Here is a 144179-nt window from a genome sequence, read left to right on the forward strand (position 1 = left end):
TACCTCTTTCAGGCCCCGTGAGTGAGAAAACACCTTAAACTTGTTCAGGAAAATGTGCCATAGTCATCAGAATATAATAACACCACTTCTAAAACAATTTTCCCTTTTTGTCTGATGCTTATTCTTCATCTGCTCCCCTCCAACCTCCTCTTAAATTCACCATTCTATCAATTCCCCACAGATAACGTCAAGTCCCGTCCCACATTTTATTATGTTCTAGTTTAATATTCTGTTTAACTTGGAAATGCATTGTGTGACACAGCATTGCAAAAAGATCTCAGGAGATAAATGAGCATTCAGGTGTACAAATCTGTGTCACACAATTGTGAAAATCATTTAACCATCTATGTGCATATGCTTATATACAAAAAGCAGAAACATTAAGCTTTAACTGGAATAAATCACTGAAATAAATGATCTGTACAGCATGAGGCTCAGCATTTGGCATCTTTTCTGCCCAATTTATGACGAAACACTCTTGCAGTCCCGTCGGCGGTGTTTCTTTCTTGTGTGTGTGTGTGTGTGTGTGTGTGTGTTCACACACATTCCGTTCCCCAGGAGAACTTGCTCTGCTCTAGTTGAAGTTTGCCCCAGTTTCAGCTCTCATTGCTTGTGCTGGAAAATCTTTTTTGTGGGTACATGTTTGCACTTATACATGCATAAACACTGCCTTTTTTTACTGTGATTCCACATCTTCTCAGATTGGCGGAGCCGTCTTCAGTATTATAGGTGCTGTAGTTCTTCTCTGGGAAAATTAAACACGTTTTTTGTTTTTGTAAAAATGTTCATCACTGCTTCTGTACCATCATTTAACAAACCGAGAGCTCAAGAAAATGAATGAACCCACACTCTGTTAAAGTCTTCTACTTATCGTAGACGTTTTATTAATATTATAACATGGATTTGATTTGTTTGTGTAGGAATGCTGAACAAATGCAGTCTTGGATCACACGCATCAACACGGTGGCGGCTATGTTTTCAGCCCCGCCCCTCCCTGCTGCCATTGGCTCACAGAAGAAATTTAGTCGACCACTGCTGCCAGGCTCCGCCTCCAAGCTATCGCAGGTCAATCAGAATGGCATAAATGTTGTTAACATATGCATCTTATCATTATTAAATATATATGTCTTTGCCATAATGTCTAATTTCTACATTTGCTAATACATTTTTAAATCAAAGTTGTATCTGTTAACGTTAGTTAAAGGGTTAGTTCACCCAAAAATGATTTCTGTCATTTATTACTCACTCTCATGTCGTTCCACACCCGTAAGACCTTCGTTCATCTTCAGAACATAATATTTTTGATGAAATTTTTGATAATGCACTTTGAACTAACTTGAACAGTGAATTGTATTTCTATTAACTAACATTAACAAAGGTTAATAAATGCAGTAATTAATGCATTAACTAATGTTAATAAATGAGTATAAATATTAAATAATAATAACAACATATTAATAAAGTAAATATGAATAATAATTTTATAAATATTATATAATTATTTGATAAAACAAGTAATAATTATTTACCTTTTTGTGTGATGCAGCTGTCTATGTAAGCAGTGGACAGCAAGGCAGCTCAGTATGTGATGTAACGCATGTATGTGTGCTTGTGTTACGTCCCTCGTTAATTAGATGTAGTTTGTCTAGGAATATTATCAGACATAACAAAACAGTGGCAATGTGTGTATAATGGCAGTAACAGGATGGCAAAAAGAAAAGGGACAGACAAACCAGCAATTTCGTTGCTAAGGTTTAATTTCAGTAAATATAAGTGAAGTAATATAATAATAATAATAATAATAATAAAGTAGATATTTACAATATATACAACGTAACAAGAATAAACAAACAGCAAAAGATCTGGAGGAGAGGAAGGAGTGAGAGAGTGGAGCTTAAATCAAAGAACTAAGTATAACAAAACAAAACTAACTAAAGTTAAAGGGCTAAACTAACTAACAAAAGAAAATGCAGAAAGAAACATCTTCAACGTTCAAAACGCTATAACTAAACCACGCTGTCTAACCAAACAAAACATACAGAAATAGCACCACTCGTTAAGGCTAGTGTGTCTAATACATATTTCTTCTGCGTGTGTAAATGTAGGTCGCGACCTGCTTACCTGACTCGCAACCTCTCCAGCCAGGCTACATAGCTTTAAAACAGAATATGAGATGAAGGTTTCACGGGTCAGCTTTGAACCGGAACATGAGATGAAGGTTCCGCGAATACAGCGGTCATAAACAATCGGCATCCTAGATAAAGCATGTATCGAACACACGAGCACAAACGAACATAAGCACTCCCAACACAAGAGAAACTGACCCAACTGCAAGATAATAACAGCAGTAAAGTCGCAAACACTGATCAGTCTCTCAAACTGGTCTCTCGAACGAGAAAACCATCCTCACAGAGAATGTCCTATCTCCCCAACCCAGAGTCTGTTTTCGAGCTGCCGCCATTGAAGTTTTAAGCTGCTCACAAGCCGCTCCGTAACCCACGACAGTAGCGCGATCCCTGACGTCAGACCCTTACGCCAGCAGATTGACAGACGGATCGTCCAATCAGAAGTCACACCTGAAATGGAGTACAGACACGCACATATATGCAGCGACATGAAAAAAAACAATTACATAGCGCAGCGTACGTAACACTCTCCCCCTTAAAAACTTAACATAAAGCAGCTTCATACTCTAGATAAAGTATCAGCAATGATATTTTCTGAACCCTTTTTATGCTTTATGATCAAGTTATAATTCTGCACAATCAACGACCAACGCATAAGACGTTGATTGTGATTGTACATTCTACACAAAAACACCAAGGGATTGTGATCCGTGTACACAATAACAGGCAGAACAGATGAACCAACGTAAACCTCAAAAAACTGTAAGGCCAGGATCAAACCTAAAGCTTCCTTCTCAATGGTAGAATAATTTCGCTGATGTCGGTTGAATTTTCGAGAGAAGTAACAAATTGGATGCTCAAAACCAACGTCATCTTCTTGGAGAAGAACAGCTCCCATGCCTACAGCACTAGCATCCACTTCCAATTTAAAAGTACGTGTAAAATCTGGGGCAGCGAGAACAGGTGCACTAGTCAGCAACAACTTTGCACTGTCAAAAGCATGCTGACACGCATCACTCCAAATAAAAGCATTTGATGGGCTTAGCAAACTGGTCAAAGGATGTACTACAGTTGAGAAATTTCGGCAGAAACTTCTGTAGTAACCAGCCATTCCTAAAAACCGACGTAACTCTCGTCTTGTCGTTGGAACGGGAAAGTCAGCAATAGCAGATACTTTGGCACTAACAGGACGGACTTGACCTTGACCTACTTCTTTGCCCAAGTAAGTAATCGTTGCTTTACCAAATTCACACTTGGCCAAGTTAATTGTCAAGGAAGCGTCAGCTAACCTTTTAAAAACTGTCCGAAGAACAGTCAAATGCGCAGACCAATCAGACGAATAGATAACTAAATCATCTAAATATGCATTACAGTTCTGAATTCCTGACAGTACAATGTTTACGAGGCGCTGAAATGTGGCGGGAGCATTTCGCAGCCCGAACGCCATAACCCGGTACTGTAGGAAGTTATCCGGAGTAACGAAAGCTGAAATTTCCGCAGCTCGAGCGGTCAATGGCACTTGCCAATACCCTTTCAGCAAATCTAATTTCGTCACGAACTTAGCAGAACCCAAGTTATCTATACAGTCTTCCATCCTAGGAAGAGGATAGCTATCTGGTACAGTCACAGAATTTACTTTTCGATAATCTGTGCAAAACCGAAATGTGCCATCAGATTTCGGTACAAGAAGGCAAGGTGAACTCCACGGACTGTAGCTAGGTTCAGCCAAGTTGTTTTTTAACAAGTAATCCACCTCAGACTTCATCACAGAACGCTTGATATTGTTCACTCTATAAGCATGTTGTTTAATAGAAGAACTGCACGTCACTTGGATATCATGCTGTAACACATTAGTTCGAGTCGGAACATCACCAAACAGCATAGGAAAATCTCGAATTAGTCTCATAATATCCTGTTTCTGTGACCCAAGCAAATTATCAAGGTTTTCTGGCAAGCTTTTTAAAACTTCAGAATTTGAAAGTCTACCACACGTTGACAAATCATTACGAAGTGTAACACCATCGTCAGTATAACACTCACCAGGAGATGGCAGCAGAACCTCATCATTCACTGCAGTGGAGTCAGGCACAGCAATAGCAGCAACGGCTAAAACCTCCGTAGGAACAGCGACTGGCTTTTCTTGTTCCTCCAAAAATTTCTCAGGTACCTTACGAGAACAATATGATTTCAACATGTTAATATGACATGTTCGAAACTTTCGTTTGCGATCAGGCGTGTGTATCACAAAATCAGTCTCGCTCAATCTCTTAGATACCCTGTACGGACCAGAAAAACGGGCGGTCAAAACTGAACCAGGTACTGGTAACAGTACTAAAACTTCGTCACCGGGTTGAATCTCACGCACAACAGCTTTCTTATCGTACCGTTTCTTCATGCCCTCCTGAGCAATTGACAACGATTTTTGTGCAAATGAACACGCATTATGCAATCGTTCCCGAAATCGGCTGACATAATCCAGCACATTTTGTTCGGTTGGCTTTTTGTCATTTAACATCCTGTCCTTCACGACTTTTAGCGGACCTCGAACTGTGTGACCAAAAACTAAGTCTGCAGGACTAAATCCCAGAGATTCTTGAGTTGCCTCACGAACTGCAAATAGTACAAGTGGTACTCCCTCATCCCATTCTTTCCCAGAGCTTAGACAATACTTTCTCAACATCGACTTTAACGTCTGATGGAAACGTTCGATCGCACCCTGACTTTCAGGATGGTAGGCGCTCGAAATTCGGTGCGTGATGCCCAAGGTTTTCAACACTTGTCTAAAAACATTAGAAAGGAAATTCGTCCCCTGATCTGTCTGCACGACTTTTGGCAACCCAAAGGTGGAGAAGAATTTAAGCAAAGCTTTAATAACAACAGGTGCAGTTATTTTTCTCAATGGAACAGCTTCTGGAAAACGTGTCGCAGAACACATAATGGTTAACAAAAATTGATTTCCTGCCTTGGATTTCGGCAACGGACCAACACAATCCAAAATTATGTGTTCGAACGGTCCGCAAATGACAGGAATCGGAACTAACGGAGCTGGTGGAATCTTTTGATTCGGCTTACCCATCACCTGACATTCATGACAAGTACGGCAATGCTGAGATACATCTCTCTTCAAGCCAGGCCAAAAGAAATGTTGGAGGATGCGGTTATAGGTTTTTGTCACGCCTAAATGACCTGCTAACTCGTGATCATGTGCCAAACTCAACACTTGTTTGCGGTAGGCAGTAGGCAAAACGATCTGGCACACAACCTCCCACTCATTCTCCCCATCTGAATTAGGACGCCATTTCCTTAACAGTAGCCCATTTTCAATCACGTATTTTACAAAACTGGTTTTATCAGAGTCTGTACTTTCAGCAGCAGAAAAACATTTAGTCAGTGACACGTCTTCTCGCTGTGCGATCTTAATCCGTTCATGAGAAAACGGTTCAACTAACAATTCAGACTCAGCGGAATATTTATCATGCTGAACATCATCCGCGCCTTCTGATCTGACCCTGAACTTTCTTCAGTGAACACCGGTGACATAAAAGTGTCAGACAGAACAATGTCATCTCCAATTCTGCGTTTTTGCGCACGAGTAACCACGCTAGCAGCAAATACATCTGGAAAATGATCAGCGATGTCATCCGCATGGATAAAACAGTCAGGTTTATCAATAACTTCTGGCACAGGTGACACTTTACCTCCTGCCAAATCATTTCCAAGAATGAATGCCACACCTTTGACAGGAAAGGAAGAACGTATACCCACCCTAACGAAACCTGAAACCAAGTCACTCTGTAAGTGTATCTGATGCAATGGTACCCTAATTACGCCCATTTCAATCCCTTGCACTAGTACACTTGACCCACAAGATGTCTGTTCCGACAACGGAAGTACATCAGATATTACAAATGATTGAATTGCTCCCGTATCCCTCAAAATCTGTACCTCTTTCTGCTCCTCAGGTTTACCATTTACGGAGATTAACCCCTTCATCAAGAATGGCTTAAACCCTGCATCAATTTCATCCTTCTCTAGAACAGTTTCAGACCCAGCCTTCACAAAATTAACAGGTTTTACCTGTCCTTGCTGGTTTTTACGTTTAAGCATCAGGCAATCAGAAATAACATGCCCTACCTTGTGACAATAGAAACATTCTCGTGTTTCTTTATTCTGTGGGGAACTACTTTTACTACGGGTATTCGAATTTTGAGTTGAAGCCGAATTCAGTGCTTTCTCTGGCCGACCTGAAACAAACACACTCTTATGCGTTAACACATACTCATCCGCAAGAATCGCGGCTTGTGACAATGACGTAACTTTTTGTTCATTCAGGTATGTGACTACTCGTTCCGACAAACAATTCTTAAAATCTTCTAAAAGCATTAGTTCTCTCAACGAACTTAAATCTTGCACATTGTTAGTAGACAACCATTTATCAAAAAGAACTCCCTTCTCCCGGGCGAATTCCACAAATGTTTGCTGAGCTACCTTCTTATGGTTCCTAAAGCGTTGCCGATACGCTTCAGGTACCAACTCATATGCACGAAGTACAGCATTTTTTACGACATCATATCGCAAGCTTTCCTCTAAAGATAGCGCAGAGCAAACTTCCTGTGCTTTTCCAACGAGTCGACACTGTAGTAACAGACACCAAACCTCTTTCGGCCAATGAAGTGCAGCAGCTACTCGCTCGAAAGCAGCAAAGTACGTGTCCACTTCGGATTCTCTAAAGTGAGGCACCAAAGCGATTTGCTTACTAATATCGAATGTAGTGGTCGAATCACTCACAGAATTTGCCGAATTTACTGACGCAACAACAGGGCTAACAGGATTAAGCCGCGCAGTTCGGTCAGAGACAGCCTTCGCTGATTCTAACTCGAGCTGTCGCAATTTCACCTGCGTCTCTGCCTCAATTTCCATTTTACGGATCTCTAAGCGTAACTTCATTTCAGCTTGGCGCTGTCTCAGTTTCGCTCCTGCACTTCCATCTGGAGTCGGGCTATGCGAACCTTAAGTCACGCGTCACCCCCAGACTCTACGGAAGACGGAGACAGTGGGTAGAAGGGCGGTAAGACAGCCTTGGGCTCGGCCTCCGCCTCCACCTCAGCATTCTCACCTGTTGCCTCCTCCAAATTCCCCACGCTAGGCGTACGCTTTTCCACAGCCGAAGTGTCAGCTCGCTCACTTTCCGCATCTGGAAATAGAAACACTTTTAATTCGACCAAACGTTTCAAAATCTCATTCTTAATAATACGCTTTAGAGACTGCCTCACCACAGGAATGCGATAGTGGTCAGCTATCTGCAGCAACTCATCTTTTCTACATCGCTCAAACACTTGCAAAGTTGGATTAGCAACAAATGATTGCAAGTCAAAAGTACTCATTGTGTCCAATTATCACTATACCACTTCACAATGCACCAAACAATGCCCTTTTCATTGCCATTTCCTGCACCATACAAAAACACACACATACAACTATCCTCCGAGATATTGAAAACAATATAAAAACTTGAGATCCCTTCCCCAAAAAGAGAAAGGGATCCCGGACGAGCCCCCAAATATGTTACGTCCCTCGTTAATTAGATGTAGTTTGTCTAGGAATATTATCAGACATAACAAAACAGTGGCAATGTGTGTATAATGGCAGTAACAGGATGGCAAAAAGAAAAGGGACAGACAAACCAGCAATTTCGTTGCTAAGGTTCAATTTCAGTAAATATAAGTGAAGTAATATAATAATAATAATAATAATAATAAAGTAGATATTTACAATATATACAACGTAACAAGAATAAACAAACAGCAAAAGATCTGGAGGAGAGGAAGGAGTGAGAGAGTGGAGCTTAAATCAAAGAACTAAGTATAACAAAACAAAACTAACTAAAGTTAAAGGGCTAAACTAACTAACAAAAGAAAATGCAGAAAGAAACATCTTCAACGTTCAAAACGCTATAACTAAACCACGCTGTCTAACCAAACAAAACATACAGAAATAGCACCACTCGTTAAGGCTAGTGTGTCTAATACATATTTCTTCTGCGTGTGTAAATGTAGGTCGCGACCTGCTTACCTGACTCGCAACCTCTCCAGCCAGGCTACATAGCTTTAAAACAGAATATGAGATGAAGGTTTCACGGGTCAGCTTTGAACCGGAACATGAGATGAAGGTTCCGCGAATACAGCGGTCATAAACAATCGGCATCCTAGATAAAGCATGTATCGAACACACGAGCACAAACGAACATAAGCACTCCCAACACAAGAGAAACTGACCCAACTGCAAGATAATAACAGCAGTAAAGTCGCAAACACTGATCAGTCTCTCAAACTGGTCTCTCGAACGAGAAAACCATCCTCACAGAGAATGTCCTATCTCCCCAACCCAGAGTCTGTTTTCGAGCTGCCGCCATTGAAGTTTTAAGCTGCTCACAAGCCGCTCCGTAACCCACGATTGGTAGCGCGATCCCTGACGTCAGACCCTTACGCCAGCAGATTGACAGACGGATCGTCCAATCAGAAGTCACACCTGAAATGGAGTACAGACACGCACATATATGCAGCGACATGAAAAAAAACAATTACATAGCGCAGCGTACGTAACAGCTTGTATATGAGTTTATATAAGCTGCAGTATTATAAAGTGTGTGTTTCTGTGTGTGTAGGAGGAGCAGGTACAGGCTCATGAATCCCGATTTCGCTCCATCTCCACTGAGCTCGTACAACTGCGCTCTTATCCACCTGACCGAAAGGTGAAAGGTCGTGAACTTGAAGAGTACAGACTGAGAGAGGAATATCTAGAGTTTGAGGTAAAAAAGTCATGCTAGTGCACTGCATCCTGTACAGTATGTACCATAGTGTTCAAAAGTTTAGTGTCTGTAAGATTTTTTTTTTAATGGTTTTGGAAAAAGGTCTCTAACCAAGGCTGTATTTATTTGATCAAAAATACAATAAAACAGTAATATTGTGAAATATTATTAAAATTTAAAATAACTGTTTTCTATTTGAATATATTTCACAAAATAATTTATTCCTGTGATCAAAGCTGAATTTTCAGCATCATTACTCCAGTCTTCAGTGTCACATGATCCTTCAGAAATCATTCGAATATGCTGATTTGCTGCTCAAGCAACATTTAATGTGCACAATTGTACAAAATATTTGTGTACAATATTTTTTTTCAGGATTATTTGATGAATAGAAAGTTTAAAAGAACAGTGTTTATCTGAAATCTAATCTTTTGTAACATTATAAATGTCTTTACTGCCACTTTTGATTTATTCAGCAAGGATGCATTAAATCAAAGTATTCATTTCTTTAATTTCTTTTCAAAAAAATAAAAATAAAAATTCTTACTGACCCCAAACTTTTGAACGGTAGTGTATAATGCTACAGAAGCTTTGTATTTCAGATAAATGCTGTTCTTTTGAACTTTCTATTCATCAAGGAATCCTGAAAAAAAAGTACACAACTGTTTTCAACATTGAAATTAATCATAAATGTTTCTTGAGCAGCAAATCAGCATATTAGAATGATTTCTGAAGGATCATGTGACACTGAAGACTGGAGTAATGATGCTGAAAATTCAGCTTTGCATCACATGAATAAATTACTTTGTCAAATATATTTAAATAGTACACAGTTATTTTAAATTGTAATAATATTTCACAATATTACTGGTTTTTACTGTATTTTTAATTAAATAAATGTAGCCTTGGTGAGCAGACGCAACTTCTTTTAAAAACATTAAAAATCTTAGTGGTTCCAAACTTTTGGACTGGACTGTATATATATATATATATTTATATATAAATAAATAAGGCTAATGTTTTATGTATTTGAAGAGTGGAGAAGAGTGTCTTTAGTCTTGCATTAGTCACTGAGTCATAGCCAGTACTGTCTTAAATAGCCGTTGTATTGCACTTCATCTTTAACAACATGACTGACCTTATTTAAATCCACAATATCAACTTTGAAAACACAGTGTTTAATTATTTTTAAAAAAACAGTGTTTTTCAATTTTTTGAAAAGTAGCATTTTTTGGAGATGTAAGGTTTTGGACACACAGCGACAATAAATATGAACTCCCGGATGACCTATTACTGCCAAAATGTGCAGTATGCTGGCTACCCACAATGCAATGCACAGCTGAATCTTGATCAAATGTCTCTGTCTTTCAGAAAACGCGCTACGAGACGTACAGCATGCTCCTGCGGGCGAAGCAGCGCTGCGGCGACGATGACCTGTCTGTGTTTGAAGCCATGCTCCTGGAGGAAGGGGCGCTGCAGAGAGCTCAGTCCAGCCCCTCGCTGCAGGACAGCAGTTTGACCTGCAGCACCAGAGACGGTCCGAGCCAGAGCACCGCCGCCTGCGGCGCGCAAGAGCCTCCCGGCAACGGCAACAACGGCTGCTCCCGCGGCCAGGGCCAGAGACACAGCTATCGGCAGGCCGTCCGCAAGTGAAGCCGCCGCCACATCCCACAGGAAGCTCGCTGTACTGGAGAGGAAGTGAGGTCTCTCTCTTTCCTGGGTGCGCCCTCCTGCTCTGTGTGGCATCAGGAAGTGCTGTTGATTCTGACTGAATCTGACTCTGTGATTGGCTGATGGGTGGGTGATGTCACAATACAAGGTGCTATGGAATCTGGATGGGAGAACGTGTTTCTCGGAGGATGCATAAAATGTTCGTTTGCCTTCTAGTTCTCGGTTTCTTCTGCGACTTTTCGCCTAAAGCCATTTCATCGCACTACTAAGGCCTGGTGTGCCTAAACCTCTTCAAAACCATATAAAATACGTTTTTAGTTTTTCATCCCTAGAAATAACGTACAAGGCATATTAAAAATTCACGCGACGCGTACGCCGCCTGAGAACGCTCGACGAGGCGACGTCACGGTAAAACACAATGCTTGTTATTTGTCATACGGGCGTCTGTTTTCATGTGGTGTTTGGGACCAGTAGACGAACAGAAAACAGGTATCTGAACTAATAGCCCGTATGCAACTAGTCATTTCTACATGTTGTTCTCCAGCATTAGCGATCTGTAATTGTACAATAATGCACAGGGACATCACAGTCACGAAATACACCTTAAAATCCATGCATTTGCGCAGCAAAACCCCGTTTTGCCCTAAAACAACTTTTGCACTGAACACTAAGTATTATTACACTGCAGAACTCATTTGCTTAATCAGTATTTTTGTCTTTTTTTGTTTAATAAAAATATATAAACATCTTTAAAACGAGATCTGTTTAGTTGAGAAATGAATTTTGGATATTGAGTCTTGAATTAAGTTTGTTTTCTAAACCCATCAACCCATTTTTTTTTGTAGTTTTTAAGCACAAACCTTTTATAAATTTTGTTAGATTTATGCTTTAAACAGGAAAAATTTAATTCAAAATAAGAAAAATGAACTTAATTCAAAATATATTCTTGACAAAAGGATGTTTAGATTTTGTTCGCTGAAAATTTAAGTGAGATCCATTTAGTTAAGAAACAAATTTTGAATTAAGTTTGTCTTCTCACCCCATCGGCAGATTGGTTTTTGTTTTTTTCGTCGTTTTTTAAGCACAAACCTCAATATATTTTGTTACATTTATGCATTAAACAGGAAAAATCGATTTAAAAATGAGAAAAATAAACTTAATTCAATATATATTATTTGAAAACAAGTCTTAATAGTCAAAAGTTGAGAAACTAATTAAGTTTTTCTCACACCATCCTCTACTTTTTAAGCACAAACCATTGCTAAATTTAGTTCCATTTATGCTTTAAACAGGAAAAATAAACTTAATTCAAGATATTATCTTTGAAAACAAGTATCAGTATGCAAAAGTAAATATAAAGGATGTTTAGGTATTTTTAGTGAAACAACAAGACAAAAAAATAAACGTTTGAGAAAATGATTTCTGCAGTCAAGCGAACGAACAGACGCGTAACTTTTGTCTGTATAGTTCATTTCTTGAATATGCTCTATTTTAGCTTCTTGTCCTTGTCTTTCTGCATTATTCTCTTGGCTGAATGTTGTCTGCTGTGTACGGCATGGCTGACTAGTGACAATCTTTGGTGTTTGTTTGGTTCAACAGAAACCGGTAGGAGGCGTGCGGTGTGTAGATCATGAGTCAAACGGACCCGTTACCCACGCAACGCACTGAATGTCATCTTTTTCCTGTTAAATGCAGTTAGTCAGTGTTTAAGACGCACTTCCCCTTATTGCTTTCTTATGTAATCGATGAGAGAGAGTGTGTATATGCGCAAAAATATATCACCTATATAAGGAATGTTTTAAAACTTATAATGAATGTGGTTGTCAAAATCCAAACTGCCACATGCAATATTCAGCATAGGCCTGTTTGTGTGATCAACGCATATGTGGATGTTTAATTTACACGGCACGCGGCTTCCTGTGACACGATGATGACGAATATACTTCGAACGGGTGCTTGAAACCGTTGAATGTACCATGTGTTTGACCATGGTGACGAGACTCTGGCATCACATTTCAATCTCGAGCATTGTTTTTCTTTCATGGTTCCTTTTGCGGATATTGTGTGGTGTTTCAGTGGTGTAAAAAAGTCGAAACGTACAGTGTTACAGTGAGTCTAAAGGGCAAAAGAAATACAAGAGGTCTAAAAGTGAAAAAAAAAAAGTCTGTTTATGAACTTTGTAAAGTTGTTTGGGTGAATATTGCAAGAAAACATGTCAGAGTCACATTTCACACCAAAGTCAAGGGGGAAAAAAAGATTTTTTTAGGACTGTTAGGGGATAATTTATTTGATATTGGCATTGTGACATTATTTTCATGACAAATAAGCACATTTTATCTCCAAATCCCACTATTGTAATGCATTTACTTTGCAATTCCCATTATTTTTAGTGGCGATACACATTACATTCTGTCATGATGTATTTCACAATTTATGATATATATATATATATATATATATATATATATACACACACAAACAAATATATATTAAATAAATTAAAACATTAAAACAAATATATAAATAAATAACACATTTTTCCTACATTTCAACATTATGATGACAATATATTGTCATGAAAATAGTGTCACAATGCAAAAATGGTCCTAAAAATAGGCTTTATCATCCAAAACATTTAGTTTTCATTGATTTGGGGGTGAAATCATGACCTTGACATGTCCTTGACGAGTTTTGTGAGATTCACTCAATTCATCATCAACCACTAGTGTTGATTTCGATGATAAAATCTGCTGTTGTACCTATAATATGGTACACTTTATCAATACAGCGCTGTATATCCAGAGAGCATGATGTGGAATAGTCTTGTGCGATTATAGGTGAATATAAAGTCGGAAAGCCATTCTCTGCTCAGGTGTCATATGAATATAATGTAACTGTTGCAATGCATTCTTCTACCAGCAGAGAGCGCTGTCTTCAGCCATACTTATACCACAAGCACCAGAATGAGAGTGGAAAGATCCACTGATAAACTGTTGGGTTTGTGTTTGCATACATATTTATTTGTCATTTTGTTTACTTTTCATGTGGACTGAGGTAATCTGTCTTGGCGTAACCACTCGTCTGGTTAAATGTCGATTTATTGTCTCTAATTCTGCACATACACACACACACTTGCGACCTGAGATCGTGTCTGTCGTGTCCTACTATGATGAAATCAGTCGCCTCTGACCAATATGATTATCATATAATACTATATTTTTAATTAAGCAGCACCTGAATGTACATAAACAGCATGAAATTCTTCTGCTCTCATTTGCATCTTGTGTCTTGTTTGTTCTGAGGTGAATATATGCATCATTTCTGTTGTTGATTGAGTGTCGTCTGATGACTCTTGGTGGAGGATTGCTGCTTGTTTAAACTTGTTATAATTGTAAATGAGGACAAAACTGATATTGTTATAGGCTGAAAGTGAAGGAAACACTACTTTGTTTTGTTTACTCTTTTTTTTTTTATTTCTTTGAAGTTTCTTTATTCTTTCACTTTGTTCCTGGTCTTTCATACAGTATGTGGTTCGCTTGTAAAAAGTTCTGTAAGGACCGTGTTTGTACAGCCTCTCTTTATGATGGCCTAGAATACAGAAATAAATGACAAACTATAATGAAATGCACCAAAACTCGCTTGTGACGTTGATTGTGTTTTAGTAAGTGAAAAAATAGCAGAGGTTAAGTTATTTAACTCAGAATTGTTTATTTTACAATTAGCTGTACTTGATTTCCACATTAAGTGAATTATATTAAAACACTTTGATTATGAACTCACTTTTTTTAACTTTAGTTAGTGTGTAATGTTGCTGTTTGATCATAAACAACATCTGCAAAGTTATAACGCTCAAAGTTCAATGCAAAGGAGATATTTTCTTTTAAATTGCTTTTTAAGGACTACAACAAATGGCTGGTAGGGACTACAACGAGCTTCTATCTGGGTTGGTGACATCACTAACCCTAAAATGTACATAAACCCCGCCCCTGAGAACATGCAACAAAGGGGGCGGGGCCATGTTGGGCTGCTTTAGAGAAGAGGAAGAGTTGTTGTAGTAGAGTGTTGTTGTCATGCCGTCATTTTACACCGGACTGTTCACAAACGAGTGTCAATTCAACACAAAAGATGAACATGACGGCACATGCTAGTGGATGAGTTGAATCAACTCCACAGCAACTACATCAATTTATCCACTAACCATTCAGAAACGTCTAAAAGTTGTAACTTCTTCCTGAGTCTCTCCATCAGTGTTGACTCTGGTTTGAACAATGTAAGGCTGAACAAAATCCTCATTTTGGCTGCGTGAGATTCTCCAGCTTTGTTGTTGTTGAGCTGTTAAAGCTCCGCCCTCTTCTGGAAAGGGGGCGGGAGCAGCAGCTCATTTGCATTTAAAGGGACACACACAAAAACAGTGTGTTTTTGCTCACACCCAAATAGAGGCAAATTTGACAAGCTATAATAAATGATCTGTGGGGGATTTTGAGCTGAAACTTCCCAGACACATTCTGGAGACACCAGAGACTTATACTTATTGTAAAAGGGGCATTATAGGATTATCATTCAATTCAATTCACATTTATTTGTATAGCACTTTTCACAATACATATAATTTCAAAGCAGCTTTACAGAGAATTTATGTCAACATTGCAATTTAGTGAATGCAGTTAGCAAATAATGTAATAATTTAGGCAATTAATTTACAAACACTGTTAGCAATTTAATTGAAGGTGGAAGCAATGAGCTCCTGGAAAAATGAATTACATAATAATAATTAGGATACAGTATATAGAAATTTGGGAATGTGCATCTTGATCCAGATGTTGCGTCTTCTGAAGTCCTTGCAGGAGTTGGCGCCGTCTCTTCAAAGGTGATGTTCATCTGAGGTCTTCTTAAGAGGCTGGATCCAAACTGAAGCTGATGTCCTCTCTAGTCACGGGCATCCCGAGGTAAAACAGAGAAGCAAATGGAGAATAATTAGCGTAGTTGCTGTTCATAACATTAAATAAAGATAGTCATGTGCAATTGATTTGATATGAGATGCATTATATGAATGATTGGCTAAAGAGATTTTAATCTAGATTTAAACTATCATAGGTCTTTTTCAGAGTGTTTAGTATATGCCCCCATCACCCCATCTGATGTTAGGAGGGATTATATTGGGTAAGTTCCTTGCATATCAAAGATCACATGCTTGTGAATGCAGTAAGCAATAAGCAATCCTCTCCATTAGTTTGATGTGATTTCAAACCGTGCTAGTGACATTAAGCAACTGCATAAGTAAGACCTTTGTGCCATACCACAGTTTGACTCAAACATCTTATCTAAAAATAAACAGCGTCATTCAAAAACCACTGTATATATGCCAAAACAGGAAGCTGAGTAATTTTGAGCTTAAAGTGTATACCTATTTATTTGCTCTTGTGACTGTGGAATAAACTCACACAGTGTGAAGACATACAGACTGTAAGTGAACGTCGTCTTTAAAGTCTTTATCTTCTATATAATTTGTTGTACTTCCTTATTAATTCTAAATGCAAAAGTCTTTTACTATATTGCAGAAATAAAGCCATGAGTGCCAGAAATGCTGTGCTGTTCATTCTGGTTTGGACATTTACCGCCGTCTGTCAATCTGATGATGGTAAGAGAATAAACTGTGAGATTTCTGGAGCAGGACTAAATCTGAGATAATGTAAAGCATTACACAATAAGTGAGGGAAATCCATTATTGTGAGGGAATAATATGTGTTGTTTCTTCCAATTAATGTTTTTTTTTCCCCTTTAGATAAATATACCATTACATTTCCAATCGAGGCTGCTGGATCTTATGTTGTATTAAATGACATACATTGTTATTTTTCAGATGTCTGCAGTGTAAGCTGTGAGGATGTGACTGGAACTGTGGGTGAAGAAGTAACTTTCACCTGCAGCGTCTCTCAGAAGCGCCCTGAATGCTGCATTATAATGTATAAGTTTCAATACCCTGAAAAATATAAAGAAAGAGAAATCTGTAGACAAGAGTTTCCTCTGGACCCCTGTGAACAGAGAAACAGCTTCACATGCAGATTCACTCCAACTACAGCAATGACTGGGCAATTCAGATTCTTTGTGCAAACAAAGAGTCAACCGAAAAAAACAGAATTCACTGTGAACATAACAGGTACAGTATATAAATTTGTTGTTTATAATTCAATAAACATTTACAAATGTTATTTTCAATGTATTATTTTCAAACAGTGGTTTAAAATCTGTTTACAGAGCCCATTAAACCTGAAATTGACACTGAAGATCCTGGTAAGATATTACATTCTGTTATAATTATTTATTATTGAGTACAAATTCTTACAGAACTTACAAAAATCTCTTATATAGTTGTTTTATATGTATATAATATATTAGTTGTATAGTATATTTATACTATATTTATATATAATTGTTTATATATATATATATATATATATATATATATATATATATATATAGCAATAAAACAATTTGCTATTGCTATTTAACAAGACTATCAAATATAGCATGACCCAATGTTCATGTTTATACAAGTCTCATGTACGTGATATATCCAATATATATATATATATATATATATATATATATCCATATCCAACGTGATCTCATGAGAATATGTGTGTAGGCCTATTTGTACGTAAATTGTGGTTCTACTACATTTATGTTTTTTTCACAAAAAACGTACAACATTGAGTTATTTATAGCACTAAAACGTAAAAATACTTACATATTGACAGCAATAAAATGTAAATCATGTATCATGAAGTGTGAATGTATATGAATTCCCATATATTAATATTAAAATCGTGGCATTAATGTTCTAAATCTATTGTATTCAGTTGTCTTATCAATACATGTTTTTAATCAAATTTATTGTAGTTTACTCATCTACTTAATATGAAATAACATTTCTGTTTGTGACTTGTGCTGCAAACTCGTTTCTGGGGATTACATAATGTTAAACAAGCCTACAATTTGACACCTTTTGAATAAAATTTCTGTTTAACCATTTTGTAATATTTAGCTTGTTTGCTGTGAGACACAGAAGGTGTTTTCTCCTATACAGAGACTGACAATACAACCATAAGATACACCAAAGCACAACATAAATTCACAAATCACATCCATTTTATTTGTTCGCTGTACTCCAAATCTTTAGAATCCATATGTTTGCAAGGAACAGATCCAAATTCATCCCTTTATCCATCGATCTTAATCTTCATTCTCAGCAACAGCGACCGTCACAGTCAAAGTCCGCGCTTGTTATGATTCAAATTTGAAAGTAGCGCCCTAGAGAAGCTTCATTTATTTATTTATTTTATTTATTTTTTATTTTACAAGACAAATATAAGACATTGTAATACATATAGCATATAAAAATATGTAATACATATAGCATATAAAACAAAGAGTACCAAAAATAACAAAAATACAAAAAGAAAATGTATACAAAAAAAATAATAAAAAAAGAAAAAATAATAGGATACAAAGTGCTACATATTATTAGGGCAGTTACATGAATTTGAAAAGCTTTAGAATTTGTATAATATGTTTAGAATTTTATAAGCTTATTGTTTTGTGATCTCATGTTTGAAAGAGTTTCAAAATATATTGTGAGATCGGTGTTATTAAAATGTAATATATGAGGGTTTCTTTTGAGTTATTTTTGTCTTATGAATATAAAACTTTGCCAAAATAATTAAAAGATTAATAACATAATTTTGTTTTTGAGAAAAATATGGGTTTTGAAAACAAAGTAAAATATCATGGGGTTCTAAATTAAGAGTTCTGTTTAATTTTTTTGTCATGTCTATTTTAAAGTCAGTCCAAAAAGAAATAGAAAAGGGGCAATAAAAAATAAATGTTCAATATCCGCAGATGATGTGTTAAAAAAAGTACATTTATCACAGACAGTATGGACATATCTACTAATGGCTGCATTTACAGGATAACATCTATGAATAATTTTGTAAATGATTTATTTTAATTTATTAGAAATTATATATTTATATGGTAAAGTCCAAATGTTGTGCCAAGATGTATAATGAGGTTTAAGCCATTTTGATTGACATGAAGGAATGGATCCAACATTAAAAAAAGGAATTTCTTATAAAATTGTTATTAAAATGTTTATCAAAAAAGGAGAGACCATTTACAAAAAGTTGAGGATTTTGTAAGGTTGTATTACTAACATCTACATCTGAGAATTTGGTTAACATTATTATGCCATTGGGGATAGCCTTAATTACTTTGTTATATTCTTTTTCAGTCACAAAAAAAAAAAACATATTTTGAAATAAAGTTGGGGTATGTATATAATTGCCCATTTTTGTCAATGAGCTGGTTAACAATTAAAATGTTGTGTTGAACCCAATTATCCATGTACAATGACTTCTTATTATGAATGATATTACCATTGTTCCATATAAAACATCTGCTAGGAGAAAAATTGTGGTAGAGAAGCTTTACGACACTGATTTCAAACGCTCATTGGTTCTCACATGCTTCGTCAAAGATTGCAACATGCCATGTTTCAGTGGATTCACATTTGAAATGAGTGCGTATTTATTATTTAACAGTAACTTTATGAAGTTTTAAGAAATGTTTATGGGTAGGTTTAGGGGTAGGTGTAGGATCAGCGGCTCAAAATATCCTTTCCTTTCCTACACATTTCTGTCCATTATGTTTTATTCTTTTAACATTATGTATAAAATGGGTATTTTTAGGTTAGGGAGGTTTAGGGATCTTACATTTATCTACAAAACGATAAAATGGAAATTATACATATATCTTTATGACATGAAAAATTCGTAAATATTTTATGTTTTTAAGGTAAGTATTTTGCTATAATTACGTCAATATTCTACATTTTATCGCCTTTCTAAACGTACCAAAAATTTCAAGTTTCAAGTTTACTTTATTTATATAGCACATTTAAAACAGCCACAAGACTGACCAAAGTGCTTCACAAGAGAAACGGCATCATTAATGTAGTAAGATCACATAAAACAAAGAACCAGAAAATAAATAAATAAAACACAAATAGAAAATATAATGCAGGAATATAAAAACCTAATAGGCCAATGAAAACAGATGGGTTTTTAAAAGAGACTTAAAAATAGTCAGACAAGGGGCGTTTTGTGTCTTTGAAAGTTACATATTAATATTAACAATGAGACCAGGCTGCCATATTCAGATATAATTGATCATTGTTTACTGTCCCAAAATACTATAAAAATGGAAACTGCTCTTTCATCATTTTTCAGAAATAAATTACTTGTTTAAGGATGCTTAAAGTCCAAGAAAGTTTTCTAGTATTGACCATGGAAAAGTTTCCAAATAACACCATCCTGATATGTATGAATTTTAGTATAATATGGTTGTTTATAAAAATAAAAAAAAAACATATTGTGATGTGATGGAGAATCTCACTGTCTGCAGTCTGATATTGTGTTTATGATTTAAATGATTTATGTTTAATACATCTTTTCAGAGAAATTCACTGAGAATATATCAAGAATAACAACGAGAAGAACATCTCAAGAAGACACAGCAGAAGATGATCTGATTTTTAAAGGATGTCTTAAATACTGATTTTGATAAGTCGTCATATAGCTCATATTAAAATGATTTTTACTGTTAGTTTTCTGTATATGCAGTTTTGTAATAGTGTGAGTGTGGTACAGTGTGCCTCATTGTTTTAAAAAGCAAAGAAATGAATAAAGACTTGTGATAGGGCTGCTCAATTAATCGAATTTCTAATCGGGATTACAATTACGGGTGCCACGATTATGTTATCGTTTAAAGACACAATTACAAAAAATACAAAATTAGCATAACATTAAAATACCATGCTTATTTTTTTAAGAAGAAACCAATCCAATGTATAGTTGAAAATAAGGGCTTAATGCCATATCGTTTTCAGCCTGTTTATTTCATATAAAAATATGGCAAACAAAGGTATACAACTATTCAAAACATCATTCAGTGTAAACTGTGATTAATCATAATTAATAATCGCAATTACGATTTCAAGGGAATAATTGACAATTATGATTTTTGTCACAATCATGCAGCCTTAACTTGTGATGCTCTAAAGATGAATATCTGAGCATGATGGTGGGTGAGTTATACCAGTGAAACTTGTAAAGTTAGTGAAGAAACACACAGTTGATCATGTGTGCCTGAATAATGTGTGTAAAACATGTCAACTAAGCTTATTTTGCAGGAAATCTTTGGGCATTTTTGTTAAATGTTGGATAGAAATGGAATGATTTTAAATGCTAAGCATATAGATTTTAGTATATTAGCATCAGTTCCAAACTCTAGTCCTTTATAGTGTTTTTGAGAGAACTTGGATTAGGTGGCTGATTATAGCCAATTGAAGATTATACTATACTATATTGATATATTATATTGAATATAAGATTGCATGTATGATTATACTATAAGATATATTTTGAGATTTTAACATAGAAATTATTTGAGATATTGTATTTGATTATTTGAGACTTATATAAGATTATATTGCATATAAGATATATTATAAGATTATATTACCAATACTGAAGTGTGGTGTGGTTTTGTGTATTTTCTGTCTTTAGCTATAAATGCCACAACATACAGTATAAACCAGAACAAGACTGGATATCAGTACGAATCTAAGCTACATATTGACAGTGAACTGCTCTTGCATGCCTGAGTAAGTTCTGTTTGTATAGCTGTTGAAAATTAACCCCTTAATGCTACAATATGAAAATTTTTTGCCACTAGAGGTTATTCAAAACAGAGGCATAGCTTGATGACGCCTTGATTGCACAGAATCATGGGATGTGTTGTCTTCACACAGCCGGTGGAAAATAATCGGGATGAGACTTGGGCAGAAATTATATTCATGGATGAGATTATTAACATTACTGTAGCATGAAGCAGAGCAGGGCTGAGTGATGTTGGAGCTGAAGCAATTATAAAAAGCGTGACACACATCTCGTGAGCAGCACAACTTTTATTATGCCACAGTCGTTGCTTCTGCTTCTTCCGGTCAAGCGTATGAGGTAACACAGCACTGTTTATCATATTAGATATATTTGTGTGTTGAAAGTTGCTATGAGACTCTTGTTGCACACTGCAATGAATTAGATCAATATTAGTTATGGTAAAATATGGTTCAAGTGGATTTAAACAATAATACTTTGTAAGATAACAGTGATTAGTTTTCGATTAATATATCCAAACAGTTGCTCACCTGTCTAATAAAACGGCCTGATCTCACGAAAATGTTTTGGCATGCATATGATACGCGGTTTTTCGCGTGCATATGATATGCACTTTATGGTGTATTATACGCACGAACCCCCCACCCTTATCCTACCCAAGAGTGTGTCATATACACACCATAAAGTGTGTATAATATGCACGCGAAAAACTGCATATTATTTGCACGCCAAAACTCATTTTGGCATATATATTCTACAAGATTACACACGCGTACTATTGATACGCATTCTCATGTGATCGTGTTGAATAAAAGACGTCTTTGGTGTTTTCATGGTTTCTACAAAATAAGACCGGAAATCGAGGTTAATGATGTCATTGAAAAGCAATGCACGGAAGTCCTGGTAAATATTGCTTATTTCTCTGGATTTAAACATTCTTGGAAGCATCTGAGATAATGTAAGTACAGAAGTAAACAAAAAATATAATATTGTTTTAGTGTTTTTTTGGTGTTTTAATCCAAAAAAATTAAACATTGTGCCTTTAAGAGCTAAATGCATTTGTAGAGTTGTTTTTCTGAATGACATACACAAACGTAGACTCATAAATCCTCAACTATAGCAAGGAGATTGAAAAAAAAAAAGGTGTCGTTACATTTGATTTTACTTAGCTAGGTGCTATTTGTGTATCATAACTTTTTTTTTTTTTTTTTTTCAATTATGCATGAGGTTTAATACTTAATAATTTTAAGGCAACAGGTTTCTTCACTTTTTTAAGTTAAGGCAGCTAATCACTTTTTAGAGTGTAGACAAATCAATTTCCAGGGCACAGCCATGTCATAATCCGTCCCTGCTGCTAATATATTAAAGCAATGATTCCACCGTTTTAAATGCATATTTATTACAGTGAAAGTCTCCCTACATGGGAATCACCTCGCTTCAGGCACAACAGTTGTATTGTTTGTAATGATGGAAAATTTTAGACAAACTGCATTCATACTTGGACACAATGTTTAACGACTGCATGTACAGGTGATGCAATCCATTAAAAACCTGTTTACCTTTGATGAGGGAGAGATTGACAGGTTCATTCATAGGTGGATAAGGGTTCCTCCAGTGAATTTAGTGCCTTAGAAAGAAGAAAAACTCCCTGATGTGTTTGTTCAGGAATGCAATAGTAAAACAACAACACCGCCTTGAATCTTTGGATGGCAGTCATGCGAATTACTATTATAGCATGGAGGAGTACAGATTCAGTCCAGTAGTTATTAAAATATAGTTATTAAGAAACCAGGCTCTGTCAGGGGCCAGTTCAAATAAACGGTGTATGATTATGATCAGAAGTCAGATTGGGATTGGAACAATCAGAATATTTAATCCAGTTCCATCAGGTTGAAGATCGGATTCATCATGCCGGTATGGAGACGGGTTTGTTGAGGTCTTCACAGGGGATGGTCCAGTTGACCCAATCTCTGTCGTCACTTTTATGGCATGAAAGGGAAATTTCCAGGTTGTGACAGCAGCACTCATGGCTGGTCAAACATATGACTGCAAAATTAACACCTCTGTGAGACTCATCTTGAAACTGAAAGTTTAGTAGAAATTTGTATAAATTTAGATCCTGGTGTCACCGCAGAGAGTCTCAGAGTGGAATGAACTCAGACGGAGAAGACATACAGACCGGAGGTGAGAATAACTCTCTCTCAACAGGAAAATAATATAATTTATAAATACTTATTCATAATCATCCACAGGAAAATTCTGTACATGCATGCTGTTTTTATGCATTTTGCAGATTTTTTAAAATGCATGAATATTTGATTTTTTTTTTTTTTTTAAATGATAATTTTGTCTGATTAATGTTGCAGTGTTTCCATATAGTGTTTTTATATCACGTTCAGTTTCTGTGGCGGGTTTCTCAGATTTTAAGTAACCTAAAGCTAAAGTTTTTACTGTGCGGTTAACATTTTTTTTTTGTTTGTTTTCAATCAATTATAAATCATCTAAATATGCATTAGAAGATGTTTCTTGAAACATGTAATTTTAAACTACTTTAGTAAATCACCATAAAAGTAGTCCATACACTGTATTCATTTTTAGAATTTTCATTTCCTAATAATCCCAGCAAATATTTGCTGATAAATTTTGACATTCATCTCTATCTTTAATCTCAAGTACTTCCTTATTAGTTAAATTTTGTAAAAAAAATTTCTATTGCAGAATCAAAAGCATGAATGCTGTAAATTCTGTGCAACTGTTAATTGTGGTTTGGACTTTTACTGCAGTCTGTCGAGCTGATGATGGTAAGAGAATAAACTTTCACTAGAAAAAGTGTGAGGGACTAAATCTAAGATATGAAAAATGTTTTGGTAAACGGATGCAGTATATAAAAATAAATAAAGATGCACTATATTAAGTGGACATGAATCTGAATTTCTTATTAAAACAACTACAGATATTTTTATTATTCTTCAGTTGCTGTATAATATGATATACATTGTTATTTTTCAGATGTCTGCAGTGTAAGCTGTGAGGATGTGACTGGAACTGTGGGTGAAGAAGTAACTTTCACCTGCAGCGTCTCTCAGAAGTGCACTAAATGCTGCATTACAATGTATAAGTTTCAATACCCTGAGAAATATAAAGACTCAGAAATCTGTAGACAAGATCTTCTGGACTCCTGTGAACAGAGAAACAGCTTCACATGCAGATTCACTCCAACTACATCAGTGCTAAGACAATTCAGATTCTTTGTGCAAACAATGTGTGAGATGAAAAGAGCAGAATTCACTGTGAACATAACAGGTACAGTATATAATTCAATAGATGTTTGCAACTCTACATTTATTTTCAATCTACTAACAGTGGATTATAATCTGTCCATTAAACCTGAAACTGTCACTGAAGATCCTGGTAAGAAAGATATTTCATTCTAATATACCACAAGACTGTTGAATGCTTGATTCTGATTGGTTGATGAATAAATGTCTTGAAATAAAACAACAACAAACCTGTGGTATAAACTTTAATAAATGTTTGAAACTTTATTTTTTTAATCTACTAACATGGTTTAAATCTGTTCACATAACCTATTAAATCTCAAATTAACCCTGAAGATCCTGGTAAGAAAGGTATTGTATTCTTTTAGGCCTATAGTTATTGATTATTGAGCTCCAGGTTACTTATGGCACAGAAACATGCTCTTTAGTCTTTTGTCAGCATATTTATCATTTTAAATATCACCTGTGAATAAATGATTTTAAATAATGTCATAAAAAATAAATGTATCTTTCCAGAAGAACCTCAGGGGTATAAATTAGAAGCATCTAAACCTGAAAGAGCAGAAGGTGGTGGATTTAAAGTTGCTGTCATCGCTGCTGTTTTAAGCTGTTTCATCATCGTCATCATGGCAATCATTTACAAAATGAAACAAAACTAACCAGCATAGGATGTTTCTGGGCTACAGCCAAGAAAACTGTCTAATATCACTGACTCAACATTATAAAATCATTGAGTTTTGTTTGATTTTCATGTGAAGCTCATGAAAGACACAAACTTTATAAGAACTCCGTAAACTATATGTGTACATACATTACTATCTGTTATATCTCAAACTACTGAACTATATAATTCTGGTTGTAAATTTTAAAAACTGTTTCTGTTTTTAATTCATTTCTATGAAATAATGTATTATTGATCTCTTTGATCAGTGTGTGTGTGTGTGTGTGTGTGTGTGTGTCTTTAATGATCTTACACCTATTTAAACACTAAAACGGTAAAGCAACAAAAAACAGTGTTTACTTTTGCTCTTTTTTATTGTTCTGACATTCAAGTTATGCATATGATGTTAATTTTGTATTTGGTAAATGGTAATAGTATGGAAATTATTTTACTGTTATTATTCTACACATGCAGTTTTCTAATGATGTAAATGGTTTTGTGTTGCACAATGTGTTGCTGTATTAAAAAGCAATGGAATGAAGAAACACTGGTGTTGTTCTCTAAAGATGATTATCTTGAACCTCATTTCATCATCACATGGGCCTGTATGGGATGGTAAATTGTTTATCGTGGTCCTACAGCCTCAGTAAAAGTTTGCTTTTATTGAACCCATAAGGTCGAAATTTGTCTAACATATATAAGTTTTCCAAAACAATTCCTGGTAACAAAAAAATAAAAAAAAAAAAATCTGGAAAAAAAAAATGTGTTGTGGAATTAAACATTACGTAATACATTAAAGTCACCATGACAAAAAAAAAAAAAAAAAAACATATAGCCTACCCTAGGCTGTCTATTTCCTTTCAATGCATGTTTTAGGTCTTATATATTAACATTTAGTCTGGTTAGACTCCACCCATGCAATCTCCTTTAAGTGCCACAAACACATCTCAAAATCCAATCCAAAAATTAAATATAGCATCTACTCTGACTGAGGTCTATTCATTTGCACCACATCTTGCTTTCACTTAAAAGTACTCTTTTACTTAAAAGCAGGGTTGCAACTTGTAACCACCATAGGCATTGAGGGGGACAAGTCCTGCCCAATAATTGGAAATGGCCAAATTGCACAGATTGGTTAAGTCATAACTTCACTGCAGCTGCTGTTAGAAGCTCTAGTTTTGCAAAGTGAACAGACTTTCCTTTAAAGAGACTTTAGTTACCAGTAGTAAATGATGTATGATGTGAATATCTATGAATTTTAAAATGAGTAACAAATATACACAGGCATATCAAAAAGGGGATCTCCGGGATAGTAACAGTGGTGATCAACACACAGGATGTGTTCTTCCTTTGTATATCTAGATGGAGCACAGCTTCAGTTTCACTTTAGATCTAAATGTATTTCATGTGTTTTTTGCAGAAGCACAGTCATGAGTGCTGATAATGTGCTGCTGTTCATTCTGGTTTGGACTGTCTGTCAAGCTGATGATGGTAAGAGAAAACGTTATTCTTTCATTCTCTGAAGGTAATTTATCTTGCTGTATTATGCAGAACATGGACTGCAGCATGTGAGTCACATGGCAAGAGTTTCAGACAGAATGTTTGGAAAACCTGATGCTATTTTTGCATTTCTGTTTGGTGATGCTAATATATATATAAAATGACAGAAATTAGTTTTCTGTTGTATTAAACTGATATAAACTTTTCTTCAGATGTCTGCAGTGTAAGCTGTGAGGATGTGACTGGAACTGTGGGTGAAGAAGTAACTTTCACCTGCAGCGTCTCTCAGAAGTGCACTGAATGCTGCATTATAATGTATAAGTTTCAATACCCTGAGAAATATAAAAACTCAGCAATCTGTAGACAAGAGTTTCCTCTGGACCCCTGTGAACAGAGAAACAACTTCACATGCAGATTCACTCCAACTACAGCAATGATGAGACAATTCAGATTCTTTGTTCTTACAGTGTGTGGAATGAAAAGAGCAGAATTCACTGTGGACATAACAGGTAAATAAATTCAATAGGTCTAAGTGTTTGCAACTGTACATGTATTTTTAATCTAACAGTGGTTTAATATCTGTTAACAGAGCCCATTAAACCCGAAATTATCACTGAAGCTTCTGGTAGGAAGTAAATTACATTCTATTAAAATTATTTATTATTGAATACAAATTCAGGTTACTAAGAGAACACAAGAAGCTGTTATATAGTTGTTATAGAGCAATAAAACTTGCTGCTGTTGTTATATTAACATTACTGTATATAATCAATCAAGGTATATTTTTATCAATCAAGGTTGTTTTATAAGGTATATAATACCTTATAAAACAACAGTTGTTTCTTCAGTTGTTGCTATTGTGAATGTTGATTATGTTTTTGTTTTTAATTATATAGTTATGCTGCTGTGACAAATTTCCCTTTGGGGATTAATAAAGTTTATAATTCAATAAATGTTTACAACTGTACATTTATTTTCAATCTACTAACAGAGGTTTAAAATCTGTTTACAGAACCCAGTAAATCTCTAATTGACACTGAAGATTTTGGTAAGAAATATATTGCACCTGATATTCATGTTAATACAGGCATCTTAATACCATATTCAGATATAATTGATCATTGTTTACTGTTCCGAATTACTATAAAAATGGAAACTGCTTTTCCACCATTTGTCAGAAATTTCCTTAATGTCAAGTCGCATAAATTAATGACACAGTAATAATAAATTTCAATAAACTTAAGTAAAGGCTTACTGATCATGGAAGAGTTTAAAAATATATACAGTCTGATATGTTTCTGTATAAAGTACTTTATACTTGATATGTGTACAAATTCTAACAGCAGCAGAAGTGTATTGTGAAGTCTGTGTGAGAAGTCCAATAGGCTTTTTTTTTTTTTTTACAGCATTTGAATGCATTTAAAAAAAAAAAATTGGAATATTCTTAATTTTATTACATATATCAAACAGAGAAATATGGATCTGGATCTACGGCCCCTATACAACCCACTGGTGCTGTTGTTGGCTGTATCATCATCATCATCTTCATCATCATTATCTTCATCATGTCAGTCTTTTGTGTAAAGAGGTCCAAACGCTCCAAACCTTCTGGATTACAGATGAAATATGAAAGAGGTGCTTCTGAAGAACCAACAATAACAACAGTAAATGATCAGAATGAAACAAAATGAAAGCTGTGAATTTTGTTTCATTTTTTTATGTGAATATAATGTTCAGTTTAACTACAAATATAACTATAAAACTCACATACTGTGTCAGCAATAATAATAGATCAATTATTATATTGATCAGAACAATTAATCAGCCAATATTTAGCCATGTTGAGATGATCTGCATCAGATAATAATCCTGTCTTTGTTTCAAAAGATTTTGATCATTTTTGAGTAAATATTGTTTTTCTTTTATTCGTTTTGCGTGTCATATATCCACATCGTATATGCCTATTGATTTTGCCTATTGTTGTTTTTTTTTTGTTTGTTTGTTTTTTTCAAATAGCGTTATAAATATATTTATTAAGTTGGCATTATAAATATATTATATAAGTCCCATAATACTTCTCAGGATTGTCTGAAATGTCTTTTTTTATCTACTTTGATGTCCGTGAAGTGTAACCTATACAAGTGATTTGGGAATATAAAGTAATAAAGTTGTAAAATGGCCTCTACTGGAGTAAGAAGACCCCCAGGCAGTAGTTTCCATCTAACCCCATGTTACCCTAACCAACTGTTACCCTACTGTTGCAATGCATTCTTCTGCCAGCAGAGAGCGTGTCCTGCTATGATGAAATCAACTGTCTTTGATCAATATGATTATCATTTGAAACTATTTGTGATTAAGCAGCACCTGAATGTACATAAACAGCATGAAACTGTTAAAGAGTGTCGTTTGATGACTCTTGCTGAGGATTGCTGCTTGTTTAAGCTTGTTATATTTGTAAATGAGGACATAAACTGATATGTTTGCTCTTTATGATGGCCTGGAATACAGAAATAAATAACAAATTATAATGGAATCCACCAAACTTCTCTTGTGACGTTCTTGACGGTGTTTAGGCAATAAAACTAGAACGATAAGCTTGTTTTTGCATTAGGCAGCTGTCGTCACGGTTATGGCATGAAGGGAAATTTGCAGGATAGTGACAGGAGCACCCGCTGCTGGCCAAAAAATCACAGCAGGACAGCCGTGTGAAAACTGACTCAATATGAAAGCGAAAGCTCAGTCGGTCGTTTATAGGCTGGTGTCGCTGCAGAGAGAGTTCAGAGTGAATGAACTCAGACGGAGAAGACATGGACCAGAGGTGAGGAAAACTATCTCTCTCAACAGGAAAATAATATTCTTTACTAAAATGAAAGAATAGTTTATTTAAAAGAAATGTAATCGTCATTTCAAACTAAGCGACTTTAAACCAGCATGAAAGTATCCATATGTTCAGATGAAGACAGGCTTGTAGTTTTGAGCTATTCCTAACGGAGCTGATTTAATCCAAGCAAACTTTTGCTGATAAATTCTTACATTTCTACTCAACTTTAAGTAGCCTAAAGCATCTCTTTTTATTTAATCGTGTTAAGTCTTTTTTTTTTTTTTTGTGCAAATGTCTGTCTTTTTTCTATTGCAGAAGCAAAAGCATGAATGCTGTAAATGCTGTGCATCTGTTAATTGTGGTTTTGACTTGTACTGCTGTCTGTCGAGCTGATGTTGGTAAGAGAATAAACTTTCCTCTAGAGGGAGTGTGATAGTTTTGAGGAGGGGCTGAATATAAGATAATGGAAATGGAAAATGTTTTGGTTCATATGAATTTCATACATACATACACAAATAAAAAAGCACAATTTTCAATGAAAGTGAATCTGATCTTTTTTCTTTTAAAGCAACAGACATTTCTATTATTGTTCAGTTGCTGTATTATATGATATACAATGATATTTTTCAGATGACATCATTGTAAGCTGTGAGGATGTGACTGAAACTGTGGGAAAAGAAGTAAATCTCACCTGCAGCGTCTCTCTGAAGTGCTCTGAATGCTGCATTACAAAGTATAAGTTTGAATACCCTGAGAAACAAGACATACCAATCTGTAGAGAAGATCTTCTGGACTCCTGTGAACAAAAAAACAACTTCACATGCAGTTACACTCCAACTACAGAAGTGATGAGACAGTTCAGATTCTTTGTACAAAGAAAGTGTGGAGCATTATACACAGAATCGACTGTGAACAAAGCAGGTACATATAATACTGTTGTTTATAATTCAATAACTGTTTGCAGCTGTACATTTATTTTCAGTGTACTAATAGTAGATTATAATCAGTTCTCAGAGCTCATTAAACCTGAAACTGTTACTGAAGCTTCTGACAAAAATGATATTACATTCTTTTATAATATAAGCTGTTATATAGTTGTTATAGAGCAATAACTGCTGCTGCTGTTATATTAACATTACTGTATATAATCAATCAAGCAACACATTTCAACTTTACGTTTGATGTGTAAAATGTCATGAAATGAAATTAGTTTTCTGTTGATGTATTGTAATATTCTGATAATATTCTTTTTTTCTTCAATAAGATGGTTGCAGTGTAAGCTGTAAAAATGTGACTGTGGGGAAAAAAGCAAATCTCACCTGCAGCGTCCCTCAGAACTGCTCTGAATGCTGCATTGAAAAATATAAGTTTTATTACACTGAGAACTATAAAGACAATAAATCAATCTGTAGACAAGATCTTCAGGGCTCCTGTGAACAGAGAAACAACTTCACATGCAGATACAATGCAACTAAAGCAATGACGGGACGATTCAAATTCTTTGTGCAAACAACATGTGGAACGAAAAGCACAGAATTCACTGTGGACATAATAGGTACTGGATATAATACTGTTGTTTATAATTCAATAAATTATTTTCAATCTACTAACAGTGGTTTAAAATCTGTTTACAGAGCCCAGTAAACAAACTGGCCCTGAAGATCCTGGTAAGAAATATATTACATTCTATTATAGTTATCTATAACTGAGTGTGAATTCAGGTTAGAACACAGTTATTCAGCATGTTCATGTTAATACAGGTATCATACCATATTAAAAAACAACTGGTTATTGTTTACTGTTCTGAATTACTATAAAAATGGAAACTGCTCTTCTATCACTTGTCAGAAATAACTTTAATGTCAAGTCACAGAAATTGACATGGTAAAGGATGCTCAAGTCTTATTGATCAAGGGAGAGTTTACAAATACTGACAGTCTGATATATTTACAGTTAGATATGAGTACATATTCTAACAGCAGCAGAAGTGTTTTGTGAAATCTGTGTGAGAAGTCCAGTAGGCTGAAATATGGTTGTTTTATGAACAATTTTATGCATTTGAATACATCTGTAGACATTACGGAATATTCTTAATTTTACTATATATCATATCAAACAGGATCTACAGCCTGGCTGTTTGGCTGTTTCATCATCATCATCATCCTCTTCATCATCGGGATGTCAGCCTTTTGTGTAAAGAGGTTCAAATGCTCCAACCCTTCTGGATCCCAGATGAAATATGAAAGAGGTGCTTCTGAAGAACCAACAATGACAACAGTAAATGATCAGAATGAAACGGAATGAAAGTTGTGAATTTTGTTTCATTTTTCATGTAAAGATCCAGCGTTAGCGTCAGTTCTGGCAGGTCACGTCATCAGCTGACTCCCAGGTGACTTACGTCTACCTATAGAAATACGACGCCTATCACATCGTCCATATATAAGCTCTTCAGTATTATCAGCAGCTATTGCATTTCTCAGGAGCAAATTACCCTCCTCCATCCCCAGCTCCTCCTCTCTTCAGTCAGGATTAGCCTGATTATTCCCCTAATCAGACTAATTCTTGAAATATGTGTACATGTTAAATTATGACATTTAATGACATCTGCATATGTTGGTTCTGTTCTGTTTGCTGCTCGCCCAGCTCTTATCCATGTTAGGCCGCATGGATGCACAGGGAGTTCTTGCCCAGAACAGAACCATACCGCCAATACAAACTCTACGCATTATCAATCATATTTTGATGATAGTGGTCCTGACAGAAATAATGTAAAGGTGCTGTTTATACGACACTGTTTTCGACTAAAACCAGAAATTTTTTATGCGTTTTTTGGCCTTTCATTTATACCACAACAGCGTTTTGGTGGCCTGAAAATGCAAAGTTTTGAAAGCACGTTTTTAAAGTGCAAATTTTTGATAACGATACTGCTGTCATATCTGTGTAAACTACCAAAACATGAATCTGTGAAAACGTGATTTCATGCACATGTGTATTACATGTTTAGTCTATCCACCTTATAGGCCTTTATCACACTTCCGTGTTCGAAAGCGGAAGCTTCAAATTGTATCAATGGCTGTGCCCATAGCACAGGATTGTTGTGATTTATGTAAAATTCAGCACAGATACTTCTTATACAATCTCAGCTTATTGTGAATCAGAGAAAACGGGTGTCATGATATTCAGACGGTTATTTCGTGATTTAAAGGGGAACGCGCAAGCCATACTGTATGTGTATGTGCAGAGTCTGATAACCTGATTTTATTGCAGAACTACAAGAATACAAAATGCAAACAACATATCACGTTAAAGAGCATTATAATTAGACAAATCATAAAATATAATGTCTATTTTGGGGGGTGGGGTATTAAATTAAAGGTTTAATTAAAGGTGCATTTTTTCATGCATCTACTGAATACAATAATCAATAATTAAATCAAATTGAAGTTGTTTAAATAAAGGAATATTTCCAGCCCATAGACGATTGTTCAAAAATAATTGGTCTGATCATCATAAATAAGTCATATCGTCCATATTTGAGTACAGTGATTGGATAATGTTATAGGCTAGACAATAATGGCTCGTAATATAATGCAAAAATGAACAAAATAACATTAAAAATAAAATTAAATCAGTCTAATGGTTCCTCTGTAAGTAACTTAAATTAAACTGTGATAAAGGCCTATATTTTTTTCATCATGTTTTCTGCGAAGGTGCGAGACTTCCGATTTATTAGCAGTGCTCTGTGAAAGAATGCGTATGCGCAGGCGCAAAGTCTTTCTATACAAAGTGAGATCGCCAGTATGTGGACATTAAATACCATTCTGTGAGGTCAGTAATAAATTATGGCAGACTTAGAGTGCTATCCAACTGATGATATGGTTGCAGGTGTGTAACAAAACCAGCAACAAAGCTCAAGTTAATAAAATTTAACTTGACTATGATAAATATGTATAAGCTATACTCTCATTAGGGCCCGAGCACCGATGGTGTGAGGACCCTATTGGAATTGCTCCGTTTATTATTAGGGCCCAAGCGAAAATTCGCGCAGGGCCCTCTTGTTCTTCTAAGGATTATTAGGGCCCAAGCGAAAATTCGCGCAGGGCCCTCTTGTTCTTCTAAGGATTATTATTATTATTATTTTTTTTTTTTTTTATTTTTTTTTCGTCTTCCGGGGCTTTTTGGGGGCCTTAACATGCTCAAAAACTCTTGAAAATTGGCACACACATTGGAATCCGCGGCCATTAGGACGCCGGAGAGGCTGGTACCCGGGCGTGGCAGGGGGGCTCGACAGCGCCCCCTTGAAAAAAGTCTGAAAATTTGGTCCATATATTAAACATGCTTGCACGTATTAGTATGAAACTCGGTACACATATAGACCTCATCGGGCCGAACAACTTTCGCGCTCTAAGTTAATCGCCACGCCAACAGGAAGTCAGCTATTAAGGGTTGTTTGAAAAACGCATGCTCTGGAATTTGATATACTCCTCCTAGACGATTAATCCGATCGCCACCAAACTCGGTCAGCATGAAGTCAAGACACTGATGATTAAAAATTGCCAGGGGATTTTTGATATCTCGAACGGTTTGGCCGTGGCGAGGCAACGAATTTATGGCGAGAAAAAGGAAACAGGAAATGTGTTATAACGTCTTAATACATATATTGATCTTTATGAAACTTCACGAGTGTGTTCGTTATAGGAGTCTGATCACATGGATGTGACTATTGTGAGTCAAAGTTATAGCGCCACCAACTGGCAGCAGGAAGTGTATCACTTTTTGAAATGTTTTGAGATCACCCTCTTATTTTTACCTGATTTGCTTCAAACTTCATCAGTGTAATGTCAATACACAGCAGATGTAGACCTATGACAGGATTTTTGATATTTGAAATATTGTTGCCATGGCAACAGGTCAAACTGTAATAATATTCTTGAGTGTTTTTGAGGCTCTTAACATGCTTCAAATTGCATGAAACTCGACACACACATCAATATTGTCAACCAGTAGACATGGACAAAGCCATAGAAATGGGCGTGGTGGAGGGGCTCAGTAGCGCCACCTTTTGACAAAAGTGGGGGTTAGTTTTTCCTACAGTCACCAAACTCGGTACACATATTATTCTCATCAAGCCGGACAATTTTCTAATTTACATTCATTAGCTCCGACCAACAGGAAGTCAGCTATTTTGGTTTGAATGTTAATTTTTTGAAAAAACAGGCTATGAATTTTATACTACTACTCCTACAGGGTTTATCCAATTTACACCAAGCTTTTTTTAACTTGTTGCGAACACATTGAAGTTGTTTAATTGCAAACGGATTTTGGATATCTCAAACGGTTTGGCCGTGGCGAGGCAACGAATTTATGGCGAGAAAAGGGAAACAGGAAATGTGTTATAACTTCTGCATACATTGATTGATGTTTATGAAACTTCAGGAGTGTGTTGGTTGTAGTAGTCTGATCACATGGATGTAACTATTGTGAGTCAAAGTTATAGCGCCACCAAATGGCAGCAAGAAGTGTATCACTTTTAAAATGCTTTGAGATCACCCTCTTATTTTTACCTGATTTGCTTCAAACTTCATCAGTGTAATGTCAATACACAGCAGATGTAGACCTATGACAGGATTTTTGATATTTGAAATATTGTTGCCATGGCAACAGGTCAAACTGTAATAATATTCTTGAGTGTTTTTGAGGCTCTTAACATGCTTCAAATTGCATGAAACTCGACACACACATCAATATTGTCAACCAGTAGACATGGACAAAGCCATAGAAATGGGCGTGGTGGAGGGGCTCAGTAGCGCCACCTTTTGACAAAAGTGGGGGGTTAGTTTTTCCTACAGTCACCAAACTCGGTACACATATTATTCTCATCAAGCCGGACAATTTTCTAATTTACATTCATTAGCTCCGACCAACAGGAAGTCAGCTATTTTGGTTTGAATGTTAATTTTTTGAAAAAACAGGCTATGAATTTTATACTACTACTCCTACAGGGTTTATCCAATTTACACCAAGCTTTTTTTAACTTGTTGCTAACACATTGAAGTTGTTTAATTGCAAACGGATTTTGGATATCTCAAACGGTTTGGCCGTGGCGAGGCAACAAATTTATGGCAAGAAAAGGGAAACAAAGTGTTATAACTTCTGCATACATTAATTGATTTTGATGAAACTTTGGCTTAGTCTTCGTTGTACAAGGCTGATCACATGGATTTGACTATTGTGATTCAAAGTCATAGCGCCACCAACTGGAAGCAGAAAATGTGTCACTTTCAGCATACATTGAGATCACCCTCTTATTTTTACCTGATTTGCTTCAAAATTCATCAGAATAATGTTAAAACTTGGCACATGTAATCCTTTGAAAATGGGCAGGGAGGAGGGGCTCTATAACGGCACCTTGTAGTGCAGTAAATGTGGAGTGAATTTGACATAGTCCTTTGATGTTTAACCGTTTTAAGTGCCTATTGCCCGCTGTGCACAGTTGCCCTGAAGCCACCGGGGTGGCGGTGCCACCGGGCTTGGGCCCGCCATCGCTGCTCGCAGCTATATTTATTATTATTCTCCAAAGTAAATCGCATTTTAGAGGGCCTAAACGTGCTCGAAAACTCATGAAACTTTGCATACGCGTCAGAAGTGGTGAAAATTTACGTCTGTTATGGGTTTCGCAATTGGGCGTGGCAAAATGGCTCGATAGCGCCATCTAACGTACAGCCCCGCTCGCTACATTTCACTAGGGTTTTGAAATTCGGTACACACATTTATCAGCCCAGTACCTACAAAAAATTCTCTTGGAACGAATTCCGAAACCGAACAGGAAGTCAGATATTTTTAGTTAATTCACCGTTTTTTGCATTTTCCAGACGTTGTACTTTAACGAACTCCTCCTAGAGATTTAATCAGATCAATGCCATTTTTGGTCAGTCCAATCTAAAGACCTTTGTGACGTTAAATTGCGAAGATCTAGAGTTTTCACTGAAGGGCGTGTCCGTGGCGGCCTGAGAAAGTTTGATGTTTTCGCCATGAAAAAGGAAGTTGTAGTAACTCAGACAAACAATGTCGGATCTGCCTCAAACTTCACATGCTTTATTAGAGTCCTGACCTGAAGACATCTTCATAACAATATTCAGTTACAGTCATAGCGCCACCTGGGGGCAACAGGAAATGACATGTTTTACACTGTGATTAACTCCTCATGGAGATTTAACCAGATCAACATCATATGTTGTCAGTCTAATCTTAAGACCTTAGCGATGATAAATATCAAAGATCTTGAGTTTTCACTGAAGGGCGTGTCTGTAGCGGCCTGACAAAATCTGATGTTTCGCCATGAAAGAGGAAGCTGCTGTAACTCAGGCATACAATGTCTGATCTGCTCCAAACTTCACATGTGTGATAAGAGTCCTGGCCTAAAGACATCTATATGACAATATTCAGTTAGTCATAGCGCCACCTGCTGGCAACAGGAAGTGGCATGCTTTATACTGTAATTCAACACCAGATTCACATTTCATCATGCCACGAAGTACCAGACATGCTAGAGACACGTTAAATCATGCAACACTTGGCTGAGTGCTAATGTATGCGATTAACGCCACGAAAGAAACAGGAAGTTGTTGTAACTCTGGCATACAATGTCCGATCTGCTTCAAACTTCACGTGTTCAATGATAGTCCTGGCCTGAAGACATCAACATGGCAAAATTCAGTTAAGGTAAAAGCGCCACCTGTTGGCCGCAGGAAGTGTGGCATTTCGAAATGACTTTGGCATAATTCTCCTGTATTCACTCACTTAAATGCATGACGCCCACTGTTCACTATTTTCCTGAGGCCAACGGGTGGCGGTGAGCCCGGGTGCGAGGGCCCTCTCAACGCTGCTTGCAGCTTTAATTTGTATTTGTAATTTTATTTGGTTTTCCAGCTTTGTTTTTTTTTTTTTTTTTTTTTTCTCTCTGTGGTACAGGCAATCCAATCACACTGCGAAGTGTATGTCATGTGACCTAATCTGTTTAATAGTTTAATAAAAATGTGCCATTTAGAGTGACTGGATGATGGGAAAGAGTACAACGTGTGTGTTATTTGTGTACTCCGTTAACAGGTTGTGTGCCCAGACAAGTTATGTAATATAATTTGGGTGTTAAGACGCCAGGTGAAAGTTGCAATACTGTGTGTGACAAAAAAAGAGATTGTAATGTTTTGGAATACAGTCAATGTCTGTTAATAAAACACAAAACTGTCATTTTTTCAAAACTGTCACAAGAGTGTTGCATGATATATAGTACAACTGTTTTTCTATCAGTGAGTGCAATTACACACAGCTGTGTATAATTGTGCACTATTATTTAAAAAATTGTGACATAGAATAAAAACCTAATATTGCCTTGGTTATATGTGCAATTCTGTGTGCAAAAATAAGCATAGGCTACTGCTTAAGGGATTTGGCATGCTCCCTCTATGATCACTAAAAAGTTGTCATATTAGGGGCTGTTCACAAATCGCGTCTATAAAAGCGTGGAAAGCGTGGCCGCACCACTTTCTTTCTGAATCGCTTGCCCTATGAAAAAATCCTGGCTCTGCCACTGTACATGGGAGTGGTTCCAGTACATAAAGAAAACCTGATGTTAGATCACAGCTTCAACAGAGGACAAAAGACCCTCTGTCTACCTCCCTCTAATGCTGAGGCCAACACTTTAAACATAAAATCTTTCACATAACTAACGCCAATGTGTTATTCGGAGCTCTAAAATATCAGTTGGTGTGCCCCACTGCTCCACCTAAACTGTACTTTAGTCTGTTACTAACCTGAGTTGTGGGGTTATGGATTTAACGTAATCTACTAGAGTCAATCATTTCAGAGTAAGTCAGAATAAAATCAAACATAATTTAGCTATTAGTCAGGTAAATGTAAATGCTAATTACATAATCGATTCAAATATGATCAATACAAAACATCAAATGCTCACAAACAGAGTAAAAGATGAATACCTGACATCAGGGCCGAATTATCCATAGAAGGGATTGGGCGAGTGCCCTGGGTAACCAGCCAATAGGGGGGCACCAAGTGATTAAAAAATCATGTTTTGTATATTATTTAGCTGGAAAGATGCGGATGCAAAATATATTGAAATATATTGATCGCGTATTGATTGTATCTTTGATCGCGAAAGTGAATTTCCCTTTGCGGTCGCATCGCGGTAGAGATCCGCGGGACAAGATTCGATGGGCGCGGGCGGTGAGACTCTACTCGTGTGCGGGTTGCGGGAGAATCATATGATGGGCGGGCGCGGGACTGAAAAATCCGTCCCATCCGATGTAGGTCTACGTCGCGGTGCACCGCGTTCCCATTTCTCCTCCCCCAGAACGCGATTTCGCCCCTGTCCTCGCGGAGGTCTGTGCATGCCGCTGCATGGAGGACACCAGGTTTATTCTTGCCTATTTATTGGGAAAATCTTTTTAAATCCAAAATTATAGGCCTATGTGGTGTCCCATGCACTGACAACCAAATTCACAGTGCTATCTAGATAGTCCAGTGGCTTACGATTCTGTTATTTAGGTCAAATGCAGGCAATATTCGCTATGTAGCCTATAAAACATACAATATGCTTCAAATGAATACACATGTAAATGTTCATGTACATTTTTTTTTTTTTTTACCTAGGAAGCTCGTATTTACGATAACTCCAATAGCTCGTGAAGGCAGAACTAACTACCGATTTTGCATGCACAAATTCTAGAAACAAATATTTTCTGCTAAGGTAAGGCTTATTTACCATTACTTCAAATGTGGTCACCCTAGGGCACTACACTGGGTTAACCCGGGCCTGCTGACATTCTGCAATGTGGGCTGATCTGATTACAGAATCACCTCTTGAGCCTCTTGCAACATCTTTATAAATACTCCAACCAAGAGAGAAACTTCTATCAAATGGAAACATGAGTTCACAATTGTGAAATAAATTACATTTACTTAAAGGGTTAGTTCACCCAAAAATTAAATTTCTGTCATTATGTCGTTTCACACCCGTAAGCCCTTCGTTAATCTTTGGAACACAAATTAAGATATTTTAGTTGAAATCCGATGGCTCCGTGAGGTCTCCTTAGGGAGCAATGTCACTTCCTCTGTCAAGATCCATAACTAAAAACATATTTAAATCGGTTCATGTGAGTACAGTGGCTCAATATTAATATTATAAAGTGACGAGAATACTTTTGGTGCAGCAAAAAAACAAAATAACGACTTATTTAGTGATGGCCGATTTCAAAACACTGCTTCAGTAAGCATCAGAGCATAAATGAATCAGTGTATCGAATCATGAATCGGATCGCAGGTCAAACCGCCAAACTGCTGAAATCACATGACTTTGGCGCTCTGAACTGCAGATTCGACACACAGATTCACAATGCTCCAATGCTCCGATCGGATTTCAACTAAAATATCTTAATTTGTATTCCGAAGATTAACGAATGTCTTACGGGTGTGAAACGACATGAGGGTGAGTAATAAATGACAGAATTTTAATTTTTGGGTGAACTAACCCTTTAAAGTGCTCTATTTTTCAGCACTAATTTTGTACTTAATATACAAAAAATTTGTCCTTTTACTTTTTCAGATAATCTTGAGAACATTTAAGTGTGCTCAACTGTGCTATTTTGAGACAGCATTAACAAAAATGTGCTTTTAATAAAATCTGTATTTAAAAAATGTATTTAGTTAGCAGTTATAGTACACTTGAACCCATAGTGTACTATAGAGGTCTGCATTCCCGCGGGACCCGATAAGATTTCTTGCTGTGCGGGATTAAATTTTGAATAGGCGGACTATAGTGTACTTTAGGCGGGAGCGGGTGGTCTGACAATAACCCGGTCACTCCCGAGATGATGCACATTCGTGCACATTCATATGGGTGTGTGTGTGTGTGTGTGAGTGAGTGAGAGCAAATTAACATAAACATATTTACCCCCACTCCACAGAATCAACAAATGAAATTCATTCTTTATCAGTCACAATGGTGACAAGAACAAATAAATTAAATGCATTCTTAAGTCACAATGGTGACAAGAACAAACAAATTAAATGCATACTTAAGTCACAATGGTGACAAGAACAAACAAATTAAATGCATACTTAAGTCACAATGGTGACAAGAACAAACAAATTAAATGCATTGTTAATCAGAGTCACAATGGTGACAAGAACAAACAAATTAAATGCATTGTTAATCAGAGTCACAATGGTGACAAATAAAATTGTTCAGGCCTGGAGTGCATGCCTGGTGGGCCCAAAAGCTACATAAAACACACTTGACCCACACTTCTTTGGATCTTGAATTTCTGAATGGTTCCATGCAGACGACACAGAAATCTTCCTCTTCTGAAGAGGAGTTATCAGCCTTCACCCTTTTCCCGGCAGGTCTTTTTACCTTCTTGTATTTGCTTTTCTCACTCCCCAAGATTTTTTTTCTGATGTTTTTCCCTTTTCGACGCTCCTCCTCTTCCAATGCCAGCTTCACTGGTGTATCGGTGAGGATTTCCGAGCGCCTCTTCTTCCTACCCCTACCTGTCTCTTTCCTTGGGCCTGCTTTTGGAAATGGCCTAATGAGTGATGGACTGAACGACTGACCTACGATGGACCCCGAGGTGCTCGGCATCTCATCAGAGTGCAGGTGGACAGCATGAGTGGCTGGAGAGGAGCCGGGCGGCAGGTGAGCTGGAGAGGAGCCGGGCGGCAGGTGAGCTGAAGAGGAGCCGGGCGGCAGGTGAGCTGGAGAGGAGCCGGGCGGCAGGTAAGGAGGAGATGAGCCGGGCAGCAGGTGAGCTGGAGAGGAGCCGGGCGGCATGTAAGGAGGAGAGGAGCCGGGCGGCAGGTGAGCTGGAGAGGAGCCGGGCGGCAGGTAAGGAGGAGAGGAGCCAGGCGGCAGGTGAGCTGGAGAGGAGCCGGGCGACAGGTAAGGAGGAGAGGAGCCGGGCGGCAGGTGAGCTGGAGAGGAGCCGGGCGGCAGGTAAGGAGGAGAGGAGCCGGGCGGCAGGTGAGCTGGAGAGGAGCCGGGCGGCAGGTAAGGAGGAGAGGAGCCGGGTGGCAGGTGAGCTGGAGAGGAGCCGGGCGGCAGGTAAGGAGGAGAGGAGCCGGGCGGCAGGTGAGCTGGAGAGGAGCCGGGCGGCAGGTAAGGAGGAGAGGAACCGGGTGGCAGGTGAGCTGGAGAGGAGCCGGGTGGCAGGTGAGATGGAGAGGAGTTCTGTTGAAGAGCCCCAGATGGATCAGGACCGATCTGTGACTTGAGAAGGCGCAAAGTCACAGTCCTGAAAAATTTTACAATTGTATGGCCATATGCCTGTACACTGGAAGCCAGCCTATATGTTTTTCTGTGTTGCGGATGTAGGCAGGGTGAACCTCACAATGCCTGGAATGTCGTAAATACTCATTGTTTAAAGATCACTGCTTCCATCTGTTCAGGTGAGTATTAACTTTTACTAAGATATGGCTGACAAATGGAGTAACTTGATCAGTCCTGATACAGATGACACAGAAGGGAGTAAACGCTGTAAGCAGCTTTGCTCTGAGGCTCTCACTTCAAAGAAATATGCAGAGCTAATCAAGAAAATGGTTAGTCAGGGCTTTGATTCTGATTGGAATGTTGTTCAACAACTTGACTGGCTACAGACCAAGAAAGAGCCTGAAAGATTTAAATTTCTTGCTGTTTGTGCTTATTCTTGGATTTGTAAAATGGGTGGTGTACCTTTAACTCCTGAAAAGAAAGTCCCAGACATAACTGAGGGATGGTACAGTCTGACTGTCCAACGTGATAAAATATGTGAAATCACAGGAATTGATGTAGGGTTTGATCTGAGTAGTTGTTGTAAAGGACTTGAAGTAGTTTGTGAAAAAGCAGATAGAGCCATGAGTTGTAAATTATTGCAGAGTGTGTCTGCTCTCTCCGCTTCCGAGCTCTCTTCTCAGACTGTTCATGCAGCTGCCACTTCAGGCACCACCCCACAGACTGAGAACCAGACTGATAGCAGTTACACTGAGATGTGCAGTTTATTGAATGTTGCTGCTGCAAATACCCTTCACACTTATGCAGAAACCCCAGAGCTTCCTACCATGCAAGAAAAACCTAACACAGGTCCTGAAGTCAGAAATCTCTGTCTGACCCTCATGGAACTGAATGTGGTCACTTCCAGGGGGACTGTCTCAGCTGCTCCAGTCAGACGTTCTGATAATGTTGAGAGAAACATAGAGGTGGGAGCCGCTTTTGAGCTCGGAGAGTGGACTAGACTCTCAGCCTATGAGAAAAACAGTTTGCTTGCAGGATTGGAACCTTTTAAATTGTTTAACCCAAACAAAGTCTTGTGGGATAAAATAGAAGCAGTTGCTAGGCAACAAAATTTGGGCATAGCTGATGTACAGGTTCTGGTAGAAAGTCTGGTTCCCTCAAGTAAATTACGTAGAGTTCAGGGAATTGAGTTTGGCCCTAGGGCCCCAGTAACTTGGGGACAATATAGCATGGCTTACAGTGACTATAAAAGACAAGTAAAAGAAATTTTGGGTCGGGGATCATTTCCCTGGACAAGTGTAACGCAAGTGAAACAAAAACCTGGTGAAAGCCCTTTAGAATATGTTGAGCGTTTCCGCGCAGCTTATTAAGTTGGCTTGAAAAAGCCAACTTACTGATCTGCTATATAAACTTATTATTATTCCGTCCTTCTGAGCCAAATTTTAGACTGCATCTCCTCCTAGAGCTTTAAATCTACAACCACCAAACTCAGCCCAGACCTTCAGACTGTTCTGCCTGGAGTTGCTATATCTTTTCAGACTGATCCGACTTACGGTTTTCCTAAAAATGCTGATTAAAACTGGAAAAAACTCCCATTGACTTACATTGAAAATCTGAACATTCCATCAAACTCTTAACTGTCAAGATTCAAAACAAAACAAACTGAAGCCAATTAAGCTCAATGAAGCTTCCATTCTATATAATATTACTGAGCCATTCAAACTCATAAACTAACTAACGTTCTAACTAACTATATAACTATCTATCTAACTCAAATTCAAATCAAAACAAACTGAAGCTCATTAAACTCAATGAAGCTTCCATTCTATGTACTATTACTGAGCCATTCAAACTCACTCAAACTCATAAACTAACTAACTTTCTAACTATCTAACTAACTTACTAACCATCTAACTATCTATCTAACTATCTAACTAACTATATCTATCTACACATACTCACTCACACTTACTTACTCATACATTATCTACACTGTTAAAAAAATACTGTAAATTTTAAAGTAAAATACTGGCAGCAGGGTTGCCAGCCAGTATTTACAGAATTTTACTGTAATTGAGAATACAGTAAAATTCTGTAAATTAAATTACAGAAACACTACTGTAAAAATTACAGTAACTGGCTGGCAACCCTGCTGCCAGTATTTTACTGTAAAATTTACAGTAATTTATATATTTTGTATACTGCATTTTTACAAACAAAATATATTGTATACTGCATTTAACATACTTCTTTAAATAGCAAATACACACATTCAAGTAATCTTGAAAAACAGGTCAAAATGTAATAAATATATCTTTCAAATTTACATTAAAAAATGACATAAAATGTGTATTATTTTGAATTTATTTTTTATTTAGAAAATCATTTTATTTTTTAAAGGGACAAAATTTTGTCATGAAAATGTTTTTAAATTACTTATTGGCCATCATGGCCCTTCACACAAAGAAATACAATTATAACTATAACTTGAACAACAGGGTCATATAAAAACATTTCTTAAAACCCACATCACTTTTATCACTTCATGAACATACCAACATGGCCAAACAACAAGTCCAACAAACGATCAAAAAAGAACAATTCTGCTCCAGATGATGTTTCATCCCAGGATTCAAAGAGAGGCTAGAAATATTGAAAGGAACAGAGAGGACAATACATTAGATATATTACAAAACATAATACTTTAAGGGTGCGTTCACACTTGTAGTTCGGTTTGTTTGGTTTATTTGGTCCGGACCAAAGAAGAAAAAAAAAACATTTAGTCCTGGTCCGGTTAGCGTTCAGATTGGCAATTTTATCACCGAACCAAAAGATACTGAACCTAAAGGCACAGGGATACATTCACAACGTGATTGGTCGGATTTTATGACGTATTGCCTATTTTGAGACGGAACTTACCAAACATCCAAAACAATTCTGTTTGCTGAGGTAAATGCGCTCGTTTTGTGTGCGTAGCAGGGCGTAGCCTGCATGTGATGGTATTTTGGCCAGTTGGGAACTCGTGAAGAGCTTATAAAATGTGTCACACACATCCGTCACACACACAAACGATCTGCTGTGTGGAGACGCGCGTCTGATGCCTGTGATGAGCAAACTCGCGTCTATGACGAGAAAAACCAACATGCGTGAGCTTTTAAACTACTAAACTAAAACTTCAACTATTTCAAACTAAAAAGCTTCAAACTAATCCAAACCCTCTGGCTAGGCTTTTTCAAGCCAACTTAAAGTTTGTCTACGAACTTTACTCATCTAGTAAAAATTACTGTGCTGCCAATGATAATGATCAATATTATGATTCGGCTGTTGTGATTGAATCTGCCACAGGCGGATTGTCCAAAGTATACAGAGAACTGCTTATCAGTGGCTCTGTTCACATTCCAAACTGGGAATGCTCGGTTCAATGGTGTGCTGTATGCTGGAGCCGTTTACAAGCTAATAAAGGATCAAAATATAGGCAAAGTATCTGCTGCTGTGGTTGAAGCTAAAACAAATCTACAAAATAACATAGAATGTTACCAGTGTGGTAAGAAAGGGCATTTGGCTCGTTCATGCTGTAAACATCCATTAAAATGCCACAAGTGTGGGAAACTTGGCCATAGTCACAAATTTTGTAAACAAAAGAAAGAAAGAAACAAAAAAGAGACTTCCACTCTGTCTGAGAGCTTGTGAAACTGAGAAAGAACAAGAGATAACAATAAGGCCAAAAGGCCCCTTTTACAGATGTGGCAAAACACTACACTGAATGGACAGTGAGAGTTAAATTCACTGAGAACAATCTCAGCACGGATATGTTGCTGCTGAGAGAATGCACAGTCTAATGATTTTAGTGATTAAATACTGCTGTCATTAACCTGTCACCATGTTTTAACACTATTAGGCAGTCCAATGGCTCTAGTGACTCTTGAACGCAACCTCCCTAAGCTCCAGAAAACACCTGATTCTGTTGAAGAAAACTGTCAAAGATCTGGAATGGGAAAGAGCGGGTACCAGTGTGCACGAGGTGATTTCTCAATGACGGGTAAGATCCTCTTTGGCCAGACGAGGACAACCTAAGGCAGGGGGTTGCCGCCGCCACTGGGCATCTACCCTGGAGGGAGGTGTTTATGTGAGATGGGTATTAGAGTTGAGCGGATGTCTGTTAGGCCAGCAGCATCAAAAGGGTGGAGCTGTCAGAGGTACAGCAGTGCGCTCCAATGTTCCTCTATACCACTCATCAGAAACCGCATTCCTAAAATGGCTTGTTTTTCATTGTGACAAGCCCACAACTTGATGCAACTATGCCAGGGGACAAGACCCTGAGGAGAAGAAGATTATTGATAAAGAGCTGATGGGAATGAGCTTTCAAGAGCCGACTGAGACCATGAGGTGATTGTCCATAATTTCTGGGGAGACCAGAGTAAAGTTTAGTAACATAATGTTGGTTGCCCTATTGGCAAGAACTGTATAGAAGTTTTAGATTCAACAGTATGAATCACTAAATCAATGAGGCTGTGTTGATTTTGAACTAATGTGTCTGTATTATAGTTTTTACTCCTGCAGGTCATTGGACATGGCAGAGGATAATTCGTAGACATGATGGTGGTTAAAGAAAGACTGATTTTGAAGATTCAAAGTGACAGATAAGTGCATTCAGCATTTAAAGTAAGATAACCTCAAAAATGGCTACTAGCATAACATATTTTAGATGGTGGTAATGGTTTTTATTTGAAAGTTAAACATTTACATTTTAACCTTTGCGAAAAACAAAGGGTTCTATATAATAATTTAATATTAAATTCTGTCTAAGTTACAGACTTTTGATTCTGTTGAAAAGATTATTATAAGCTATAAGCTATAAGGCTGTCTGTGTAACCTAGGGGTTGAGATTTATATATATATATATATAAAATCTGTCCATTTGTGTTTATGTTTATGACAATGTTGGTGCAGTGGCAAGATTAATGGGATGAAAAAGATCACTGCCAAAGAAGAGGGTTAAGATTTTGGTCATTTAGCCTAAACAGTTATAATTGGCAAGACATTTGAGTTTAAAAACTGACTTTAAGGGAAGTCTTAATTATTTGATTTCAAATGCTGTACTGTTAACATGGTCTGAGTACTGTGAAATGTTGTGAAAATTGAGTCAAGACAAACAAATTGTTAGTATAATTGAATTTATATGTTTCGATGCTTTTGTCATTTTGATGAAATATTTTAAGATTGAAAGGTTTAGGTTTATGGTTATTTATGTTTATTCACTTTATTTATAAAAAATTGAGGGCTATAATGGATCTGATGTGAAAAAAAATTCTTAACAGGATTATTAGTAAAAGTCTCAATTGTATGATTTATTGAAAAGGATAATTAAAATGGTCATGTAAATGTGTTTCCTTTTCTTTTTTATTTTTAAAGGTATTTAAAAAAAGAGAGAGAGATTTAAAAGATGTTCTGAAATTAAGGTGGTACATGATATGTCTATAGACTGTAAACTGAACAATGATTTAAGAAACTTAAAATAATTAGATGGATTATGATGGATCTTATTTATTTTACTTATTTGGCCCTCGATTTTGTTTTTAATATTAAAAATTGTAAGGTGTATAGTGAAAGGAGTGGATTTACCATCCATCTCCTCGTATTATATAATGAATTGGAAATGATATTTTTCTAAAAACCAGTGTATATATATCCTGGTGTTTATGATTACAGGCAATGTCTGTATTTAGTATCTGAGGAGTGACTGAGGATCTTGCCCATGCCAGGAATGCAGTAACAGTGCTTGCTCATTTAGCCCAGCTTCCAGAGAATAAATAAGTATTTGTTTTGTAGTCAAGGAATTTGATGATAAAACCGAATAATAAAGATTGATGTAAAGACGACTATGTGTAAGGACTGAAGGTCAATAATGCACTATGTGCTCTGTAGAATATTCTGTTCTAGTTAAGCCCTTCGAGGGAAAACCTATTGTCTATTTTATACAATTGTAACATGCCAGGGGAGCATGGGTGAGCAATGTTAAATTTTGAAGCGGCCTAAATTGTTAAGACCAGATGTGGTGTTTAAGACTTCACATCGGCCTTTTAAGGGGGGACTGAAGGGGTGGATTCTGGAATCCACTGCCGCTTCAATATATATCTTTTAAGTTATTAATCGACATTTATATTTCTGTTAAATTATTTGAATGACTTCTTCAATGTATGTTAAAGGATCTATTTTCCTCTGTACCTCTCTCTAAGAGAAAAGAACATGTTATCAGTATGTTTTGGGGAAAGTTTCCTGCTCAGAGCAGAGCTCAGATCAACTTCAGCCTTAAAGAAGCTGTGAATCATGTGTATCTGTGTATGTGCGCTAAGAGTTTTGTGCAGGTCCCTTTGTACTGGACAACTGGCATTCTGCTCGAGACCAGCAGATGCCATGTCATGACCCCAAAAGGACATCCGGTACCTAAATCCAGGGTCCCCCTCAACATCACCGCGACGAAGGGAGATATGCTTCTTATTATCTGACCATGTGTGGAAAACTTCTAATCTTGTCTATCTTCTCTTAGCCAATCAGAATCCTTTTTACCTTAGTAATGACGTAGTTAGTAGACTCTGTTAGAGTATAATTGGTGTGGAAATGTGTATGTACACAGGGCGGCCTACGAACTCCTTGTGAGACCTGAAGCTGGTTTCTGCTGATGAAACTGCAAACCATTCTTGTTTACTGTTTTCATGATGTCCTATTCTGTAATGTCCCTAAAAACCAATAAAAAAGATTGGGAAAAAAAAAAAAAAACATTTCTTCAATTTATTAATTTTTTTAAACTTTGACTCCGGGTCTTTATTCAACATATCTGGTCTCAAGGCTCCTAAACTGTTTATCCCCAACAATATATCGGCTGCCTGGCTTATATACTGTGACAAAGTCTCCTCCTGCTCCCTGGTGAAGACCTGGTGAGGACTGTAGTATCCTACACGAGGAAGGTCCCTCGATCCCTGGTCTTTCAGTTCTTTATATTTCTGCCAATAGGTTAGAATGGTAGATTCCATGCACTCTTAGCCCGGATTTTATATTTACTTAAAAATATAATTACAATATACTTAAAATATTTAAGTTTGGTTGCATTACTTATAAAATATAAGTAAATTCTACTAATTTGTGGGTGTATTTGAATGTGTTAATAAATGTAAGTTAAATGCACTTGAATTATGAAGTTTTTCTCCTGACCACGCCTCCTTCACACTGGTTTGCGGCAGGTAATGACGCCATTTTGTCGTGGTGTGTATGAATTCAAGGAGCTGTTGATGAGCAGTTGGAACATTTGTTTTGGCTGTTCTACAGACATTTTTTCCAAACATTTACCTTTTTATATTTTTTCACCAAAGGAGAAAATCACAATTTTTAAGTTACCATCTTCGAGGGTCAGGGTTTGTTTTAGTTGAGCTCTTGACCCTTAACTTTTTAATATTAGATTTTGTTTGGGCAGTTTTAACTGCATTAAAAACCAACCAAACAAGCAAAGTTAAAAGATGATCAGGTGATGATGGTTATGTTTTCACATAATCATTATTTGATCTGAATCACTGAACTCATTTAGAGCCCAATCTCTGAGTTAGATTTACATTATTGATTACAGAAGCACTGTGATTCTACAGCGGAGGATCAACTTCTACAATACAATTTTTTTTTTTTTTTTTTTAAAGTTGTCCTTATTACAAAATATATATATATATATATATATATATATATATATATATATATATATATATATTAGGCACACACAGACATCAAGAATCAGTCTGTGAATCTCAATGACGGTGACAAGCAACATGTTCTGATAAACAGATCAACTCTGAACATTAGAAAACAAGCTACTAAAACGTCACAGAAAAACAGCAAAATTTAAATAGTGAGAATAAAGAAAATTACTAAGACAATTCAGCTCATAATTTATTCATGCAGCAATGCATGATGGGAGGCATGGATGAATTTTGATTGGTGGCAAGTTAACTTGCTTAGTACATTGAACTTAAATATACTAGTTGTAGTAACTACAAAATAATTAATATTACAAAACATTTTAAGTTAAATGAACTTGAATTATTAAGTTCACATTACTTAATCATTACTTAATTTTTTTAGGGCAACCAGTTTCCTCAAATTTTTTAAGTAAATTCAACTTATCCGGGCTAACAGTGTGGGATTTTGCCACTGCCCTAACAGACTTTCCTTTCCTAACTTCCTAACTTGCTCTTTTTAAAAGACTGGCATCGACTCCACGATCTGTTTTTCTCACCCAAGTTCTAGGCATTCTGTAAAATTATTAAAATCACAAAAATGTTCTTAGTTGTATATAAGGGGATGGTTGTAACACTTTTAAAACACGTGTTACAACCTACCCCGCCACTGTCACCCATTGTTTAGCTAGCTTAGCATGGTGCTTTGAAATTGGCAGGAGGTTGATACACGATTCTTTACAGTTTGACCTGATATAACCCATACAACATTATCTACAATGGTAGAATTACTAAACAAAATATTATCTTATTTTTTTTTACTTTCTTACCTCAGAATTAGATTTTCTGCTGTAGCTTCAGGAGAGATAGCAACACAGACTGGAAAACCTCCATGTGGGATCGTAAAGGAAGCCTGATGAGACTGAAAGTGTTACATGACTCCTATCTTATCCCTGATTCATGGAATTGGTAGTGTTACAACTCTCCCTGTGTTTCAACTATACCCGGTCTCCCCTACTAAAGAATATTGATTATATTCCTCCTAGGTCTGAGCTGCAGTGCTTTATCTTTAACATTTCTCAGCTTGGTTGCTACTGTAGAAGATTTTTATTATGGTAAAATTAAGTATAATAGAGCATAATATAGTATGTCTCAATTCACAATTACAATCATATGAAAAGTTTTTACATGTGTGGGTTAAGGTTGCAGAATACATGAGAGTACAAGGCCTTATGCATGTGTTGCTAAGTTTGATGAGAAATGTAAAGCATATGGAAAATTCTATTCCAAGCTGCAAAATGTAAAAGGACCTTTACAAGAATATCTATAGAATATATGGCACAGGGCATTTGCCTGGATATATAATGAGATCAGAGCAGAAATCTGGAGCTGTCTCCTGAAGAGGCTGTTTCCTTTGTTATACAATAAAGTAATAAAACTTTAAGAAGTGATTTGTTCGCAGAAAGTAGAAACCACAACAATACTTGCTGGCCAAACATCTCTAGGCTGTCATTATTTATGAGTTTTGGCTCTGGCCAACCAAGGCCTTTAAGCAGTGTCAACATGCACAGACTCTGAGGTTTCCTCTTTCAGTGATGGACTGTTTGGAGGCTGACTGCAAGAAGCAGAAGACGACTGTGGCGAGGGGGGCGTGATTCAGCGAGGTCTGCAACTGGAGAGAGCGTCGGGATACGCGTGGTAAGCGAGTGGGTTAAATGTAAATTACGAACACCTGTTTCTCATTCCAGTAATTGGCGCGGAGACAGGATAAAATGCCAGGAGAAGCAGGAGTGTGCGAGAGAGAGAGGGACTGCTGACTGAGACACTGAGCACGACAACAGCACTGGAGAGAAGCCCTATTGTGGCTTGTTTATACCGTTCTGGAGTGACGCCCTGTTGTGGCTTGTTTATACCGTTCTGGAGTGACGCCCTATTGTGGCTTGTTTATACCGTTCTGGAGTGACGCCCTATTGTGGCTTGTTTATACCGTTCTGGAGTGACGCCCTATTGTGGCTTGTTTATACCGTTCTGGAGTGACGCCCTATTGTGGCTTGTTTATACCGTTCTGGAGTGACGCCCTATTGTGGCTTGTTTATACCGTTCTGGAGTGACGCCCTGTTGTGGCTTGTTTATACCGTTCTGGAGTGACGCCCTATTGTGGCTTGTTTATACCGTTCTGGAGTGACGCCCTGTTGTGGCTTGTTTATACCGTTCTGGAGTGACGCCCTATTGTGGCTTGTTTATACCGTTCTGGAGTGACGCCCTGTTGTGGCTTGTTTATACCGTTCTGGAGTGACGCCCTATTGTGGCTTGTTTATACCGTTCTGGAGTGACGCCCTGTTGTGGCTTGTTTATACCGTTCTGGAGTGACGCCCTATTGTGGCTTGTTTATACCGTTCTGGAGTGACGCCCTATTGTGGCTTGTTTATACCGTTCTGGAGTGACGCCCTGTTGTGGCTTGTTTATACCGTTCTGGAGTGACGCCCTATTGTGGCTTGTTTATACCGTTCTGGAGTGACGCCCTATTGTGGCTTGTTTATACCGTTCTGGAGTGACGCCCTATTGTGGCTTGTTTATACCGTTCTGGAGTGACGCCCTATTGTGGCTTGTTTATACCGTTCTGGAGTGACGCCCTGTTGTGGCTTGTTTATACCGTTCTGGAGTGACGCCCTATTGTGGCTTGTTTATACCGTTCTGGAGTGACGCCCTGTTGTGGCTTGTTTATACCGTTCTGGAGTGACGCCCTATTGTGGCTTGTTTATACCGTTCTGGAGTGACGCCCTATTGTGGCTTGTTTATACCGTTCTGGAGTGACGCCCTATTGTGGCTTGTTTATACCGTTCTGGAGTGACGCCCTGTTGTGGCTTGTTTATACCGTTCTGGAGTGACGCCCTGTTGTGGCTTGTTTATACCGTTCTGGAGTGACGCCCTGTTGTGGCTTGTTTATACCGTTCTGGAGTGACGCCCTATTGTGGCTTGTTTATACCGTTCTGGAGTGACGCCCTATTGTGGCTTGTTTATACCGTTCTGGAGTGACGCCCTATTGTGGCTTGTTTATACCGTTCTGGAGTGACGCCCTGTTGTGGCTTGTTTATACCGTTCTGGAGTGACGCCCTGTTGTGGATTGTTTATACCGTTCTGGAGTGACGCCCTGTTGTGGATTGTTTATACCGTTCTGGAGTGACGCCCTATTGTGGCTTGTTTATACCGTTCTGGAGTGACGCCCTATTGTGGCTTGTTTATACCGTTCTGGAGTGACGCCCTATTGTGGCTTGTTTATACCGTTCTGGAGTGACGCCCTATTGTGGCTTGTTTATACCGTTCTGGAGTGACGCCCTATTGTGGCTTGTTTATACCGTTCTGGAGTGACGCCCTATTGTGGCTTGTTTATACCGTTCTGGAGTGACGCCCTATTGTGGCTTGTTTATACCGTTCTGGAGTGACGCCCTGTTGTGGCTTGTTTATACCGTTCTGGAGTGACGCCCTATTGTGGCTTGTTTATACCGTTCTGGAGTGACGCCCTATTGTGGCTTGTTTATACCGTTCTGGAGTGACGCCCTATTGTGGCTTGTTTATACCGTTCTGGAGTGACGCCCTGTTGTGGCTTGTTTATACCGTTCTGGAGTGACGCCCTATTGTGGCTTGTTTATACCGTTCTGGAGTGACGCCCTATTGTGGCTTGTTTATACCGTTCTGGAGTGACGCCCTATTGTGGCTTGTTTATACCGTTCTGGAGTGACGCCCTGTTGTGGCTTGTTTATACCGTTCTGGAGTGACGCCCTATTGTGGCTTGTTTATACCGTTCTGGAGTGACGCCCTATTGTGGCTTGTTTATACCGTTCTGGAGTGACGCCCTGTTGTGGCTTGTTTATACCGTTCTGGAGTGACGCCCTATTGTGGCTTGTTTATACCGTTCTGGAGTGACGCCCTATTGTGGCTTGTTTATACCGTTCTGGAGTGACGCCCTGTTGTGGCTTGTTTATACCGTTCTGGAGTGACGCCCTGTTGTGGCTTGTTTATACCGTTCTGGAGTGACGCCCTGTTGTGGCTTGTTTATACCGTTCTGGAGTGACGCCCTATTGTGGCTTGTTTATACCGTTCTGGAGTGACGCCCTATTGTGGCTTGTTTATACCGTTCTGGAGTGACGCCCTATTGTGGCTTGTTTATACCGTTCTGGAGTGACGCCCTGTTGTGGCTTGTTTATACCGTTCTGGAGTGACGCCCTGTTGTGGATTGTTTATACCGTTCTGGAGTGACGCCCTGTTGTGGATTGTTTATACCGTTCTGGAGTGACGCCCTATTGTGGCTTGTTTATACCGTTCTGGAGTGACGCCCTATTGTGGCTTGTTTATACCGTTCTGGAGTGACGCCCTATTGTGGCTTGTTTATACCGTTCTGGAGTGACGCCCTATTGTGGCTTGTTTATACCGTTCTGGAGTGACGCCCTATTGTGGCTTGTTTATACCGTTCTGGAGTGACGCCCTATTGTGGCTTGTTTATACCGTTCTGGAGTGACGCCCTATTGTGGCTTGTTTATACCGTTCTGGAGTGACGCCCTGTTGTGGCTTGTTTATACCGTTCTGGAGTGACGCCCTATTGTGGCTTGTTTATACCGTTCTGGAGTGACGCCCTGTTGTGGCTTGTTTATACCGTTCTGGAGTGACGCCCTATTGTGGCTTGTTTATACCGTTCTGGAGTGACGCCCTGTTGTGGCTTGTTTATACCGTTCTGGAGTGACGCCCTATTGTGGCTTGTTTATACCGTTCTGGAGTGACGCCCTATTGTGGCTTGTTTATACCGTTCTGGAGTGACGCCCTGTTGTGTATTGTTTATTTTCGTTGCTGTGCGGTGCACAGACTTTTGTTGGACATTTTTATATACACTAAATAAAGCTCAGTCAGCAGTCAAAAGCTGACCCTTGTCCTCTTCCTTCCCCACAAACTTTGAACATTACTACAACGACATTTCAGAGTAAACAGAGAATTGGAGTAAATGAAATAAAAACTGAATTAGAATGAATAAATGTTACCGAAACTAATGAATATTTTAGTCAAAATGGTCTGGTAGTTCTTCTGCAATGTTGACCATGTTAGGCTATTAGAGACTACTGGTGGAAAGATATATTTGATGAAACATCTTCTGGTTCATATCAGAGAAGGATTTGGTGAATTTATACACTCTTCCTATCAAACAAACTCAAATAAAAAAGAAAGAAAGAAAGAAAGAAAGAATAACCCAGCTGCATAATATTACATTGAAATGATAGAAGTTTGTACTTCAGAGATTTAACTTACACTGTAAATTCAATGCCTTATGGTGGGGTAAACACTGGCTCAATTTACCCCACAGCATTTGGCTCACTTTGCCCCATAGCTGCCATTTTGGGGAAAGCAAGCTATTTATGAATCATATTTATGATTCATAAATATTTTAAGACATGGACAAATTTGCTTTGATGTATATTTGTTATGCTAAAATCTTACTTTGACAAGCCAAAAACAGTTTTTAAAGTAAACTGGTGCCTTCCACTTCTCCCATGTGCTTCTCCTTTTCACAGTCTGGCAGAAATAATGCAGACAATGGTTGTGGCTTGAATTTTTTGTAATGATGGAAAATTTTAGAAAAACTGCGTTCATATTTTGGCACAAGGTTTACTGCATGTACAGGTGATGCAATCCATTAAAAACCTGTTTACCTTTGATGGGGAGAGATTGACAGGTTCATAGGTGGATAAGGGTTCCTCCATTGAATTTAGTGCCTTACAAAGAAGTAAATATCCCCGACTAAGTCAGTAAATCTTGTCAGGGGCAGTCGTGGCCTAATGGATAGAGAGTCAGACTTGTAACCCAAAGGTCATGGGTTCGGGATTGTTGGTGAGGGGAGTGAATTTCCAGCACTTTCCCCACCTTCAATACCACGACTGAGGTGAGACCCTTGAGTAAGGCCCCAATTGCTCCCCGGGCCCACTGCTCCGGGTGTGTGTTCACGGTGTGTGTGTGTGCACTTGGATGGGTTAATGCAGAGCACAAATTCAGACTATGGGCCACATCACTTCACACGCACTAAGAATAACCAATGCTTTTGATATTAGTCAGTGAATTGCATTAGCAGCTGTCGTTACATGACATGAAGGGGACTTTTCCAAGCCTGTGTCTCAATGTGCATACTATCCTTCCTAAATGTACTTTAGTAGGTTACTAACCTGAGTTGTGGGGTTATGGACTTAACGTAATCTACTAGAGTCAATAATTTCAGAGTAAGGCAGAATAAAATCAAATACAACAATTTATTAGTCAGGTAAATGTAAATGCCAATTACATAATCGATTCAAATACGATCAATACAAAACATCAAATGCTCAGATACAGAGTAAAAGATAAATACCTGACATTAGAAAGATACACACGTCTGAAGGACACTCACCAATGTGGGCTGATCTGATTACAGAATCACCCCCTGAGACTCTTGCAATATCAGTTTAAATACTCAGACCAAGAGAGAAACTTCTTTCAAATGGAAACATGAGTTCACAACGGTGAAATAAATTACATTTCTATAATGCACTTAATTTTTCAGCACTAATTTTGTACTTAATATACAAAAAATTCTCCTTTTACTTCTTCAGATAATCTTGAGAACATTTAAGTTTGCTCAACTGTGCTATTTTGAGACAGCATTAACAAAAATGTGCTTATAATAAAATATGTATTTAAAAAAATGTATTTAGTTACCAGTTATAGTACACTTGAATCCATAGTGTATTACAAGTGGTAATTAATCTTTTTTTTAAAAATACAGAGATAGTTTATTAAAAGCACATTTTAGTTCATATAGATGTTTTTGAGATTATCTTAAGTACTAAAGAAGATTTTTAGCATTTTAAATACAAAATTAGTGCGCAAAAAAATCACTTTAAGTACATTATAGAAATTTAATTTTTTTTCACCTGGGACATTACAGAAGTTGTGTTAAACTAATCATGCTCCAAATTAAGCATCCTTACAAAAGAGAGTGGTGAGGCTGACTTTGTGACTTGTGGCTTGGCGGTCCACTTTGACATTGAGGGCTCAGCTGGGCCGCCTTGTATACCTGACATTGCACTGGCACAGGTGTGTAAGGCCTTGACTGACACGAAGATTGTTGTGGCCAGTCTGCAGTGTCCTAAGATGATTCTGTTCTCTTCTCAAAAAAGCTCTCAGAGTCAGAAGTTCCAGGTCTTCAAAAGATATTCTTTATTGCCAGGCAACAAAGTGAGATGTCAGCTTCTCATCAGGCATCGCATCTGATCTAAACAGCGTTAATCAGCTCGTTTTATATGTTTCTCTTATCGTTACAGAACCAATTAGTATTCCTCTAGTTATCTTTTTCTTTTAACTCCACCCTGGCGTTTTGCCACTGTTATCTATGAATACTCCTCAGCTTTGATTTTAATGGTGGCGGATCGCCAGCCACTATATTTTTTAAAAACATGTTTTAATGGTTTCTTTGGTGCCTTCCACGGCTTGCTACTATAATTGCTATATTTTTAAAAACATGCTTTAATGGCTTCTTTGGTGCCTTCCACAGCTTGCTACTGTAATTTGCTTTGAATACACTTATATTTCATTTGCGCTTGATGCTCTTAGTGCAGAAAACCCGGTACTTTCCAGTGCTTTTCATGCAAGCTATTCTCTACTGGTAATACGTTAATAATCAATAAATTTTCCCAACACATCCCCCCTTTGGGGCTCTCTTTAGCCCCACTTCTATGCCCTTATCGCAGAGCATGTCCTCATAGGTCAGCCCGTTTCCTTCTTCTTTCTTAGTGACAAAAATAGTCACCCATCTTTTTCTACCAAGTGACCTTCCCATGGGGACACACTCCAGAGGAGAATGAGACCAAACATCTCCCCCCTTTGTTTGTCTAGAGAGGAGTAAAAGATCCCATCTCCCTACCTAAAACCTTCTTTTAGGGGGATACTTCTTCACATTTCATATGATTCACAAGCTTTGGTTATATCAGTAGATTAATGCACTTCAGTGATTACACCATACAGTAATAGAATGATGGCAGTAGTAGAATGCACATATATAAATATGTATATATAGTCCCACGATGCCAGAGGAACTCTCAGGCGCTTCCGGTGGCCTGGAGCGCTATCTGGGCTGCTCCACCGTTGCCAGAGGTTCCTGGACCTGCCTAGGGTACTATCTGGAGTTGGGACTGACAGCGGGTTTTTAAACCACCAGTAGAGTCAGCCCTTGCTGCTAAGCACTGAGGTGCTCGCCGATCCTTTCTTCTCTTGAGTTCCTTTGGACTTTTCAGTAGGTTAACAAGTGTATATTATAACTTCAAAGTAGTGATGAGTAAATGAATGAATATAGCAATAAAAGAAATTTAAGAAAACATTCTTGTCATTTCCCTTTAAATGTGGTTGCATTACCTCGTAACACGGATAATGACCTGCTCCAGACCCTTAGTCGTCCCCTCTCATTCTTTAAAGTGATATTTAATAATGTACAGGTATTTTATAATATTGGAAAAAACAAAAATGAAAATAAAAATTGGAAGGGGGTTTATGCCAAAATAACAAACAAAACACCCACTTGCTAACTGCCTACTCTACCCATTGTCTGATATGCTAACTTGAGTTTTTGCCCCAAAAGAAAATACATGTTCTTGACTACCTCCCTCTCTATCAAAAACAGCATTAAATTCAGGGTCAAAAATAAAAAGTGGCACCCCTTCCATTACACCCCAGTTAGGGATCATTTCATGGGAATTCGTCCAGCTCATCCAGACCTGGACCTATTGGATACACTCCAGTTGTCGTGGTGCATCCAATGTCAACCCCAGATTGTTTTACAGACACATTCACCATCTGCTTGGCTGCTGCACCTGCCATCATTGATCTGAGAAAAGGTAACACACAACAGAACAACAACACAAAAATTCCAACAGCAACTGCTACTATTACTCCCACCTTTACCAGCCATTCTTTCCATGAGCCAAAAAGAGAGTCAAACCATTCTCCAATTTTTCTGTCTCTTCCAGCATTTTCAGTGACTTCTGTTCTCAAACTCTTTAGCTTCTTCATGGCTCTGGTAAAGGATCCATCAGGTGCTGTGTTGTTTGGGATAAAGGTACAACAGTCAATTCCAAACATCACGCAAACCCCGCCTTTTTCCGCGAGTAACCAATTCAACGCTTGTCTGTTCTGCCAGTTCATTTTACTAGTGTATTTCAACTGTTCTCCCAGAGCCATCAGAGCATCATCTGTGTAATTAATAAATCTTTGCTGATTGTAATAAATGTAGTTAATCCATTCAGCATTCTTATTTGGAGTTATCCAAACAAATATAGACTCAAATCCTGACTTCACTTCATCTCTTGCCTTGAATTCATGTGGTATACCTCTAGGTTGACCTATAGCATCTATAACCACATTAGGATCTGGTTTGTATGCTCTTTTGGCTCTATGTCCGGGAGCTACATGCTGGCTTGGTGTTTCATCATCTGGGTCCCAATCAATCATTGTTACTTCTTGAGCTAGTCTTACTCTAGCACATATCCCTTTCCATCCTTTTGGTAAGGTGGCTCTTAGTCGTTTGCCTCCACATATCCAAAAATGATCAGCAATTGCTTCATCTATTGCTTCAAATTGATCTATTATTGGAAAGACCAGTGTGGCATTTTCACATGCTTCCATAGTTGTGGTAACTGTCATGTTAATATTTACAGTAGCTGTAGCGTATATTACGCTATATGTTTTATGTACACCTGATTTATAATACATGTCTTTATCCAAATGCCAAATTATTCCACACTGTCCTTGAAAGGTTCCATAATCTACATCCCCTTTTGACTTGTTGAAGCATTCATATATCAAAGTTCGATCAAAAACATAATTCTTGGGAGTTTCTCTTCGTCTTAGATCAATTCTTACATCTAATTTTTTACATTCATCTCCCCAATATTCTTGCTCATAGTACCTGTGATAGTATTTACTTCCCAGTAATGCCAGACACTCTGCAGGGCAATAAGGAGCAACTCGCCCTGATATATTTACACAATGATTCGAATAAAATCTGGCGCAATGAGCAAAGCTATATTCATCAGGCACCACTGTTAACTTTTTCAAGGGTGATGGCGAGCACAACAAGCAAGTCTGTCTCTTTGATTGTTTGGCAGTATATTCTGCCCACTTATACCATTCATTATGATAAGCAATATCCAACAATTTTTCTTTGTGCATTTCTAAAGCCATATCATACCCTAATCCTTCATAGTCAGTGTCATTCAGGTCAGCAGCTCGTTTCCTTATAGATCTATTTACAACAGTACCTTGGGTTGAGTTAATCATCTTGAGTTGGATCACTTCCAATGATGTCCTCAAGGTCTTGAAGATTGAGGGTGGGAAAGTCTCCTGGGAGGCTAAGACCTGGGAGGTCACTGGCTGGGGATCCACTATCTGCAGTGGGTAGGTCAATACCTTGGAGTTCGGTGAGGAATCCATTTGGCTGAGGTTGTTCACTGGTGGAGGGTCCTGCCTCAGAAGATTGGTCACCTGACGGCTCTGGGTCAGTGGTAGCTGATTCAGCAGGTACATCAGCAGTAGGATCAATGTCAAGACCCTCCTCCCCAGTTTCACCTGCTTGTGGGGCATCATCTTGTCCCCGCATCTCATCTTGTATCTCAGGCTGCTCAGCTTCCCTAGAAGAAGGTTCAGCAACAACATTACTAGGTCCCTCACCTGGTTCCCCTGGCCCCTCCCCTTCTTGGGCATCTTGGTCTGCATCTTCTTCTGCACCCTCTGCCTCTTCTTCTCTCCGTCTCAGCCTTGGCACCCTAGTACAATGATTCAAATGATACCAAGTCGTTCTTCCTTCTACTTGGATTGCAGTTGGGGTTGCTCTTACTACAGTATAAGGTCCTTCTTGCCTTGGCTCATTCCATCTCCTCCTAAAAACTCTCAAATAGACCTGATCTCCAGGAAGCACTGGACAGGGTGCCTCTTCTTCTTTGCTGTTGTTCAGCTGGGTTCCTGTTGCTCTGCTGTTCAGGTAAATAGATCACAATTGGTGCATTTGGTTGTTGCACACCTCCTGCAGGTGCAGGCGTGTTCTGAGGGACTGGTGTTGGCACTGATGCTGGTGCTGCTGCCATTACTGGAGCCTGTGCTGGTGTCACAACTGAAGCTTGCATAGGTGGGCTTGACATGTTCACTGTGGCCATCACTCCAGTTTGGTCTTCACCACTCTTCAGGGTAGCTTGAACTTTTTTCTTTTTGCTGGTCAGGTCTTCTAGCTGTTTTCTTTGAAGTTCTCTTTCTTGGTTCTTCAGTTTTTGTTCATTCCTCATATATTGTTCCACTGCATGGGCCACATGGTCACAGAACTCCTCTGTTGTCTTTGAGTTCAGGCCCATTACATCTTCCAATCTTGCCTTTACTGCTGAGGGCATGGCTTCCACTATGGCAGTTCTGAAGAGTGTTGTCATCACTATGTCTCCTTCTGGATCCTTTTCCAGTTCTTCTTTCCATCTTCTTAATTGTTTCTGGATATAGGAGGTAGGGTTCTCCATTTCTCCCAGCTGTTCTCCTTTCAGTAGCTTGGGATCCATTTGTGTCGGGTAGTGTTTCCTCAGTACCCTCCATATCATGGATCGGTACTGATCAAAGGTGGTGGCATCCTTCCTTGTTCCTCCTACTGCAGACTTCAAACCTGCATCCTCAAGGATCTCGTTGGTCTTGGCTCCTCCCACACTCTTTGCCAGTAAGGCCTTGATGTCTCCAATGGCCAATATCTTTCCTATTGTTTCTGCTTCCAGTAGACGAATCCACTTTCCAGCTCCTTCATGTATGTCTGGTAGACGAGCCACAAGTCCTTCTAAATCTTGTCCCGCCCAGGGCACGTATTGCGCTTGTTCCCCCTTAATCAGAATGGGGAGTTGCTTGCTCTTCTTTTGTAGCATAGGTGCCTGGGATACAGAGGTTATCAAGTCATATGTGACCTCCGGTTGCAGCATTGAGTTGTATCCTCCTGGAGAGTATCTCTCTTGTGCTTGAAAGGGGTTTAGATCACCCCAATTCTCTGCCAGGTTTCCTGTTTGGTATGGTGTCAGGATTGGCAAGGACTCTGCAGGGGATATGAGTTGTCTCTCTTCTCTGTTTCTCCACATTGGATCCCCTGGAGGTATTCTCTCAAGTCGGAGGGTTCCTGAGACCCTTCTATATTCCTCCTGTGAGCTATTTCTTCTGTGTCTTCCCAATGGGCTGGCTGAGTGTGCTCTTCTCCTTTGCCAATGTTCATTCTCTTCTTCCTCAAGGTTCCCTCTCAGGTGTCGAGCCCTTTCAGTCAGGCATCTTTGTTGTTTTTCCAGACTTAGCTTTTCTGCAGCCTCCTGAAGCTTGTTCAGCTCATGATCCAATGGGTCCACGCTGCCACCTTCTTCTTGTTCTCTTGTCATGGGTTCATTGTCACCATCTCTTCCAGCTCTGTTCAGCTCCTGTATGGCTTCTCCCATATAGAAGTAGGGATTGTTCAATAATGGATTTCTTTTTCCTCCTCCTTTTCGTTCTTTTTCTTGTCTTCTTTGTTTTACATAGGAGCAGTCCATCAGTGAGTTCCTTTGTTCTTCTTCCCTTTGTTCTTGTTGTGTCTTCGTGGTTGCTGTTAGCCTTTTCTTCACTGGTACAGGCTTGTTAGTTTTTTTCTGTCCATTGTTCTCTTGATAGCTTCCTTGCTCATCATCTTTTTGGTGAGCATACTCCTTTTCTCCTTCTCTTCTTTGTTGTTCTTCATCATCCTCTTCATCAGTTTCAACAACACTTAAGTTTCCATCCACCTCTAATGTACCTCTTACCATAGGCATTTGCTTTTTTATTTCCTGGTAGGGAGGTGCGTAGGGAGGTGGGCGCTCCACCTTTTCTTCCATCTTCTTTTTCTGTTCTTCCAATTGTTTCTTCTTGTGATCTTTTATTGCTTGTTGTATGAAGAGATCTAAAACCTCCTGTTCTTTTTGTCTCTTTTGTTCTCTTTTCTTGGTTTTGTCATGTGGCTTATGGTTCTTTATTAGTGCTTTCATTTCTCTACACATTGCTACATCAAATGTTCCCTCTGCTGGCCATTTTGTTTTTAATTTTTTGGTCCTTTTTTCCCACTTTTTTGATAATTTCTTAATAATATCTCTGCATATGGGGTATTGTGTTATTATTCGATCTACTGGTATGTCTGTTTCCGGTGACTTCGAAGCCATTGTGTCTTGTGACCAATCTTTTATCTCTTTAACCCCAGTTAAATCATTTTCCAATTTTATTTGAATTCTTCACCGGATTAGTCAGATGAGGACCACTAAAAGTATTCGACCCCTGACCTTCACCGGACTTGTACTGGGTTGAGGACTTTAAAACAATAGTTTGATGGTCTTTCTTTTTCTCATGTATTTTAAAATTGCTCTTATTTGTACCTCAGTCAATGGCTTCGGAGTCACGTCTTCCAGATCCAGCCAACTGTAATTGTTGCGTTTCCAAATAATGTCTTCCCCCAAGCAGATCAATTCAAAACTCCAGAGCTCGTTCTCCTCAACTCTCCGCCCAATTGCTGTTATTCCTCCTGCCCAATATGAATAAGTGAGACATGGGGTTAAATTTGCATTAAATCCTCCCACTACTGTTACTGAAATTTGCAATTGTGTTTTGGGAAAAGTAATAAAATCCAATGGCTCAAACACTTCAATCAAACTTTCTCTCTCTCTAGTATTCAAAATCCTCCTCCCCTTCTTCCCCCTCTTTCGCTTCTGCTTCTCTGCTTGAGGGTCTGTCATCTTCCACAGTCACTGGCTGCTCCTCTAATTCTCTTTTGCCCCTCCTTATCTCCACCCACAAGTGATGTATGTGTTCTGGGTTGTTCCTCAGCACCACTGACACTGTCAGTTTTCCCAGCGTCCAGTTAGTGGTTGTGACACTTCTAACTCCTTTTTTCCCTACTTTAAAAATCCTGTCACTTTCCCACTGTACTGGCCTTGTGCATGTACTTACAATGATGTAAATATTTTTTAGTATAGTTGCTCCTCCCAAATCCTGAGGCCAACGATACCCAACATTTCTTTTCAAATAGGGAATGAGAATTGGGTCTAATTCTATTTCTGCTGTTGTCAGCAATGTTTCCAGAAGTGTTGTTCTGGGATGGCACAATTTAGCTAAATATGGCCTTAGCTTTTCAAGTGTTATTTGTTTTTTAATTTCTTCACTCCAATCCACTATAGGCCATTCTTTTTTCAATCAATTTTGCATTGGTGACTTTTACTAAATCTTTCAGCAACTGTTCTTTTTTCTGTTCAGTAAGCTCCCTTCTCTGCCCATCAATGTCTATATATTCAGTTTCAAGCCAAAAATGATTTCGTATCCCTTGGGACTCTTTTAATGCTTGTCTACATTTGGTTTCTTCTCTATGCAGTCTCATACACTCCCTCATTCTATCTTTCTCATATTCTGAAACAAATAACTCAAACATGGATCCTGGCCAACTGTTGCTTCTTTAGAAAGGAATCTCTCTGTTTCTGCTCCACTACACACTCACACACACATGCACCTCTCTCCCCTCCTCAAGCTCTCTGACACTTCAATGCGCACTCACACACCCGGGATTTCACTCACACTCTGTATACAATATATTTACAATACATTAACTTTTTACGAATTTTTGTGACAGTGGGAAAACAATTCAGTCTTATTTATTTATTTTATTTATCAATGGCTGTGTTTCTTTATTTGGATCACAGCGTCTGCAATCTGGAAAATGTCCAAATAATCTGCAACACAAAGTCTTTGGAGTATTTTTTGTTCTCACATAAATTTTCTCACGTTTTACATTTCCATTTTTATTTTGGTTCTCATTATCCATTAATAAGCTTGTTCTCCCAATTCACAAAAACACCTTTAAATGCTTTCATTAATTCTAAGCATACTGTTTTCCTCAATGCAAATTATACAAAGCCAAAGAATTCTTCTATCCACCTTATTTCACTTTTTTCCTTACTTTACACTTTATACACTATTATACAACACAATTACAGGGCTGCCCACTCTTCACAAGGCTTTCCCTGACACACATCAAACAACAAACGCACTTCTGCGCACACACATTCCTCTGTGCCTCCTTCAGGCAGACAGAGGTGCAGTTCTGCATAAAACACTTCTTATATAGCCAACTTCTGGCAAAACGCACTTCTGCGTGTTAAATACTTCTAAAGCCAACTTCTGGCACAACGCACTTCTGCGTGTTAAATACTACTTCTACAGCCAACTTCTGGCAAAACGCACTTCTGCGTGTTAAATACTACTAGTCTACGCATGCGCTATCTTCAAAGACCTGGAAATTGTTCCTCATTTTAATATTCACAATAAATCATTTTAATCTTAATTATCTTAATTTTCTTAATTCTTTCATTTATTATTAATCATCAGCTCACAAGGGGCCATACAAAACAAATATAAGCAAAAGTGCTTACCTCTTTATTTGGCGCCTTTTTGTTTTGTAGGGCCTCCTGCAGCAGTCCCGCCATGGGGGCCACCTCTGACCTCTCGCTGCTCCTGGCTGCCGCTCGCCAATTATGTTGTGGCCAGTCTGCAGTGTCCTAAGATGATTCTGTTCTCTTCTCAAAAAAGCTCTCAGAGTCAGAAGTTCCAGGTCTTCAAAAGATATTCTTTATTGCCAGGCAACAAAGTGAGATGTCAGCTTCTCATCAGGCATCGCATCTGATCTAAACAGCGTTAATCAGCTCGTTTTATATGTTTCTCTTATCGTTACAGAACCAATTAGTATTCCTCTAGTTATCTTTTTCTTTTAACTCCACCCTGGCGTTTTGCCACTGTTATCTATGAATACTCCTCAGCTTTGATTTTAATGGTGGCGGATCGCCAGCCACTATATTTTTTAAAAACATGTTTTAATGGTTTCTTTGGTGCCTTCCACGGCTTGCTACTATAATTTGCTTTGAATACACTTATATTTCATTTGCGCTTGATGCTCTTAGTGCAGAAAACCCGGTACTTTCCAGTGCTTTTCATGCAAGCTATTCTCTACTGGTAATACGTTAATAATCAATAAATTTTCCCAACAAGATGGCCCCACAAATAGTGGTTGGTACTCTCTTGCCTGCTCTGCCTCTTGAGCATCATACAACCTATTCATTATATTCCTCCTAAGTCTGAGCTGCAATGCTTTAACTTTAACATTTCTCAGCTCGGTTGCTACCGTAGAAGATTTTATTATGGTAAAATTAAGTATAATAGAGCATAATCTCAATTCGCAATTACAATCAAGTTTTTACATGTGTGTGTTAAGGTTGCAGAATACATGAGAGTACAAGGCCTTGTTAATGCTTACCTCAAGGACTCCCCGCTCCATACTTACCTGTCTCCAGTGTGTCTCCTTCCCTCTGTGTGCCTCGTCTCCTGTGTGTGAGTGCTCTACCCTTCTCCAGCGATCTCCAGCTCCAGCGTGTTCACGGATTCCCACATCTGAAAAGAAAAGGACAGTAACTATCTCAATTCATCTCATATATCCATCTACTAATCCATTACTGCTTACCTGATTACTGCTATTTGCTCTACTGGTGTCAATTAAAGACCATTACCTGTTTACATCTGTGTCCGACTCCTGTGTACCGTAACAACTGCAAGAAGCAGAAGACGACATTTCAGACCACTGGCCATCATTAATGCTGCACACATCAAGCATATGATTGGCTGTCCTCCTCTAAATCACACTCGAGCTATAGTAAACATGTTCATTGATGTTGAACCTCTTTTAAAAGATTGCCTCTTTTGAAAACTAATCTAATAATGCAATATCTGTTTACAAATATTTATATTTCTTTTCTTAAAGCTGCCTTAAAATAAAACCAACCAAATGAAGTTGAAATTTCAATATCTTTAATTGTTCGCATTTTTTGAAACAATATGTTGAACCAAAAAAAAAAAAAAAAACTAAACAGAGAATTGGAGTAAAAATAAATAAAAACTGAATTAGAATGAATAAATGTTAACGAAACTAATAAATATTTTAGTCAAAATGGTCTGGTAGTTATTCTGCAATGTTGACCATGTTAGGCCATTAGAGACTACTGTGGAAAGATATATATGATGAAACATCTTTTGGTTCATATCAGCGAAGGATTTGGTGAATTTATACACTCTTCCTATCAAACAAACTAAAAAAAGAAAAAGAAAGAAAACAATCCCAGCTGCATAATATTACATTGAAATGATAGAAGTTTGTACTTCAGAGATTTAACTTACACTGTAAATTCAATGCCTTATGGTGGGGTAAACACTGGCTCAATTTACCCCACAGCATTTGGCTCACCTTGCCCCATAGCTGCCATTTTGGGGGAAACAAGCTAGCGTACCAATTCAGGGTAATATTTAGCTAAATGCTTTGCATGATTTTATACATTGCTAAATCACTAATATGATTCATAAACATTTTTATAAATGGACAAATTTGCTTTGATGTAACAGCCATTATATTTGTTATGCTAAAATCTTACTTTGACAAGCCAAAAACTGTTTTTAAAGTAAACTGGCGCCTTCCACTCCTCCCATTTTCACAGTCTGGCAGAAATAATGGGTATAGCTCCAAAATATGGTCACATGGCAATTGGGTACGACTGCCAAGACAGGGTGGGTCAACCTACCCCACTCTCCCCTACATACTGCTCTACATAAGTTTGGTCATTTTCAGGGCGTTTATATGCACTGACGCAACAGACAGAGACAGCTCATATCGACTATGACTTTCATCATCACACACTTATTATCAGGCTTTTATGCTTGGTCGTGATGCTGAAGGTCTGAACTCAGATGGGGAACCGAAAGGAAAAAGAGAGGTAATTAACATTGCTAATATATTACAAAACAATGATTCCGCTTTGTTAAATACATGTGTCTTGTAAGGCCCGCCCAATCGGCCCAATGGCGGTTTCCCACCGGGCGGGGAAGGTTTCTTGCGCGTTCCGTCTTTCCAGCGTGGCAAAGTAGTTTAATTCCAAATAATCTTTTATCTGACTCCATGTTATTATGACCTCGAATTTAGTTTAGAATGTCAATTGATTATTGGTCAGTTGTATAATAATTTGGCTTTACATTTGAATATTCTATTTAACTCTTTACTCTTACTGTACTCGTTCATTCGGTTCTCAGTGTCACACAGGGTCCTCGCACTGGCCATTTTTGTCCAGTTTTGAGTGGAGCATAGGGCACACCAACTGTGATTTTAGAGCTCCAACTAACGCTTGGCATTAGTTCAAATGTACTTAGACTGTAAAGGCTAAAAGGGAATTTCTGTTTAGGACAACAAAATGTTGATCGACCAACCTAAATAGGGTGAGCCTTACCTCTGTTTATTGTAACATTACTCTAGCTAAGTGTACATGGGAAACCATGGCATAACCAAACCAAAGCTACTATAAGAGAAGTAATATTGGTCGGCTTATCTGTAGTAGTGGTTATGACCCCTGACTAGAGTTAGTGTTACTTTAATTCAAGTGTATACAGATCTATGGGGGACTAAACCAAATACTTTTAGAGAAAGCAAGCAGGAGAGCAGCACTCTATTAGTATAGTCAATTACCTCTGTCTAGTGACCAAAACTGGCGAGTTTGTGATCGTGGGCCCGCATATTAAAGGAACACTCCACTTTTTTTGAAAATAGGCTCATTTTCCAACTCCCCTAGAGTTAAACAGTTGAGTTTTACCATTTTCGAATCCATTCAGCCAATCTCCGGTTCTGGCGGTACCACTTTTAGCATAGCTTAGCATAGTTCATTGAATCTGATTAGACCGTTAGCATGGCGCTTAAAAATGACCAAAGAGTTTTGATATTTTTCCTATTTAAAACTTGACTCTTCTGTAGTTAAATCGTGTACTAAGACCGGTGGAAAATGAAAAGTTGTGATTTTCTAGGCTGATATGGCTAGGAACTATACTCTCATTCCGGCGTAATAATCAAGGAACTTTGCTGCCGTTCCATGGCTGCACCAGTGCAATGATATTACGCAGCGCCCGTGAGCCCCTGCTTGCACAGGGAACGTGCCTTGCAACCATGGAGACGTTTGTGAGAGACGCTGCGTAATATCATTGCACTGCTGCACCCATGATACGACAGCAAAGTTCCTTGATTATTACGCCTGAATGAGAGTATAGTTCCTAGCCATATCAGCCTAGAAAATCACAACTTTTCATTTTCCACCGGTCTTAGTACACGATTTAACTACAGAAGAGTCAAGTTTTAAATAGGAAAAATATCAAAACTCTTTGGTCATTTTTAAGGGCGATGCTAACGGTCTAATCAGATTCAATGAACTATGCTAAGCTATGCTAAAAGTGGTACCGCCAGAACCGGAGATCGGCTGAATGGATTCAAAAACGGTAAAACTCAACTGTTTAACTCTAGGGGAGTTGGAAAATGAGCCTATTTTCAAAAAAAGTGGAGTGTTCCTTTAATGAATGGCCAGTGCGAGGACCCTGTGTGACACTGAGAACCGAATGAACGAGTACAGTAAGAGTAAAGAGTTAAATAGAATATTCAAATGTAAAGCCAAATTATTATACAAATGACCAATAATCAATTGACATTCTAAACTAAATTTGAGGTCATAACATGGAGTCAGATAAAAGATTATTTGGAATTAAACTACTTTGCCAAGAAACCTTCCCCGTCCTGTGGGAAACCACCATTGGGCCGATTGCGCAGGCCTTACAGTCTGCATTGTGCAGTGTGCCTCATGGGCAGGCCTGGACTGGTAATCTGGCATACCAGGCAAATGCCCGGTGGGCCGACGCACTTGAGGGCGGGGCCGCTATATGATATGATTTTTTTTAATAAACATAAAATTGGCCAACAACCGGCCCATAAAGCAGGGACAGCGGCCCATTGGTTCATTTTCCATACTGACACTGGGCTGGCCCAATCACATCTCTTAACAGACTCCAGCCAGTTTCGCCAGAACATCTGTGGATTAGGAGGATGGAGAAACAAAAGCGCAAGTGCGAGGGGGGTGCGGAGAAGTTGCGGGCAAAAAAATAAAAAAATTTAGAGGTTGATGCCTCAACGTGCAAAAATTACTGGCATGTTTGGTGCGGTTACTGTAGCTTCAGTTTCCAAACTTACAATACCTGACGTGCAAAAACAGGTGAACATAGAAGAACATGGAGGAGACCTGTAAGGCAGAGGAGCAGCAGGTGTCTGACAGTGAAGCCAGTGAGGGACAGAGTAAGCAGGAGAGTATAATAGAAGCGGTAAGCAGGGTAGTTATTAACAGCGAGGGACTCATGATGCGACGACGACGACGATGATGCTTAAATGAATGAATATTATAAGACAACATAATCGTCGTCGTTATTATAAAGTCAGACTGTCACCTACTGCACTGGTCACTCAGTCAGCTAAAGTCAAATAGCACAGCAAAAGTTGTTTTGCACTGTTTTTTGTAGTAGTGCCCTTGTAGCTATCAGAGTTCACTTATGCAGTAACGGCCCTTCTCATACAAAAACCTAAAATGATGCAATTTGATTTTTCAAAAAAAAGGTTATTATTGTAATGTAATATTACTGATGATGTGTTTATTTCACAACGAGACTATAGGTGTCTATTTATAGCTGTTAGTCGTGATGATGGTCTACTAAATCTCACTTTTCAGCTATAAAAAGTTATGTTTTGTAGCTCTTGTACCCTATTACTCTGGTATGAACACTTGTTTATGGCAAGTGAATAACATGAATATCATTTTAGGACATTTTTGTGAGTAATTTGGAAGTATAGTTTTCTTTTTCATTGTTTTTAATGGGGAGTATTGAGAGGTAAATGTCTGACACTTAAACAGGGGTTTGTGCTCTTTAAAACAAAGTATATTTATAATTGTAAATTATAGTTTTTCTGCTGTCTGTTTCATTGAAAAAAAAAAATCTTTATAGAATTATCAGTATTCTACATCCACATTCTAAGGGTTAACTAGCTTTTATATCATGGAGCACATTGTCCATCTAGAAATCCTACTGTTACTAAGTGTACTTTTAATAACTACCAATTAATTGTAATACTCTGGTGGGTGGTGTCCGACCGATTGTGGTGGGCCGGTCTGAGCAAAAATGCCAGGGCCGTTTTTTTGTCCCAGTCCAGCCCTGCTCATGGGAAGCATCGCGCAAAGAGCACAATGGTTGTGGTTTGAATTTTTTGTAATGATGAAGACAAACTGCGTTCATATTTTGGCATGTAGAGGTGGTGCAATCCATTAAAAACCTGTTTACCTTTGATGGGGATAGATTGACAGTTTCATAGGTGGATAAGGATTCCTCCAATGAATTTAGTGCCTTACAAAGAAGAAAATCTCCCTGACGTGTTTGTTCAGGTATGCAATAGTAAAACAACGATGCCTTGAATGTTTGGATGGCAGTCATGAATAACTACTATTATAGCATGCGGAGCTGCGCAATGAAGTAAAGTTATTAAACCGACTAAGAATAACCAATGATTTTGATATTAGTCAGTGAATTGCATTAGCAGCTGTCGTTACATGGCATGAATGAGACTTTTCCAAGCCTGTGTCTCAATGTGCATACTATCCTTCCTAAATAGAAAGCTATGTGGCATTTGTAATATTCAATACTATTTAGGGTGGATGGCATGGACATTGGGATGCAGGCCAGGAGCACCCGCTGCTGGCCAAAAATGTGACAGCAAAACAGCTGTGTGAGGACTGAGCGCATGAAAGCGAAAGCTCAGTCGCTCATTCTGGTGTCGCAGAAGAGTCTCGGAGTGAATGAACTCAGACGGTGAAGACAAACAGACCAGAGGTGAATATAACTCTCTTTCTCTCAACAGGATCCTTTACTAGCCTAATCCATAATCACGGGGAAACTGTTAGTTATCTGTAATTGTTTAATATTGTGTGTGTGTGTGTGTGTGATCATTTTGCCCGATCGGTGTTACAGTTCATACAAAACTGCATTTGTTTTCCAGACATTTAAAGAGAAAGGCTTTTATATCGCCTCGATCAGTTGCTGCCGTGGCGCTGTAGACTGTAATATTATTCTGAATGGAGTTTCGTCGTGTTCTCTGTGCTTTATTGTGATTAATCTTGTGGTTTCGCGGTTGTATTTTGCACTCATGAGTCCCTTCAACACCTCAACAACATTAATGCATGATTCATTATGTTGTGTGAAACCTCTAAAAATGACGAGTGAAAGAACCCGAGGCTTGAAGTTGCCTAAAAGCGTGAAGTAGCCTAAAAAAAGTGTTTTTCACTCTGCAAAGTGCAAATCGTTCTCTATATTCGATCATATTATAAGTCATAATGATGCATTAGAAGATGTTGGTGTTTCTTGAAGCATAGGTTGTTAAAACATCGTCATTTCAAACTAGGCTAAGAAGTAGTCCATAGGCTACACTATGTTGAAATGAAGGCAGACTTGTTGTTTTCCTTAAGGAACTCATTTAATCTAAGCAAACTTTTGCTGATAATTTTCTGCTCAACAATCTATATCTTTAATCTCGAGAACTTCTTTGTTGGTTAAGACTCTCATCTGATACAAATTGCTGTCTTTTTTCTATTGCAGAATCAAAAGCATGAATGCTGTGTATTCTGTGCATCTGTTCATTGTGGTTTGGACTTTTACAGCTGTCTGTCGAGCTGATGATGGTAAGAGAATAAACTTTCACTACAAAGAGTGAGTTTTGAGGAGGGACTGAATATAAGATAATGGAATATGTTTTAATTCATATGATTTTGATTTTTACACAAATAAAGATGCAGAATGTTCAGTGAAAGTGAATCTGAATTTCTTATTAAAGCTACAGACATTTTTATTATTCTTCGGTTGCTGATATGTATTGTTATTTTTCAGATGTTTGCAGTATAAGCTGTGAGGATGTGACTGGAACTGTGGGTGAAGAAGTAACTTTCACCTGCAGCGTCTCTCAGAAGCGCCCTGAATGCTGCATTATAATGTATAAGTTTCAATACCCTGAGAAATATAAAAACTCAGAAATCTGTAGACAAGAGTTTCCTCTGGACTCCTGTGAACAGAGAAACAGCTTCACATGCAGATTCACTCCAACTACAGCAATGATGAGACAATTCAGATTCTTTGTGCAAACAATGTGTGAGATGAAAAGAGCAGAATTCACTGTGAACATAACAGGTACAGTATATAATACTGTTGTTTATAATTCAGTAAATGTTTGCAACTGTACATGTAGTTTCAGTGTATTTACAGTGGTTTAAAATCTGTTAACAGAGCCTAGTAAACCTGAAATTATCATAGAAGCTCCTGGTAGGAAAGGTAATATATATTTTATTATACCACAAGACTGTTGAATGCTTGATTCTGATTGGTTAATGAATGTTCTAAAGTGTGCAATTATTTTCCAATAAACACACAGCAGTGAATCAGTTTCATATCACTTCACCAACTCATCTCATTTCATTTGTCTCAAGACAAATATGACAAACAACTGGATAAAAATGACAAACAACTTCCATGTTTTCCCTACTAAATTACCTTTTACTATCTATGTAAATCACGCTGTCAGCGCTGCCCCATGAATTATCAATAAAATGGTGTAATGACTGAAAAGCGACTTGACATTTCTTGGTAGTGAGTTGAATAGCTTTAAATGGCTCAAGCCTCCGTAACTATCTTTAAAATGACATTTTGAATTCGAAACGGCTTTGGATGAGATCCAAAAAAGTAGTTTTAAGGACAAAAACTAGACAAAAATAAAACACCTGTGATAAGATTCAATAGTTGTTTGAAACTTTAATTTTCAGTCTACTAACAGTGTTTTAAAATCTATTAACAGAGCCCAGAAAACCTGAAACTGACACTGAAGATCATGACAGGAAAGGTACAATATATTCTTTTATTGATTATTGAGCTCCAGGTTATTCATGAAAGACAGAAAACTGCTCTTTAGTCTATAATTTTAAATCACCTGTGAATAAATGGTTTAATCAATGTCATTAAACATTTTAAATGTATCTTTCTAGAAGAAGCAATTAACTTGGATAATTTTGGAAAATATGAGCACGGAAGAGCAGAAGGACGTGGATTTAAAGTTGCTGTCATCGCTGCTGTCGTAAGCAGTTTAATCATCGTCATCGTTCTTGTGATTTACAAAATGGAACAAAATTGCAAACAGAAGAAGAGGTTTCGGAACAACTGCCAAGAAAGATGTCCAGTAAATGTGGTCTAATATCACAGACTCAACATTATAAAAGTTTTACTTGATTTTCATGTGAAGATCATGAAAAATACAAACTTTATAGGAACTCTATATCTGTTACATTATATCTACATCTGTTATATCTCAAACTTCTGAACTTTATAACTCTGTAGATTTTAAAAGTCAATGATTTCTATGAAATAATGGTAGTATTATTGATCTCTTTGATCAGTGTGTGTGTGTCACCTCTTTAAACACTAAAACGGTAAAGCAACAAAAAACAGTGTTTACTTTTGCTCTTGGTTCTGACATTCAAGTTATGTATATGATGTTAATTTTGTAATCGGTAAGTGGTAATAGTATGGAAATAATTTTTTACTGTTATTATTCTACACATGCAGTTTTCTAATGATGTAAATGGTTTTGTGTTGCACAATGAGTTGCTGTATTAAAAAGCAATGGAATGAAGAAACACTGGTGTTGTTCTCTAAAGATGAGTATCTTGAACCTCATTTCATCATCACATGCATACCAGAGAAACCAGTAAAGAGGGTGAGATTCATTTTCTGAGAATTACTGTTCTGAGAAAGTGAGAAAAAGAAATTAAGAGTTCAGTATGTGTCAAACCACGCATTACATAAATTCAATACAGTGTGTAGCAGCAGTCAGTTGAGTTCACAACAAACGGGGCCGTGTTATATTCTAGCAGTCATATATTTAATAATTGAATATGTATATGATCATGTGTATATATATATATATATATATATATATATATATATATATATATATATATATAATGAGATACTATGCTTTTCATTAAGCAGCATCTGAATGTACATAAACAGCATGAATGTCTTCTGCTCTCATTTGAGTCTTGTTTGATGTCTCTTGTTTACTTTTTATTTCTTTGAAGTTTCTTTTTTCTTTCACTTTGTTCCTGGGCTTTCATACAGTATGTGTGTAATGTGCTGGTTGTCCCAACCCTGTTCCTGAAAGCACACCAACACTACACATTTTCCAACTCTTCCTAATCAAACACACCTGATTCAACTCATCAGCTCATTAGTAGAGACTCCAAGACCTGAAATATATGGGTCAGATAAGGGACACATCCAAAATGTGCACTGTTGGTGTCCCTCCAGGAACAGGGTTGGGAAACACTGGTATATAGAAGAACAAACTATGAAGAAGATAACACAAACAAGTCTTTACTTGATAATCCAACAGAAGAATACAGAATCTAGGCAGGAACATAACACAAGTAAATACAAGACACACCAACAGAACTGAACTAATATACACCGACGAATTAATTAAAAACTAACAGCTGTGATAATGTGATTAGTGTCCATGGTGACAGATTTTGGCAGGAAACTAGAACAAAGGAGCACATGACAGATGAAAACAAACAAAGGAATGTGGTTGTAAAAAGTTCTGTAATGGCCATGTTAGCCTTTCTTTATGATGGCCTAGAATAAAGAAATACATGGCAAACTATTATAAAAACAATTGCTCATTTGGCAATTACTTAATTTTCACGTTGTAAGAATTAAATCACTTTCTAGAGGTCATTTTGTTTAGTATAGAGGGTGTTTAGTAAGCACCGATGCCACAGACTACAGACCGGTCATACAGACTGATAAATTTATCTGGCTTTTTTACTTGTACTGGTTCCCTATCATGTGATGTTGAGGGTTTGAACTCAGACCGTGTGAATGAATAGAGGTAATTGTGACTATATTTAAAAAAAAAAAACATTTTGAATGCATGTTTACTGTGAAAGACTCCATAAAGAAACACGGGAAGCACCTTGCTTGAGGCACAATGGTGGTGGCTGTAATGATGGAAAATTTTATATTCATATTTTCCCACACAAATCAATCTGCATGTAGAGGCAATGCAATCCATTAACCTCCTGCTTACCTTGAGAGAGAGATTTTGCAAGGGCAAGCAGATTTTCTCATGTCACTGGTTTAAAATCATTACAATGTAAGGACATGGTTTTCCATACACTTCTCGGGGTTTTAGAAGTGATTCAACTCTATGAAAATGCATCCAATTTTCACCAAAATTGGCACAAATAATCTTTAGATCACATAAAAAAATTACCAATAGGATTGTTGATGTTCTTCAGAAACAATGTTCACCATTTTGATCAATGCAATCTCAGTCTGATGGAGAACAGATGGACTTTCAAACACATAACAATCAAAAGCCACTACAAAATTAGAATCTGACTAGTCTGATAGGCTGAAGTTGTGTTTATTTTTTCCAAAAAAAAAAAAAAAAAAAACGGAATGAGTGATGCCTTGTTATTCCTTCACAATAGAGGTCTGCATTACCACGGCTTTCCGGATAAGATTTATCGCGACGCTGGATTAAATCTTCAATGAATGGCAGTAGCAGTCGGTAACTAGTGTAGCCTAATTGTATTTTATTTAATTTCGCCTACCTTTCTCTGTGATATTTAGCCTATTATTCTTTGTGACATTTTTTCTCTGATGTTTTTTAGGGTGTTGACAGCATCATAAGACAAATAACAAATACAAATCTTGTTGGCTATCCAACATTTTATATTCCCCAATCACTCTCTTTTTTTGGAGGAAGTTTAAATGCGAGAATCTGGAAACGATCTAAATTTAGCGGTACCCGGGAAGAAAATCATTATAAGCGGATAGCAGGTGAACACAGAGTGAATTTTAGGTGGGAGCGGGTGGGAGTGAGACAAAAATAAACAGTCCTGCACAGACCTCTACTTCACAACAAGGCACAAAGTCACTTTCCAGACCCTTCACCATCTCTGCTCCTCTCTGGTGGAATGAGCTGCCAACCTCTACCCGAGCCGCCGAATACAATTATTGTCAGTTCTATAATGAATTGGTGTTCTTCCTCTATTGTAAGTCTTGTTAGATAAAAGCATCTGCTAAATGCATGAATGTAATGCGATGTAATTTCATTGTATATGTTTTTTGTGCGGGTTAGTTTTTGACCAATGTGTTTTTCAGTGGCTGATGCTGATACTGATATCTACAGACAGTGATGTACAAGAGTCAAAACCACAAACCTAACCATCCAGTTTAAATCTTTTGTTTCATCTTTCTTCAGGTGTCAGTAATTTGCTGGTGTGCCTTAGACTGTAACAACTAGACAATATTGCGAATTGAACTTTACCTCATGTAAATACAATACTTAAATTAAACTGATACGATTAACGATTAAGCTAATAACCAAAAATGTATTGAACTATATGGCATACGCTGATCGCAGTGACAAAGGCTATGTGGTGTATGCCGACTTTAATCGCATGTAAATGCAAATCGCATCTATTCCACTCTGACAGAAGTGTGCATGTGCTTGTGATAGTTTGAAAAGTTGCTAAATCTAGCAACAAAATTGCTACATAAGGCATCAAGTTTCTTAGGTAAAAATAGCACATGAATGCCCTCCCATTTTGAATGCAATGAGCTCATAATAATGACTTCAGAAGTGGGAATGATCAAGTTTCCAATAGCACAATTAGGTAGCATATATGGTTACTCTGATTATAGGAAATAATCGCATTATTGGTGCACATGTACAGTCACTGGCTCTGATTATTTTTATCTCAACCAAGCTTTACTTGGGCTGATTTCCAGATGTGTAATGCCAAAAGATTGAGGCTAGTGGGGATGAATGAATGGAAAGTATGGGCGAGACACAGTACTGCTACAATAGACTATTTCAAAGCTATTATTCCTAAATAAATTTAAATGCATGTTTATTAAAATGAACGTCACGCTAAAGTGACATGAGAAGCACCTGGGGCTTGAGGCACAACGGCGGTGGTTTGTATTTGTGTTGTAGGTTATGATGGAAAATTTGATAGCCTACAAACCGCATTCATGTTTTGACGTTTAACAAATCAATGTGCATGTAGAGGTGATGCAATACAAACCTGTTTACCGTTGATGAGAGATTTTGCAATGTCTCTTTCATGGGTGGATACTGGATAAGCGTTCCTCTATTGAATTTACTTTTATTTATATAGCACTTTTCACAGTAGACTACATGTTCAAAAGTAGTTTTGCTAAAAAATGTGCCTTACAAAGAAGAAAATGTGCAACAACAACACCTTGACCATTTGGATAGGAGTCATGCATATAACTATAACATGATAGAGTAGTATTAACTTGTATTTGAACTTACTGAAGTTGAAATTGGTTGCTTGCATCACCATTATGATATGAAGGGGTAATTTGTAGGTTTGTGACAGCACCAACTGCTGGTCACAAATATTATAGAAAATTGAATGAGTCATTTTCAAAATTGAAAGCTTAGCGACTTGTACATTAGAGTTTTGCAATTGGCGTTGCTGCAGAGTGAGTCAGAGTGGAATGAACTCAGACGGTGAAGACATACAGACCGGAGCAGGTAATGCTTTATTATTCAGTGCTTTAATGTAATACATCTTCTGGTTTTGCGGGTGTATTTTGCACTCACAAGACTCTTTAATGGGGTCATTTGTGCGATATATTGAAGAAGTTGAGCATTTTCTCAGTTTTTACTTGGTTTTTACTTGTTTCTTGAAACATGAAGGGTAATTATTAATAAAGAAAACTCTACTCATTTCAAACTACTTAAAATCACCATTAAGATTTGTTCAAAAATGGCTTTTTTTTTTTTTTATTTCCAACAGAACTGATTTATTAGCTAAACAATCAACATTTCACTGATAAATTCTGACATTTCTGTGTTTTCAGTAAATCATCTCTAGTACTTCCTAGTCTCTCTTCTGATGCACATTTCTGTCTTTTTTCTATTTGCAGAATCAAAACCATGAATGCTGTAAATTCTGTGCAACTGTTCATTCTGGTTTGGACTTGTTCTGTCTGTCGAGCTGATGATGGTAAGAGAATAAACTTTCACTATAAAGAGTGTGTGAGAGTTTTGAGGAGGGACTCAATCAAAGATAAAGGTCAAATCTTTTACAAGTATTATATCCTTCCAGTGATTTAAAAGTAGATTCACTATTTGAACAATTACTGTTTGAACAATAGAGGGAAATCCTTTAGAGTCTGGGAGCAGTGCATTTTTTCTACTAATTTATGTGTTTATGCTCACTCTTTTATGTAAAATAATGTGTTCATACAGAAAAGTACAAAATCATATTTTCAATCAAGACTACAGGATCTTATGTTTCTCAACTGACTCTATCTGATACACATGATTAAAGAGACAGGATGTTGCATGCCGAGGCTCTCTCTTTCCCTCTCTTTCTCTTCTTGTCAGCTGGCGCGCGGTATAATACGCTCAGCTAATTTGACAGGTTTTTATGCCAATAATGAACTTCCTGCCTCAACTGAGCACTGTCTGTGTGTGCAATAACTCATACAACCCCAGTGCTGGGACACTCACTCACTCACTATGGCTTATTTACTTTGACAAGGCAAGGCAATTTTATTTGTATAGCACATTTCATACACAGTGGTAATTTAAAGTGCTTTACATAAAGTGGAAACAAATACATAAGAGTAAAAATGGAATGCATAAGAAATAAAAATAACATAAAGCAAGAAAAAATAATTAAAATAATAGAAAGATGATACATATAAAGTAAAGTGCAATCAGTTTGGACATAGCACTTTATTCACTTTACCTGTACTGCATGTCAAACCAGAGCACCTGGAGGAAAACCATGCAGACACAGGGAGAACATGCAAACTCAACTGTGTGTACATATTGCTTGTATATATAAGCTATAATTCATAATAAAGTATGTGACCCTCCCATTACCAGAGATTAAATCATGTTCAAATTCTAATGTACAAAAAAACACACAATGCAGTGATTTTATTTATGAATATGTTCTCTAATGAAAGAGTCTCTGTGTGTTTATTATATGACTGACATGGATGGAGACACAAGTCTGGATATGTTATAAATTTAATGATATGTAAAAAAAATTTTTATTATTGTTATGTTGCTGTATCATATGATATGTATTGTTATTTTTCAGATGTTTGCAGTGTAAGCTGTGAGGATGTGACTGGAACTGTGGGTGAAGAAGTAACTTTCACCTGCAGCGTCTCTCAGAAGCGCCCTGAATGCTGCATTATAATGTATAAGTTTCAATACCCTGAGAAATATAAAAACTCAACAATCTGTAGAGAAGATCTTCAGGGCTCCTGTGAACAGAGAAACAACTTCACGTGCAGATTCACTCCAACTACAGCAATGACTGGGAAATTCAGATTCTTTGTGCAAACAACGTGTGAGATGAAAAGAGCAGAATTCACTGTGGACATAACAGGTACAGTTTATAAAACTGTTGTTTATAATTCACTGGAATAAAATCTGTTAACAGGGTCCATTACAGTTTTTTACAGACGCTAGGACACATTTCTCAATACTTAGGTCACTTTTGCAAAACTCTTCACACAGTTCTCCTAACCAACTTTCATCTTGGCACAGCAGTTAATTTCACATTCAAAATGCACTAAATCTACCAAAACACTTCATTCATGTCTCAAATCAACTCATTCTTCCAGAACACTAGCAAAGGTTTTCACCTGACAAACACACTTTGTCAGTCATAAAACATCGACCTTAAAAACACTAACATCAGTTAGCATTATACAATGTTTTCTTTTTTTAAATTTCTTTATAAAACAAGAATGACACTCTCTACTGCTTATAATTCACCGCAGTACATGTTACATGGTCCATGTTTACATTACAGAACAAAATTATTCCTAAGTTTCCCCTTTTGAATGGATGGTAATGAAACTGAAAAACAAATGCTTGTGTAGGTGTTCAGTTTCATCTAATTCCTCTGATAGTATTTGATTTTTTATATTCAGAATATATTTCATTACAATATTACTATAGAAATGCAGCATATTTCTGCCTTATTCAGTTTTGTATGATGTTATTGTTTTGAACATAAGTTTAACAGTTTTGAAAACCGTATGTAAGCATGTGCAAATTGGCCTGTATGTACAAAGAGTTTTGGCAGTTGTTGTGTCTGAGTGAGAAAATAATTCATGACATTTGAGAGATATAGTCATTGAATGCATTTTGTGCCAAAGCAATGATAATTGATCCTCAGTTTAGCACACATAGACTTCTGTTGTGCTCACTGTGTGAAGAGTTTTGCAAAAGTGACCTAAGTATTGAGAAATGTGTCCTAGCGTCTTTAAAAAACTGTAAACCTGAAATTATCCTAAGAAAAATATTGTATTCCATTCTAGTTATTGATTATTGAGCTCCAGGTTACTAATGAAGACTGAAAACAGCTCTTCAGTCTCTTCAATCACCTGTGAATAAATGATTTTAGAGTTTAGGATCTAAGAAGGAAACTGATGTATGATCATGGTCTCACATTTCTCTAGATATTTCAGTCAGATTTGTTTAGATTTGGTCTGTGGAGAATCTGACTGTCTGATGTTTGATAGGCTGAAGTTGAGTTTATGATTTAAACAATCAGTTAAACACTTTAAATGCACCTTTCCAGAGACACCATCACCAACAGGAGAGGTTTCTGGATTAACAAAAAGAAAACATACTGAATCAATACCAGAAGCAGTTTCTGGATCTACTGTCGCTTGTTCATTCGCCGGCTGTTTCATCATCATCTTCATCATCATAATGATGACAATCATTTACAAAAGGAAACCAAACTACAGAAAACCTTTCCAGAGGAGGATTTTTCTGTGCCTCAGACATGATGATGACGACACCAGCAATTTGCAACAGCAAAGCCCATAAAATGAGATTAATATCACTGACTCAACAGTATGAAAGCATTGAGTTTTGTTTGACTTTTAATGTGAAGCTCATGAAAGACCAACTTTGTAGGAACTTCATCTATCTATACCGCTGTGGTTGTAGATTTTAAACGTGTTTCTGTTTTATACTGATTTCTGTGATATATGAGGATCTTTTTGATCAGTGTATATTTTTGGCATTAATGAAGTCAGGACTGTGTGAACATTATGAGGCAATGCAGAAAAACACAAACTGTGTTTGGTTTTGCTCTCTTTTTCCCCTGACTTCCAAGTAATCTCTATAATGAATGTCAGTTTTGTACTGGTTAAGTGGTATTGTGATTTTTTACTTTTAATGTTCTAAACCTGCAATTTTGTAATGCTGTGAACGGTGCGATTTTGTACAGGGTTCTTTTTTATTTAAAAAAAGAAAAAGAAAAAGAAAAATGGAATGAATAAACACGCGTGCAGCTCTCTAAACATGAATATCTGGAAACTTTTTTTATCATCACATGATGTTGGGTAAGATACCGTATACCAGTAAAACTAGTAAAGTAGGTAAAGAGTCGCCGCACAGAGATGATCTGAATTTATGCCTTATTTATTTAAGTTACATGAGCTTATTTTGCAGTACATCTTTAGAATTAAAGTTAATGGTTTAAAAAAGATTAAATTCACCTTTCCAGAGATGTTCAGCATGGAACTTATCAAGAACATTTCAGCAATCGACAGAAGAGGATGGTGGATCTAAGGTTGCCTTCTTAAAGTCACTTTCCAGACCCTTCACCCTCTCTTCTCCTCTCTGGTGGTCCTCTCATGGATGGATTTAATTATTTTACATATCATTTTAAAGATCATCAAATATTCAATTTCAAATATTTAATGTTTAGCAACATCGTCACTCTCAAAACTAAAGTGTTGTGCTGGAATTCACGTTCGTGAACATTAATGCACCGCCTTCTTTGATATGATTGGTTATCTCAATCAGTTTGACATTGATGAGCGCTGTTAGACCGCATGTAGCCTATCTTTTAAAATGTTTTGTTTTCAAACATAGCAACAAACAGGGAAGCTATACGACCCTCCCGTGTGTCTTGAATATACTTTTAGCAAATGCAAATGAAATGCAATTGCATCAATGCATGAAGGAGATATCCGCAGGTTAGTGACATCACCTTGCCTGCAAGGCCAGACTGATATATCTTCTACAAGATATATCAGTCTGGTCAGTCCGCCCTCCGTCGCGATTTGAGTCAACTCCAAAACGTACCGTGCAATCAGATTTGTTTGCACAAACAGCGTCACTCTAGTCCCTTCTTCAATATCGAGCAGAGCAGACCATTGCTGCGTCCCAATTCGTCTACTTATACTATGCCCTAAAAGTATATACTCTTTCTGTGAACAAAAAGTACTTACTTTTGAGTGTGTAGCAAAAGAGTAGACAAGCTTTGGGACATACTATCACGTCATACAATCGCGTCTTTGCTCTCTGTCGCATCCTGTCACTGTAAACTGGCCTGTCAATCATCTTACATCCTCCACATTTCATTTAGCCAATTTCCTACCGTATCGGAGTGAAATGCAGCACGTTGATCTGCCGTCGCGTGTCTTTCCAACACGTTCTCATTCCCAACTCGTCACATATGGACGCTTGGTCAGGACCCCTTGGCGTCACATATTAACGCACTGGGTACCCCCTTGGCGTCATTTTTCAACGAGCAGGGCAGTCCGATAGACTTCAATGGAACTCTGAACCGGAGCCTGCGGCGTTGAAATTTGACGTCTTGGGTAAACACACCACAGCCCGTTGACTGCTGTGGATGGATCGAGACTACAATAAATAAGAATAGATAGGAATAGGCTACAATAAATGATCTATGCCGAGTGTGGTCAAATGGCGGCCCCCATATCATCTTTATCTGGCCACCCAACTGTTTTTTAATGTTAAGAAATCCCTCGCAGTCTGATATTAAAGTGCCCTCTGAGAAAAAGGGGGAGCGTTCACAGAAAATGAACAACGGTGAGTTTAACAACGGTCATCGTGTGTGCGACAGCATTCAGCGGTGAGTTTAACAACGCCCCACTGCAGCTAAAGCATCATTCAGAGGTGAGTTTAACCAAAACAACGCTCAACTGCAGGTAGAACAGCATTCAGAGGTGAGTTTAACAACGCTCCACGGTGCGTGTAGTAAGAAGTTTAAGCGTTTTCTGGTCACAGGGTAAGTGACTAATTAGGGTGCATGCTGGATAATGTATTTTTATAGGACTCTGGTATTGATAAATAAATATGTATATATGCTTGTGTTCGATTAATCAATGTCTTGTTTATTTATTAAAAATCCTCAAAATTAATAACGCTGACGTCATTGTATGGCGCGATCGCGATCCCAAGGTCCATTGCGATTTTCCACTCGGTAAGTAGAAAAGTTAATTAATAGAGATCGAGACTATTCTTAAATTCACACACTAAAAACTGTAGAATCAGGTCAAGTTGTGTTTAGAACTTTTAGAAGTGTAAGGCAGCAATTTATTAGGACGGTTAATGATAGAAAACTTTTTTTATATATATATAAATTACTTGCTGCACCAAATGTGCAGTAGGCTAGCAAAGTTAGCTAATTAAATTCAAGTTAATTTTTTTCGCATATAATCATGAAGGTGCAATCATGGGGAATACAAGATTTTCAGTACTGATGTGTTTCCAGTTACCTATTTTACATACTCAGACTGCCACTTTAGCCAACATTATAAATGGTCCGGTAAAAAACAGGGTTGCCAGATTAGTTTGTTTTCCAGCCCAGTAATTGTTTAAAATCCACAAATAATCTGACAATAAACGCCTAAATATTATCTATAATAAACAGTAGAAACAAAATCATAACAACAACATTATTGTGTCTCAGCACAATTTCTCAGTTTTCTATTTCTTTCTTTTGTATTAAAATAACAAAATTCCACCTGCCCAAGCCCATTTATTCACACATGGTGTAACCCAAAATCAACCAAATGGGTGGAAAACTGTCCAATCTGGCAACATTGATGAAGAATACTGGTGTAAAGTGTAAGGCACAGGTGTCAAACTCAGTTCCTGGAGGGTCGCAGCCCTGCAGAGTTTAGTTCCAACCCTAAATAAATGCACCTTACTCAGCTAATCAAGTCCTTAAGGCTTATTTAAAAGTTAAAGGTATGTTTGTTGGAGCAGGGCTGCGGCCCTCCAGGAACAGAGTTTGACACCTCTGGTGTAAGGTATTCAATTCTTAATATATTTTTTTCTCTCTCATCAGGTCTTTCGAATTTGCCTGCTCCTTATTCTAAACCCGACCACACAGACAAACACACACTCACTCACACACACAATAAAGGCACTTATAAGAGCCACGTCTGTCCTGTTTACCTGTCTGTGCTGTAGTTTACTTGTCAGTCTCTTTTTAGCTCTCTCTAATCTTTATCTCTGTTTTTATCTTTATTTGTTTTATTTGATCATCTCTCCAGTTCTCTTAATAGTTCCTAAAAATCCTCTTTATTGTAACAGTTTGTCCATCTGTTGTTTGTTTGTTATATTTCTTGTCTAGTCATGACAAGGCCCAAATTCAGGTCCTGCCCTTCTTGCCAGACTCCCAATCAGGCAAGCAGGAAAACCTGTCATGTCTGCTTTGGAAGCCTGTCCACCAAAAAAAAAATAAATGAAAAAGTGGCATCACTGGATAGCCAGTGGGGGAAATCTGTCCTTAAAAGCAGAAATGCTGGGCGTCTAATTGATTCTGCCCGTATTGCAGTAAGTAAAATAGTTCATATTTCATATTTTAGTGTGAAGTAAAACTGAAAGGCCATGTTTTTCACATACTGAATATCATACTAATATGATCTGGCCTTTACAAACATAGTCTTATTTCATACATGGAAGAATCCGTCTTTACTTATAAATTTTGCTAAAGAGTTACAAAATTGTATTCTGTGTCAAGTATTAAGTAAGTCATGATGGCAATGGCAGAAACTGTAGCAGTACCTCTGGCCTTATCTTATATTGACGATTGATTGTATACAGTTCAAGAGTAATGTGTCTTCTAAAATAATCTTAATGAAACGTGTTATGGCTCATTTTATTGCATTGTTTTTCATTAAATAAAATTGCTTTTAACAGTGCTAATGTTTCTAATACTTCAGTGGGTGTTGCTAACTAATGTGTGATAACTGCTTTTGTTCATTTCAGGTGCAGAAACTTGAGGCTGTTGGATACAAGCCAATTTTATTTATTGGGAAACAGGACAAAAGGGCTTCAAATAAGTGGGTGGCAGATATTATTACACATCTGCACCACACTCCTGTCACCAAAATTCTTTTGGAGAAGATGCGGAGGGCTTATGAGTTTATCTTAACAAAAGGTAAGAGTAATGTTTTTGTTTAGAAATTATGGTTATTTAAAATACATGTATATTTCTCTGTTACTATGTACAAAGTAAACTTGTATTTTAGCAACCTCCACAGCACAGCAGCCAGAGAGTGTCGCCGCGGAGCAGCCGGAGAGCCAAGCCACGGAGCAGCCAGAGAGCGTCGCCGTGGAGCAGCCGGAGAGCCAAACCATGGAGCAGCCGGAGAGCCTCACTGCGGAGCAGCCGGAGAGCATCGCCGTGGAGCAGCCGGAGAGCCAAACCAAGGAGCAGCCGGAGAGCATCGCCATGGAGCAGCCAGAGAGCGTCTCCGTGGAGCAGCTGGAGAGCCTCACTGCGGAGCAGCTGGAGAGACAAACCACGGAGCAGCCGGAGAGCCTCACCAAGCAGTCTGAACCCGTATTTGTTCTGAATCTTGTTCCTGTGTCTTCCTCACTCTCTCCAACCTTTCTCTCTCCTCCTTCCTCTGCTACTCCTACAACTGTTCTTCCTTCACTTTCTTCCCCTCCTCCACCTCCACTGCGGCAGAGGAAAAGAAGGTTAAACACCTTTACCACGTCACACTCTACCACCCCTGTCTCTCCTCCATATCCATCTCCCTCTTCCATTTCCAAGCCTTTGAGTCAGGAGGTGCCACTGGTAAAGAACAGAAGAAAAGGTAACTTTTTGCATGGTACGTCTTACTCCACACTATTAATAAATTTGCTCCCAGTCAAAGCTGACTTCATGTAAATTGGATTCATTCAGCTAACCAGGACATTGGTAGCCAGTTCACAGTATTTTGTTATTTACGTAGTTGTTTAGCTGTGGTTTAGTGGCCAATGTCCAAGGGTTGAGGGAAACCAATCCAGTACATTTTGCTTGATTGACAAAAACGGGGACAAATTCACTTTGACACAAATGGAAAAGACTGCATATCACCTCACATGTGAAATTATAAATATGGGCTTGTGTGATTCAGCTACAAAGCATGGCATTCGTGGCTTAATAAACTTGTCTTTTCATTATTTCAGGTTGTCGAAAATGTAGTAGGCAGAAGGTTTTCCTTTTTGATAAAATAACTGGGGAACGGATAAATGAGGTAAAATGTCTTATTAGGCCATGTGCTGGACTCAGTGACTGATTCTGACCTTTAAAAGATAATATCCAGTGATTGCTTAAACAGTTAAAGTAATTATTACTTGTGTTTGTTTGTGTCTGTGTAGGGGAAAGCTGAATTGAAAGTTCACTGGTTGCCTTGCACTGTGTGGTAAGTCATGTTTTATTTCCTTTTTAATTCCATTTCAATGCAATGGATTAGTCCATTCCATGACCCAATACAATGTTGGCAAAGTTCAACTGCTGTCTTGCAAGCAGCATGGAAGTTCATGCAGTGATGTCCAGTGTTGGCAAAGTAATGCATTACAATATTGCATTACTCCCTTAAAAAATAACTAATTGCATTACTTAGTTACTTTTTATTTGCATTACTTTTTCACCTGGGCTTGTTTGTTTGTATTTAATAACAACAAAAAATATATATTTTGGCAAATGTTTAAGGCTCTTTCACACCAAACGTGAAATTAATAAGCCTTAGGCAGAAGGAAATGCATATCCATTCCTTACAGTGGAGGGCGTAAATGTGAGTAAATGTTCACATTTAGTCTAGATCAGGGGTGGCAAACCCTGGTCCTGGAGAGCCTCAGTCCTGCAGAGTTTAGCTTCAACCCTGATTTAAAAACTCACCTGATGTAGCTTTCTAGCAACCTTACAAACCTTGATTATCTTGTTCAGGTGTGTTTGATTAGGGTTGGAGCTGAACTCTGCAGGACTGTGGCTCTTCATGACCAGGGTTTGCCACCCCTGGTCTAGAACTACAACAACCATCATGTTCACACAGCACACACAACACCTCTTTAGCACTTTATTTCTCTCAACTTTAGGACAGGAGAGGTGTCAGTCAATAAATGTGAAAAAGTAACTTGTGTTACTTATTTGAAAAAGTAACTTGGATATTTTGTTATATGCTCCCTGATCTTGGCAGTAAATAATCCTCTGAGGTAGCCTGTAGAGAAACTGGTGTGAGGTCGATGGTCAGTACTTTGATTTAAATAGCGATGAGGTAGAGGCATTGGGAAGAGCTAGATCTGGCAGGCATGCCCTTGAAGCCTCTGGTCTTGCATCCTGAGGATGAGACAGAAAAACAAACAGAAAGGTATTGGTACAGGTGCCATTCACTTAAAAAAAGAGTTATAGTATGTAAAGTGTGTGTGTGTGTTCTTGTATACATGGTTGTATACAAGGACACAAATGTGTATAATGACATGGGTATTACAATGTAAACATGGTTTATGAGGACACACTAAACAGTGTTTTTTTTAAATTCAAAAATGCAGACAGTTTCCTGTGATGGGTAGGTTTAAGCCAGGCACACACTGAACAATTGTAAGACTTATTATGACTGTAATTTGATACTTACGACTGATCATGCCCAAGTGTGTCAAGTCATAGCCAGTTGCGTTTAGTCAGTGTTTACAGTCGCATTTAAATTCCTTGTGTAAGTATTTAAATGTGCTTTAGTCGAAGAAAACTGTCTTTGTGTGTTGAGCTCAGAATGTTTCAGCTAGTAGTTAAGTGTGTCCCTGGCTATAGGGGCAGAATATACAGTTTGCTAATGTAGAATATACAGTTTGTACAGTATAGAAACATTATGCCTATGGAATGTCCCCACAATTCACAAAAACAAACATGTGTGTGTGTGTGTGTGTGTGTGTGTGTGTGTGTGTGTGTGTGTGTGTGTGTGTGTAACTGAAATGAGTCTTGAGTTTGGTTGTAAACTGACTGTCTCTAAATTTGGAATGCTTGGAAGACTATTCCATAGTTTCAGAGACAAATGGGAGAATGATCTACCTCAACTTTATTTAGAATATTATATGAAGATCTTGGAATTCTGTGATTGAAGCGGACACAAGTTATTGTTGGTAATGAGGAGCTGGAACATCCAGTGCTTTTCAAGTAATTAATATCATTTTAAATTAGTTGACAAGCAGCCAATGTATTGACAATAAAATGGTGCTGATGTGATCATATTTTCTGCTTCTAGTAAGTGGTCTAGCGGCTACATTTTGAACTAGCTGAAGCTTATTGAGCCTGCAGGACATCCACCCAATGCATTACAATAGTAGCAGTGATTCATCCCCAAAATTTTTCAGCATCTGAAACACTAAGCATGTGTCATATTTTAGCAAAAGTTCTAAGATGGACAATCCTGTTGTACATGTGCTGGAAATGTGATTTTCAAAGGACAGATTGCAGTCGAGCATAAGATCTGTGTTCTAAACTGTTCTGGATGACTTAACAATACATCCACTGAGAGGCAAATTAATCACCTTGCTTTTGGAGTTTTTTTGGACCAATAATTAATACTTCTGTTTTGCCAGAATTTCTTAAATAGGATGATGCTGGAATTTGTTTGCATTAAAGATGAGAGCAGTGACAGCAGTGATAATAAAATGCATGAGGAAGATCAGAGACAGAGAAGAGCAGTAATAAATATTAGTGAAGAGGAGAATAATGAAGAAAGGCAATGGGATCAAGATGCAGCCACTACCCTTATCCCGAGTCTGTAGAACTGCAAAATCTGCTTGGAACACAACATGATAACATGCTGAAATTTCTAAACTAATTCTGCTTCTGCAAGTCAGATATAGCTACTTTTCAACTAATCCAATAGTGGTTTTACTCAGTTTATCAGAAACATTTTGAAATCACTCAATTTGAAAGTACATGGCTTTCAGTGTACAGAAACTGTATGGAAACATGTAATATTAAAAGTAACTAGTAACACTAGTAATTAAAGCTGCCAGACCGTGTACTTGACTAAAAAGTACAATATTTAAATCTGAGATGTAATGTTGTAGAAGTATAAAACTGTGTAAAATGAAAATATGCCAGTTAAGTCCAATTACCTCAAATTTGTATTTTAAATTACTAAGTACTTTGTAAAGTAAATTACTGAGTAAATGTGCAGTTACATTCCACCACTTGGGTTAACCAGGATTAATGCTGCTTTAACAAGCATCGTTAAATGTCATCTCTTTAATTTAAACATGACAGTGATCTTGATTTTTGCTCTGTGTTCTAATGACATTATGTACACTTATGATGTTTTACAGTGGCAAAACCTGGGATGACACATGGGAGCCTGCGAGTGAATTCCAAAACATTGTGCCAAAGTCCCCACATCCCAACCAGCTTTCAGCATGACAACATCACCATAAACACCTGGACTCATCAATCACCCTTCAATGCAGTTTATTTTTGAGTGTTTTTGCTGTTCTTCAGTAAAGTTTTTGCACAGTACCCAGTCTCTTTTAGCGTTTATTTTCTTACAGTTGTCTTTTTAAAAACTTTTTGCTTTTGTCATGAACTGCTTAACAGTTAACAGTGTACCTTGCGAGATCATAAGTTTGTTGTCTGTGAGCATAAGCTCATAAATACCAAAAAATACTCCAAAAGCTACTAAAATGTCACTCAAATGTTGTAGTCATAAATTAGATATGAATTACTTTATTATTTATAATCATAATTGTAATTACCAATTTATGTTTTCCTTGCATTTAGTTTAGTTTTTGGCTTCTTTAAAGGGAAGAAAATAATGCAAGTTTCCTGATGGCAGACTTGCATCTCCTGGTTTGTAAAAAAAAAAAAAAAAAAAAGAGACAGAGAGAGAAAGGCTTTAAAAAGTTTTTTATTTAAAGCCTGTTGGGTCACAAGTATTTTATGTTTAATAGATTAATTTATCTCTGTTAAAAATTACTGCATGCTAGAATAACTATCACAGTCATTTTCTTTTTGTAATAAAAAATGAAATATTTTGATATATTGTATTATTTATTTCACATACAGTGCACAGCTGCAACAATTATTTAATATTAGTTACCCTCTGCTTAATGCCATGGAAACCAACTGGCCTTTGAAAAAATGTTTCAGTTAATTGTATATAAAATAAAACTATTTTTAATATTCTACTACGTAGTAAAGAAACAAAAGGGCCCTGTAGACCTGCCAATCACATCTAATTCCATGATGCCCGCAAGTCAACTCAACGGGAAAGACTGAGGAATACAGCTACGGCAACTGGACATGCGCACATCAATATTGCGTCATTTAATATTTATTTATTTAATTTAATAACTATATTTGCAGTATTGTAAGGGTATGTTTAGGGTTGGGGTAGGGTAAGTGTTAATAAAACTCAATTTGATAAGTAACAAGTTTAATTCACCATTATTTTCCCTAAAACTTTGCATCACTTCCGGCAGTAACTGTACTGTAATTACCATATATGGACAAGTATGACGTGACACAGCTCTAACAGGACACGCTGTGATTGGAGTAACTTTTAGGCCAAAATAAAGAGTGATTAATGTTGCAAACTATGTTTTGATGTCTTTATTACGTAAGTAATACTGTCATTTATCAATGAGGTATTGCTATGTTGAAAGAAATTACCCGTTTACAGAGATCCTAACCCTAACCCTAGTGTAACTTCAATGAACTACATTTTACTGCGCCATTGTTTTCCGTTCCATTGATAGAATTACAGAGGCGTATGGGTAATGCAGTTTAAAAACATTTAGTAATTAAATCAAATAAATACAATCTTTAATGAACAAATGGGCATCCAAATATGTTCATTGTACAAACCTCTATGACATATTTGAGAGTCAGAATGAAATTTGGTATTTTACTGTGAGCACATTTTAAAATGCTTTTATAATGCCTTTCCACGCATGTCAGAAATCTCTGATCAATATTATTTAATAAACATAGCATAAATAGTTGTCCTACCAATTTTCTCTTTGATATGCTTACCAGACTTTGAGTTACAGCCATTTGAAATGTGCATTTGTTTTGCTCTTCCAGGGGCCGCTGCCAGGTCCCTGGGGGAGGTAGGACAGTAAAACTTACACAGATAGACTCTCTTCATCATGAACAACAAACTGTTGATTCATATTTATAACTGAATATTGTTTTCTTTTCCCCATTTTCTATATTTACATCATGCTTGTGTTATGTTTTGCTGATATTGTGAGACTCTGACTACAGTAACATAGGCACAGGATGGTGCACAATAAAAAGAATCACAGTATAAAAGACAACAATAGTTCATTATTGTCTCAAATGTCATTAATATGACTAAAAATGTTTATGTAAAAGAAGCATGGTAAGTAATTACAAAGTTTTTTTTTATTTTTTACATCATGAAATTAAACAAACTCATATGATGGTATAGTGCATTTTTATTTTCAAAACAATTAACAATTTATTATACAATACACCATGTAAAACATTTTATTGTAGACTATAAAATAGCATAAAGACAAACTGGATTCAATAGAAATAAAAAGGGACTTCAAAATTGCTATCATCATGCTGTTTATCAGGTCACAGCTGATGAAGCTACACAAGTGGTGAAATGTTTTGAGCACCACAGAATCAAATCAGTTGACTCCAATACTTTTATTAGATGACACATAAGCGGATGTAATATTATACTGGGAAATAATGATTCCTCCTTATCATAATGGTTTTCTTCCTCATAATTTGCTCTTTATGTCTCTAAAAAGGTTTCAGTTGTTATGTAACACCTTACCGTTAAAGTAAACTACACTTTCACAGCCACGAGCTGAAGTTCTAACATTTCATTTTCCCCTGTGAATCATATAACCTTAAATTATTATTACTCATGCAAGATTATTAATTATTTTGTACACAACCTACACTAAAAATTATTTTCATAAATTAATCTGCTATTTATTTCTTGACAAATGAAGAGTTTGGTTTGTGATAAAGTATGAAAATGAGAAAATCAGACACAATTACACACAACCCAAAAAGATACATTGATAAAAGCTGTGAACAGTTCAAACCTCAAATAAAACAATACATGCTGGAACCATTAAATGTTTTTGCATGAAAATTATTAAAATTAATTTTCTGCCAATTAACTAATTGTACTTTTGAGAAATTTCTTTTGCAACTAAATGTCATTTTATAAGCTCTCCATGTGCTGTCAAATGCATTATTTTCTCTCAGAATTGCAGTGGCATATAAGTAAAAAGTTGGATGAGAAGAAACAACTCATACCTCAAATCTCTTTAATTAATGCACTTAATTTCCACCACAGACTGGTTCTATAGGCATGCAAGCACACATTTCTATGTATGTGAAAGAAGAGGCAACACTTTTGGTTCCATTTATAAAGGTGATGAAAAGCAGATTTTATTACATTCTTAATATCCAGAGTTAAGGTCATTGTCCAGAACGATGAAAGGTGTCACAGTCTTGTGGATTACAGTCCGTCATCAGACATTTCACAGTCACTGTCGTACTCATCAGCTGAAGCACTGTACAAAAAGTTGATGTTGCCTTCTCCAGACAAAACTTGCAGGTAACAGTCTCTTGCTTGCACCTTCATTTCTCTGACTTTATGTTGCTTTCTGAGGATGATGCTCTGCAGACCTTTCAAACCCTCTTCACTTAGGCCACATGGTGAATCTTAAAAGAGGAACAAAATAACATTAAGCATGCCTTAGAAACTTTATAAACAGACATCATTGTTGTGTATATTTATTAGGGCTGCCCCAAACAGTCAACGAAATGTTAGTCAGTCAGAATAACCATAGTTTTTCCTGCATACAACACAACCAAACAAAGCCACAGGACTTGGTAACAATCAGACAGTCACGAACAGATATTATGGATTACACGGCTGGTCCTCATGTTCACTAGATAGTAAATGTCATGAAGGAAATTCAAAGTTTGAGCATTGCTAGGGCATCAAGGACAAGAAAGCAACATTCTCTACTTTCAGCTACCAGTTGGAGTGAGATTCAGGCCAAGTGTAACGACTTATAGAGCTAAAAGCCACTTATCGTTAAATAAAATGTTTTCATTACTAGGCTACTTACTTCAATGATTAGAGAGGACATGTCCTATATGTAGTTATGGGAATATGTACTTTAGTAGATTTTAGTTAACAGATCACTCTTACTAACTGTATAATTATATGTAAAATATTCCGATAGTTGTGATGGAGCGCAGGGAAATCTAAGGTCAGAGCAACCCTAATGTTTATGCCATTTCTTACAAATACATACTTCTCATTGTCTCACTGGCAAACATGCGGGACAGCTCTCTGAGGTTATCAGCATGAGTTGAAAGAGATTTCCAGTGGTGGTCCATCTCTGCCACAAGAATCTTCAGCTCTTCCTCAAGTCTTCTTACTGACATGATGATGTCAAACGCTCTTCTTTTTGTCCTTAGATCGACAGAGTCTGGAATGCATTTATGAGAAAGACTTAAGTCATTTGTATCAAACATCAACCTTTAAAGAATCACAGAAAAAGTCACAGAATGACAATTGAAGCATTGAGGGTTATGTGTCATAATGTATGTATCAGATTTGTCAGAAGCAGTCAACAGACTAGTGTACACACCATTGTGTGGTAGCTGCCATGGCCAAGCTGTCTCACCAGACAGAATGGTTTCCATGCAAAGACTTTCTGTGCTTGGAACCATTCTGTTGTATTTCTCCACAACAGATGTCAGGATCCCCTTCTCCTCCCTGATCTTGCGGCGGATTCTGGCACGACCTTTGTTCCCATCGGTGTCTTTATAGAGACGCTGGGAACGTCTCTTGATACTTGCTACCAGGACCTCAATTCTGCTGGCCAAGCCATCAGCATCATTTGTGGTTGTTACTGTTGCTGCTGAGAAGAAATAGGTAGTTTGCAGTTTAAATTAAAATAAAAGTAACAATTACAATTATTTGTGCACTGTAAAACCAAACAGTGAAATTAATTAAATGAAATGAGTTTGTTTCACTCAAATAATAATGGAAGTTCTATGTATTTATTAGGAAAAAAGTTTTGTGAACTCAAAATTTCATTTTAGTAAGCATAACATAATATGATTTAGTTTAATTGCAGCAGATTTCTAATTCCCAGCATGCTTTGTGTCAGACATTATAAATAAATGTTAAAATTAAGTGTTATTTTGTGTGTTTTTGCAGATTATCATAGGTTATTCTTTAATATTGTTTGATGTTGTGATTTACAGGAGGTTCTGTTATGTTAGTTTTGTAGGGTTATACCACTGTGTTGAAGAGTAGAGCATGTGTTTTGGTTGAGGATTGGCTGCTAAACATTTTAAACCACATGTACATTATGTTGTTTGATTATATACATATAATGACAGTCTCTTTGATAGTTATATTAGCATGTGTTATTTGCTATCAAACATTTAACCAAGATCTGAAAGTGATATTTATGTAAATGAGCTGTTTGTAATTAACACTATGATGAGTGGGGTGAGGCTGAGAACTGTGGGAGTGAATGGATGTCGGTGATTCTGAACTTTAAAAATGAGTTTACTTAAATGTTTTGAGTATTCTGAACTTGAGGTTTAACAGTAATCATTTCCTCACCGTCTGCCCACTCCTTTACATCACTGACCCAGTCTTCCAATTGGCTCTCTGTCACTGCCAATTGGGCTTTCATGGACTCTAGGTTTCGTAACTGGCTTTGCAGAGCTTTTCTGGCCTACAATGACAAGCAATCACAGAACCAAGAAACAAGAACCAAATGTTCAATGCACAGCTTCATACACTGCAAACACACAATACTGACCATCTAAAACAAATTCTACTGATGTCATTACCTTCTGATATCGGCGAGACAGTGAAATTGCCAAATTTCTGAACTTTTGCTGATTCCAGCGCATGGCCATGAGAGTCAGCATGTCTGTGCGTCCTGCAAACACAGAAAATATGATGTTACCATATAATGTATAAAATATGATGTTATTATGTCATTATGTAACTAGAGCAGTATGTGGTCATCTTACCTGCTTTTGACATATGTTTTGTCGTCACTGCAATCCTAGAGAGGAAGGCATTGCACTGTTCCACCTCCTCCCCTAGTGTTAGTCCAGCCCCATCCTGATACGCCCCACTCCATTTCACCTGAGTAAGAAAACATAAATAAACAAAGAACCAGATGTTTGCAGATGTTTGGTTTAAGATAATGTGGTTCTGTCACATAGTAACGTTTTCTTACCTCGCATTTAAAATCATGTGCTTTGGCATGAAATACCGAAAGGAATGGCCTCATGTTCAGGAGGTGCTGGAGCTCTGGGCAGCTTTTTGCAACTCTTTGCAGGTAGGGCCAATATTTGCAGGTCACATCCATACAAAAAAGTGACTTGCCTACTGGCCAGCTTTTCTTGAAGGTACAGGGGATAGGCAAAAATTTCACCCCTGTACATATTTAAAGCACAGAGCAGCACTCCGTGCCGACAAACCGCAAGCTCCAATCCCTCTTCGTCTACCTTGCTGGCAGATCTTTGGGAGGTCTCTCTGGCTGCTGACCACTCGCCTCCACAAACACCTCTCCCACCGACCTACAATATGGATAATGGTCAATGAAAACAAGACTCTTCTAAACAAACTCTTCAGTAAGAGGTTACTGTAGTATTGTAGTTTTATTTATCATCATATACACTTTTACATGTTTGGTTGTGCTGTGAATGTGGTCCACAAATCTCGTAACATCTTCATCCTTGGCTATAAAGATGCCTTCAAAGATGGCCTGTTCCTCAGATCTAAAAAAAACAAACAAAAAAACAACAACAAAGGTACAGAACAATTTATGATAACTTCTTAGAGTTGTCATAAGTACCAACTTCAGTACCAGTCTGAAATTTAAAAAATGTAATGCTTTGAGCACTGTTGAGCGGATTCGTAAACACCTCTGATTGGCCATTGTGTTCACACACTCATTGGGTATGTCTGAGAATGGCTTTAATGATCAGCGCTAAAAGCAGTCACATTTTTATAATTTTTAATAATTTTTATACGTCAGTACTTTTGACAACTCTATAACTTAAAATTTAAGATTACTTTGTGCATAATAAAGAGCCATGTTTTCTTAATAATATGTAAGAACACTGTGACACACAGTTTGAAGTACCTAGCAGCATTCTTAAAACGGTAGTGCTTGCGGTTTCCATCTACGGAAACGGCGAGCATATTTGGGGTGCATGCAGGGCAGATGAAGGGCTCTTCCTTGCATATACTGTCCACCTCAAATCGTACGGCCTCCCACTCAAAAAAACTCTTCTGAAAACTGTCTGCAGAGATCTTGCCAGTCTATTAAAAATAAAGAAACCAACAGCTAATAATATACAACAAATACATTAGCATCAAACAGGTTTTCAGCCCACAATTCAAATACATTAACAATACTGCAGGATTAATAAATTCAATACTCACACGACCAAAGCGAACAGTTCGCTGATCCAGCATTCTTAAAAATGCTTGGCAGGACAGTCCTGGTGCCACCATCTTCATTTCCTCAAATGAGAAAAATATATCGGTAGCATACATTGTGGCAAACTGAAGGGTTGCCGGCCAGTAGTCACTGCCGTTTAGGTCGGCCACTACAGCAGTCCAAGTGGCTTGGCATGCCTCACAAAATAACTCGGGCATGCTTAGATCATATCGTCCTGGAAAAATCAAAAACACATCCACTGTAATGCAATTCTTTGCTGGGTCAATCAGGGTTTGGGTTCTTAATACAATTTATACATTACTTTGTATACTTCATAAGATGCTTCTCAAACAGGACAAAATAAAGTTCTTTACATTCTTACCATTCATTGTGACCACAGCAACAGTCTTTCCTGGACTGACCCTCAATGACTCTGGTGAACAACCACAGATTTTTTCAGGCATTTCCACAGGTACAAGCCGCACTGAAAAAGATCATACAGTACATGTGAATTAACATAATTTGTATTGACTGAGTAATATAAGATTGTAATGGATCAATGTTATTGAAGCACATTGCTGAAAAAGAACACAAGATATGCTCAAAAAGCCGACTGACACAGAGTATCTACATAAATTCAAGATCAAACAAAAAGAGAAAAAAGGGATCATTTAAATAATAAAACTTATGAGCTTAACTATTCTGAAAATGGGATATGTTGTACAAACACAAGCCAAAACTTACCACATTGGGAAAGAGCCTTATCCACCACAACAGTTGTTGGAGGCAATGGCTGGAAGAATCCAGCAGTCATGGCATCTCTATTGTGGAGGACATGTCTGGTGTGCATGCTGATGTCACATTCAGCACAGAAGAAGGGGCGTGGTCGACAGTCACAACACCGGATAACTGCTGGACTGCTCCTACACTGTTGGCAGATGTGTGTTGCCACACTTTCTTTTGCTGCAGCCGTGTTTACCAGACGGGGTCTCTCTGCCCTCCACCTCTCTGAAAAGAGACTCTGACGTATGCTCCAGTTCGAGGATGCCAGAAGAGGATCTCTTGGGGTTCCAAGAGGTGATGCCTCATCACCTGAGGAATCGCTCAGTGAGTGCTGGAGATCTTGTAGAAAACACTCTGTTAAAATAGTATGGAGTTTTTAGAAACAATAGCAAATTTTAAAATACAAACATTTATTTACATTCTAACCCACTGTCAGATATAAATGGAAACAATGAAAATGGTGTACAATGAAGTACAAACCAACAGTCTCTGGAGCAAAGGCCACCTCACAGTTAGTGTCAGGAGCATTGAAGGGAGGATCAATGTTCTGAATGTGATCAGCTGTAGAGGATTAAAACAACACAAATCAACATTTACATATATCATTCAAATTTACAACTGAAATTACCAGCCTGAAATGGCACAAGCTCACTGTTTAAAGGGATAGTTCACCCAAAAATTTAAATTCTTTCATCATTTACTCACCCTTAAAGAGTTCCAAACCTGTATTCATTTATTTGTTCTGCTGAACACAAAGGAAGATATTTTGAAGAATGTTTGTAACCAAACAGTTGGTGGACCCCACTCACTTCCATAGTATTTATTTCTCCATACTAAGGAAGTCAGCGGTGTCCCACAACTGTTTGGTTACCCATATTCATCAAAATATCTTCTTTTGTGTTCAGCAGAACAAATAAATGAATACAGGTTTGGAACCTGAGGGTGAATAAATGACGACAAAATTTTTAATTCTGGGTGAACTATCCCTTTAACATACAGCTGGAGAGTTTTTTTATTTCCCAAACCCTAATGTGGACAGTCCAATTACTCTCGTTTAGCTGCCTATAAGGTGTCTTATAGATGATAACAGCATATAGGAATGCTTATATAGAAGCAGATTAAAATAAAACAAGCTGGCTGGCCATTGACAACACACTCAGAAGAATGCGTCGTTTCAAACACAGCCTTCCCAAGACCAACACCTTGCAAGCGATTTACTATGATGGTAACCAGGCAGGCACATTTTACTGCATAACCATAATATTGACAAGATTTCCTAAAATGTCATAACAGCCCACAAATAAACATTTTTTTTATGTGCTAATTTTGTAGTTCATACTGCTTTACAAAAATATTTAATAGTAACATAAATGTGCCTCTTTCACTTAATTTTTCACTTTCACTTAAGACTAGTGACATCTTTAATAAATCTACTTTTTATGTAAAAAATCAAATGACTGGTTCTGGTTTGATTGTTTCCCTGACATATCAACTAAACATGTATTCCTTCATTTCCTTAATTCCTTTATTACAATATTAAGTCCCTAAACAATGTGATTTCTCAAAAAATCTTTAATGAAAAACAATACTGACCCTTTTTTGACTGATGCCTGCTTGATCTTGGCCTTGCATAGACAATATTTCCATGCACGTCTCTTTTTCTCCAGTGCACCCTTGGTTGCCTTGGCTCAGGCATCTTTGCTGGTGCTGCTGCCTCCTCCTCTTCTTGCAGCTCACCAAGAAAGTCATCAAGACTTTGGAGCTCATCCTTCAGTTCTTGATGATCAACCAAGTTATCCAAGACCATTAGATTTTCTTGGATTTCTGAATCACTCATGGTTATAGTGATGGGCAGAAAAACAAACAGACAGAAAGACTCACAACAAAGAGATGGACAAATAAAACAGGGGGGGGGGGACAAAGAGAGACAGAGAGAGAGAGCTGAAGAGAGTACAGGTGATGGGTACAGGTTAACAAGATGGACGTGGCTCTTAAAAGTGCCTTTGTTATTTATTTGTGTGTGTGTGTATGTGGTGGAGTGTTAGAATAAAGATAATTTTTGCTGGCAAATTTGAGGGACCTAATGATGAAAAAGAAAAAACAAACAGACAAACAAAAAAACAGAATTGAACATTTTACATCAGTATTCTCTTCACCTGTGTTGCCAGATTGGGCTTGAGTGTACGTAAAATTGATTTTATACAGTTGAATAAGCAAAAAGTTAATACTGTTAAATACATTTAACACAAAAATTGTTAATAATGTAAGTTTTTCTCTATTTCGCCAACAAAAATAGTTCCAAACAAAACAGCAGAACTCACTGTAAAAAGTACATGAATCAATTAATAACTTATGACAACATAATTTATTATTACATTAATTATACACATGGTTTTATTTCATAGTGAGAAATTGTGCTGAGACACAATAATGTTGTTGTTATGATTTTGTTTCTACTGTTTATTATAGATAATATTTAGGCGTTTATTGTCAGATTATTTGTGGATTTTAAACAATTACTGGGCTGGAAAACAAACTAATCTGGCAACCCTGTTTTTTACCGGACCATTTATAATGTTGGCTAAAGTGGCAGTCTGAGTATGTAAAATAGGTAACTGGAAACACATCAGTACTGAAAATCTTGTATTCCCCATGATTGCACCTTCATGATTATATGCGAAAAAAATTAACTTGAATTTAATTAGCTAACTTTGCTAGCCTACTGCACATTTGGTGCAGCAAGTAATTTATATATATATAAAAAAAGTTTTCTATCATTAACCGTCCTAATAAATTGCTGCCTTACACTTCTAAAAGTTCTAAACACAACTTGACCTGATTCTACAGTTTTTAGTGTGTGAATTTAAGAATAGTCTCGATCTCTATTAATTAACTTTTCTACTTACCGAGTGGAAAATCGCAATGGACCTTGGGATCGCGATCGCGCCATACAATGACGTCAGCGTTATTAATTTTGAGGATTTTTAATAAATAAACAAGACATTGATTAATCGAACACAAGCATATATACATATTTATTTATCAATACCAGAGTCCTATAAAAATACATTATCCAGCATGCACCCTAATTAGTCACTTACCCTGTGACCAGAAAACGCTTAAACTTCTTACTACACGCACCGTGGAGCGTTGTTAAACTCACCTCTGAATGCTGTTCTACCTGCAGTTGAGCGTTGTTTTGGTTAAACTCACCTCTGAATGATGCTTTAGCTGCAGTGGGGCGTTGTTAAACTCACCGCTGAATGCTGTCGCACACACGATGACCGTTGTTAAACTCACCGTTGTTCATTTTCTGTGAACGCTCCCCCTTTTTCTCAGAGGGCACTTTAATATCAGACTGCGAGGGATTTCTTAACATTAAAAAACAGTTGGGTGGCCAGATAAAGATGATATGGGGGCCGCCATTTGACCACACTCGGCATAGATCATTTATTGTAGCCTATTCCTATCTATTCTTATTTATTGTAGTCTCGATCCATCCACAGCAGTCAACGGGCTGTGGTGTGTTTACCCAAGACGTCAAATTTCAACGCCGCAGGCTCCGGTTCAGAGTTCCATTGAAGTCTATCGGACTGCCCTGCTCGTTGAAAAATGACGCCAAGGGGGTACCCAGTGCGTTAATATGTGACGCCAAGGGGTCCTGACCAAGCGTCCATATGTGACGAGTTGGGAATGAGAACGTGTTGGTCTTTCATGAGAACTCTCCTCATATTAATGCATAATGGTGCATTTTATGGCCAATCAGATCTTTATAAAAGTCCACATTGGTATTTGCAGATGAAAAATAACACGGATAACATTAAATAAATATTTTCTATCAGGTTAAACTGATTATTAGTCACTCAAGTCTCTCAGCTTCGATCGCGCATATTCGCCATGATTTGTAGTCATTTAACACTTTTTACTCGTGTTTGTAGTTCTGACCTGAGTCCTCGTCCAAAGCGCAATGGGTCGTGGGCAATATTAGCCTTTATAGTGTGCACGGATCCACACTTCGAAAATCTACCGGAAATAGTAGACCATCCGGGGACTTTTGGCATACTCTTTTCAACATACTATGCTTTGGGACACACTTATTTTGATCTCACATACTATTTAGGATGGATAGTATGGACATTGGGACGCAGGGCATGTCTCTTAAAGCAGCTTATTTTAGCCTTTTTAAGTGAAAACATAGAATCTCAGTATTAATCGGCTGACTGTGCATTTTAAACAGTTTATTGAACAGCTTGATGGCCTGATACGATGTCACACGCACACACACAATTGGCAATAACACCACGTATTCTCAAATTGTTACTGCAACAAAGACACAAGTCATTAACGTCGCTTTCTCTAGCACTAGCCATGTTAAACTACTCTCCGTGCTTGCCAAAAAACTATTGCGCTTGCCCGGGGCCGTTTATTTACTTTTCGCTGTTGACTCTCTTGTCGCTTTGCTTACGTCATATCCACCCTTCTCTGATTGGTTTACTCCGCTTCCTGTTTGATCGGATTTGCTCCACCTTAGAAATCAAATTGATTAAATGGCTGACCAGACTCATCCACTGGTACAGTGGTAAGGATGGATTTTCCAGGCGTTTCTCAAAACCAAGTTCTCAAACTTCGGACTCGCATCCTTGGTAGATAGGACCGGGTGTGCTTCTCAATATCCCTCCTCGTTTCCTCGATCCTCCGTCCTCCATCCTATGACCCGGAAACCGATGGAGCTCAGCCATCTTGAAAGACATCTCAACTCTCTAATTGCACCGCGAGGAGGTGAGGAACGAGGAGTGAGGAAGCTAAGACTCGAGGAAAGGAAGCAAGGAAAGGAAACGAGGATGCACAAATAAAAATTGAGAAGCACCCCAGGTGTGTCTCATACGTCCTGTAAAGTGAAGCTGCGGCATGAGCTACAGGCTCTTTGATCGCCCCCTGGAGGCTGGATGCATAAACCCCGCCCTCTCAATGCAGTCGAATGAGAAAACTTAAAAATAAATTCTGCTTTAAATAAAACTTTCTGAAAGATGGTTTTGGTCATTTAAGGTAGTTGTTATCATGCTGATATATATTCAATTATTCGTTTTTGTAATGATTTAGATTTTAGCTAGCAATTTGATGCTATAAAAACAGGGCGTGTCGTCATGATTCGAAGTTGATTGACAACTTTTCTGAGGACTGTCGGAGCTTTGAGGGGAGATTGAAGATGTATTAACTAACTGTTAATGTTTGATTTCTTTGTTATTTAACACCAACAAAATAAGATGTTCAGCAGTAAACTGTACTAACCGACCTACAGGATCTGATGGATCACTGAACTTTTTTTCTGTAACATTAAATGTGGGCGCTATAAGCTAATTAATAAATGTTATTAGTTAAGATAACACACCTAATGTTAACCATGTCGGGAAAAAGCAGGTGATCATTATCTGGCAGTTACTTATTATTTTTATGGGTATAAAATAATAATTAGCAGGACAAAACTAGGGATAGCCTGCTCTAATTACAGCAATCGATCTCCTGTAACGTTAGTTGAACTGGATTTAAAATGGCAGGACCGTTTCTGACGATTTAGAGTTGTTTCTATTGTCATATTATATTGTTTTTATCTACTGAATTTGCTGTTTCAAAAATATTATTGCTCTAGCTTACTATAGGTAGAATTTTAAATTGTGTATAATTTTTATAGTCTATTTAAAATACATGAAAGATGACGCAGTCGTCTGGGCGGAAGTTTGATATCGCGAGTCCGCCTCCGGAATTCATACGAATGACCTACCCCAAACCCCGCCCCAACACGGCCGGGTGATCTCCTAATCAAATCGGCTCGGGTATACACACAATGTTAATCAGACCCGGGAACCGAAGTATAGCCGCCTTTCCACTGCACACGACATTCGCATCCGATTGTCGCATTTCGCCCCCTAGCGGCAGTCGCACGGAACTTAGAAATTGGTAGTGAAGCAACCGTTACCCTCGGCTTATTCCAACCCAAGCAACCACCATGGTAAACTGAACGATTTTAATGAATGTAACGTTAATGCATGTATGAATATATCCATACAAAGCAAATGACCCTCAATACATTTGAAATAAAAACATACTAGTAGATTTTATAGAGCTTCAACGTAAAAATTTATTTAATAATCATAAAATATCTTTTTTTGTTTTACATAATTATTGATAACCACCATTTTAAAGAAATAGTGTTTATATAATAACGTTAAAGTGTTAAAATATTGGTAATTCTAACTTCGTGCTCATCGTTTTGACTAGAGTACATCATATCCGGTCGGCCGGTCGCATACGGTCTAGCCGCAGAAGTTCAAATATTTCAACGCATCTGAAGCTCAAATCGGATCCGAAATTTCCGCATTCGCATATGATCGGAACTCCACGCAGCCCCCGTACTACTCTCCATTGGAAACGAATGACTTCCGGTCCAACGGCTGTCGTTTGTCGTGTGCAGTGGAAAGGCGGCTATAGATTTGGACCCGACCCGACCCGACCCGGACCCGGCTGACCATTTAAAATATAGTCCCGAACCCGTACGGGTCCCGGGTCGGGTCTCAGGTCTTTTTTGTCGACCTCTATCACCAGCTGCTGGCCAGGAATGTCATCTGGAAACTGAAAGATATTTCATTTGCTGGTCTCGCCGCAGACAGAGAGAGCCTCGAGTGAAATGAACTCAGACGGTGAAGACATAGGCTACAGACAAGAGGTGAGAATAACATATCTCCGATATATTCACTAATCCATAACCAGCCACACGAAAATCTTCAATCATGGTGTTTTTGTAATATGTGATTTATGCGAGATTTAAAAATGCCTATGAAAATAGAAATCTCTCTTCTTTTGATAATTTTGTCTGATTAATGTTACTTACATAATTGTTTGTTTTTGCGTTTAACCAGTGGATACAAAGCAACAGAAAAAGCCTTTTTTTATATCATCACGTTCATTTTTTTTCGGTTATCGTGTTCAGAGCTTTCAGTAAATCGTATCTAATTATATCTGTAGTACTTCCTTATTTGTTTAAGTTCCACTTCTGATGCACATTTCTGTCATTCTTTTTCTATTACAGAATCAAAAGCATGAATGCCGCAAAACTGTTCATTCTGGTTTGGACTTGTTCTGTCTGTCGAGCTGATGATGGTAAGAGAATAAACTTTCCCTATAAAGAGTGTGTGAGTTTTGATGAGGGACTAAATCTAAGATAAAGAAAGAAGGTCAAACTTCTTAAAACCTTTTTGTTAGTGTATCCATTTCAGTCCAAATGTGTATGGCTTTGAGTATTACATCCTTCCAGTGACTGAAAATAGGATTCACTATTCAACAGTTATTGTTTGAACAATAGAGGGAAATCCAAGCAGTCGGGGAGTTGACTACATTTTAAATGATTTACACAATAGAAGGAAATCCTTTAGAGTCAGGGCCCAGTGCATTTTTGTATTTTCTGCTAATTTATGTTTAATTACACACTCTTTTATGTAAAATAATATTTATACAGATAAGCACAAAATCACATTTTCATTCAAGATCAGGATCTTGTGTTTCTCTATCTGATGCACATAATTAAAAGAAACAGGATGATGTATGCTGAGACTTTATATATTGCTACTGAACATAAGCTATAATTCATAATAAACAATAAAATATGTGACCCTCCCATTACCAGAGATTAAATTACATATTCAAATTTTATTTATGAATAGGTTCTCTAATGAAAGAGTCACTGTGTGTTTATTATTTGACTGACATGGACAGAGACACAAGAAGTCTGGATATGTTTAAAACAGAGCTTCATGAGATATATATAAAGAAAAATAAAAAAAAAACAGAACTTTATTATTGTTCAGTTGCTGTATTATTTAATATACATTGTTATTTTTCAGATGATGTCAGGGTAAACTGTGCTGATGTTATTGGAGCTGTGGGTAAAGAAGCAACTCTCACCTGCAGCGTCTCTCTGCACCGCTCTGAATGCTGCATTACATTGTCTAAGTTTTACACTGAGAAAAATGAATCAACAATCTATAGACAAGAGCTTTCTCAGGACTCATGTGGAAGACAGAGTAAAAGCTTCACATGCAGATACACTCCAACTACAGCAGAGCCAGGACCATTCAGATTCTTTGTGCAAGCAACGTGTGGATGGAAAGACACAGAATTCACTATGGTCATAACAGGTACTGTACGTATGTATATATGTGATCAGATTTTCAGCAGCAGAAGTGTTTTGTGAATCTGTGTGGAGAATCTGACTGTCTGATGTTTGATAGGCTGAAGTTGAGTTTATGATTTAAATAATCAGTTAAACTGTTTAATTGCAACTTTCCAGAGCCAAGAACAGGACACATTACTGGATCAGAGGAGAGTCTTGCATCTATTGCCATCGCTGCAGTTGCAGGCTGTTTCATCATCATCGTCATCATAATGACAATCATTTATAAAATGAAACCAAACTACAGCAAACCTTGTGGATTGCAAAAGAGGAAGCTTCTGGGATGCAGAAATGATGATGTCAACAGCAATTGTCCAGTAAATATGATCTAATATCACTGACTCAGCAGTATGAAAGCAGCGAGTTTTGAAGATCATGAAAGACACAAACTTTATAAGAACTCCATAAACTATATCTATCTGTTATATCTCAAACTATATAACTCTGTTTGTAGGTTTTTCTGTTTTTATATTGATATCTGTGAAACAATGATATATTATTGATCTTTTTGATCAGTGTATATTTTTGGCTTTAATTAAGTCAGGCCTGTGTTAACATTAAGAGGCGATGCAGAAAAACACAAACTGTGTTTGGTTTTGCTCTTTTTTTTTTTTTTTTGACTTTAGAATTAATATATAAAATTAATGTCAATTTTGTATTTGGTAAGTACCTGAAGTTTACAAGTGATTTTTTTACTTTTAATATTTTGTACGTGGAATTTTTGAATGATTTGAATACTAAGGTTTTGTACATGATTCTTTTTTAAATTATATTTAAAAAAAAAAGAAGAAAAATAAAAATGGAATGAATAAACATGTGTGATGCTCTCTAAACATGAATATCAGGAAACTTTTTTTTTTTTTGTCATATGCATGATGGGTATGATACAATATACCAGTCAAACTAGTAAACTAGGTGAAGGGTGTAAAGATATGATCTGAATTTATGAACATGATCTTGTTGTGCAGTAAATCTTTAGATATTGGTAGTTTTTTCCAGGAAATTAAGAGATTTGCAGTATGATTTTTATAAGCATAATCAAAGTCTAATGATTTTAGTATAAGTTTAAATCATTTTAGTGTACAGTTAGATTTGTGCATTTGCAGATGTTGTTTTTTATTATCAAAGCACCTTACATTGCATTCAAGGTTTACATTTGATCAGCATCATGCATTCCCTGAGAATCAAACCCATGATCTAATCTTCACCGCCATACTCTTCTGTTTGAACGACATATACTGTTCTGAGAAAGAAAACAAAATGATCCGACAGTTGATAAAAGCAAACAGCTGTCAATGTCAAGCATTTAGAGCTGGACATGAGAAGCAAATCACTCATTCCATCGCTGAAAATCAAGTGTGTTTCATTCAATTTGTCAGTTTGAGTCCACAACAAATGAGAAATGATCAGATGAAATGGCCACCATAGAGTGTGTGTGTGTGTGTGTGTTTTTGTTTATATTACATTGTGGGGACCAAATGTCCCTACGATGTAATATAAACCTGAGTTCACCTACATCGTGGGGACCAGCCACCAGTCCCCACAATGTAAATTAATTAATAAAAATACTAAATGATGTTTTTGTGAGAAAATAAAGGTGTGCACAGTTGCCTGTGATGGTTAGGTTTAGGGTTAGGGGTTTGTACAGTATAAAATGTATTGCGGCCGATGGAAAGTCCCCAAATTTCACAAAAACAAATGTGTGTGTGTGTGGAAACATGCCAGTTTATGAAAGCAGATGGAAAAACTTGATTTCAAAACTGAAACAAAGACATCTTAATATTATTTTACTGTGAATGTTTATGTGTAAGTTTATTATGTAATCTAATATCTACTGCAAGGTGCTAATGACTGATAAAATGCATGTAATACAATTTAATAACAAGCAAATTCACAAAATTACAAATTTAAAACCTATTTTACTCCATATTTACTGAAATAGGCCTACCACATATGTGTGTGTATATATATATATATATATATATATATATATATATATATATATATATATATATATATATATGTTAGAAAACATGACTCTGAATTTTCTGAATTTTTGGTGAACTAACCCTTTAAGTCTTTTGTTTTGACTTATTACTTACTTTTGTTTTATTTTAAACCAGTTAGGTATCAGTCATTTGCCAGTGCGCTTCAGACTAACATCTCACACTGATTATTTTTATCTTAACTAAGCTTTTATACTTGAACTGGTTGCTTGTCCTGATGCCAAGAATTTGAGCCCAGTGGGGAGGAATGAATGGAAAATAGGTGAGACACAGTACGATGTTGCAAAACAAGTGATTATAAAATCATGTCTCCTTAAAGGATTAGTTCTCTTTCAAATTTATGTCTTGTTATTTCAAAAGACAGACATGAATATCTTGGATGGCATGGGGGTGAGTAAATTATCAGGAAATATTCATTTGAAAGTGAACTTATCCTTTAAAGCAACATAGGAAGCACCTCACTCGAGTTTGAAAAATATTTGACAAACATTGAATGGGAGTAACATGATGGAGCATGTCAGCATTTCCACTGATTTGCTGTCATAGCCATGGTATGGTATCAACGGAAAATTTGCAGGTTATATACTGTTCGCTGCAGAGAGAGTCAGAATGAATCAGACGGTGAAGACATACAGACTGGAGGTGAGTAACTCTCTCTGAACAGGAAAATAATCAGAAGCAATATTATCCTGAGTGCATGTGATTCATTGTTATCTCTCTGTGGTTTATTGTAAATCTTGTGGATTTGTGGTTGTACTTGTTGAATGAAACAAGTCCCTCCAACGCCTCCAAGTGAATGCATGATTCATTATGTTGAGTGAAACCTCACAAAATTATTTAAGTTTGGCATACTGAGCATTTTCTCAAGCTTTAAGTAAAGTAATTATTTTACTGTGCAATTATTCTATTAGATCACAAGTCATCTAAAGATGCATTAGAAGATATTTGTGCTTCTTGAAGCATGAAGGTTAATTAATTAAATAAAAAAAAATAAGTTTATCTTCATTTAATTATCCTCTTGTCATTTTAAACTACATTAAATCACTATAGCGAGATTGTTCAAATGATGGCGGAAGTTTTGCTTCCTGACAAAACTGATTGAATACAAGCTAAATTCATTTCTGATAAAAAATGAATTTACTGAATGAAAGCTTTCAGTAAATTGTTTACATCTAATTTTACACTTCCTTATTAGTAGGCCTAGGGTTGGGAACAGAGATCCTGTTCTCATCTGGAACCGGTAGTGTTTTCTGAAGAAAAAAACAAAACAAAACAGAACTGTGCAAGATTTCTAAGTTTCGGTTCAAACGGTTCTGGTGTAATGGGTGGGCGAAGTGCAAGGAGCACTGTTAGACATTTCAAGGGGTTTTTACAGTAACTTACTGGCAAAAAAATGAAATTAATGTGTTAAAAATGAAATTTTTTACACATTAATTGGAGAGTTTAGGGACAACATTTTTTGTGTTAATTTTAACTCATTAAGCTGTTATTGTTTGTAACAAAATAAATGTGTCAAAAAGCTTAGCACAAAGATGTGTTTAAACGTGTTAAATTAACACATTATGTGTTGTCCTTCACTACATGCATTATGTTAAAAAATATACAATGATGTAAAGTCAATGGTTGTTTAGCTTATTGTCAAAAAAATATTATAATTAAATATCAAAAATTGCATTCATGAAACTGCAAAATATAAATACATTTTTAAGCAGTCAAAAATGAAATGTCCAACACAGGAAAAAACTGTTCTTTTCTCAATCTCATTAGGTAACCCCACTTTCAAAATCATTTCACTATTTCCAAAATTTGATTAATATACACTGGTGGCCAAAAGTATTTAAGTGTCTTAATGTTTTTGAAAGAAGACTGTTCAAGAAACATTTCTTCTTATTATCAATGTTTTCCTCTAAATTGAAAAAAAAAAAAAAAGACAACACACTGTTTTTGTCCACCTTTGGAAATAAATGAACTTCTCCAAAGATTGGTTCCAGTTCAGAACTTGACTGACAACATCAGAATGTTTCCTGGTCTGTCCACGAAAACAAATGTACTCAGTCCTTCAAAGGAGATCCAGGCTCTGACGCTAAATAAAAACATGAGAGAGAGAAAGGAGAGAATTCCATATTAGTGTCAAATTATTTTTAACCTTCGTTTTTAAATCTTTTCTTTTTTACTAGAACTTAAAGGGTTAGTTCACCCAAAAATGAAAATTCTGAAAAAACAAAATAATGATTTATTTAGTGATGGCCGATTTCAAAACACTGCTTCATGAAGCTTTGGAGCGTTATGAATCTTTTGTGTCGAATCAGCGGTTCGGAGCGCCAAAATCACGTGATTTCAGCTGGTTGAAATCGTCCATCACTATATACGTCGTTATTTTGGGTTTTTGTGACGCACCAAAAATATTCTTGTTGTTTTATAATATAAATATCGAGCCACTGTACTCACATGAACCGATTTAAATATGTTTTTTAGTACATTAATGGATCTTGAGAGAGGAAATGTCATTGCTCCTTATGAAGGCCTCATGGAGCCATCGGATTTTAACTAAAATATCTTAATTTGTGTTCTGAAGATGAATGAAAGTCTTACGGGTATGGAACGACATGAGGATGAGTAATAAATTACATTATTTTCATTTTTGGGTAAACTAACCCTTTAAGAATATTTATGTATATATTTAAGTAACATCTTTTTGTCAATAGCATATGCAAAAATTTGAGCTGAACTGTAAATTAAATTATGCCAGATTAAATTAATACTTACATATCCTAAATTCTGTCCAAAAATGCTGAGATCCGTAGAGAGAAAGATTATAATCGACGATTTAGCCAATTTCAGCCTGTCTGGAGGGAAGGGGGAGCTGTGTGAGATACACAGTAAGACACATGCAAGAAATCATTATGTGATGATTTTTCTCCTCCCTACAGTAGTTAACCTACCTGTGCGCTGATATTAGGACCTTCCTGGTCAGTTGGGACTGCAATGGTAGAGTCTTCGGCCTAATAAAAGATCAAAATAATTCAAAAGTATAAACTAAAGTTGTTTAGAATGCTAAATTTGGTATGAATGATTTAGTGAGAGTTTTAATGCAGTGCTTACCTGGATAAATGTAATCTGGTGAGACTGAACATAGAAAATGGTCCATCTTCTGATTGGTTCATTTGCTATGTAATAAATAAAATGTTTGAAATGATGTAAGTCACTTATTTGATAAAAAAGTTAGCAAATTTATAATGCTACCTAGTCTGCACCAGTGAGTCCACTGTTTGCTTCACATATTGCTAATTCAACAATGCTAGTGACTGATGCATTAGCTGTGCTTCAGCTATACTACGGACAATGACAACTGTATGGCCCGCAAAATGTCGCTGTGGCGCGCTTTTAAACCAGTATTACAATAAAATAGGCAGAAAACATTGCTTTTGTTAAGTCATTTAAGTAACAATATGATTTCAAGTACAGCTTACCTCAGAAATCTTGCTAGCAGTCACCGGCGCTTTGTTGCAGTTGAGACCTTTAAAACACGCATACATAAATTGTAGTAAATATTAAATTCCATAATCTAACAAAATCTTTTGTCAAATGAAACGTTAACGCAGTTTACCGTGGTAAAGTTTTTTTTTTTACCTTGTTTGCTGGTCTCTCTCTCTCTCGGGGATAAGTCTTCACGGGGTGCATCAGTACACTGGCCGCAGACTGTGGCGCTGCCGCGCTGGTTCCGTCTCTACCCTGGACGCGAGTCAACTAAAGACAGAACCCATTACAATCACTGTTGTTTGCACTGAATGCTCCGGCGCGACACGACAAATCCCAGACAGTATAACGTTACTGATGCCCCGTTATATGTACGGTACTCCGAGTCCGAGTCCAAGCGCTCGCGCTATTTCTGACAACAGGGACAAACAGGTTTGACATGTTTATTTTAAAGGTCCGGTAGCTTCTGTGTGTCCAATAAAGACAGCCACGGGCTATTATCGTTGTAGATACGCGGTGTAAGGCAAATAATGTCAAACCAAATGTACAGAAAGAGGAAAATAAAAAAAAAATGGAGCCATTACAGCAAATACAGTAGTATACTGCAAATTTAAAAAATACAGTAAATCGCTGTATGTTGTGTGTAACGTCACAGAAAATTCCCATAATGCAAAGGGAATCACAGTTATTTACTGTAAAGAGAATTAGCAGTATAATACTGGGTGATATATGGTAAATAACTGCAGAAATTACAGAAATGTCTAACAGTGAGCGTATCCTTTCATAGAGACGTCTCACATCATAAATATTACAGCAATGAATGCACTGAAAAGCCCTCACGTGCCGCTGCTCAAGATTTCAATGCAGAGAGAGAGAGAGACATTAATAATTCAATATTTACTATTACATTATTAAAATCGAGAGTTGTATTTGTTAACATTAGTTAATGCACTGTGAAGTAACATTGACAAACTATGAACATCTGTATTTTTTTATTAACTAACATTAACAAAGATGAACAAATACACTAACAAATGTATTACTCATGGTTAGTTCATAAATGAAACTCATTGTAAAGTGTTACCACAAATTAGATAAGATGCTTGAACACATATGTAAGATCCAGACAGGTGAAACAGTATATTTTTGTAAGTTGGATTCATAAAGACTTGTTTCTGAAAGAATGATTCCGTGATAGACACATTTTTAACAGTAAATTTTGTTTTGAATGCAGTGAATACTGAACTGTTTAGTTTGCTGTGTTAATTGTTTTGAGAGCAACTACATTCATTTGGAGAAATGTGTCAGATCGATTGAGAAAAACTGTAATATCTACTGCAAGGTGGCTGATAGCTGATATAATGCATGTAAAACAATTTAATAACAATTTGCTTGATGACATGCAAATTCATGAAACTGCAAATTCAAAACCTGTTTTACTCCATATTTGCTGAAATAGGCCTACTGTATAAACAACATATGGCAACGCTTTAAATTACAGCCCGGAATGTACTGTGTTAATACAACATATTTGCAGCATAACTTCCAGTAATTATAGTGTACATAAAGTATAGAGTAAACTCTGTGGAATAAAGGGGTAACAACCAGGAAAATAACACCATTTACCCATCTTTTCTGTTCCCCTTTACTTACACATACATACTTCATTGGTAGTCTATAATTACCGTAAGTTACGCTGTAATACCGTTGTAATTACACAGTACTTCTGGGCTGTAATCTAAAGTGTTACCCAACATACTGATATTTAAGTATTTAAATTAATAATAAATAAAATAATATAATCATACATTTTTTTTATTTTATTTTTTACAATCATAAAAATAAATAAATAAAATTTGCCATGCAAAGTCATCAGTAAGGTCATTAAAACGTCAGTCAGCATTTTAATAAAATAATAATGATTCACTTTTTAGTTTATAAACCTATTTGAGACACGCTTTGTGTAATATCCGAGCTTTTCTTTCACTTCTCTGAAACACCACAGGCTCCTGTTTCATTTTTGCAGATATGATTCATCATTTTATCATCAATCATTTACACAACACCAATTAAACTAGTGATAGTAAAACACTTGAGGCTTTTTAGACTTTTTCTTGATTGCTTAAACACATTTCATGAAATTATGCCTCCTACAGAGAAAATGGAATGGAATAAGTCTGCCTAGACATTTCAGTTGATGTGTGTGAGCATCACTAGGCACAGGCATCACATCATGTCTAGAGAAAAAAGAGGAAGGAGCTATATGTGAGTCAATTTGATGCATTTCTTTTTTACGGTAAAAGGATTTTTCAGGATATGCTCCATGACACCTCTGACTGTGATTATCCTTACTCATACTTACAGTTTTGCTTGACTGCATATTTTTTGAAACTGCGCAACCTTTTCTTCAAAACTCTAAACACACCCAATTCCCCAAACTTGCTATTTTCAGGTCAGAATGAAGCTCCCCACTCAAAACCATTCAATCTTGCTGAAAAAACAAGACAAGCCCTCAAAAACACACAAACTAATGTACGACATATTCGTACACTATTCAAAACACTGTTACAAAAACCTCATTTTGCCAATCAATCAGGTATAATTTTAGAGAGCATACAACAAATAGAGGGGTGCAAGATACGATAAACTTTTGTCAACTGCTTACACATAAAATAAGCCCGATCACACGAAAATGCGTATCAATAATACGAGTGTGTAATCTCGTGGAATGTATACGCCAAAATGATTTTAGGCGTGCATATGGTATGCAGTTTTTCGCGTGCATATGATAGTTATACGCATTTTATGGCGTATTATATGCACGAATCCCACCACTAATCCTACCCAAGACTACCGAGCGTGTTATATAGACGCCATAAAGTGCGTATCATACGCACGCGGAAAACTGCGTATCACGGCAAAAGTCATTTTGGCGTATATATTCTACGAGATCACACACGCGTACTATCGATATGCATTCTCATGTGATCGTGTTGACTAATTCACGGCCTTCGACTCAGTTTTCAATTTTAATATTATGGCAAAAGGTGTTTACAATGTAAAACAAGCTTTATGCTTTTGAGATGTGTTTGTGATATAAAATTTGTGATATGCAGTGCTTCATTTTGCAAGAGATGCTTTGAAAAAAAGAAGCAAAGTTTTGAAAATGTGTGTAAGCAGTTGAAAAAACTGTAAATAGTTTGGTTTTAATCTTGCTTTTGTGTTTACCATGAATTTTTCTACATATGAGCTCATGAAAGGAGAGCTTTAGGTTTTGAATTACTGTATGTATATGATATATCCAAAAATAGAATATTATGGCAAAGGTGTTTGCAATGTGTTTGTGATATTTTTAATGCAGTGATTCATTTTGCAAGAGATGTCAGGCATTTTGTGTGTCCGATTCTTGGATTTGTGTGTAAAGCTTTGAAACAAAGAAGCAAAGTTTTGGAAATGTATGTAAGCAACTGAAAAAAAAAAAAAAACTGTAAAGTTGTATGGCAGCAACAGTATAGTCATAGTAGGCCTATATATTATAATATATTGTCAATGGCCAGTAAAAGTAACACATGATTAAAACCTAAACAAATGCAGATGTCAGCCAAAACCCCTTGATATCTGCCAGGGAAATGGGTGTGCTTTTTGATAAATGGCATTATGGCTTTGAAAATTTAGTTCAAAAGCCTGGTGTTCAAGCAATCGATAAAAACTATACACTACTATATTAGAAAATATTGATTTATAAATATTGATATTGATCTAAAACCATTTTAAATGCATGTTTACAGTGAAAGTCCTAAAGCATCATGTAAAGCACCTCATTTGAGGCATGATGATGGTGACTTGCATTGTTTGTAATGATTTTTTTTACAAAGTGCATTCGTTCACTCAATGTGCATGTAGATGTGATGCAATCCAACTTGCATATCTTTGATGAGGGAGAGATTGTGGATCAACAGGCAGGTTCTCTCATGTCACTGGTGTAAAATCATTACAGTGTAAGGGCATGATTTTCTACACTTCTGGAGGTTTTGGAAGTGATTCAACTCTTGAAGAAAATGCGTCCAGTTTTCCCCAGAATTGGCACAGGTAATCTTTAGATCACATAAAAAGTCACAAATTAGATTAATGATGCCATTCTTCACCCTTTTGGACCACACAGATCAAATCAATCTCGGTAATATGGAGAACAGACAGACTTTCAGACATCATGTAGTTTCAGAATCAGACCAAAGCCCCTTCAAAAGCCCCTAAATCCTTAAGGTTTCTTTCTCACAGTCACTTTCAGACCCTTCACCCTCTCTGCTTCTCATTGGTGGAAAGAGCTGCCAACCTCCACCTGAATATGGTTATTGTTGGTTCTATGAAAAATTTATCTTGTTCCTCTATTTTCGCTTTGGACAAAAGTGTCTGCTAAATGTAATGTGTTTGGTATATACCAAGCTTACTTGAATAGATTTCCTGTTCTGATTCCAAGAATTTGAATGCAGTGGGCAGGAAAGACAAGAAGAGTATGGGCGAGACACAATACTGCCACTATATTACAAAATAATGAAAGTCTCCGTAAAGCATCATGGGAAGCACATCATTTGAGGCACAACAGTTGTCTTGTTTGTAATGATGGAAAATGTCAGACAAACTATTCATCTTTTGACACATGGTTTAACAACTGCATGTAGAGATGATGCAATCTATTAAAAACCTGGGTGGATAGAGCGTTCCTTCAATGAAAAGTTATTCTAAATATCACTTTGTTGTTCAAAATAGAAGAAAAAAAGCAGTAAGCTTATATTAAGTGGCCTTTACTACTATGTAGTTACATTTAAATTAATCATTTGATACAATGCACTTATTGTGTATACATGTTTTTACATTGTATTTATAGTTTAAAAACACCTGCATGTAGTTACATCTGTAATTAATTTGTTATTACATTTATAATTACTCTGTTGACCCAACCCTTACACCTTACCCCTACCCTTAAACCTACCCATACCACCAAACCTGTCCCTAACCTTACCTGTATCCACCTCAATAGCAGCAAAAGTGTTTTGCAATTCAATATGTACCCAATAAGTACATTGTACCTATTTTTTGATGTAAGTACATAGTAGTTAAGGCCATTTAATATAAAGTGGGACCTAAGCAACAACACCTCATTGACCCCAAGAGGGGCGTCATGCATAACCAGTAGACCAATCCAGCAGACTTAAATGTATTAACTTATTGAAAATTCTTGACATAGTCTATTAAACAGTGTAACACTGATGATTTTGATAGCTAAACAGAAAGGGAATCTGTATGAAAGGCTGTAATGTCTTGAATATTGTGACCGATTGAGTCCCATAGAATGATGAACAAACAAAAATAAGATTTTTTTTTTTGTAAAGTCAATTCAATTCAATCAAAGTCAAATCAATTTGAAATATTTGCAAATATCCTTTTATTATATAGAATAACAATATAGGCTAATGATGTGCCGAAAACGAAAAAGTGTTTCCATCACATTCAGTTATGAATCACATAAATTATATTTTGCATTAATATGTGGAAATTTGACAAAAAATAAGTTGAGCATTTTACATCTTTGATATGATTGGTCATCTCAGTTGTTTTGACATTGACCAGGCTTTGGCAGGAACCTTCTCTCTCTCTCTCTCTCTCTCTCTCTCCCCTCTGTTATAGGGTTATTGGGATCATTTGCAGGAACGTAAGGTAAAGATGGAAATTATTTCGCATTTCTATACAATGTAATGTATTTCTTATCGAATGATTTCCTCCCTGTACCACCCATGATAACATATTTACATCAGTTACCCTGAAATAGTCCTAAACCTCTGAGGAAAGCTCAAACCTCTTCTCCCTCCGCTGTAAATTATCCATTCAACCATCAAATAAAGGACTAAGGGTGAAGATACAAGAGGAAATAATCGAACACAGCAACAACGGTCCTGACGGTATCTTCACTATTATTTGACGCATTGAGATTATATGGAGAGATGGCATGAAGGGGAAATTTGCAAGTTCGTGACAGCATGAACTGCTGGACATAAATGTGATAAAAATACGATAACCTGTGTGAGAACAACCGAGTGAAACCGAAAGCTCAGCAGCTCGTTTATATGCTGTAGTCGCCGCAGAGACGGTCTCAGAGTGGAATAATTTCAGATGAACACTCTTAGCCCGGATTTTATATTTACTTAAAAATATAATTACAATATACTTAAAATATTTAAGTTTGGTTGCATTACTTATAAAATATAAGTAAATTCTACTAATTTGTGGGTGTATTTGAATGTGTTAATAAATGTAAGTTAAATGCACTTGAATTATGAAGTTTTTCTCCTGACCACGCCTCCTTCACACTGGTTTGCGGCAGGTAATGACGCCATTTTGTCGTGGTGTGTATGAATTCAAGGAGCTGTTGATGAGCAGTTGGAACATTTGTTTTGGCTGTTCTACAGACATTTTTTCCAAACATTTACCTTTTTATAGTTTTTCACCAAAGGAGAAAATCACAATTTTTAAGTTACCATCATCGAGGGGTCAGGGTTTGTTTTAGTTGAGCTCTTGACCCTTAACTTTTTAATATTAGATTTTGTTTGGGCAGTTTTAACTGCATTAAAAACCAACCAAACAAGCAAAGTTAAAAGATGATCAGGTGATGATGGTTATGTTCCCATTCAGTCGGTCACGTTCGACGTACGTCGGACAGACCGACGAATAGGAATCTCGCTAGAGAGGCCAATCTACTTCGAGTGTAACAAAACGAGCCAATGCACATTGGCATGCAATCATATGCATCAGCTGCTCGCCTCGCAGCGCGGGTATATAATGAGCAGCAGGTGCGTTGCATCTTCAGCTTTTCGCTTCGGAGCCATACCTTCTATGAAGACAGCTACTGAAAGCGAGTGTGGTGAACGAGTCTCTCTTCAAGACGTCTCTTTGTTGCGAGGTGCAGGCGGACAGCGCAGCAGCGGGGCCGATTCTCCTTTTGTTTTTGTTTTTGCCTTTAATTTGATTGAGCAAAGCTGTAATCAGCGTGAAGGCCGTTCTCACGGCTGGTGAAACGGTGCGCCTAGAGCGCTAAAAAGCTGTTGTTACAGCTGGTAAGAGGAGCGCCTTCAAGGAGAGTGCACACGACAGGCTGCACATTCCCTGTCTGTGCTGCAGCGGCTATTCCCCTGCGTGCTTCAGCACCTAAAAGAGTCAGTCCTTGAAAGAGCTAACACGAGTAGTTCGCGTCTTTTTAAAGATGTCGTTCTACTTGTGTGTTTCTGGATGCGGTCGTTACCTGGCGCCTCGGGATGGTCACCAGCGCTGTATCGCGTGCTTGGGCTTAAGGCACGCTGAGGCAGCGTTTGTGGATGAGTCATGTACCCATTGTGGGAAGATGACCATCGCGGAGTTGCGGTCGAGACTCCACTTTCTGCAAAGGGGTGGAGTCCCGGTCCCGACGCCCGCTCCAATCCTCCTCAGAGGGTTGCTGCGAGCGGCGGGGCTGGTGACTTGAGGATAACGGTGAGCGCGCTTCCTTCGGGGAACCAACCCCTAGGAACCCTCCCCCTCGTGCGCTCCGCAGCCAGTAGAGCTGCCCTCGGAACGTGGTGGACCACCCCAGAGGTGTGTACCATCCGTTTCCTTCGGAGCTCCCCCAGACGACCGGATGTCGATCGCTGCATCGGAGGGTGAGCCTGATACTTCTGGGGAGGATGAGTCGGCGCAGCTGCCTCCTTCGGGGGTGACAACTGTGCTCGACACGGACCCGGAAATGATGGCTATGCTTTCCCGGGCCGGCCAACAGGGTCGGGCTCGTGTGGAATCCTCCACCGTGTCCCGAACCCTCGAGGTTGGATGACTGGTATCTCGGGGTGGCCAGGGCTGGTTCTCAGCCCCCCACCCCAGTGCCCTTCTTCCCGGAGGTGCATGAAGAGCTCACGGGCACGTGGACGGCACCTTTTACTGCCCGAAACCGTGTCGGTGGGTCCTCCTCCCTCACCACCCTTGATGGCGGGGCAGCGAAGGGTTACACGCGCATACCCCCTGTGGAACGGGCCGTTGCTATGCAACTGTGCCCTAACTCCACCTGGCGGGGGGAGCCGTCTCTCCCTTCCCGGGCCTGTAAGTACTCGTCGGATCTTACCGGCAAGGCTTATCAGGCCTGTGGGGAAGCTGCCTCTGCCTTACACGCTATGGCGTTGTTGCAGGTCCATCAGGCCAAGGCACTGAGGGACCTGCACGAGGGTGGTCATCCAAGCGGCGCCGTGGAGCCGGTCGCGGGCGGGGCGCCCAGCCCGTCCAGCCACCCCCCAAGAAGAAGGGTGGCAAGGCCAAGTCCAAGCGGCCCTAGGACGGGCGACCCGGAGATGGAGGGGACTGCTCTTCAGGAGGTGGTGAATGCACCACTCCCTCCCCCGGAGGAGGGCCGGGTGGAGAATCTTTTGTTGTTTCCTTTTGTTCCGCCGCTGGCTCAACGGCCAGCGGTACCCAAATTTTCAAGAAAAGAGCAGTTTCCTTTATCTCCGGGTCCGAAGAGGGCTCGGAGAGCAGTGGGAGGGCTAGAACCTCACCACTCTCATCCACCTCTTCTGTCGCCAGCGGACAGCAGCGAGCAGCAGGTAAGCAAATCCTCGACTGCTCCCTCTGTCCACCCGTGGAAGCAGGTAAGTGTTGCACAGCACACTGTGACCCCGCTTCGGGCCGCCTCACACAGAGAGCCTCCCGGGCCGCGTCCCTGCGTTCCACCTCGCTGCCCCGCGGCGGGTACGCCGGTGGTCCCCTTGGTGCCGCTGGTCCCCTTGGTGCCGCTGGTGCGGTCTCTGGGAGCCTGGCTAGCGCTCCCCAGTCCGTCTCGCTGGCTCCTCCGGACCATCAGGCTCGGCTATGCGATTCAGTTCGCCCGGCGTCCCCCCAAGTTCAGGGGCGTCCTCTTCACTTCAGTGAAAGATGTCGATGCCCCTGTTCTGCGTGCGGAGATTGCAGTCCTACTGGCGAAGGACGCGATAGAGCCGGTCCCTCCAGCCGATTTGAGGTCAGGGTTCTACAGCCCCTACTTCATTGTACCCAAGAAAAGCGGCGGGTTACGACCGATCTTGGACCTGCGAGTTTTGAATCGGAGCCTTCACAAGCTACCGTTCAAAATGCTTACGCAGAAACGCATTTTCGAGTGCATCCGTCCCCGAGATTGGTTTGCAGCGATCGACCTGAAGGACGCGTACTTTCATGTTTCGATTCTTCCGCGACACAGGCCATTCCTGAGATTCGCGTTCGAAGGTCGAGCATATCAGTACAGAGTCTTACCCTTCGGGCTGGCCCTGTCTCCCCGCGTCTTCACGAAAGTCGTGGAGGGAGCCCTTGTTCCCATGAGAGAACAGGGTGTTCGCATTCTCAACTACCTGGACGACTGGCTCATTCTAGCACAGTCTCGGGATCAGTTGTGCGAACACAGGGACTTAGTGCTCAGGCACCTCAGCCAGTTGGGGCTTCAGGTCAACTGGGAGAAGAGCAAACTCGCCCAAGTGAAGAGTATCTCTTTTCTCGGTATGGAGTTGGATTCGGTCGAACGGGTAGCACGCCTCACAGAGGAACGTGCTCGGTCGGTGTTGAACTGCCTGAATACGTTCAATGGCAGGACAGCGGTCCCACTGAAGTTTTTTCAGAGGCTCCTGGGGCATATGGCGGCTGCAGCGGCTGTAACACCGCTCGGGCTGCTTCATATGAGACCGCTTCAGCACTGGCTTCACGGCCGAGTCCCGAGATGGGCGTGGCAACGCGGCACGTTCCGGGTGCCAATCACTCAGGAGTGCCGCCGAACCTTCAGTCCGTGGTCGGACCCTTTGTTTCTCCGGGCAGGAGTGCCCCTAGAACAGGTGTCCCGGCATGCTGTGGTTTTCACAGATGCTTCTGCCACCGGCTGGGGTGCCACGTACAACGGGCATGCAGTCTCAGGGGTTTGGACGGGACCCCATCTGCATTGGCACATCAATTGCCTCGAGTTGCTGGCAGTACGCCTTGCGCTGAGCCGCCTCAAAGGCCTGCTTCGCGACAAGCATGTACTGGTCCGTACGGACAACACTGCGACCGTTGCGTACATCAACCGCCAAGGTGGTCTACGCTCCCGTCGCATGTCGCAACTCGCCCGCCATCTCCTCCTGTGGAGTCGGAAGCATCTGAGGTCGCTTCGCGCCATTCATGTCCCCGGTGTGCTCAACCGTGTGGCCGACGAGCTATCACGAGCTGCGCTGCCCGGAGAGTGGCGACTCCACCCCCAGGTGGTTCAGCTGATCTGGAGAGAGTTCGGAGAGGCTCAGGTAGACCTGTTTGCCTCACCAGAAACCTCCCACTGCCAGTTGTTTTACTCTCTGACCGAGGGAACACTCGGGACAGACGCACTGGCTCACAGCTGGCCCCGGGGCCTGCGCAAATATGCGTTTCCCCCAGTGAGCCTACTTGCACAGACCCTGTGCAAAGTCAGGGAGGACGAGGAGCAGGTCTTGTTAGTTGCGCCTTACTGGCCCAACCGGACCTGGTTCCCAGAACTCTCACTCCTCGCGACAGCCCCTCCCTGGCCCATCCCTCTGAGGAAGGACCTCCTCTCTCAGAGACGGGGCACTCTTTGGCACCCGCGTCCAGACCTCTGGAAACTCCATGTCTGGTCCCTGGACGGGACGCAGAGGTTCTAGGTGACTTACCCCCCGAGGTACTTAACACCATCACTTCGGCACGTGCACTGTCTACGAGACGTGCTTACGCCTCGAAGTGGAACCTGTTCGTCGAGTGGTGCTCTTCTCGCCGAGAAGACCCCCGAAGATGCTCGATCGGTGTCGTGCTTTCCTTCTTGCAGCAAGGGTTGGAGCGTAGGCTGTCCCCCTCCACCCTCAAAGTCCATTCTGCTGCTATCTCCGCTTACCACGACCACATAGATGGCAAATCTGTTGGTCAGCACGACCTGGTCGTCAGGTTCCTTAGGGGGCGAGACGGTTAAATCCTCCTCGTCCCCCTCCATACCCTCTTGGGACCTTACTCTGGTGCTCAGAGCACTCCAGATTGCTCCCTTTGAGCCTTTGCTGTCAGCAGACTTAAAGATTCTCTCTATGAAAACTTTGCTGCTGGTGGCATTGGCCTCCATCAAGAGGGTAGGGGACCTGCAGTCATTTTCGGTCGACGAATCGTGCCTAGAGTTCGGGCCGGGTGACAGCCACGTGGTACTGAGACCCCGGCCTGGCTATGTGCCCAAGGTTCCTACCACTCCCTTCAGGGATCAGGTGGTGAGCCTGCAAGCGCTGCCCTCGGAGGAGGCAGACCCAGCCCTGGCTTTGCTCTGTCCAGTTCGCGCCTTGCGACTGTACATAGACAGAACTCGAAGCTTTAGGACCTCAGACCAGCTCTTCGTCTGTTACGGAGGCCAGCAGAAGGGAAAGGCTGTCTCCAAGCAGAGGATGGCCCACTGGATAGTGGATGCCATCGCCCTGGCTTACCAAGCTCAGGGCGTGCCCTGCCCGCTCAGGTTGCATGCCCACTCCACGAGAGGTGTGGCATCCTCCTGGGCGCTGGCTCGTGGCGCCTCGCTAACAGACATTTGTAGAGCTGCGGGCTGGGCGACACCTAACACGTTCGCTAGATACTATAGCCTTCGTGTCGAGCCGGTCTCCTCCCGTGTTCTCGCCTCAGGTCAGAGGCACGGAGAGGCCCCGGCTTAGTGTCGGCTTGCTGCGCTACATGCGCATTCTATTCTCCAGAGAGTCCCTACGGGCAGACCCTGTTGAGTCCTCCGGTTACCCTTCGGCAGCCGACGTGGCGGAGCGTCTGGCGCCAGGCCTATACTCCGTTGTATCCTTGAGAACCGGATTTAGGCTGGGTTCCATATATGTGACCCTACGGGGATCCCATATGGCTTTTTCCACGGCTGCTCCTAAACGAAGCCCGTGTCTTTCCCTCTGGGAGAACCCATCTCTCACCGAGTGGAGTCACCCCAGTTCTTCCATATGTTGTACAACCTACAAGGTTAGTCCATATGTACTTATCCATATAACTCCTTCGGGGAAGGATATGGCTTCCGCAGCGTTCCTTATCGCATGTAAGGCTACGCTTCCCAGCGTTATCCAATTGTCGCACTGAGTGGGTTTTGGGAACAACAGTGATCGACCCTCTCTGCGTGAGCCTGGTCCCACCGTCCTTAGGCAAGGGGGTTCAGGTGGCTCACGACAGAGCGCTGGAAGAGGGCAGCCCCTGTGGCGCTTTGGTAGGGATTCCTATTCGTCGGTCTGTCCGACGTACGTCGAACGTGACCGACTGAATGGGAACGTCTCGGTTACATAGGTAACCCTCGTTCCCTGAAGGAGGGAACGGAGACGTACGTCCCGTCGCCACAGGCGTTGTCCTGCTGATGCTGCCGCCTGCTGGGTTCGGCTCCTCAGCGAAAACCTGAAGATGCAACGCACCTGCTGCTCATTATATACCCGCGCTGCGAGGCGAGCAGCTGATGCATATGATTGCATGCCAATGTGCATTGGCTCGTTTAGTTACACTCGAAGTAGATTGGCCTCTCTAGCGAGATTCCTATTCGTCGGTCTGTCCGACGTACGTCTCCGTTCCCTCCTTCAGGGAACGAGGGTTACCTATGTAACCGAGACGTTTTCACATAATCATTATTTGATCTGAATCACTGAACTCATTTAGAGCCCAATCTCTGAGTTAGATTTACATTATTGATTACAGAAGCACTGTGATTCTACAGCGGAGGATCAACTTCTACAATACAATTTTTTTTTTTTTTTTTTAAAGTTGTCCTTATTACAAAAAATGTATATATATATTTTAGGCACACACAGACATCAAGAATCAGTCTGTGAATCTCAATGACGGTGACAAGCAACATGTTCTGATAAACAGATCAACTCTGAACATTAGAAAACAAGCTACTAAAACGTCACAGAAAAACAGCAAAATTTAAATAGTGAGAATAAAGAAAATTACTAAGACAATTCAGCTCATAATTTATTCATGCAGCAATGCATGATGGGAGGCATGGATGAATTTTGATTGGTGGCAAGTTAACTTGCTTAGTACATTGAACTTAAATATACTAGTTGTAGTAACTACAAAATAATTAATATTACAAAACATTTTAAGTTAAATGAACTTGAATTATTAAGTTCACATTACTTAATCATTACTTAATTTTTTTTAGGGCAACCAGTTTCCTCAAATTTTTTAAGTAAATTCAACTTATCCGGGCTAACAGTGAAGACATACAGACCAGAGGTGAGAATAACTCTCTCTCTCTATAGGAAAATAATCTCCTTTATTTATCCATAATCAGAAACAGGAAAATGTTCAGTACACGGTGTTTTTCTGTTATGCGAATTATACATTTTGCAGATATTTTGTCTATGAAAATTTGTGTTTGTGACAAATTTGTCTGATCAGTGTTGCAGTCTGCCAGTGAGAAAAATGCAATAGAAATATTTTCATCACGTTCAGTTTCTGTCTCGGCTCTGTAGATTCAGCAGCAATATTATCACCAATGGATGTGTTTTATTGTGTTCTCTCAGTACAATCTTGTGGTTGTATTTTACACTCATGAGTCCCTTCAACCCCTCCAAATTAATGCATGATTTATTATACTGACATTTCTATGAGCTTTCAGTAAATCATCTATATCTACTGCTTAATCTAGTTCTCAATAGTAATTCATTATTAGTTCTAGTTGGTTAAGTCTCTCTTTTGATGCAAATTTCTATCATTATTTTTTATTTCAAGATCAAAAGCATGAATTCTGTGAATACTGTGCAACTGTTCATTGTGGTTTGGACTTTTACTCCTGTCTGTCGAGCTGATGTTGGTAAGAGAATAAACTTTTACTAGAAAGAGTGTGTGAGAGGGACTCAATCAAAGATAATGAAAAAAGGTCAAATCATATTAATAGATATACAACACAAGTGACTGTTTAAAACTCTTTTGTAAGTGTTCAGACCATGTGTTTTACATCCTTCTAATGATTCAAAATTAGATTTACTATTTGAACAATTACAGTTTGAACAATAGAGTGAAATCTGCTTTACACTCACACTCTTTTATGCAAAATAATGTAAAATAACATTTTCAATCAGACTACAGGATCTTGTGTTACTCAATCTGATGCACTTGATTAAAAGAGATAGTCAAGATGTTGCATGCAGGGACTGTGGTGTATATATTGCTATTGAATATATAAGCTATAATTTATGATAAATAATAAAGTATGTGACCCTCCCATTACCAGAGATTAAATCCTGTTTAAACTCTAATGTACAAAAACACTTGATGTAGTGATGTTATTTATAAATATGTTTTCTAACGAAAGAGTCACTGTGTTTATTATATGACTGACATATAAGACACAAGAATAAGTTTAATGAGATGTAAAACAACCCCAGAAATATTTATTATTCTTTAGTTGCTGTATTATATGAAATATATTGTTTTGTTTGTTTGTTTTTATTCAGATCTCTCCAGCATAAGCTGTGAGGATGTGATTGGAACTGTGGGGAAAGAAGTAACTTTCACCTGCAGCGTCTTTCTGCAGCGATCTGAATGTTGCATTAGAAAGTATAAGTTTCAATACCCTGAGATTTATAATGACACAGAAATCTGTAAACAAGATCTTCCTGATGACTCCTGTGAACAGAGAAACAACTTCACATGCAGATACACTCCAACTACAGCAATGACAGAACAATTCAGATTCTTTGTGCAAACAACATGTGAACCAAAAAGAACAGAATTCACTGTGGACATAAAAGGTATTGAATGTAATACTGTTGTTTATAATTCAATAAATGTTTGCAAATATTTTTTTCAATCTACTAACACTGATTTAATCATAAACACCGAGTATATGATTTAAACAATCAATTAAACAGTTTAAATGCACCATTCCAGAACATCAAGAATTAAAAACAGAGGAGGGTCCTGAATCTAATGGTGAATCTAATGGAAATGTCACCACAGCAGTCGTGGGCTGTTCCATCATCACCATCATCATCATCATCATCATGATGACAATCATTTACAAAAGACAGTCAATCAACAGCAATCCTTGTGGATTCCAGAGGAGGATGTTTCTGTGCTGCAGGCGTGATGAAGACACCAGCAATATCCAACAGCAAAGCACACACAAGATTAATATCGCTGACTCAACAGTATAAAAGCATTGAGTTTTGTTTGACCTTTAATGTGAAGCTCATGAAAGACCAACTTTAGGAACTCCATAAACTATATTTTACTATTTGTTACATCTAAAACTACTGAACTATATACAGTAACTCTGGTTGCAGGTTTTAAAACTCTGTTTCTGTTTTATATTGATTTCTGTGAAATAATGGTATTAATGATCTTTTTGATCTGTGTATATTTTTGTCTTTAAAGGATTAGTTCACTTTCAAATAAAATTTTCATGATAATTTACTCACCCCCATGTCATCCAAGATGTTCATGTCTTTGTTTCTTCAGTCAAAAAGAAATTAAGGTTTTTGATGAAATCATTCCAGGATTATTCTCCTTATCCGCTTGCAGGGCTGGGGAGTAACGAAATACATGTAACGACGTTACTTATTTAAAATACAAAATTTGAGTAACTGTATTTCGTTACAGTTACATTTTAAATAGATGGTAGTCAAATTACAGTTACTTTCAAAAAGTATTTTAGATTACCAAAGTGATTACTTTGAATTTTTATATAATTTATTTAATTTAATAGACTATTAAGGTAAGCTGTTTGAGGATTTTTAACCAACGAGCCAATGCTGATGATTATCCGACTCTGTTTAAAAAAACGCGCGCGCAGCCTTTTCAGATATCAGCAACCTGCAGAGTGCAGACATGAGATGCACAAACATATTTAACAGATACACAGCGAAGATATTTAATGCGGACATGGCAGGTGGGGGGTTTGGTCTAATCTTTGGTTTTTAAGCACAATTAAATATTCTCAAGAGACCCATTGTCCCCTGGAAGTCACGTCTTCTGAAAGACCTCACATGTGCGGATTCACTTAAAAAATTATGTTTTTAACACCCTGCAAAATCGTTGGGAGTCAAAGGGCATTGTCATCAGTGTTCCCTAAAATCTGTTCATAAGGCCAACAGACAACGGTCGCATCAACATATGGTAATGTCTGAAAATACACATTGTATTTTTGAGTAGATAACCAATAGTATATTTTTAGTAAATGTTTCCACATTGATAAAGACCAGTTAAGAAGCTACAAGAAAAGTAAAGACATATACAACTTATAAGTGCAATACTAGATACTGCAGGATGACAGATGTTGAGTTCAGGCACACCATAATAGTATGACAACATATGACCACTTTTTATTTGATTTTTAATGTAATATCATACTTTGAATTAAGATGAGTAAAAGTAAATATACTCACTCTAGACTATTTTTTTCAGGGGGAACAGCACAGAGGAACATCTGGTCTCTCTTTCTCTCTCTCTCCCTCTCTCTGAAAATGTGGGATTTTCTTAAAGATACAACTTAAACTAAAAAGAGCAATGTTGAGTCATCGTTTCAGGTGACGGGAGTTGTGAGGCATCAAACACACAAACACCTTCACGTTTGGATTTTTTTTTTTTTTTTTTTAATCAAAATTGAACATTTTTAAAAACGGGATGAACGCCTCTGGTCCCTGTTAAAAAATACGAGAAAGCTATGAATAACGCTGTGAATGGTATAATATTAACGTTAAATTACTTTAGACAACTTAACTAGTTATTTATAAAGGATGCCGGTGATGGCAAACAAGCTAACAACGGTCCGGTTCAGTTAGCCATCAATAACGTAATTTGTATTTGTATAATTTATAATATCAATACGGTAGTAATTTGTACTGGCATTTAAACGTTAAATTTTATTTATCTGACATATTTACTACTGTTATAACAAATGTTTGGTAACGTAAATATACTTACATTTGAAAGCATATTGCCCGCTAACGTCCAACTTTTTTTAAAACATTTTTGAACAAGATTGCAAAGCTGCGCACATAGGATTGTGGGTGATTTGAGAGCGCGAAGAGCGCGAAGGATACACATATGCATCCTTTCCTGTGTATGGGATATTTTTCACACGAAGGACTCAGTCCTTGTTTGAAATTCCGAGGATCCTCGACATTGGAACAGTCCTTTGACAGATATCGATGACGTAGCATCCTCGAAATTCTGGCTTCCGAGGATCCTTCCTTGACATTGAGAAACGCCTTGTGACAGTCTCACCTTGCTGTGAGAAGTGGATAGAAAATGGTTCCCTTTCGATATTTCACTCGTACTGCGTATGGGGGAAAAGTCTCCCTTTTTCCCCGCCACTGAAGCCTTTTCAATAACGCAGTGTAACTGCACCGTCATTGGTTCACTCATAGACAAGTTGTTGAACCAATGGCGGCGCGGCTCAGCTGCGCGGCCTATGAGAAGAGAGCGCGTGCACATTCCCGCCAGAAGGGGCGGGGTAATGTGCTATATAAGCGAGCGAATCGCCATAGGCCATCAGTCCTTTATCCTTCAGCGACGACTGAACTTCTCTTCGCTGATCCTCGCCGAAGCCTGCTCGCCGGGAAAGAAGCTCGCCGCCTGAGAAGACGCTTCGCCGGCGTTGAAAAGGCCCTGCAGCGGACCCAGCCAACTCGCCGGATCCCCGCAGCACCCGCGCCCGCGCCGACTGCCGCCTTCGCGCTGTCGACGAGCCGCCGCCTCCCGCTTCCTGCGACCGGCCGCTTCTCAGTGGTTCTCCTGCCGCCATCTGGCGCGCCCTCTCTGCGTCCTCCCGCGGTTACAGTAACCGCTCTCGAGCATTTTTCCAGCGGTTTTCACCGCTTCGAGCACCGGCCCTCGCCGTCAGAGCCTCCCAATTGCCGTTTTCACGCCGCACGGCATTTCTAAATGCCACACCACTCCTGTGGTATGTGCAGAGCCCCTTTGCACGAAGAAGACGGGCACAACGAGTGCGTGGGATGTCTGGGCAAGTCTCACGCGGATAACGCACTCGTTGGCGGCTCATGCTCGCACTGCGAGTCTATGAGTCTAGCGTCTCTGCGCTCACGGGCCGCCTTCTTCAAACAGGAAGACCCCGCCGCTCGCGCCCTCCCGTCCCCCTCTCCTGTGAGGAAGAGACCGCGGGGCAGAGCGGTTCAGCGCATGGAGATGGGCGAGCCCACGTTGGCTCAGCACTTGCATGCCTCGCTCTCCCCCAGCAGAGAGCAATCCCCCGTCTTGTTCTCCCGCCCTGACCAGCGTCCCTCAGCAGATGCAAGCGACCTCGTCTCATTTGGCGGATCCGACGAAGAGCCCCTCTTCGACTCTGTGTCTATGGCAGCCTCTGAGCCAGAAGCCTGGGTTGGCGAGTCGGACGACCCCGCCCCCCTGCCTTCCTTGGAGCCCATTCACCACGGCACGGGCATGGACGCCAAGCTTTTCCGTGTCCTGTCCAAGGCCGTCGAAGACCTCAACCTCGACTGGGCCCCTCCAGAGGAGCCATCGCGGAGCCGCCTGGACGAGTGGTTCCTCCCAGGTCGTCGTCAGGCCCCTCGCCAGCGCTCCACTCCCTTCTTCCCAGAAGTCCATGAGGAATTCACGAAGTCGTGGCGCGCACGTTACTCTGCCCGCCTGCACACTTTGCACCGCTCAGCCCTCACCTCTGTGGACGTCTCGTAAGAAAAGGGCTACAAGCACCTGCCGCCCGTGGATGAAGCAGTGGCCACTCACCTCTGTCCTCCCGCGGCTGTGGGATGGAAGACGAAGAGAGCCCTCCCGTCCAAACCCTGCAGGACGACCTCCGCCCTGGCAGGAAGGGCCTACGCCTCAGCGGGCCAAGCCGCTTCATCGCTACACTCCATGGCCATCTTCCAAGTTTTCCAGGCCAAACTCCTCCGCTCATTGGATGAGTCCGGCACTGATGCGCCTGCTTTTCGGGACCTCCGCAGCGCCACGGATTTAGCCCTGCGGGCCACGAAAGCCACGGCCCAGGCCATTGGCAAATCCATGGCCAGCCTCGTTGTGCTGTAACCGAGTACGTTTTCAGTCTGATTTCCCAGGAAAAACTGTATGGATATAACAGCAAAAGGGTTTTCTTTCTTTTTTTTGAACATGTACCATTGAATAAACTCATAATTTGAGTTACATTTATGCATAATCACTTGCGTCATAGACAATCAAACATTTGATTTCAATAATGATTTAAGTTATAAATGTTCATGGTTCCCTCTACTCTGAACCAGTTTCAGCAAGTTGTGAGAAGAGCTGAACTTTAAGAGCTTTAAACTTTAAGCATGTTTTTCTTATTATTTTAAAACAATTTTGAACTGGAACTCATTTTGTGGTATATGAAGTCTCTTTTCTCCACGAGAAAAATGTAAGAGGGTTTTATACACTCAGGTAAAAACTATAATAAATCTTTTGCACTGTCAGTGTCTTTGTCATGACAACTTGACATCATTTAGCTTTATGGGTTAACATTACATTAAACTGTCATGTGGTTGGTTTTGACATTGGCTGTCATGAGGCCATTGTAATAGTGTCATGAATATGTATCTTGACCTCAACTACAGTGGTACAAATTGAACTTGTCATTAAAATGTCATTAAGTGAAAATACTCTGACAAATAATTTTATAATAGCGTTATGATTATTTTTCATTTCATGTTTTTTTTTTTTTTCTAAGTTTCCTCCAACAGAAGGTCAGGCAATAGACAATTTCAAACTTCTTAAAAAGATGACACTGTTATAAAATAATGGTAACACTTTATTTTATTTATTGCTTATTACTATTAGCATGCATATTACTAGATTATTGGCTATTTATTAGTACTTATTAAGCACATATTAATGCCTTATTCTGCATGACCTTATTCTACATTCTTAATCCTATCCAATACCTAAACTTAACAATTAACTATATTTATAAGCAGTAACGACTCAGTGTGCATGTAGATGTGATGCAATCCATCCTGCATATCTTTGATGAGGGAGAGATTTTGCAATGGCAGACTCATGTCACTGGTGTAAAAGTCACTTCAGTTTTTCAGGTCATGATTTTTTTATACACTTCTGGGGATTCAGAAGTGACTCAACTCAATCAAAATTAAGTTAATCTTTAAATCCTGTGAATTCATTTTCAACACCATTCTTCAGAAACAATTTTTACCCTTTTGAACCACACAGATCAAAGCAGTCTCAGTCTGATGGAGAACAAATAGACCTTCAGGCATCATGTGGTTTGAGAATCAGACATGTATCCTGCAGTTACTTCTACTCTTATTTTGCCTACCTATTTGCCACCTTACCTTATATTTTATTCCACCTTTTAAATCCAGAGCACAAGTCTCGTGACACCTATTAAGGGTCGTGCGTGCGTTTCAGACTCAGACATCACGCCCACAGTCTGTTGGCTTAACATCTGATGTCTGAATGTCTGAATGGCACTTACAGTATCTAGAAAAACTCTTCAGGAGCATCGAAGTCTTCATCTGGTTGGTTGTATTCTATTGGATGTCTGGGTGACATCCTGTGATGCATTCTTTAATGGTCTGCTTGGAAACAAATGATGTGAAGCCAAATCCCCTCATGGAAGAAAAATGCCATCATGTTTACAATTGTGAGAATAAGCACTTATGAGGATCAACTAAATGCTGGATTTAAAAAAAGCATGTGAAGTTTGCAGCTCTGTTCTTGAATGAATAATTTATTGGATGCAATCTGGTCTGTTATTGTAGAGACATCGACTTTACATTTTCTCACACTTAAAGATGACTCGGAACCAAACCAACTGTGATTGGTTGCGTTACCTGTCAGTCAAACATCCTCTTGGGTGGTCCTTGGCCAATGAAAGCTGCGATAGAGTCCAGACCTTCTGCTGTCCGTCTGAAGCTCTGGCTACGCAAGACTACGTGAGAGCAAACAGATAGTGCAGCCATTTACTTATTTACTTATCTATGTGCTATTTTATCTTATATGTAATTTGCTGTTTTTGCACCTGCCACAAGATCTGAAACGCGACAGGACTCAGGGTAGGATCCATCTGCAAGCTTTTATGAACAGATGCTTCATGAACTGTTTTTCGGCACAATTTGATAAAAGCCTCAAATGATTCAGAAAGCCACTAGCAAATAGTCCAAAGGGCAGGCAGCAGCGAATCGTACACGGGGAACAGACAGGAAAAGTAACAGGCGGACAGAAAAGATAAATAACACTCAGAATTGCAACAAGAGTTAACAAGACCTTGCAATGTGTGTGAGGATGTGACTAGTATATATAGTCCAGGTAATGTGTGGCAGCTGGGTGTGCTGATTAGTGTTAGCTGATTAGTTGAGTGAGTGCAGGTGATTGGCAGGGAGGATTATGCGAAATGTAGTCCGGAAATAACTGAAAATGTGACAAGATCTCTCACTGTTAACATCTACAAACTGTTAACATCTCCAATTGATGCATGTGTGTGAACAGACAGTGCAATCCTGCTCTTGTTTATCTATTTGTCATCTTACCTTAAAATTAAATAAATAGTCATTCAATAATTCATCAGGAGAGGTTTCTAAATCAAGAGAGACTGGATCTAATTATACTGTCATCACTGCAGTCATGGACTGATTTTTCATCATCATCATAATCATCATTTACAAAACTAAACCAAACAGCAAACCTTGTGGATTCCACAGGAGGTTGTTTCTGTGCCTCAGACATGATGATAACAGCAGCAATTGTCCAGAAAATGTGTGCAAGTTTTTCAGTATCTGATTAATATCTATACTGCAAAGTGTTTGATAGCTGATATAATGCATTGATACAATTTAATGATGACGATTTGCTTGATAACATACAAATTCATGAAATTGCTAAATTCAAAACGTCTCGGGTTACATCTGTAACCCTGGTTCCCTGAATAAGGGAACGAGACGCTGCGTAAGCGCTTTGGGAACGCCTCTGTGTGTTACGTCTTGAAGCACTCGTGAAATCGAACCAATAGTGTGACGGGACGTCAGAGCGGGTGACGTCACGGACCAGGAAACTATAAAGCACCCTTGAGAACAAAGAACGCCAGCTTCTGAAATAGGGATGAAGCAGACGCTCACAGGCGTGCTGGGAGTATGGCTAAGCTACGCAGCGTCTCGTTCCCTTATTCAGGGAACCAGGGTTACAGATGTAACCCGAGACGTTCCCTTTCATGGGAACATCGACGCTGCGTAAGCGCTTTGGGAACGCTATCCCAACTAGGCCATAGGACCAAATGCATGTCTGTTATCTCTTCAGGACGACAGTACTGAGGACCCTGGAGTGGAGCCCAAATCAAGGTTATAGAACCTAATAAAGGTATGCTGAGACGACCACCCAGCAGCCTCACATATGTCATTGAGGGGAACCCCTGACATCAAAGCCTTTGAGGCAGCCATACCCCTGGTGGAATGAGCCCGGACAGCCAATGGAGAAGGCTGCCCGGAAGACTCATAGGCAAGCGAGATGGCCTCGACCACCCACTTACTCATTCTCTGCTTGGACGCCGGACCTCCTTTGTTAGGAGATCCGTAACATACAAATAATTGTTCAGATTTTCGCCACAGGGCAGCTCTGTGGACGTAAGCATCTAAAGCCCTCACTGGGCAGAGCAGATTTAGTTTTTCCTGATCCGCATTTGCAAAAGGTGGAGGACAAAAGGCCTGCAGCACAATCGGCCCCGGGACACTTGTAGGGACCTTGGGAATATACCCAGGTCTCGGATGCAGAAAAGCTTTGACCATTCCAGGTGCAAAGTCTAGACATGAAGGAGCAACGGATAGTGCTTGTAAATCTCCAATTCTTTTGAGAGATGTTATGGCCAGAAGAAATATGGTTTTCAAAGTGAGAAACTTCTCAGACACTTCTTCCAAAGGTTCAAAGGGAGCCGCAGCTAACCCTTCCAACACAATGGCTAGGTCCCAGGACGGAGTTTTTGTGCGTACCACAGGCCTCAGCCTCTGAGTACCACGGAGAAAACGTATGACTAAAGGGTTTCTACCCACAGAAACGCCTTCTATTTTAGCGTGATAAGCAGAAATCGCTGCAATATATACCTTCAATGTAGAAGGGGTTAAACTGTCCGAGAATTTTTCTTGGAGAAATTGCAGTACATGACTGATGGAGGAGTGGAACGGATCCACCTGTAGTCGGCTACACCAAGTAGCAAACAGCTTCCACTTATACGCATAAAGTTTTCTCGTGGATGGAGCTCTGGAGTGGAGAATGGTCTCTACAACCTCGGTTGAGAGACCGGATTCTATGAGCTCGGCCCCCTCAGGGGCCAGGCCCACAGTTTCCATATCTCCGGGCGGGGGTGAACTATTGAGCCACCTGCTTGAGACAGAAGGTCCTGCCTGATTGGAATCTCCATGGGGGAGCCTTCTAAGAGGGATACTAGATCCGTGAACCATATCCGGGTCGGCCAGTACGGGGCTACCAATATTAGACGGACCCCGTCCCGTCGAACCCTCTCCAGAACTCCGGGGAGCAGAGCGATCGGGGGAAATGCGTACAGACGCAGCCTCGGCCACGTCTGTACCATAGCATCCAGCCCCAGAGGGGCTGGATGGGTCAAAGAATACCACAACGGGCAATGAGACGTCTCTTTCGAGGCAAACAAGTCGACTTCTGCGCGACCGAAATTCTTCCATATCAGCTCCACCACCTCGGGGTGGAGCCTCCATTCCCCGGGCCTCGGCCCCTGCCTCGACAGGATGTCTGCCCCCACATTTTGATGTCCCGGGATATAAGCTGCTCTCAGAGAGAGAAATTTCCCCTGGGACCATAGGAGGATCTGATGTGATAATTTGCACAGCTGGCGAGACCTCAGACCCCCCTGATGGTTGATATAGGAGACCACCGACATGTTGTCTGTACGAACTAACACGTGATGGCCCCTTAGGTCTGGGAGGAAGTATTTGAGTGCTCGAAATACCGCCATCATCTCCAGCTGATTTATGTGCCAGGAACGATGATGGTCCCCCCAAAGACCCTGAGCTGAGCGACCACTCATGATCGCCCCCCAGCCTGTGAGAGACGCATCCGTCGTTAGCATTTTGCGACGACAAGGAGCCCCCAACACAGGACCTTGGGACAGAAACCAGGGTTTCTTCCACACTGCCAAGGCACGAAGGCATCGCCGCGTGACCTTGATTGTGCGAAAAGGATTTCCCCTCGGAGAAAACCCCCTGGTTCTGAGCCACCACTGTAACGGTCTCATGTGCAGCAGACCAAAAGGTATCACGTTGGAAGCGGCTGCCATCAGACCTAACAGTTTCTGAAACTGTTTTACAGTGAGTGACTGGCCTAATTTCACCCCTTTCATGGTTGAGAGAATAGAATTCACCCGGGCAGGAGACAGATGTGCCTGCATCGTCGTGGAATTCCAAACTACCCCTAGATAGCTGGTAGTTTGAGCTGGAAGAAGCACACTCTTCTTGGTATTGAGTCTCAACCCTAACCTTCTCATGTGTGACAGAACTACATCTCGATGTTGAACTGCCTGTTGCTCTGATTGAGCCAGAATCAACCAGTCGTCGATATAATTCAGCACGCGGATGCCCTGGAGTCTCAGCGGAGCCAGAGCCGCATCCACGCACTTTGTGAAGGTGCGGGGTGAAAGAGATAGGCCGAACGGAAGAACCTTGTATTGGTAAGCTTCGCCCCCGAAAGCGAACCTGAGGAACTTCCAGTGTGAAGGATGGATTGGCACATGAAAGTACGCGTCTTTCAGATCTATTGTCACGAACCAGTCCTCGGACCTGATCTGTGTGGTGATCTGTCTGAGTGTAAGCATCTTGAACTTGAGCTTTTGTACTGAGCGATTTAACATGCGTAAATCTAGAATAGGACGCAACCCTCCATCCTTCTTCGGAACTATGAAGTAGCGGCTGTAAAACCCTGACTGTTTGCCGGGAGGAGGAACCCTCTCGATAGCTCCTTTTTGCAAAAGTGTCATAACTTCTTGTTCCATGACCAGAGACTGCTGGGGGCCCACCACTGTAGGGAGGACCCCGTTGAACTGGGGCGGGCGAGACCCGAATTGTATTTTGTAACCCTTTTCTATCATCTGCAGTACCCACTGAGAAATATTGGGAAGACGTTTCCATTCTTCCAAAAATTCTACTAAGGGAACCAACCTCTCGAGGCTGGTCTCTGGTGTTTTTTGAGCACTTGGCTCGACGCCCTGGAGCGGCGCACCGGCAGGAAGAAGTCGAATCAAGCGCTGACCGGCCCTCCTCAGAGGGTCGGTGGGGGCCGCTGCGCCCCGTAACGCACGAGACGGCGGGGTTGGCAGAACGGCCCCCTGAGGGCGCCGAAGAGGGGTTAGTATTATAGATTTTAATTTTACAAGACCCTCTTCGGAGGGGGCTGCCCTCAGAAGTCCTGAACCCCTGACGTCAGGACTTCTTCGAAGCCTTCCTCGCGATAATGACAGTCCGCAGATCTGTCTTACCCTTGGAAGGCTTCGCTTGCGTTGCCCTCCCCGGTCCCCAAGATCTTTGCGGGGGAGCATGGGTGGCAACACTTTGTTTCTGTTGCGCTCTATGCGCAGCCGAGGAGCTTGTAGACGGCCGAGGCTGCTCCCGCTCAGCAACCTCGGCAGAGCGGCGAGGGAGGAACTTTTGGAAGGCCGCCGACTGTCTTTTTGCCTCCTGGAACCTCTCAACGACAGATGTAACCGAGTCGCCGAAGAGGCCCAGGGGAGACACAGGTGCATCTAGAAGCACAGACTTATCTCGCTCTTTTATATCTGATAAGTTGAGCCATAAATGTCTCTCCGTGGCCACCAGGGCTACCATAGAGCGGCCTATTGATTTTGCCGTCTCCTTGGTGGCCCGGAGAGATAAGTCGGTAGCCTTCCTAAGCTCTTGGATAGCGTCAAAAGTCGCCTCGCCACTCTCGTCTATCTCCCCCAGCAGGTCGGCTTGATATGCCTGGAGGATGGCCATAGTGTGGAGACATGCGGCGGCCTGACCTGCTGAGGCATAAGCCCTGCCCACCAGCGCTGATGTTGTACGCAGGGGTCTGGTGGGCAAAGTCGGGGATTTTAGGGACGATGCTGTCTCAGGCGAGAGATAGCTCGCGAGCGTCTCCTCAACCTGAGGCATCGCCCCATAACCGTGCTGTTTACCTCCTACTATATTACTATATAGAGTGGTTTGTGGGTTGTAAACACGAAATTGTGCTGGCTTGTGCCACGATCTCCACACCTCGGTGTGGAGATCGTGGAAAAACGGCAATCCCCGGGGCTGAGGCTGTGATCGGGCGGGGAGAAAGCGCTCATCCAATTTGCTTTTTGTTCGCGCTTCTGATCTTTCTTCTGGCCATTCTATTTTTAACTTTGCCACCGCCCGAGTCACAACATCTAAAAGCTCCTCATGAGCTGGAGATGAGGATGGCGGGTCCTCCTCTCCAGCCCCGACGCTCGCTACATCCATCTCCTCGGAGCTGGATAAGTGAAGCGCCGGTGCAGGTGCCTCTACCCTGGGGGAAGAAACCGCAGCGCGTGCTTCCGCAGCCAGGGGAGAGACACTGGGTCTGGCGGGTGAAGGCTGAGATAGGGCAGGACCCGTCTCTAGCCCCTCCGCCAGATCCATCTGTGAACCCCAGGACTGAAGCCGCCGCTGTGCCTCGGCAGCAGCGGGACCCGAACCCTGGGGAACACTCGCCGCGGCGCCCTCTTTATTCTTGTCAAAGAACGCGCGGCGTGAGCGGAGTGTACGGAGCGTCAGTTTTTCACAATGTACACAGACAGCTCCCTCGAGAGCTGCCTGTGCATGCTCCACTCCCAAACAAGCAACGCACATCTCGTGTGTATCCCCGCCCGTGATGAAGCGAGGGCAGGGATGAACGCACTTAACAAACTGTTGCTTGCTTGAACTCGCCATTTGTGTCTCACAATATATATATGTATATATTATATGTGCTTGGTGAACTAAAATACTCTTGTCCTCGGACGAAGAGATATTTTGTTTGCTGTGTAGATATAAAGGGACAGACAACACCAAATAAGACACACGATAACACAGAGCGCTGCTGAAGACTTCAGAAGCTGGCGTTCTTTGTTCTCAAGGGTGCTTTATAGTTTCCTGGTCCGTGACGTCACCCGCTCTGACGTCCCGTCACACTATTGGTTCGATTTCACGAGTGCTTCAAGACCTAACACACAGAGGCGTTCCCAAAGCGCTTACGCAGCGTCGATGTTCCCATGAAAGGGAACCTATTTTACTCCATATTTCCTATCCTACTAGGTATAAACAACAAAATATAAAACAAAATATTTATATAAATGTTAGATTTATCCAAAAATATGAAATACATATGATGTACATTTAAATTAATAATAAATAAAATAATAATAAATATTATTTATGAGTAAAAATAATTAAATAAATTTGCAATGCAGCAAAATCATCAGTAAGATCAAAATGTCACTCAGAATTGTAATGAAATAATAACGCTTCACTCTTTTTAGTTTGTGGATAAACCTGAAACATGCACAGCTTTGAGTAATATGTGAGCTTTTGTTCCTCTTCTCTGAACCTCCACAGGCTCCTGTTTCCTTTTTGCGGGTTTGTTTCATGAAAAGTGAATTTAAAACACTTGAGGGTGGAGATTTTTAAAAAGGTCATTTTCAGGAGTCTCCCCAGACTAGAGCCAGCTCTGATTGTGATTATCATTACTCACACTTAAAATCAAAGTTATCTGCCATTTGAGGAATTTCTAATTGGACTTGTGATGCTGAGGGATTGCAGTGGGATGAAGAAATGGGAAAAGATGGGTGAGACACAGTCAGAAGTTATTAGCATTACTAAATATATTGATTCCAAAGTGATTTTGCATAGAGAAAAATCTCTGAAAATCTCCCTAAAGCAATGTGGGAAGAACCTCACTTGACTGTTTCACCTCACACAGTTTAACGACTCAATGTACATGTAGATGTGATGCAATTTAAAGCAGAACTAAGTAACTTTTTTTACCTTCATAAATAGTTTTCTAAGTCCTTACGATGGTTAATTGACTTGTAGTGGTGTGTTTGAGGCGTGCACTAACCCCCTCTGGCACGTCTATGCCAGAAAACAGCACTTGCAAGTTGAGCTGCGCCGACCCGACACAATCTCGCCTTATGTTCACGTTCACGCGAGAGTGACAAAATGCTTTACGGTAATTCAAAAGCAATGTACATATTATGATTTATAATTTTTTTTCTAAAATTGCCCACCTCCATCGAGATTTCTTGTACTGTATTTGCAAAACTACTGCGCTGGTGAGTGTTGTAGTCGTTGTAGTCCAGAGCTGCGCTTGGAGTATTTACAACAGTGTGATTCACTGAAGGAACCTGAAGGGGGCTTCGCAAATCTAGGTTCCGCTTTAACCTGTTTACCTTTGATGAGGGAGAGATTGTGAATCAACAGGCAGGTTCAAAATCACTACAATGTAAGGACATGATTTTCTACACTTCTGGGGGTTTTGGAAGTCAAAATGCATCCAGTTTTCCCCAAAATTGGCACAGATAATCTTTAGATCACATAAAAAGTCACAAATTAGATTTCTGATGTTCAACGCCATTCTTCACCCTTTTGAACTACACAGATCCAATCAATCTCAGTCTGATGGAGAACAGATAGACCTTCAGACATCATGTGTTTTGAGAATCAGACAACAAAAGATATGTAGAATTAGTACAAACAATTGTGGAGAATCTCACTGTCAAGTCTGATGTCTGATATTGAGTTTATGGTTTAAAAAAAGATTTAATGCACTTTTCCAGAGAAACTCAACAATATTCAACAATATTTAATTGATCGACAGCCAAAGAGGTCGTGGATCTAAGGTTTCTTTCTCAAAGTCAGTTTCCAGACCCTTCACCCTCTCTGCTCCTCTCTGGTGGAAAGAGCTGCCAACCTCCAACTAAATATGATTATTGTTGGTTAATACATTTCTTTTGTCCCTCTATTGTAAGGTGTTTTGGATAAAAGCATCTGCTAAATGCAAGAATGTAATGTACATTGCGCATGTTTGTTGCGTAGGCTATCTTGCGCAAAATGTTTTTAAGTAGCTGATGCTGACACTGATATCTACAATATCACAAACTGCACCTGTTTAATGATGGAAAAATACACTCTTACTAGAATAATTATGCTTTCAGTTTATTTATTTCAGTTAAAGCTGTTTAAGTAATCAAGCTCATGTGAATTACTCATTTAAGTTTCATTGAATGACAGCTGTTATACCTCTTGATTTGTTTTATTGTTTGCACTGCATTATTACTAATATCTCTCTGTATGTTATGTCTCTTAAGTCCTTTTTGGTAATTTTGTACTTGACTCCTTTTTCTGTATACTTCCATGTTCATTAATGTTTCTCTCATTGTCTAATTGTATTATCTCTTCCTTGTTATGTATACTGTAAAGCGTCCTTGAGCTCTGGAAAGGCGCTATATAAATAAAACTTATTATTATTATTATTATTATTATTAGGTGTAGCTCTAAGCATATATTATTCTGGTTCCTTACTGAAGAAGAGTTTTAATGTCATGTTGTTGAACACGCAGTAAAGTGTGACACACTTTTATTCTGTGCGTTTTGCTGAGAAATGGCTGCTCCGAGTCTTTATTAAAACCAACATTTAAGTCCTTTATTTTAAACTAGTTAAATAAATCATTTGCCAGTGTGCTTCAGACAGCTCAACCAAGCTTGCCTGTTCCAATGCCAAGACTTTGAGCCCAGTGGGGATGAACGAATGGAAAAAGTATGGGAGGGACACAGTACTGCTATATATTGCAAAATGATTTTTACAGTTGCGTACACCCTGAAATATTTAACATCCTTCTGTGTGCCCCTCTCTTCCACTGAGACTGCTGCAGTCCGACCTTTTCCATTAACGGACAATATTTTCCCTTAAACTGATTGTGCATTAAAGTACGTTTTTAAAATAAATAATGTTTTAAATAAGTGTCTAAAAGAGAAATAAGCAATGATGTTAAAGGATAAGTTCACTTTCAAATGAAAATTACAGTTATATTAATAATTAAAGCTGCAAGCAGCGATGAAAGGGCCCTCACACCACCCGGTGTCCTTAGGAAAACAGTGAATAGCCTTCCCTATTCATCTTACGGAAAAGTGTAACTGACACAACGCCAGTTTACACCTTCTTCATAACTTTTGAGGTCCAGAAAGATATTAAAGACATCCTTAAGAAAGAAAGAAAGATCTGGGCAACTCAAGCACTCAGAAGGCGCGTTCTCTCTCTGCTGTTCCTGAAATGACCATACAGTTTTTTTTGGCGACTGGCTTAAGCTGTGTGATCCGAGCCATTTTGAATCCGAAAGTCATTCATTTATATTCTGGTGTTGCTGCAGAAATGAACTCAGATGGAGAAGACCAGACCAGAGGTGAGCAGACTCTCTTTAAAAAAGAAACAACAAGCCATAGGAAAAGCTTTAATACATGCATGGTGCTTTTTTATTATTTCATTTACACATTTTTAAGATGTTTAAAATGCCTACGAAAATAGAAAACTTTTTTTCGGGTGATAATTTTGTCTGATTATTGTTGCAGTGTTTCCTGCAAAATTTAATTTGTTTTTGCTTTAGCCAGTGAGGATAATTCAACAGAATTTATTTTATTTCATCTCAGCTCTGTAGATTCAGCAGCAATATTATCATGAATGAATGTCATTCATTGTGTTCTCTCTGTGCTTTATGGTGATAAATCTTGTATATTTGCGGTTGTATTTTACACTCATGAGTCTCTTCATCACCTCCAAATTAATGCATGATTATATACATTCTACTGAGCAGTAAATCATCTCTAACTATATCTAGTTCTTCTGATGCAAATTTGTCATGATCACATGAAAATGCGTATAAATAGTACGAGTGTGTAGAATATATACGCCAAAATGAGTTTTGGCGTGATTATATGCAGTTTTTCGCGTGCATGATACGCACTTTCTGGCGTGTATATGATGCGCTCTTGGGTAAGATGGGGGTGAGGGTTTCGTACATATAATACGCCATAAAGTGCGTATCATATGCACGCGAAAAACTGCGTGCCATAAGCACGCCAAACTCATTTTGGCGTATATATTCTACGAGATTACACACTCGTACTATTTATACGCATTTTCGTGTGATCGGGCTCCATTTTTTTTTTTTTCTATTGCAGAATCAAAACCATGAATGCTGTAAATTATGTGCATCTGTTCATTGTGGTTTGGACTTTTACCGCTGTCTGTCGAGCTGATGATGGTAAGAGAATAATATGTTTGTTTGTTGTTTCTCAACTGACTCTGATGCACATGATTAAAAGAAACAGGATGTTGTATTCAGAGACTGTAGTGAACATATGAGCTATGATTCATAATAAACAATAAAATATGTGACCTCCCATTACCAGAAATAAATCAATGTACAAAAACACATAATGCAGTGATTTTATTTGGGTTCTTTAATGAAAGAGTCACTGTGTTTATTATATGATTTATATTGACACAGACACAAGGAGCCTGGATGTGTTAGAGGTTTCATGAGATATAAAAAGTGATCTGGTATTATTATTATTTTTTCAGATGGCCGCAGCTGTGAGGATGTGACTGGAACTGAGAAGAAAGAAGTAACTCTCATCTGTAACGTCTCTCTGAAGCGCTCTGAATGCTGCATTATATTGTATAAGTTTTACCACACTGAGAAATATAAAGACTCAACAATCTGTAGAGAAGAGTTTCATCTGGACTCCTGTGAACAGAGAAACAACTTCACATGCAGACACACTCCAACTACAGCAATGATTGGACAATTCAGATTCTTTGTGCAAACAATGTGTGGAGTAATAAAAACAAAATTCACTGTGAACATAACAGGTACTGTATATGTGTGTGTGTGTGTTTGTTTGTTTGTTTAAAATCTGTTAACAGAACCCAGAAGTCCTGAAACTTACACTGAAGCTCTTCGCAAAGGTATAATATATTTTATTCTAGTTATTGATTATTGAGGAAACTGATGAGCATGGTCTCACATCTCTCTAGATATTTCAGTCAGATTTTAGAGATGTTTAGATTTGGTCTGTGTGTGTCATAAATCGGTTCTCTCAGATTCTCAGCAGCAGAACTGTTTCGTGAATCTGTGGAGAATCTGACTGTCTGATGTTTGGTAGACTGAAGTTGAGTTTATGATTTAAACAATCTGTTAAACAGATTAACCTTTTCAATACAGAGATGGATCCTGGATCAGAGGCGGGTTCTAGATGTAATGGTACTATCATCGTTTCAGTCGTGGGCTGTTTCATCATCCTCATCCTCATCATCATCATCATTATTGACAAAAATAAATCAAACCAAATAATGTGGATTCCAGAGGAGGATGTTCCCGTGCCTCAGACATGATGAAGTAAACGGCAATTGTCCA

General features: G+C 38.9%; 6 protein-coding genes across 11 annotated transcripts; 4 read left to right on the top strand and 2 right to left on the bottom strand.

The window, feature by feature from the left end:
• Nucleotides 1-29525: 29525 nt before the first annotated feature.
• On the top strand, nucleotides 29526-66204 carry LOC137007983 (uncharacterized). Of its 3 annotated transcripts, XM_067369753.1 has the most exons (8): nucleotides 29526-29598; nucleotides 29917-29999; nucleotides 30232-30522; nucleotides 30866-31156; nucleotides 31236-31268; nucleotides 31721-31849; nucleotides 51193-51297; nucleotides 65927-66061. In XM_067369753.1, exons 1-7 carry the CDS (start codon nucleotides 29567-29569, stop codon nucleotides 51252-51254), a joined length of 921 nt encoding a protein of 306 aa, XP_067225854.1. In that variant the 5' UTR covers nucleotides 29526-29566; the 3' UTR covers nucleotides 51255-51297; nucleotides 65927-66061. The 3 variants fall into 3 exon arrangements, with proteins under 3 accessions (XP_067225854.1, XP_067225852.1, XP_067225853.1); XM_067369751.1 differs by lacking the exon at nucleotides 51193-51297 and having other exon boundaries at nucleotides 31721-31878; nucleotides 65927-66204; XM_067369752.1 differs by lacking the exons at nucleotides 51193-51297; nucleotides 65927-66061 and adding an exon at nucleotides 39268-39505 and having other exon boundaries at nucleotides 31721-31878.
• Nucleotides 66205-70924: 4720 nt separating this feature from the next.
• On the top strand, nucleotides 70925-74339 carry LOC137007892 (uncharacterized). Of its 2 annotated transcripts, XM_067369589.1 has the most exons (6): nucleotides 70925-71436; nucleotides 72199-72281; nucleotides 72487-72783; nucleotides 72880-72924; nucleotides 73445-73489; nucleotides 73632-74338. In XM_067369589.1, the coding sequence occupies exons 2-6, from the start codon at nucleotides 72209-72211 to the stop codon at nucleotides 73835-73837; spliced, it is 666 nt and encodes a 221-aa protein (XP_067225690.1). In that variant the 5' UTR covers nucleotides 70925-71436; nucleotides 72199-72208; the 3' UTR covers nucleotides 73838-74338. The 2 variants fall into 2 exon arrangements, with proteins under 2 accessions (XP_067225690.1, XP_067225691.1); XM_067369590.1 differs by lacking the exon at nucleotides 72880-72924 and having other exon boundaries at nucleotides 73632-74339.
• Nucleotides 74340-78188: 3849 nt separating this feature from the next.
• On the top strand, nucleotides 78189-81875 carry LOC137008256 (uncharacterized). Its single transcript, XM_067370218.1, has 4 exons — nucleotides 78189-78220; nucleotides 78616-78695; nucleotides 79806-80099; nucleotides 81303-81875. The coding sequence occupies exons 2-4, from the start codon at nucleotides 78626-78628 to the stop codon at nucleotides 81554-81556; spliced, it is 618 nt and encodes a 205-aa protein (XP_067226319.1). The 5' UTR covers nucleotides 78189-78220; nucleotides 78616-78625; the 3' UTR covers nucleotides 81557-81875.
• A 2973-nt stretch (nucleotides 81876-84848) lies between these two features.
• Nucleotides 84849-90449, top strand: LOC137008171 (uncharacterized). 2 transcript variants are annotated; one of them, XM_067370041.1, is made up of 6 exons: nucleotides 84849-85330; nucleotides 85766-85937; nucleotides 86029-86601; nucleotides 86957-87024; nucleotides 87149-87192; nucleotides 90098-90449. In XM_067370041.1, the coding sequence occupies exons 1-6, from the start codon at nucleotides 85130-85132 to the stop codon at nucleotides 90186-90188; spliced, it is 1149 nt and encodes a 382-aa protein (XP_067226142.1). In that variant the 5' UTR covers nucleotides 84849-85129; the 3' UTR covers nucleotides 90189-90449. The 2 variants fall into 2 exon arrangements, with proteins under 2 accessions (XP_067226142.1, XP_067226143.1); XM_067370042.1 differs by having other exon boundaries at nucleotides 86041-86601.
• A 2735-nt stretch (nucleotides 90450-93184) lies between these two features.
• On the bottom strand, nucleotides 93185-96160 carry LOC137008257 (uncharacterized). Of its 2 annotated transcripts, none has more exons than XM_067370220.1 (7): nucleotides 96047-96160; nucleotides 95835-95952; nucleotides 95649-95740; nucleotides 95416-95530; nucleotides 94427-94696; nucleotides 94088-94264; nucleotides 93185-93485 (listed from the first exon to the last, which is right to left on the bottom strand). In XM_067370220.1, exons 1-7 carry the CDS (start codon nucleotides 96098-96100, stop codon nucleotides 93280-93282), a joined length of 1032 nt encoding a protein of 343 aa, XP_067226321.1. In that variant the 5' UTR covers nucleotides 96101-96160; the 3' UTR covers nucleotides 93185-93279. The 2 variants fall into 2 exon arrangements, with proteins under 2 accessions (XP_067226321.1, XP_067226320.1); XM_067370219.1 differs by having other exon boundaries at nucleotides 94427-94699.
• Nucleotides 96103-99923, bottom strand: LOC137008305 (uncharacterized). The gene is made up of 9 exons (XM_067370274.1): nucleotides 99635-99923; nucleotides 98522-98602; nucleotides 98003-98395; nucleotides 97641-97742; nucleotides 97261-97493; nucleotides 96959-97137; nucleotides 96497-96590; nucleotides 96200-96389; nucleotides 96103-96140 (listed from the first exon to the last, which is right to left on the bottom strand). Exons 1-9 carry the CDS (start codon nucleotides 99876-99878, stop codon nucleotides 96103-96105), a joined length of 1554 nt encoding a protein of 517 aa, XP_067226375.1. The 5' UTR covers nucleotides 99879-99923.
• Nucleotides 99924-144179: the final 44256 nt, after the last annotated feature.

The sequence above is a fragment of the Chanodichthys erythropterus genome, chromosome 19 (assembly GCF_024489055.1).
Source record: "Chanodichthys erythropterus isolate Z2021 chromosome 19, ASM2448905v1, whole genome shotgun sequence".
Lineage (NCBI taxonomy): Eukaryota > Metazoa > Chordata > Actinopteri > Cypriniformes > Xenocyprididae > Chanodichthys > Chanodichthys erythropterus.

Coding starts and splice junctions, on each gene's coding strand:
- LOC137007983 (XM_067369751.1), top strand. CDS start 29,567: ATGAACTCAGACGGAGAAGACATGGACCAGAG. Junction 31,269..31,720: donor AACTGGCCCTGAAGATCCTG/GTAAGAAATATA, acceptor CATATCAAACAG/GATCTACAGCCTGGCTGTTT. Junction 31,879..65,926: donor AAGAACCAACAATGACAACA/GTAAATGATCAG, acceptor GTGTGTGTTAAG/GTTGCAGAATACATGAGAGT.
- LOC137007892 (XM_067369589.1), top strand. CDS start 72,209: ATGAATGCTGTGTATTCTGTGCATCTGTTCATTGTGGTTTGGACTTTT. Junction 72,925..73,444: donor AGAAGCTCCTGGTAGGAAAG/GTAATATATATT, acceptor ATCTATTAACAG/AGCCCAGAAAACCTGAAACT. Junction 73,490..73,631: donor TGAAGATCATGACAGGAAAG/GTACAATATATT, acceptor GTATCTTTCTAG/AAGAAGCAATTAACTTGGAT.
- LOC137008256 (XM_067370218.1), top strand. CDS start 78,626: ATGAATGCTGTAAATTCTGTGCAACTGTTCATTCTGGTTTGGACTTGT. Junction 78,696..79,805: donor TGTCTGTCGAGCTGATGATG/GTAAGAGAATAA, acceptor GTTATTTTTCAG/ATGTTTGCAGTGTAAGCTGT. Junction 80,100..81,302: donor ATTCACTGTGGACATAACAG/GTACAGTTTATA, acceptor GCACCTTTCCAG/AGACACCATCACCAACAGGA.
- LOC137008171 (XM_067370041.1), top strand. CDS start 85,130: ATGACAAGGCCCAAATTCAGGTCCTGCCCTTCTTGCCAGACTCCCAAT. Junction 85,938..86,028: donor TGAGTTTATCTTAACAAAAG/GTAAGAGTAATG, acceptor CTTGTATTTTAG/CAACCTCCACAGCACAGCAG. Junction 87,025..87,148: donor CTGGGGAACGGATAAATGAG/GTAAAATGTCTT, acceptor GTGTCTGTGTAG/GGGAAAGCTGAATTGAAAGT.
- LOC137008257 (XM_067370219.1), bottom strand. CDS start 96,100: ATGAGGCCATTCCTTTCGGTATTTCATGCCAAAGCACATGATTTTAAA. Junction 95,953..96,046: donor CACATGATTTTAAATGCGAG/GTAAGAAAACGT, acceptor TTTCTTACTCAG/GTGAAATGGAGTGGGGCGTA. Junction 95,531..95,648: donor TGTCTCGCCGATATCAGAAG/GTAATGACATCA, acceptor TTGTCATTGTAG/GCCAGAAAAGCTCTGCAAAG.
- LOC137008305 (XM_067370274.1), bottom strand. CDS start 99,878: ATGAGTGATTCAGAAATCCAAGAAAATCTAATGGTCTTGGATAACTTG. Junction 97,494..97,640: donor TGCTGTGGTCACAATGAATG/GTAAGAATGTAA, acceptor TGATTTTTCCAG/GACGATATGATCTAAGCATG. Junction 96,591..96,958: donor CGTTTTAAGAATGCTGCTAG/GTACTTCAAACT, acceptor TGTTTTTTTTAG/ATCTGAGGAACAGGCCATCT.